General features: G+C 40.3%; 3 protein-coding genes across 3 annotated transcripts; 1 reads left to right on the top strand and 2 right to left on the bottom strand.

Annotated features, from left to right (window-relative positions):
• Positions 1-19,412: 19,412 nt before the first annotated feature.
• On the bottom strand, positions 19,413-20,129 carry LOC131675982 (uncharacterized). The gene has a single exon (XM_058955102.1). The coding sequence runs from the start codon at positions 20,127-20,129 to the stop codon at positions 19,413-19,415; it is 717 nt and encodes a 238-aa protein (XP_058811085.1).
• A 6,238-nt stretch (positions 20,130-26,367) lies between these two features.
• Positions 26,368-26,970, bottom strand: LOC131675981 (uncharacterized). The gene has a single exon (XM_058955101.1). The coding sequence runs from the start codon at positions 26,968-26,970 to the stop codon at positions 26,368-26,370; it is 603 nt and encodes a 200-aa protein (XP_058811084.1).
• Positions 26,971-54,963: 27,993 nt separating this feature from the next.
• Positions 54,964-123,978, top strand: LOC131695818 (phosphatidylinositide phosphatase SAC2). The gene is made up of 9 exons (XM_058984387.1): positions 54,964-55,336; positions 55,402-56,331; positions 56,386-56,578; positions 58,060-58,387; positions 58,451-58,521; positions 91,559-91,798; positions 113,746-114,807; positions 114,871-115,012; positions 118,569-123,978. The coding sequence occupies exons 1-9, from the start codon at positions 55,240-55,242 to the stop codon at positions 118,674-118,676; spliced, it is 3,171 nt and encodes a 1,056-aa protein (XP_058840370.1). The 5' UTR covers positions 54,964-55,239; the 3' UTR covers positions 118,677-123,978.
• Positions 123,979-144,179: the final 20,201 nt, after the last annotated feature.

The following is a 144,179-nucleotide window of genomic DNA, read 5'->3' as shown; positions in this document are numbered from 1 at the left end:
AAACTTTAGGAATACTCTGTTGCGGTTGATTTCAACATGTGTTCCGTCCCTAGTCTTCTATCCTTCTACCGTTTATTGTTCTTGAATCAGTCAAATAGCAATCTATACCCATTATAGCCCCTACCAAGAATAGATGGGCTAATTCTGTCGCAACATTGTCCCCCACGTAACACGAGCTATTCGGCGGAAGTGTTTCCCTTATGTACTTGCGATAGAACTAGCTAAGTTTGGGCTTTATTTGGTCAATTATTGCAAACCATCTAGCCGAAGATGCTCCAACCAAGCTTATATTTCGAGGCGATCGGTGCATCAAAGTTTCACATTCGTGTTTCACTAGGTGTTACTAAATGCGAATGGCGCAGTCCAATTAGTATACGAGGTTTAGCATGATCAATACTTTCGACATCAATATCTTGCAAGTGGGTATGCTTCAAACGTAGTTTGGCAACATTGACGCTTTGTGCTGGGATTTCCAATTGTCTAATTGTTCGAACTTCAGATAACGAAAACCTCTTCCTTTTGTCTGCTCCAGATATTTGCAGGTTTATAATCTTTGAACCAATTTCCTTCGATCTTGTACCATTTATCCAACGAAGCTCGCAGCTCTTGTTTGCTCCTTCGATATCCAATTCTTTAGCTAAATTACTTTCTTTTAACGTACAGTCCGATCCTTCGTCGATGAATGCTAGAGTTTTCAAGCTTTTAGATGATCCGTATAATGTGACAGGAACATACTTGAGGGCGGCGGAAGCATTGGAAAAACATCCTCCAGACATTGAAGGGTAGTTTGTTTGTGTTGAATGCAACATTGGATGGTGCTTGAGGTGACATCCATTAACGTTGCAATATTGTGCTGTCTTACACGGCCACGGAAGGTGCCGGTTCAAACAAGATGAGCAAAGTTGGAGACCGTTTACTATTTCCCAGCGCCACTGTTGCGGAATTGAACTCCGCACAGTTGTGGGCACGATGGTTTTGTCCCTCGCATATGTTACAAATGTTGCGTTTCTCCTTGCGACTCATGGTGGATGGAGCCTGACACTCGTCCGTTTTGTACCTTCTACAATTATCATCATTGCTTTGCTCCGAATTGGACTTTCCAATTATCACAATCGAACGCACTTCACATGCAGCTTCTACTATCTCTGACATGAAATCGTTAAATGTGGATAAAGTGATGTATCGAATTCGTCGTTTGTGGACGGCCCATTGCAGCTTGAAGTGAGCTGGTAATTTATCCACGATTTCTTGCAGCAGGCACGGGTTATTTAAATGATCCTGCTGTTCCGCTGCGATCATATGGTCAGTGAGATTTTTTCACAGCAAGTCCAAAAACAATTAATGAGTTCAAATCTTCTTCTATTGGCGGGCATAACTGTCGTACTTTAGTTAGAAGTGTAGCTATCAACAACGGGAATCTTTTTACCTAGACTCTGTTTTGATCTGCCTTCCAAACTGTTCATATCTCCTTTCAACGCATTTAAATGTTCTTGCAAGACACGATACTTTTTGTTCATTATTTTCCTCTCCATTTCATATTCTTCCTCAAGCCGCTGTAGATCCAAAATTATCTGTGCAGTTCGTTGTTGTAGTTGGTCCATCCGCTTGTCTTCGTCAATGGAAGTTGATTGTGCGAAACAAGTATCACACTGCCAAGCTTGATTAGGTATCGAACTCGTTGCACCTATACATTATATGTGGTATCGTATTTTGCTTTTTGCACAAACCAATCTATCATCATTTCCCACTGGGAATAAGCACAGTTCCACAGTTTTCTTCCCTTATTTGATTATTGATCACACACAATCCTTAGAGATAGTGATCGAGATTTCCAATACACAGAAACACTACTATTTTCGGTTGTTTTTAAGCTGAAGTTTTTTTATATAACTAAGTTTATTTGGGCCCCCCGGCTTGCTCCCCTCTTATGTTAGTAAAGGAAAAAGGTAGGAAGTGGGATACATATTCTAAATATTTGTAAAATTGACATTCTCGTTGGCTGCTTGATGATTGTGGGGGATATGCACACTTTATTGTAGTGGTTTCCATCCTGTAATCGCAGGGGCGAGGGGAGGGCCGATATTTCGGATGATTATTGGCAATCCGATGCTGTCATGATGTTCTTGTGACGTGATGTTCTGGATGGACGGTTATCAAGAAAGGTATGCATCGTAGATTCGTGAAGCAATGTCATATTGTAGATACAGGGAGAGTTTGACGATGTTGTACTGTGAATGAGAGGGGAAAATGTGTCAAACTTGGACATCAATAGTTTTCAAAAAGATGTAGATAAGAAAAATGTAGGGATGGTCCTGGCTTGCCGAAACGATGAAGTAATGGTCTGCGGGCAGGGTGTCAATGATCCCGAGAGTATACTGAATGGCAGCTAATTCTGCGACGTAAATTTAAGCAGGATAATTGAGTTTGAATGAGGCAGCAGGATTTTCGTTGAAGATACCGAAGCCTGTGGACCCGTCGAGAATTGATCCGTCAGTGTAGAACATTTTGCCGCAGTCGACTTGATGGTATTTATTATAGAAAATATTTGGGACTAATTGTGGGCGAATGTGATCCGGGATTCCACAAATCTCTTCCTTCATGGATGTGTCGAAAAATACAGTTGGAGAACGTTGTACGAAGATGAATTGATGTTCTGTGCCATGTAATCGAAGTACAAGGACATGAATCGGGTCTGAGAATTAAACTCGACAAGCCTTACGAAATTTGCAATCACCAATGTGTTCAGAATATCGCATCGAATGAGCAATCGATACGAGAGGTCCCAAAATCGATTTTTAGTGGAAGGACGCCCGCCAGCACTTCTAATCTCATCGTATGGGTCGAGTGATACTGGATTCTCTCTAGTTTGATGAAATGTATGCTCGCAACGGAGCGAAAGCAGAAACATCCGTACTCCATCACTGATAATATCGTTGTTTGGTACAGCCTGATTAGGTCTCCTGGGTGGGCACCCCACCATGTTCCGGTTATTGTACGAATAAAGTTGATCCTTTGTTGGCACTTCTGTTTCAGATACCTAATGTGACATCTCCAGGTACCTTTAGAGTCGAACCAGACCCCGAGATATTTGAATGTTGAAACCTGAGCAATAGTTTTATCCATTAACTGAAGCTGTAGTTTCGCTGGTTCACGCTTCCTAGAAAGTACGACTAGCTCAGTTTTCTCCGTAGAGAACTTGATACCCAGCTGGAGAGCCCAAGTAGACAAATTGTCCAAGGTATTTTGCAGTGGTCCTTGCAAGTCGATGGCCTTGGGACTTGTAATAGAGACCACACCGTCATCTGCAAGCTGCCTTAGCGTGCAAGAACTGACAAGACATTCATCAATGTCATTCACGTAAAATTTTTAGAAAATAGGGCTTAGACATGAGCCCTGCAGAAGGCCCATGTAGCTAAATCGTGATGTCGATAAATCATCATGCGAGAAATGCATTTGTTTTTCAGACAACAGGAGGTTTACCAAAAAGTTATTTAAAATTGGTGAAAGACCATGCTGGCGCAACTTCTCATAAAGAATGTTGAATAAAACTGAATCGAAAGCCTCCGTAATATCCAAGAATACTGATGCCATCTGCTCTTTGATAGCATATGACATTTGAATTTCTGTTGAGAGCAACGCAAGGAAATCGTTCGTCCCTTTGCCTTTACGGAAGCCAAATTGTGTATCTGACAGTAACCCATTTGCTTCGACTCAATTGTCGAGGCGAAACAAGATCATTTTCTCAAATAACTTCCGGATACAGGACAGCATTGCAATCGGTCGATACGAGTTGTGGTCGGAGGCTGGTTTTCCTGGTTTTTGGATGGCGATGACACCCACTTGTCTCCAATCATGTGGGACAATGTTACCCTCAAGAAACTTATTAAATAAATTCAACAAGCGTCTCTTGGCAGATTCTTCAACAAGTTGAATTTTATTCTGTCTGGCCCTGGAGCTTTATTGTTACATGACAAGAGAGCAAGTGAGAACTCCACCATCGAAAACGGTGACGACGCGGCGCGCTAGATTTTCTGTGCCGGGTCGGAATCTGGACAAACCTTCTTGGTTAAATCGAATATCCAACGGTTTGAATATTCCACGCTCTCGTTAGTACTTTTTCGGTTTCGCATGCGTCGGGCCGTGCCCCAAAGAGTGCTCATCGATGTTTCTCTTGTTGACCCGCCGACAAACCGGCGCCAGTAACTGCGTTTCTTGGCTTTCGTTAAATTTTTCATTCGCTTTTCTAATATCGCGTACAGTCGATAGCTAGCGACTAACCCGTCGTTCCGGAAGGCTTTATACGCGGCAGCTTTCTCCGCGTGCACGTCTGAGCACTCTTTGTCCCACTACGGGTTGGGAGAACGTTTTTGGGTGTTCCCGTCAGGTGCTCGTTTCGTCTGAGTTTGAATCGCAATATCGAGAATCGAGTTGGACAAAAACTTATACTCTTCCTCCGGGGGAAGTACCTGTGTTGAATCGATAGTTTTGGATATCTCAGCAGCGTAGCTCTGCCAATCAATGTTTCGTGTGAGGTCATAGGAAACATTGATTGGTTCCGAACGTCTTGAACGATTGGTGATTGCAATTACAATCGGCAGGTGGTCACTACGGTGGGGATCAGATATTACTTGCAATCTAACCGTAGTGATGTCGAGCATAGAGATATGTCCAGTGCACTTGCTTGCGCTGCTGGTCTAGGAATCCGTGTCATTTCCCCTGTGTTCAGAATTGTCATATTAAAGTTGTCACAAAGGTCTTGAATTATCGAGGATCGATTATCGTCGTACAGACATCCCCACTCTGTACCGTGAGAGTTAAAGTATCCAAGAAGCAGACGGTGCGAGGGAAGGTGTTCAATCACGTTGGAGAGTCTTCGATATCCCATCATGGTACTAGGAGGAATGGTTTTTTTCCTTTGCTGGGAATAGATACCGGAGAGTGATAGCCCGATGGCTATCACGAACCCGGGAACTGTGATACGAGAAAAAAGAATACGTTTACGTTCGCTGTCGAATGCAGACTAACTTGCTTTTTATTTCATTTCGTTTCACAAAGTTTCGATGTGTGATCGACGTGCTGCCGACTCAAGCATTTTCAGGCGCTTCGTGTTGCGCCGCCACCTCCATTCATGATGTCGATGACGATCACTCGGATAAAGGCGCCGTCCATGAAGTAAGACACCACGTCATGCGCGCTGACGTTGGTATTAACAGATTCGTCGTTTCCGAACGGCCACATGATGCTGTAATTTGATTTCTCGGTCGAACTGCTTACTGAAGACTGATTGACTCAAGTCAAAGTTTGATTGCTAGGCACCCCGTGGTGCGGTTGTTCAGTGGATGTTTATACAGCATGTTTGCTGTTTCATGCATTTCGCGAAGTATAACAATTCAATTGTTTTATTTTTTTTATCTTAAATACGTTTATTTAGGCCCAAATGCTTTAGCTTAACGAGGCCGATAATTCATTTTTTTAATTACATGTCACATGTTAGTGGGGGAAGGGAAAGCCGTATTTAGGGGCGGCTTGCTCCCCTCTTATGTAAGTAAAGGAAAAAGGTAGGAAGTGGGATACATATTGTGTAATTGACATCGTCGTTTGCTGATTGATCATTTTGGCGGATATGCACACTTTGTTGTAGTGTTGTAGTTTCCAGCCTGTAATCGCAGGGGCGAGGGGAGGGTCGATATTTCGGATAATTATTGGCACTCTGATGCTGTCATGATGTTCTCTATATCATCTGCATGTGAGGTATGTTATGATGTTCTGGGTAGACGGTTATCAAGAAGGGTATGCACCGAAGACTCGTGAAGCAATGCCATATTGTAGATACAGGGATAGGTTGGTGAGATTCTACTGTGAATGAGAGAGGGGAAAATGTATTAAACTTGGACATCAATGGTTTTCAAAAAGATATAGATAAGAAAAATATAGGGGTGGTCACGGCTTGCCAGGACGTCCCGGACTGGCACATAGGGTGATCTACCTCGGGCCCGAAGGGAATCTATTAGTTGGGACCTGGCAACACAGTACTCTGCGCACAGCCAAACAACATGCTCGATGTCGTGATAGCCGTTCTCACAAACACAATGATTACTTTCAGCAAGCCCTATACGACGGAGATGCGCGTCAAACGAGTAATGGTTGGATATGATCCTTGACATCGTACGAATAAAGTCCCGGTTCATATCCAACCCCTTAAACCAAGCATTCGTTGATACCTTCGGGATAATGGAATGTAGCCACCGTCCCAGATGCCCATTGCTCCATGAGGTTTGCCAACTATCGAGCGTCCTCTGACGAGATATACTGAAAAATTCGTTGAAGCAAATTGGTCTTTCGTAAGTGTCGCCTTCTAATGCGCCCACCTTGGCTAAAGAGTCCGCCTTCTCATTGCCCGCAATAGAACAATGTGACGGGACCCAAACCAAGGTAATCTGGTAAGATTTTTCAGATAAAGCACTCAGATATTCCCGTATTTTCCCCAGGAAATACGGTGAGTGCTTTCCAGGCTTCGCCGCACGGATGGCCTCAATGGAGCTGAGACTATCCGAAACGATGAAGTAATGGTCTGAGGGCAGGGTGTCAATGATCCCGAGAGTATATTGAATGGCAGCTAATTCTGCGACGTAAATTGAAGCAGGATCATTGAGTTTGAATGAGGCAGCAAGATTTTCGTTGAAGATACCGAAGCCTGTGGACCCGTCGAGAATTGATCCGTCAGTGTAGAACATTTTGGCGCAGTCGACTTGATGGTGTTTGTTATAGAAAATATTTGGGACCACTTGTGGGCGAATATGATCCGGAATTCCACAAATCTCTTCCTTCATGGATGTATCGAAAAATACAGTGTGATCAGAAGTATCTAAGAGATGAGCACGGTTGACGTTATACGTAGATGAATTGATGTTCTGTGCCATGTAATCGAAGTACAAGGACATGAATCGGGTCTGAGAATTAAACTCGACAAGCCTTTCGCAATTTGCAATCACCAATGGGTTCAGAATATCGCATCGAATGAGCAATCGATATGAGAGGTCCCAAAATCTATTTTTCAGCGGAAGAACGCCCGCCAGCACTTCGAGACTCATCGTATGGGTCGAGTGCATGCAACCCAAGGCAATACGCAAGCCACGATACTGGATTCGCTCCAGTTTGATGAAGTGTATGTTCGCAGCGGAGCGAAAGCAGAAACATCCGTACTCCAACACTGATAATATCGTTGTTTGGTACAGCCTGATTAGGTCTCCTGGATGGGCACCCCACCATGTTCCAGTTATTGTACGGAAAAAGTTGATCCTTTGTTGGCACTTCTGTTTCAGATACCTAATGTGACATCCCCAGGTACCTTTAGAGTCGAACCATACCCCGAGATATTTGAATGTTGAAGCCTGAGCAATAGTTTGATCCATTAATTGAAGCTGTAGTTGCGCTGGTTCACGCTTTCTAGAAAATACGACTAGCTCAGTTTTCTCCGTGGAGAACTCGATACCCAGCTGGAGAGCCCAAGCAGACAAATTGTCCAAGGTATCTTGCAGTGGTCCTTGCAAGTCGACGGCTTTAGGACCTGTAATAGAGACCACACCGTCATCTGCAAGCTGCCTTAGCGTGCAGGAATTGACAAGACATTCGTCAATGTCATTCACGTAAAAATTGAAGAGGAGAGGGCTTAGACATGAGCCCTGGGGAAGGCCCATGTAGCTAAATCGTGATGTCGATAAATCATCATGCGAGAAATGCATTTGTTTTTCAGACAACAGGTTTAGCAAAAGGTTATTTAAAATTGGCGAAAGACCATGCTGGTGCAACTTCTCATAAAGAATGTTGATCGAAACTGAATCGAAAGCCCCCTTAATATCCAAGAATACTGATGCCATCTGCTCTTTGTTAGCATATGCCATTTGAATTTCTGTTGAGAGCAACGCAAGGCAATCGTTCGTCCCTTTGCCTTTGCGGAAGCCAAATTTTGTATCTGACAGTAAGCCATTTGTTTCGACCCAATTATCGAGGCGAAACAAGATCATTTTTTCGAATAACTTCCGGATACAGGACAGCATTGCAATCGGACGATACGAATTGTGGTCGGAGGCTGGTTTTCCTGGTTTTTGGATGGCGATGACCCTCACCTGTCTCCAGTCATGTGGGACAATGTTACCCTCAAGAAACCTATTAAATAAATTCAACAAGCGTCTTTTGGCAGAGTCTGGCAGATTCTTCAACAAGTTGAATTTGATTCTATCTGGCCCCGGGGCTTTATTGTTACATGATAAGAGAGCAAGTGAGAACTCCACCATCGTAAACGGTGTTTCGTTCGCGGTATTGTAAGGCGGCGCGGTAGATTTTATGTGCCGGGGCGGAATCCGGACAAACCTTCTTGGCGAAATCGAATATCCAACGGTTTGAATATTCCACGCTCTCGTTAGTATTGTTTCGGTTTCGCATACGTCGGGCCGTGCCCCAAAGAGTGCTCATCGATGTTTCTCTTGTTGACCCGTCGACAAACCGGCGCCAGTAACTGCGTTTCTTAGCTTTCATTAAATTTTTCATTCGTTTTTCTAATATCGCGTACACTCGATAACTAGCAACTAACCCGTCGTTCCGGAAGGTTTTATACGCGGCAGCTTTCTCCGCGTACACGTCTGAGCACTCTTTGTCCCACCACGGCACAGTGGGACGAGCCCGGACTTAAGTTCATATATGAATGTTATGCGATAATCTCGCTAGTATTTTTCTCCTATCAGCCGAGCCTTCGGAGACATTTTTGCGATATTTTAAGTTATTTGAACGTAAAATGAATTTTTGGCAGCTTTTTTAAGGGCATAATTCTAGTGTTTTTTGCATAATTTGACTATAGGAACTACATCCGGTTATTTACGTTTTTCAAAGAAATAGTTGATTTTATGCATTGCATTACTTCACCAAAATTATCTGTGTGATAAAATTACATCGTAAAATGGCCAAAAATAAGTCACTATTCGGTTTAGTTAGTGTTTAGATAACTGTTTGTGATGATTTTTTATGAAATTCGAACTTCTAATGCGATAACAACAACGACGCCCGTGAATGCCCGCGATCACACTATACTCATTCGAAAGCTTTTAATTTCCTCTTTAAAATGAGTATAAGCTAGTTTTGCGAAAACTTGCGATAAGCAATCAAAATTTAAAAAAACTGTGAATGGAGACGCATGGTTATTACTGATATTAAATTTAAATAATCACTTTATAGCTAGAATAATGACACGAATACATGAACAGCTTTCAAATAGCATTGAGAGCATGATCTACAAGGGTTTTACTAGTGATCAAGAGTAACGAGCCGAGTGGGAAGTATGTTTTTTTAGATGGCAGTGGTATTGATAATGTTTGGAAATCAGTAAATATTTTCAACCATCAGAAATAGATTATAAAATGTTTCTGGAACTATTTCTTGCTAACTTACGCAATAACTGTCAAATAGAAAAAAAAAACAGTTGAGTTCTAGTTATTTGATGAGACTATTTTGATCCGAATTTGCATAGCACTGATATAGCTTAAGGGTATGCGATATTATCCAAATAAAATAACACCATTGTTAAATGAACCATATACAAGAAAAAAGGGTTTTGGATTTATTTTCGTTAAAGATATCAAATAAGCAATCTACATACCTTAAAACACACCTACGAAAAAAAATCGTTAACTATCTTGTTGATTAGTGAATGTAATTAAACATTCCACTAAGACGCTCAAAATGTTTGTTTTGAAAATGATAGAAAATGTTACCCACTAATGAATTAAATGTTTCAAAATTAGTCGAACACATCTTAGTTGATCCGTAAAAACAATATAGTCATTTCTGAAGCCACGTAATGAGATGTCAATTACTTCGTTTCAATATGGAAAATAAATTCCAAAATTACTATTGTAAAAAATCATTATAAAAGACAAAATACTTACTTTTGAGCCACTCTAATAAGTAGTAAAGTTAATTTCTATTTTTACAATTAAAATGGAAATTCAACGCACAAAAACTTCTTTAAAAAAATGTTTAATGTTTGAACCTTCACAAATATATATTTTTGAGCCACCCTAACGTGTAATGAAAAAATTGTTTATATGTGTTAATATCAAAAACGATTTAGCACACGAAAGTGAATATACACAAATTTTAAGAGCGATTTCAGAAAAAATATTTTTGAGACACCCTAATGAATAGTAAACGCTTATTTTTGAATTGTTTTAATATTAAAAACGAATTCAGCGTACCAAAATTACATAAAATCGTCCTATTTGAACCGATTCGGCAAAGTTTGGACTTTAGTCCACCTTTTGTTCTAAGTCGTGCCACTGTGCACGGGTTGGGAGAACGTTTTTGGGTGTTCACGTCGGGTACTCGTTTCGTCTGAGTTTGAATCGCGCTATCGAGAATCGAGTTGGACAAAAACTTATATTCTTCCTCCGGGGGAAGTACCTGTGTTGAATCGATAGTTTTGGATATCTCAGCAGCGTAGCTCTTCCAATCAATGTTTCGTGTGAGGTCATAGGGAACATTGATTGGGGCCGATGGTCTTGAACCAGTGGTGATTGCAATTACAATTGGTAAGTGGTCACTACCGTGGGGATCAGATATTACCTTCCACTTGCAATCTAACCGTAGTGATGTCGAGCATAAAGATATGTCCAGTGCACTTGCTTGCGCAGGTGGTTTAGGAATCCGTGTCATTTCCCCTGTGTTCAGAATTGTCATATTGAAGTTGTCACAAAGGTCTTGAATTGTCGAAGATCGATTATCGTCGTATAGACATCCCCACCCCGTACCGTGAGAGTTAAAGTCTCCAAGAAGCAGGCGGGGCGAGGGAAGGTGTTCAATCACGTTGGAGAATCTTCGATATCCCATCATGGCCCTAGGAGGAATGTAAATAGAAGCAATGCAAAGATCTTTGCCTTTGATTGTTGTTTGACAAGCGACAACTTCAATGCCTGGCGTCGAAGGGAGGTTGATTCGATTGAAGGAGTAGCACTTTTGATCTCTACAAGTACCCCCCCATATGAGTCTTCTCGATCCAAGCGGATAATGTTAAAATCGTGGAAGTTGAGGTTTATATTAGAAGTTAGCCATGTTTCACATAGGGAAAATGCATCACAATGATTGTAATTTAGCAAGTGTTTTAATGAATCAATTTTGGGGATAATACTTCTGCAGTTCCACTGTAAAACAGTGATCAGATCCCTGATTCCGTCTAATAAGTTAGCCATCGAAGGATACGATCGCTGTAAGGAGGGGCCATTGTTCAGTCAACTGTTTTAAAAATGTTCTTACTGTTGGTAGAATAGCAACCAGCAAGCTTTTCATAGGATCGGTAATGTTGAAAGCTGTGAATATCCAGTCCACAATGTCAGAAAATTTAAGGAATCCCGTTTTAGGTTGAGTTTCTGACTGTAAAATTGGAGCACTTGGGATTTTTGGTGGCCCGGGGAGTGCTGGGAACTCCTGGTTGTATCTCAATTTCCCAAAACCAGGAGGTATTATCTTCGGATTTGTACCAGCACTTCCAGTTGATGAATTATTTTTATTTTGTACCCTTGTTTGGGACAACCTAGGACCCTTACGAGGAAGTTCAGGTGAGTTTTGATTAGGTCTTTTCCTAGAGTTTCCAAGCGGAGCCAAAGAATGCCCCTCGCAAGGGTCGTTAGAGGCGTTATCGTCAGTTGGCAAGAGAGCGAATGGGTTTTCGGAGATAAGTGGAACAGCTCTTTTAAGCATTTCTGCGTAAGAGCGATCTTTGGCGGATCGCTTCAGTTTATCCGCGCGAAGTTTGTACGTTGGGAATGTCAAAAGTGCATGCGGATTCTCCCCACAGTAAACACACTTCTCAGTGGGCCTACTGCAAGTATCATCCGCATGGCGTTCCCCACATTTACCGCACCGTTGCTTGTTGCTACAGTAGGTGGCCGTGTGACCTAGCTGGTTGCAATTGGAACAATTCATGACCCGCGGTACAAACAGGCGTACAGGTTGACGAGCTCCTCCCACTTCAACGTAGCTCGGAAGTGCAGATCCGGCGAAGGTTACGCGAAAGAGTCTGATGGATAGTAATTCCCATCTTCGATGGACTTTGAGTGCAATTGCTTGCACTCCAAAATCTTAACTGATTGAAGGTTAGGGTCCTTAAAGCGGCCAGCCCCATCATTCATCAGATCATCGACAGTTAGACCCGCATCACTTACCACACCGTCGATCTCCACATCACGAGAAGGGATGTAGACGCGACACTCCAGCGTAAAGAGGCTATTGCTAACGATATCATTGGCCTGTTTCAAGTCAGTAACGACTACGTGCAGTTTATCTGACTGAACCTTTTTAATCTCGGTTACGGCCGAGTAACGTTTTGTCAGCTCCCGTGCAACAGTTATGCTGTTTAACGGTTTATTTTTTGGCCGAAAGTATACCACCCAAGGACCAGCGGATCCATCCTGGTAAAGCTTGACTCGGGGGGCTGTGAGACATTGGGGGAAGGTGGGGGAAGTGGATCGACCATAACATGATCTGTCTCAGTATCAGATATACGTTCTTCTTCCCCATAATATTCGTCTTCGGAGGGTGATCCTTCTGTTTGTTCCATTTTGTTGCGGGAGCAACACGCTCGACCGCACTGTTTAATTTAAACCAAAATAAAAAAAAATCAAAAGCAATAAAAAGAAAAAAAAATCGATAAGAAAAGTAAAAAACGAAAAACTTCACCAGTTGGTTCCTGACGAGCTGGTAGGTGAATTGATCCTTCGTTTGTTTTATCCGTCACCCGCGTGACCTTCACACAGTAGAGCTGATATAGCTCGTCTAAACAAAGCCGTCTTTCAGGCAAGAAAACTGTTTAGTAGCGCACTACCTTCACCGATATCGCAGGTAATAATTATCACTCGCGGGACTGTTTATTAGTAATGCTTTACTGCAGCCTCTGCCACAGCAAGCACCTTCGTATTACCGAAAAAAACTAAACCACACCGGAGAGAACAAAAGCACTTTTTTCCCGGTACAAAGTTGGGTTACGAATGAATTCAATTGTTGTTTTTACTGGGTTTTATTTTCAAATTCAAAGGGTGTTTACCCATTCCGAATTTGAGCACTTCCATTTTCTCCCCCCCCCCTTTGGGACGAGGACGTAATCTGCCGTCCCAAATCAATCACGGTGGGGGTTCGTCTTCAAGCTCAATAACTTCTGGGGGGGGGGGTGATGGCTCTGCGGAAGCCAGATCGTTGTGTTCATCTTGTGCAATAGACCTTTCTCGTCCGACCTAACCCCCTTTTTTCTTATTTTTATTCAAAAGACTACACATTTTTAAGAATATTGCCGTTGAAATGAGACTATTTGGAGCTATCGTGATGTTTTATTGATTTTTTTAAATTTGAAAAATGCAAGAATTTTGAGTATTTTTTTCACCTTTGCAAGAATGCTGGGACTCAAAATGTGTGTTTGGGCAACACTGTTTTGTATATTTTTGCTTGAGTTCCTGGCAACGCGGCAAATGAAGTGGTGAGTCGCGGTACAAAGTTCATTGGTTATGTAAACAAACTAAAGTGAACCTCTCGGTGGAGAACATTGCATGATAATGTTTAACCTCACTTTTTTGACAGCTCAGAGAGATTGTTTACATAGTCTTGGAATTTTTGTTGATTCGATCAAAGTATGAGAAACTTGGTTTGGTTCGCTGCCAAATGTTAACACTTTCCAAACAAGGTCGCTCAGCTGTAATTTTGATTTTTGATTCATTGAAGAAGTAAGGAATTTCTAGCCAAACATTTGAAAAAGGCCTACTGCCAAATGCAAACAAATCGAATTTTCATGTTCTCTATTAAAATTCTGGGACAAAACCTGTGGATAGATGTTTTCTTTTTCATTTTTTCTGTTCAGTTGATCTCTTGTCTTGCATAGCCACTCTTTCTTCCTCACATATTTTAAATGGACTGGCTACATTTGACAGTTCCCCCTCACTGCATTTGACGGTTCCCTTTGGCTGCATTTGACAGCTCCCCTGCAATTGACATTAGGTTTTTTCGTATCCACACGTCACGTCCCAGTTAAAAACTATCTATCTGACCATGTGCATAAACATAACGCAACAATGAATTATGAAGAATTTTGATAATGATTTTATAACAAATTATAAAAGGGCCCGGCTGATATAAAAGTCCTAACTAGCAATACGCATATTATAAAATGATTATAAAGGATTATTGTAACTGATTCCAAAAGGATTATAAAGGCAGTGAAATACGTACACAATGAATTAAGGGGAGTGTCTGATGTAAACAATTTGCGCAATCAATCTAAATAAAACATTATTAAATTTTTAAATAGAATTATAATGAATTCGACCAAAACTTCTTTTACCTTTTTCTCAAGGTTTACGTTTGGCAGTGACCCTTTTCAAATGTTTGGGTAGAATTTAGATTATTTTATCGTTGTTGCGATCAATTTCATTTGGTTTGTTTTGTTCACAATGTTAGTCGCAGAGCATTTTGGTGATCTATGGCAATTGAAGACCTTTACACCCAATACTAGGTCCGCTCCTGTTGCAGCTGTTTCGCCCCGTCCGGCACCGAGTCAACCGATGGTCCAGCCTGCGCCGCACTCGTCTGTCGCTATGCCAATGGCAGGTACTTGGATTGAAGGCTAAAATGTCAGCTACGGCTGGTGGTGTTGCTGCAATCGGTTTGCCTTCGGCCACGTTGGACATTCGGCTAACGGGAATATTCAGCGATTCCAATTCGAAGGAAGCAGCGCAGACTGCTTCGGTTCAACAATACGCTCCGGTATCGGACGAAGCTAACACTCCGGCAGGACGAAGGTTTTAATGAGGGGCTCAGGCATAAGTAGCAGAGTCCTTGCACTTACTGCTTGTCGAGTGAACAATTCCGACGAAACCACTGCCGCTCTCGCCAAGTTTGATCACCGTGATTAGTGCGACGTCAGCGGTATAGAGGCTTTAGGCAGATGATTTATTCAGCAGAATAAGATAGCAAAATTACCCAAAACATAAGAGCTGGCTGCCGAAGTGAATCCACACACATCGTCACCTACAGAGGCAAGCAATATTGGAACGCAGCGAAATTCCTCACAATGAATTGATCTCGTTAGATGAAATTCCAGGAAGTACAATTTTCATAGCATAATTTAATCGACCGAAATTGTAGTCCTCAGTCGAGAGAGAGAGAGAGACTGATAGAGTAGCAGCAGCTAGGAATTTTCTTTCGAAAGCTAGCAGCGATTTCGCGTATCCTGCGCTAAGTAGAGAGCGTTAAGACAGATCTGACCAACGGTTCCGTCCGGTACCACTATAACACACGGCACCGGCGACACATATATTCACAACATACTAATTACTTATCCTTCAGAAAAAGTAAATAAATTGACTATGGAATCTATCATTCGCTGCCTAGTTGTTTCGTGCCAATTTGAACAAGACAGCAGTTGCAGATAGCTTTATTGCGGTGCCAAAATTAATGCAACTCGGGATATAATATAAATTTACACATAATTTCTCCTCCCTGATATTCTACCAGAATATATAATGCTCTGCATTATTATCACTCCAATCAAATCCTTCTTACTCCTTGTCGTCAGTGCCGAGCGCTATTTTGCATTTTCCGGCTAAATCAACGACTATGCGATAATCGACGAAACTTTTACTGTAATGGAACTTGAAACCGAATAATAAATGATTGTTCCATTCGAAAGCGATAACCTTGTTGTCCTCATGTTTGCAGCTATCATACGCTGGTAGACATTCTGACCAATGGAAACGTTCTTCGATATGGGCATTGAACGAACAAAATCATTTCAACAACTTATCATCGACCGAATTCGTTACCTATAAAGCTCAGGTAAACTTCACCACCTAAAATGAATAATCAATCGGATCATCTTGTTAGGACTTAACCCACGAGCAAACAAACAAATGTGTACAAATCCTTATCCGTCATCCAGAAAGCAATCGTTTTATAGCCCAATGCTTGATCTTGCGATTCAGCATATGCTACCGGGTTTTACATCCAGCGCCGATTGGTCAATGTATGAACCAGGTTACCATTATTCCAATCCTCATCCCTCTTGAGTTGATATTCTTTCAAAGAGCATCGAAAGTATTCAAGTAATGTAAATTTTAAAAGTCCGTGTAAACAAGTCTTAGGTAAACAAGCACACCGAAACTGTCAGAAAAGTGAGCTTATACATTTTCATACAATGCTCTATATTTTCGACAGGTATATGAATGAATCATTTCAGCATCAGTGATGCCAGGTCTATTTAAACAATAGCCTGCAGTAAAAATATAAAAGTCTGCAGATTGCTACAAAAAATCTTCAATAAATGCGACGTAGAAATGTAGTATGTATATCATTTAAATGATCAAAAATGTTGAAGACTGGTGTATAAATTGGCTGGTATAAACTTTGTTCTGCTAAATATTTGTAATCTGCAAAAGATCAGCAGTGAAAATGCAAAACCTGCAGATTTACTAATATATATGCAGACTTGGCATCCTTTTAGTATTCCCCACAGGAAATTCATCCAAATGGTGTAAAAATATGGGGAAACAAGGCAAGATTCAGAATATGGGGTTAAATGAGCAGCTTGCACTATTTTTGATTTTTTCAATAGTTAGAGGTACCAAATCATCGCGGCAATAGGCAGTAACGAATTGGGGATAAAAAAGGAAGCATCCTATCATATAAAATTTTTTGACGAGAAAGGTCTATTATGCTTGATTGTTCCTCCACGGGCAGAGGAGCTAGTGTGCGAACATTTCGTTTGTATGTACCGGTGGAGGTTCGTATAACTGCTACTCAGGCTATTCCCTCGCTACCAGGGTGCACCTGGGTGATGATTCACATAGGCCATTGCGCTATGTGTATATGATCGTCGACAATTAGTACGATTTGACCAACCTTGACGTTGCTGTGTTGCTTTGTCCATTTTGCATAGTTTCTAAATTGGTGGATATATTCTTCGCGCCACCTCCGCCAACATTGCTCAAGCTGATAATGCACGCGCTTTCATCTCGTCGTTAGATTGTTTGCATTGACTTCCTGAGTCGGAATGGGCATGCTCAGCATGGCCCTACCGATTAGAAAGTGTCCGGGTGTGATCGAAGGTGGTGCTTCAGGCGTTGTGTAGATAGCCCTCAATGGACGCGAATTCATAACCGCTGCCACTTGATAAAATAGTGTTTATAATTCTAAAATGTTCAATTGGGCTCCCCGGGTATGATCGCTTCGCTACTTTGATGTTTGATTCCCAAAGTTCTCCAAAGTTCGGACTTCGGGGTGGTATGAATGAAAATTAAATCCCGCAGGCTGCTGCGCTGTCGACGATTTTGTTTTGAAAAGTTTCGTTGTTATACATTTTTGTAGTTGATTCAATTCTCTGCTGGCTCCGACAAAGTTGCGCCCATTGTCGGAGTAGATAACTTTAGGTATTCCTCTCACCGAGGTGAATCGCAGTAAAGCGGATATGTATGATGCTGCCGATTGATTTACGACGACTTCCAAGTGTGTTGCTTTAGTTGCAAAGCAAACGAAAATACAAGCGTAAGCTGTCGTCTTGTATTTCGACCTTTGAGTAATAGTTCGAAAGGACCGCATAAGTCCACTCCTGTGTGTGTGAAAGCCGGTGACTCGTTCACTTTCGGCGTTGGTAATTGTCCCATCTGCTGCTGAATTCGCTTAGGACACCTTCGAGCGCATAACATGCAGTGTTGGACAACTCCCTGAACAGTTCGGCGGAGATCCCTCATCCAAAATTTCTGCCGGAACTCAGCCATGACCAAATGTGTTCCAGCAAGAAATCTATCTTCGTGTATTTTTCGGATTATAACCCTCGCGAATGGGTGTGACTTCTGTATTAACATGGGGTTTTTTTGTAATGCAGACATTTCCGCGTTGTGAAGTCTGTCTGTGACATGTATAATGCCGTTCTTGATAACGGCGCATAAGTGTTGAAAAGCTCCCTTCTTCGGTACCTCTCCATTTTTCCTGATTTCTGCCACTTCATTTGGGTAGATAGTAGCTTGCATAATTTTGACTGTCAGTGATAGTCCTTCTTCTAGTTCAATCGTAGTGAGCGGGCCAGATCGCCTCTCATGTGCGATGCCCTGATTGGTAATGAGCGGGCTGGATCGTGTCGCATATGCGATACCCTGATTGTTTGTTTTCCTCATGTTGTAAATAGCTCTTGTTAGCCATGCAAAGTGTCTTACAGTTCTGTCATATGAATTATGATGTTTGTATTCGGAAATGCTGTCAGCGCAATCCCTAACTTTCGTTGCAACCAGTAATGTCACTGGTTGTTTAAGTCTTTCTTGTTCCGCAGTGGCGTCATATTTGTAGCCACTGAGTGAATATTTCATTCTTGTTTGTATGCATTCTGGTTCATATAACCAGAAACTCAACTTGTCTTCGAGTAACCGTTTGACTGGGATTCCTTTTGATACCAGATCAGCGGGATTTTCTTTCGTGCGTACGTGTCTCCAACATTCAGGTTTCGTGGAGTCGTGTATTCTCTCGATTCTGTTCTTGATAAATTTTCCCCAGCGTGGGCTCGTGGATTTTATCCAGCTCAAAGCCACCTGAGAATCGCTATAATAATATTCTGATGTGATTCGATTATGCAAAATTTGGCAGCGAGCTCTGCCAACAGTACCGCCGCCAAGAGCTCTAGGCGAGGCAGTGTGATTTTTTTCAGTGGAGTCACTCTTGCTTTCGCGCACAACAATTTTGTGCGTTCGTTGCCCCTTAAATCGGTTGAGTGCAGATAGATGGCGCATCCGTACGCTTTTTCAGATGCATCGCTAAATCCGTGCAAGTCTAGCACGATTGTTTGGCTCGGAATCGTCATCCGAGGTACTTCTATGTGTTTCAGTTCGGCAAGTGATGTCTAGTCTAGCACTTCGTCGTCCCAGCCAATATTGTGAGTCCATAACTCTTGCATCAACATTTTTGCTGTTACGATTACGGGTTGTACTAAGCCCAATGGATCGTATAACCACAGATAACAGACGTTTAGGCTCGATTTGAATCGTGTGTAAATACCCGCTACTGAAATTCCGAATGAATCAGACGTCTGAAACACGTTTGGCAAACGTTTGCAGATGGCGCAGTGATCGATACAATGCAGTTAGAGTGCAGCTGTCAAACATGTGAAGCAAACAGTTGCGCAGATGACAATAGTGAAACACGGATTTCCAACGTTTATCAATTTGAAAGTTTACACAGGTTTTTGAAGAAATTTTGTTCTAGCCTAAACGTCTGTTATCTGTGGTATAACCTTAGTATTTTGGAGACCATTTGTCACTTGGTGAGAGCTTTCAAGGCCTTGCTTGTTGCATTGACACTGATGAACTGGAATACGTCTTTGTTAGGATACCAGGCAACTCCTAATGTTTGGATAACAAGTCTTGTTCTGGTATTTCTGCCAGAGCGCTCATGTCGTTTGCTGCCCACTTTCGTAGCGGAAATCCGTGGCGCAGTAATGCCTGTTCAATGTGTTGTTTCATGCTCATCAACTCCGTAGTGGTTGATGCTCCGATCATAAGGTTGCCAACGTAAAATGATTGTTGAATAATATTAGCGATATTTGGATTTATCTCTCGATATTTTTCGGCTGCTTCGCGCAATACCCTACAGGCCAAAAATGAAGAAGATGCTTCACCATACGTGACAGTCATCAATCTGTATGCTTTCAGTGGCTTTTCTGGGCTGTCTCGCCACAGAATGCATTGCAACCAAGTGTCTTGATCTGCAATCAGTATTTGCCGATACATCTTAGCTATATCGGCCATCAGTACCTTGTCGTGTGTTTTGATTTCGATCAGTTGATCAAACAATTCTCTTTGAATGGTGGGTTCCACGATTTGAATATCGTTGAGGGATATCCCGCTAGTCGTCTTGGCACTAGCGTCGAACACTACTCTCACCTTAGTAGAAGTGGAATCTGATTTCACTACGCATGAATGCGGAATGAAGTATTTAACCTTGTCAAGGTCCTCTGCGGCGATGGGTACCATGTGCCCCATATCCTCATATTCTTGCATGAAGGCTTTGTATTCGTTGTACAGCTCTGGATTCTGTCCAAGTCGCCGCTTGAGCGACATGAACCTCTTGTTAACTTGTGGGTAAGAGTCACCCAACGACGATGGCTCCCCCCATAACGGGATTTTCGTGATAAATCTGCTGTCTGCAGCAACTTTGTGAGTGTTGCGAAAGTGCGACTCTGAATCGCATTTATCAATTTCTTTTGGTCCCCAGTCCTTTACGCCAGACTCTTCAAGACGCCAAAATTTCTCGATTAATTTGGCTAATTCATCTTGTGGATAATTCGATTCGATTTTGCTGCAGGTCGATGCAGCCAGTGATGCGGTGCTGGAGCTTCCATGTTGGAGCAATCCACACGCAATCCAACCTAAAGCTGATTCTTAATAAGTAGAACCGGTGGAAGTACTGATTCGTCCAGGTCCCAAAACCTTATAAAATATTCTTGAGATTGAGATCCAAACCGTCGGGAATTTCCATTGCATTTTTGTCTGTTGTTGTGTTTGGCTTGGCTTCCAGGATTCTGGGAACGATCATCAATTCGATTTCTTCTTGGTAACTGTGAACGTGTGAGGCAATTATCGTTTTAATGCCCCGCTTAGCATGTGATTGTCCGGTGATACCGTTAATGATTACGTTGATAGGGTGTTGCGGGATTCCTAGTGCGCGAGAAGCTTTTTCGTTAATCGTTTCGACTTGGCTGCCCGAGTCCAATAAACATCTAAATGAGTGCCACTCGGATTTTCCGAGTACATAAATCACCACACGGCGTGCAACCGTTAAGGCCAAACGCTGTCTGGCTGAGGTAAGCGAGGGCGAGAGTGACCTCGCTGAGCAGAGCGTTGGTACCAGCGACCCGGCGCGACCGGGGCAGGGGGGCCCAAACCCCTGGACGCTGGTCACCAAGAAGAAGCCGGCACCGACGCCGGAGGTACCGCGGCCCGCGAAGAAGGCCAAGGACAGAGGCGAGGCCTTGTGGTTGAAAACCGACAAGGACAAATATGCCGATGTCCTAAAGTCGATGAAGGCGGCCGAAAGCCTTTCGGCCCTTGGGCAAGATGTGCGTAGCGTGAGACGCACCAACACGGGAGAAATGCTTCTGGTGCTGAAGCGAGGCGCACAATCTAGTGCGGTATACAAGGCCTTGGCCCAAGAGGTCCTTGGTGAGGGCGCCCAAGTCAGGTCGCTAGGGGCAGAAATGACTCTCCAGTGCAAGCATCTGGACGAGTTCACGACCGCAGAAGACGTCGTCGCAGCCGTTAAGGAACATTGCGACGTCACAATCGAGCGGGCCTCTGTGCGATTGAGAGATGGACCCTCTGGCACCCAAGTAGCCCACCTCAGGCTACTGAAGGTGGATGCCAAAAAGGTAACCGAGAAAGGGAAGCTGAAGATCGGCTGGTCGGTATGCCCTATTAGCATACCCCAGCCGCCTTCAGTGGATAGGTGCTATCGGTACCTTGAGTCCGGCCACAAAGCCTACGAGTGCAAGGGCATAGATAGGAGCAAACTATGTCGTCGCTGCGGCGAGGAGGGACATAAAGAGCGGGGTTGCACTAAGGCACACAAGTGCCTTATCTGCACCGCTAAGAAGCAAGCCCATAAACATGCTATGGGCGACCTTCGTGTCCCTTCGGTGAGTTAAATAAGAAGAAGCCGTGAACGTCACACAGCTAAATCTTAACCATTGTGCAGCAGCCCAACAGCTGCTGTGGCAGTCGGTCTCGGAGTCGAGGACAGATGTCGCCCTTTTATCAGACCCGTACCGTATCCCTACCGGCAACGGCAATTGGGAGTCGGACGGGTCTGGAATGGTGGCAATCTGTACAACGGGACGGTTCCCGGTTCAAGAGGTTATACACTCCTCCGCCGAGGGTGTGAAGATTGCCAAGATCAATGGGGTGTTCTATTGCAGCTGCTACGCCCCACCAAGGTGGCCAATAGAACAGTTCAACCAGATGATCGACAGGCTCTCGTCGGACCTAGTGGGCCGGAAACCGGTAGTCATAGCGGGAGACTTTAACGCTTGGGCAGTGGAGTGGGGCAGCCGCTGTACAAATAGCAGGGGTCAAGCGCTAATGGAGGCGCTTGCGAAACTCGATACTGTGCTAGCTAATAATGGCTCCGCTAGTACATTCCGTAGAAACGGAGTAGGAGCGTGGATTGACGTAACATTTGCCAGCCCGAGTCTGGCTCCAGGCATGGAATGGAGGGTAGACGAAGGCTACACCCATAGCGATCATCTAGCAATCCGCTTTAGGATCAACTATGGTGTGCAGCATCCGAGGGCGGGAGATCTCTGTCAGGTACGCGGGTGGAAGTCCAATCACTTCGACAGCGAAGCTTTCACCGCGGCCCTGGGACTGGAGGCCAACACCGACAGTCTAAGCGGGGATGCGCTGGTAGCTGTTCTATCACGCGCGTGCGATGCCACTATGCGGGGAAAAACACTGCCCAGAAACGGCAGATGCCCGGTATACTGGTGGAGTGCCGAGATTGCAGCTCTACGGTCAGCCTGCCTCAGAGCTAGACGTAGGATGCAATGAGCTCGCACCGAGGATACAAGAGAGAACCGCCGTGAAGTGTTTCGAGCTGCGAAATTGGCCCTCAACAAGGCCATTAAAAGCTGCAAGAGAGCGTGTTTCGACAACCTATGTGAGAGTGCCAACGCGAATTCGTGGGGTGACGCCTACCGGATTGTGATGGCCAAGACCAAAGGGGGCTCCTCACTCCCAGAACGGTCTCCGGACCGGTTGGCAACGATTATCGAAGTACTCTTCCCGTCTCGAGCCACAAGCCCCTGGCCACCTGCACTACGAGACAGTGCGGGCACGGCCGAAATGGTGGCTCCAGTGACGAATGAAGAATTACTCGCAGTGGCTAAATCCCTAGCAATGAACAAAGCTCCAGGGCCGGATGAAGTTCCAAACAACGCACTCAAGGCAGCGATCGTAGCGAACCCGAACATGTTCAGGCTAGCTATGCAGAGATGCCTTGACGAGTGCAGTTTCCCCGATAGATGGAAAAGGCAGAAATTGGTGCTGTTGCCGAAGCCCGGGAAGCCGCCAGGCGACCCATCAGCGTACAGACCAATCTGTCTGATCGACACGACTGGCAAACTGCTTGAGAGGATAATCCTCAACAGGCTAACCCCGTACGCGTAAGGTACGGACGGTCTGTCAAGCAACCAGTTTGGCTTTCGGAAGGGTAAGTCCACAGTGGACGCTCTCAACTCAGTGATAAATACTGCCGAGATAGCGATCCAACGGAAAAGGCGAGGTATTCGATACTGTGCGTTAGTGACACTTGACGTGAAGAACGCATTCAACAGCGCAAGCTGGGATGTCATCGTGCTCTCGTTACACCGGCTTAGCCTACCGGTGGGTCTGTACCGGATCCTGGAAAGTTACTTCCAAAACCGCGTACTGCTATACGAGACCGATGCCGGTCAGAAAAGGGTTCCGATTACCGCCGGAGTCCCGCAGGACTCGATCCTAGGCCCGGTGCTATGGAACCTCATGTATGACGGGGTTCTGAGACTGAAGTTCCCTCCTGGGGTCAAGATCGTCGGCATTGCCGACGACGTAATCTTGGAGGTCTACGGGGAGTCAATTCCTGAGGTAGAACTAACCGCAGAACACGCGATTAGCACGGTGGAGGAATGGATGAGCGCGAGAGGCCTGGAGCTCGCTCATCATAAGACGGAGGTAGTTATCGTCAACAACCGCAAGTCGGCACAACATGCAGTTATCCATGTGGGAGAAGTCGCGATCACTTCACAGCGAAGTCTGAAGTCTCTCGGAGTCATTATAGACGACAAGCTGACCTTCGGCAGCCATGTCGACTATACGTGCAAGAGAGCGTCGACTGCTGTTGCGGCTCTATCGAGAATGATGTCCAACAGCTCAAAGGTGTGCGCCAGTAGACGTAGGTTACTGGCAGGCGTTGCCGTATCTATCCTCAGGTACGGCGGCCCGTCATGGTCAAGAACACTGAGGGTAACCTGTTACCTACAGAAACTGGAGAGCACCTACCGCGTGATGTGCCTCAGAGTGATATCTGCCTACCGCACGGTATCACATGATGCATCCTGCGTGATAGCGAGCATGATGCCAGTCGGGCTGGTCATTCGGGAAGATGAGGAGTGCTTTGAGTTACGTGGAAATAGGGGAGCCCACCAGGGTGACCTCGGTCGCCAGATGGCAGCGTGAGTGGGACAACTCCTCGAAAGGTAGGTGGACCCACCGGCTGATACCTAGCATATCGAGCTGGGTGGGAAGATCCCATGGGGAAGTTCACTTCCACCTGACACAATTCCTGTCAGGCCATGGCTGTTTCCGACAGTACCTCCACAGGTTCGGGCACGCGGAGGTCCCAGTCTGCCCGGACTGCCCAGGTGTAGATGAAACTGCCGAACACATACTGTTCGTATGTCATCGGTTCGACGTCGAAAGAAGAGCAATGCTTGACGTCTGTGGCTGAGACACATCCCCTGATACCCTTATTCAGCGGATGTGTCAATCGGTGGAGAAGTGGAACGCAGTCTCGGCTGCTACCATCCAGATTGCCAGTAGGCTACAGGTAATCTGGCGAACCGAGCAACAGACGACGGGCACGGCTAACTAGTGATTGGTTAGCTGGAGCGAAAAAGGCCAAGCGCAAAAAAGGGAGTGAATGGTCTGTTCATGCCGAGGCAGGTTTGGCGCAGCGACTGGCAACCGCGCAAGGGGTAAACCCAGCCACCCCGAAGCAAGACAGAAGAGTGAGTGTATAGGCGTATAAGTGGACTGCCTCATGCCAAGACGGGAGGGTCGTAGCGTAGTATGTTGGGACTTAGCTATCGATGCCTCATGGCGTGGCAGAGGAGTGAAAGGGTGAGCATCCAAGTCAGTCTCACACGGCATGTTAAGGGTGAGCACAAAAGTCAGCCTCACATGGTATGGTAGAGGCTAGCACAAAAGTCAGCCTAGCAAGGAATGAAAAAGGTGAGCACACAAGTCAGCCTCGCATGGTATGTCAGAAGTGGGGCCTACGAAAAATGTCCAACATGGGATGCCAGGGGGAGTGACAAAGGTACAATAGAGTGGCACGATTGAGAGTGAATCAGGTGATAGGGTGAGCACCCAAGTCAGCCTCACACGGTATGGGTGGGGCGAGCACAAAAGCAAGCCTAGCAAGGAATGAGTACGGTGAGCACACAAGTCAGCCTCGCAAGGAACGAAAAAGGTGAGCACAAAAGTCAACCTCATGTGGGAGTGTTTGAGAGTGAATCAAAGTGCGATTGAGAGAGCACCCAAGTAAGCCTCATACAGGACGTATGAACGCGTGAGTGAGAGTGAATGAGTACATTTAGTACAGCCATCCCCCCAGAAGTAATACCGAGAGGTAGTTCCTGGGAGAAATGATGGCGGAGCCCAATGGAGTTTAGTCGGTATTAATGGCTGGTCACCATTCGAGCCCGACACGCCCCCAGTGCACCCCGTGTGGTAGATTAGACCCTACCAATAGCACGTGTACTGGGCTAGGACGTAAAGGTCTTCTCCATTGTAAAAAAAAAGTACATAAATCATTGCTGTTCCCAAGAAGACATATTCTTCTTTGCTTAGTCACGCTGTCGTGCTGGTGGATGCTTGCGTAGCATCTTTTCCTCTTTGTGCATCTGGAACATGCTCCGTTTTGGCAGATTCCTCCCTATGAAGCATTGTGTGATGCTTACCATTGCATTTTTGACATGTTTTCGTCGACTTGCATAACTTCGTTCCGTGTCCTTTTCCGAAACAATTGAAACAGTTTCTTGCAACTTTAATTGTTTCCCATCGCGAGGGAACGTCTAATTTTGAAAAAGTAGGACATCCATACACATTATGTCCCTCCTGGTTACAGACGAAGCACCGATATGCTTCTCTTTTTTCGTTTTGTGGTGTTGCTTTGCCGCTTGCTGTGGCTGCGGCTCGTTGTTGGGGTCGGGTAGGATCTGAGTGCGCCGATTCGGTGGCGGCTTTGCGAGAGAGCTGATTTGCAAATCTCTCCAACTGGTGTTTGAATTCCTCCCATTCATACATTTTTGAAGGTCCATTTTTTCTTCAATGCGTGATAGCGTCTGTTCATCCAAGCTCTCTTTTACTATGCACACCAACAGCCCGTCGGCAATGCAATTAAGCTGCTGGTGGTCTTCGTTAGCAATTTGTTTTGTAGCGGACAACAATGTGTCTACTGCGTCGATCAAACCAAGAATTGTCTTCTGTGAGGGGTTACTGATTTTTCGCATTTTCAGTAAGTTGAAAAAATATTCCTCAAAGGCTATCCGTTTCTTATGAAATCTCCCTCCAGTTTGATCAATGCCTCGTTGAATGGTAAACCGGAGTTTTCGAGAGCCTCGCAAGTGTTCCTTGCTGACTCGTACTCTAAGCATTTGGTGAGGAACACATATTTGTTTGCGTCCTCCGTTAGTGTTGATACACACTTCTCGAAGCGCGCTTTGAAAGACAGCCACTCTGTGGCTGAGCCATGGAACTTAGGTAGTTCCAATCGAGGTAAATGGTCTGTTCGGCTACTGCCTAAGATGATTGATTGATCTAATTGAGGGCGATAACGTCCATCTTGGTTGGTTTCGCTCTGCTGTTCCGTCCGAATTTTTCTTGCTTGGGCTGACCTAGCCTTGACGTAGATCGGTAGCAATGCCTCCCTTCGGTTCGAGTGGCCCGTTCGGCCTTCAATTTTAAGTATGATCGTGCAAGCCTGCTCGTAGAGGCTTGTCAAAATTTCCTGTTGAACGACCAACGTCACTAGGTCGTCCTCTTGCGAGGTGTCTTCTGCAGCCCTGGCGATTGGAGTGATGCTGTTCTCCAGGGACGCAAGCTGTTTTCGCCAGATCAGCGTAGGATCCTCTACTGGATCTTCCATTTTTTCTTGATTTAAGGCTGTGTAAACTCTCGCGGTTTCCTAACTACTTTAGTTATTGTCCTACGCGAGAGACATTTTCATTGCATTTGCACTTCATATGTGCATTACTTTCACTTTCGCGGGAGGCACTTTATTGATTTCGCACTTCGTCGTGTGCGTCACGTTTCACTACGGGTCTCACGGGGCAATCATTACATTTCACTGTCCCGAGGCATTTTCATTAATTTCGCACTTCGTCGTGTGCGTCACGTTTCACTACGGGCCTCACGGGGCAATCATCACTTTAAGCATCACATTTCACTGTCCCGAGGCATTTTCATTAATTTCGCACTTCGTCGTGTGCGTCACGTTTCACTACGGGCCTCACGGTGCAATCATCATTACATTTCACTGTTCCGAGGGATTTTCATTAATTTCGCACTTAGTCGTGTGCGTCACGTTTCACTACGGGTCTCACGGGGCAATCATCATTACATTTCACTGTCCCGAGGCATTTCATTAATTTCGCACTTCGTCGTGTGCGTCACGTTTCACTACGGGCCTCACGGGGCAATCATCATTACATTTCACTGTCCTGAGGCCTTTTCATTGATTTCGGGCGTTTCCAGATCGCAAATTTGCGATCACGTCGGGGTCACCAAATGGTTTTTCCCTTTGCTGGGAATAGATACCGGAGAGTGATAGCCCGATGGCTATCACGATCCCGGGAACTGTGATACGAGAAAAAAGAATACGTTTACGTTCGCTGTCGAATAGTTAGTCTGCATTCGACAGCGAACGTAAACGTATTCTTTTTTCTGCTTTTTATTTCATTTCGTTTCACAAAGTTTCGATGTGTGATCGACGTGCTGCCGACTCAAGCATTTTCAGGCGCTTCGTGTTGCGCCGCTACCTCCATATGATGATGACGATGACGATCACTAGGATAAAGACGCCGTCCATGAAGTAAGACACCACGTCATGCGCGCTGACGTTGGTATTAACAGATTCGTCATTTCCGAACGGCCACATGATGCTGTAATTTGATTCCTCGGTCAAACTGCTTACTGAAGACTGACTGACTCAAGTCAACGTTTCATTGCTAGGCACCCCGTGGTGCGGTTGTTCAGTGGATGTTTATACAGCATGTTTGCTGTTTTATGCATTTCGCGAAGTATAACAATTCAATTATTGTTTTTACTGGGTTTTATTTTCAAATTCAAAGGGTGTTTACCCATTCCGAATTTGCTTACTTCCAAGGAATGTAAATAGAAGCAATGCAAAGATCTTTGCCTTTGATTGACAAGCGCCAACTTCAATGCCTAGCGTCGAAGGGAGATTGATTCGATTGAAGGAGTAGCACTTTTTGATCCCTAAAAGTACCCCTCCATATGGGTCTTCTCGATCCAAGCGGATAATGTTAAAATCATGGAAATTGAGGTTTATATTAGAAGTAAGCCATGTTTCACATAGGGAAAAGGCATCACAATTATTGGAATCTAGCAAGTGTTTTAATGAATCAATTTTGGGGATAATACTTCTGCAGTTCCACTGTAAAACAGTGATCAGATCCGTAATTCCGTTTAATAAGTTAGCCATCGAAGGATACGATCGCTGCAAGGAGGGGCCATTGTTCAGTCAACTGTTTTAAAAATGTTCTTACTGTTGGTAGAATAGCAACCAGCAAGCTTTTCAGAGGATCGGTAATGTTGAAAGCTGTGAATATCCAGTCCACAATGTCAGATAATTTAAGGAATCCCGTTTTAGGTTGAGTTTCTGACTGTAAAATGGGAGCACTTGGGATTTTTGGTGCCCCGGGGAGTGCTGGGAACTCCTGGTTGTATCTCAATTTCCCAAAACCAGGAGGTATTATCTTCGGATTTGTGGCAGCAATTCCAGTTGATGAATTATTTTTATTTTGTATCCTTGTTTGGGACAACCTAGAACCCTTACGAAGAAGTTCAGGTGAGTTTTGATTAGGTCTTTTTCTAGAGTTTCCAACCAGAGCCAAAGAATGCCCCTCGTTAGGGTCGTTAGAAGCGTTATCGTCAGTTGGCAAGAGAGCGAATGGGTTTTCAGAGATAAGTGGAACAGCTCTTTTAAGCATTTCTGCGTAAGAGCGTCTGGAGCGATCTTTGGCGGATCGCTTCAGTTTATCCGCGCGAAGTTTATACGTTGGACATTTCAAGAGTTCATGCGGATTCTCCCCACAGTAAACACACTTCTCAGCGGGCCTACTGCAAGTATCATCCGCATGGCGCTCCCCACATTTATCGCACCGTTGCTTGTTGCTACAGTAGGTGGCCGTGTGACCTAGCTGCTTGCAATTGGAACAATTCATGACCCGCGATACAAACAGACGCACAGGTAGACGAGCTCCTCCCACTTCAACGTAGCTCGGAAGTGCAGATCCGGCGAAGGTTACGCGAAACGAGTCTGATGGATAGTAATTCCCATCTTCGATGGACTTTGAGTGTAATTGCTTGCACTCCAAAATCTTAACTGATTGAAGGTTAGGGTCCTTAAAGCGGCCAACCCCATCATTCATCAGATCATCGACAGTTAGACCCGCATCACTTATCACACCGTCGATCTCCACATCACGAGAAGGAATGTAGACGGGATACTCCAGCGTAAAGAGGCTATTTCTAACGATACCATTGGCTTGTTTCAAGTCAGTAACGACTACGCGCAGTTTATCTGACTGAACATTTTTAATCGGCCGAGTAACGTTTTATCAGCTCCCGTGCAACAGTTATGCTGTTTAACGGTTTATTTTTGGGCCGAAAGTATACCACCCAAGGACCAGTGGATCCATCCTGGTAAACCTTGACTCGGGGGGGTTCGTGAGAGATGGATCGTCCATAACATCGTCTGTCTCCGAATCAGATACACGTTCCTCATCCCCATAAGATTCGTCTTCGGAGGGTGATCCTTCTGCTTGTTCTATTTTGTTGCTAAGAGCAACACGATCGACCGCAATATTTAACTTATTTAAAAAAACAAAAACGACAAAAAGAATAAAAAATATCGATAAGAAAAGTAAAAAACGAAACACTTCACCAGTTGGTTCCTGCCGAGCTGGTAGGTGAATTGATCCTTCGTTTCTTTTATCCGTCACCCGCATGACCTTCCCACATTAGAGAGCTGGTATAGCTCGTCTAAACAAAGCCGTTTTTCAGGTAAGAAAAGAGAATTAGAACCGCACTACACTGCACTGCCTGACACAATTTAACGTTTATAATGTTTATACTCCAGCCCTTGCTGGGATAAACACCTTCACCGATATCGCATAGCTCAAGGTAATGTTACAACAACAAACTCGACTGTATCGAAAGAGCGTTCGGTTACGAATGAGATAAGCTGAGGTTATACAAAAAGTTGTGTTCAATTATGTCACTCTGTCAGTTGCTGCTCCACTTGGTCCAGCCACCGGGAACGCTGCGCTCCTCTCCGTCTTGTACCTGCCTGGTTGGAGGTGAAAACGAACTTGGTGGGGTTGTTGTCCGGCATCCCCACAACATGCCCTGCCCACTGTGCCCTTCCAGGTTGAGCTACTTTCCGGATACTTGGCTCACCATAGAGTCACGCAAGTTCGTGGTTCATCCTTCTCCTCCACACGCCATCCTCCTGCACACCACCGGACATCGTTCTCAGCGTCCTTATTTCGAGTGCTTGCAGATCATCCTCGAGCATTGTCCACGTTTCGTGCCCGTAGAGAACCACCGGTCTAACCAGTGTGTTGTACATGGCGCATTTCGTGCGGTGGTAAAGCTTCATGGATCTCAAAGTTTTGCGGAGCCCATAGTAAGCACAACTTCCAGAGATAATACATGTTGCTCTTTCATTTTTAATTTGATTTGAGTACAAATAGTTTCATTTAAAGAGCATTTGAAGAACTTTGTTAATCATTTCAATTTGATTCTAATTAGTTTAGTTGTTACACATATATCTTATTCCGTACCATTCGGAACGGTCACTTGTTATACATTCTATGGGAAATCATCTTTACTTTTCGAATTTCATGGTCTCGTTTTGCCCCTTTTATCCGAAAGAGTTTAAAATCGACATTTTTTTAATGTTTACTTATATGGAGGAGCATGGTGATTAGTGCAGAATAACAGCGGAATAAAACGGAAACAAACACTTTTTGTAGAGATTGAAAGCAGTTTTATCTAATTATTATGTTGTTATTGATATAGCTAAGATTTATCATATAAGTGGTATTATGCTAATAATAAAGGTTCGATAACACTGTATGGGAAAATTTTCTCATCTTTTATATCTTTTGACATTGAAAATGAGCTCAGCACCCCGAAATTACCTTAACATGCAATTTTCAGCCAGATTGGGTAACGTCTTTGGTTTTATCCGACTTTTGTTAGAAGACCCGCCACCGGCACCGTTTTTAAAATTTTCGGATATTTCGGAAGGGCTGTTCAAAAAATGTATCGAATAACGTTGTTTACTTTAAACTTAAACAGGGAGATTAACTGCCGAGATGCATAATAGTATAGGTGTTAACATTCGTCCTGTTTGAGTGTGTTGGTTTGAATCGAATCGAAGCTTGTAAGCATGTGGTGAAAATAAGTATGGCGTCCGGGATCGCAATAGGGCAAATGTTTACATCACTAATAAATCAGAATGAAGTATGGGACCACGTGCTTTTGTTTTCTCTTTCATTTTTTATTTTTTGCTCAGAAAAAGTGACAGTCGACGCACACATAGAAAAAAACGTAGACACCTGTACATCTCGATTAATGGAACGCTGTAGCAACAGAAGAAGGATGACCGATGAGCGAAAGTGGAAGACGAAAGCCAGCAACAAAGACCTCTTCGTTGAGTCACTTCGGCTGAACGGCGCGACCGAGAACGTGGATGCGGCTGAACTAACAAGAAGGATTTTGGCGCCACAATGCCGTGAAAACTGGAACCACGCAACAGACAGCGTCCAGCAATATCGGAACCAGATAGAGAAGAGCGCAAGGCAGGCTTTGCAAGTCAGATTGCTACAAGGAGCTCTACCGAGAAGTAGACGCCAATCGCTGAGACGGCGCGTACCGAGTCGTGATGGCGAAAATGATGGGTTCGACGGGCCGAAATGTGCCCGGGCACGCTGAAGATAATCGTTGAGGGTCTCTTCCCGAAGCACGATCCAACTATCTGGCCACTAACACCGTACGGAGAAGAAGAAGGCGCAAACACAGACAATCGACAAGTGACTAACGATGAGCTCGCAGATGCGTCGAAGCGCATGAAATCAAAGAAAGCCCCCGGTTCGGATTGAATACCAAACGTGGTGCTGAAAGTTTGCGATCGTGGCATATCCGGACATGTTTCGGGAGGTGCTGCAGAGGTTTTTAAATGAAGGAAACTTCCCCGAAATGCCATTGAATCATTCTTCTGACGAAATGCACGGAGGGTGAGCGCGGACTATCCAAGATGCAGTTAGGATTCCACAAAGGAGCATCGACAGTGAATGCAGTTCGAACAGTGCTCGAGAGTGCTGAGAAGGCATCTAAACACAAGCGAACAGGAAATCGATACTGCGCTGTGATCACTATGAATAAGAAGAATGCATTTAAACAGCGCCAGTTGGGAAGCCATTGCTGCAGCGCTGCAAAGAATGAGGGTTCCCGACTATCTACGCCAGCTCCTGAATAGCTATCTCCAGAGCTGAGTGCTGCTGTACAGGCGAGCGAAGGCCAGAAGTCAATGCGAGTCTCGGTCCAACTCTTTGGAACGGGATGTACAATGGGGTCTTAACACTCTTGCTGCCCAGGAAAGTGAAAATCGTGGGTTTCGTGGACGACGTGTCACTAACGGTGATGACACTTGAAGAAGTAGAGGTGCGCAATGGAGACAATAGACGCGATCGAGAGCTGGATGAACCGGGTAAAGCTGCACATAGCTCACCACAAGACGGAGGTGTTGTTGGTCAGCATCTGCAAAGCGGTTCAGCGGATGCAGATCTATGTCGGAGGGCACGTGATTGCATCAAAGCGTGCACTGAAGCAGGTCTATTTCTCGTCAAAAAAATTTATATGCAGAACAGCCCCAACAAACATTAGGAACTGAACGATAAGACTACGTGTTGATTTAAAGAAGATTAAAGGTTATGTAAGCTGAATAAAGCTTTCGCTGAACTATTTAAACATTAACAGTTTATTCAGCCTATTTAAAATCCAGTATTCGCCAGTTCCAACTAGGCTGAACTATACTGCTAATAAATATAACAGCGACAATATTAAAGCTTTTATTCAACCATCTTAATTAGACTGAATTACGGGTTGAATAAATGATGCTGTTATCACCTTTAATCATTAAGCTGCACTACCTTTCCATTTGCCGTTATACCACCTTTGACTTTTAGCTGAATTATGTGTTTAACAAAGGTAATTGTAACTACTACAAAATTGGCACGATTGGCAAATCATGACGAATGGCAACCGACCTGGGTTCGAGTCCCAATACACGCACATTATTTTTTTTACTGAAGGATTTTTTATTATTTCGGTATATTCCAATTGAGTTTTTCCATATATTACAGTTAAGGAGCAATATATCAATAAACGAATAAAGAAATAAAGTTTTTTTATATCTACTGAGATTTCAGCACGGGAAATACACGATTTACAGTTTTTCAATGTACAAGCTTACCAAGTCACACGCGCCCTTTTCTACCCATCGACTTGCAAACAGAGGTACAGTGATTATTCACGCTGGCGAACTTAATTGATATAAATAAATAAACTATTGAATTCGAACAGCGACTTCCGCTTACCAAAAAAATCACAATGGAAAGATAATCATTTGGCAGGGAGTGGTAAATAAATTGAGGAGATTGCCACCTTAGAATTATAAATGGCTTCAATTTATCATTCAGTTACCACCACTTTCATATAACACCCATTTTCACTTATTTAAATGTTTTGTGACAACCATAAGTCCTCACCTTGGAAACAAAAACGACTACAATCATCATTTTTGAGATATTAAGTAAATTATCTAATTTAAAATTCCCTAATGTTCTAAAAATTATTAAATAAAAAAAATAAAATAAAAAAATTATCGTAGGTTGGGATTCGAACCCAAGCCAACTAGGTTCACTCAAATCTATAGAAAGCTACTTTGTACAGACTGTATTCAGCAGCCTAGACTTGCCGGTACATCGGTGAAATCATAAGCATTCGATGTATGCAAGATTGGTGCAGACAGTAAGGTAAATGCTTAGTATTCAACAGGTTGCTGGTTCGGATCCAGGTACGTGATATGATATCCAACAAGGTAATACAATTTTGCTCTAACTGTAACGTAACACTAATAAAAGAATATGGCTTCCAAAGAGATTGATGGCGTGTGTAACTTGAAATAAATGTCTTTTTTTAAAATTTTCCTATGATAATTCTCTCAGCTGAATAGCGGTAACGAAAAGGTTTATTGATAAAGCGGATCTGTGGTTTTCTTCAGGCTGTATACGAGCTGAAGAATTGTTCTTTTATGTGTCTTAATCAGATAAGCTGAATAAATTCTCCAAATCCAGATGCTTAAGGGTGGAATAAACGATATATGATTACACATATATTTCCAATGTTCAGCTAGAGCTGAATAAACCAACCGTTAAAACGTTTATAAAACCGTTAATTTGGTTCTCTAACTATTGAAAAAATCAAAAATTCTTCGAACTGCCCATTTTACTCTGTATTCCCCTGTCCTATTTTACCTCGATTCTCCATACTTTTATACCATTTGGATGAACTTCGAGTGGGGAATAGCAAATAAAGTTACGGCGGGTAGCCTATAACCTAGGATAGGATCCGCCAGCTCTGTCTTCTGTTTTTGAACCAATTCTGAACCAGCTCGTGATTGGACGAAAGTGACATAGGCAAACCTTCGGCTTGGAAACTAAAAGTACTAAAGGGCTGCTTGGAAGTGTTGTCATATTGTGATATCAAACATAAAACGACGATTGTTAACCGTGTTGATTTTTTTGTTTTCTCGAGATACCGCTTTCTTTCTATAACATCCGTCTGTAATTATGAAGTGCAGGCATTATTTGGCAGACGAAATCAAACATATTATCCAGAACTGAAATTCCCGAGAGATCCGGTAGCGCGGTTGTCGTGGATTCTGTTCTGTGTGCGGAGTAATGCGGAAATGCCTCTTTTCGAAATCAACAGGATGTGTAGCGTAAGTATGAAAATATTTTGAACTTCATGTAAAAATTGTCTTTGTTCCAGTACCGAGTAAATTGGAAGTACTGAGCAAACAGGGAGAAAGTTATCCCGGAAGTTGCTTCTTGTTCTTCCTTTGGTATTATCGATACAGTTGAATTTTACAGTTTTCAACTGAATCGATCATCGGTGTAAATAGGAGAGTGTATTTTCTACTGCTGTTTTCTCCGAAACAATCACATGTAAAAACCTATACATTCCTCCAAAACAAAAATTAAACCTTGCAGAAAAGTAGTTTTAGAATATTTAAAATAAATCCGAACAGAGAAAATTATTCTTGTGACAGAGATTGCTTGACTCAGAAAGCAACTTACAAAAATGAAGAGGCGTGAAGATATTTTTCGTAATGTCCAACAACGAATATATATTATTTTGTTTTGCTGTATTCCGATGAAAAAAAAACGTTATGATCGTTTAAATGCGGATATAAAGACTAAATCTTTGATTTTTCCATGAAATTGGTACATAATATAGAATATTTTAATCAGAACAAATATACGACCGAAACAAAACAAATATTTTGGCAACATTGGTCGAGTGGGGGTATGTCTTTTTCAACAGGGATTAGTAAAATATAAGAAGAAGCCAGCTGGCGGATCCTATCCTAGCCTATAACAAAGTTCCAGTAGCCTACCGCTCGCCGGTATCTATTTTAATCTGGCTATTCGCCGTTTCGTTTACTGGGTATCCAAGAGTTCATTCCAATTTGTCAAAAACATTGTTTTGACGCAAGACGATACAGGTGTACATTTTTTTCTGTGTGTGAGTGCGGTTGTCATTTTTCTTTGATGAAGCCGAAAAAACAAGAGGATATGAAGAAGAAAAGCACAAACAGTTGACGTAGCGGGCCCTTCTGTTGCCATAAGTTTTGTTTCGGTTCGGTCATAGTTGATTTAATCGGTTTTTTTCGAGGTAAAAATTAAAGGGTTGTGTACAGGACACGACCACGGTGACATTAAAAATGTAGCTTTTTCAAGAGCGTGCAAATGAATTTTATCTATCACACAGATCGACTCAAGTTCTTGCTCACTCGCCTGTTTTTTATGTTACAATTTGCTATATACCCTCCCCATTAAAACATAATTTATTGAAGGTCATTTAACGGTAATCTATTAATTAATCAAGTATCTCACTAGGTGATTGGCATTATTTGGCTGATCCATCTAGTAAAAATAGGCTGGTCTGTCCAGAAAATATATTCAAAAGAAAAGTTCCATATTGAGAACTGTGACGAGGAAGCCTACGCCCGCCAACGGAAATATACAGATTCTCCATGAAATATGAAATTTCATTTTCCATTTAAATTTTCAATAATTTACTAATGAACTTAAGTAAACAACCTTATGGTTAAGTATTTCTTGATCGATTAGTGGTGGAAAAAATGAAATTATTTGATAAATTACATTGTTATACAACGTTCGCACTATCAGTTAAAACGGGTTTTATGCTATCTTGGTGACATTTTCTCTTGTTGCTAATTATTAAAACGTGTTATAACTCTGTAGTGCAAACTTTGTATTATTAAACCAATTCTGCAGCGTTTTATGTTATATAGGTGTATTATGTGGTAATAGGACTGACATAATTATATCTTCAGTACAGTGGTTTGTTTTGTAATTTATTTTAAAATTTAAATTAGTATACCCAACTGTTCTATTTGTTGTATACTTTAAAACGCAATTAGAACTGTATTTTAAATACATAGGGCAAGATAGATACTCTGACTGGATAAACTGGGAAAACAATTTTAAGTTCAGTAACGATTAAGACATGGCTTGAATTTGAATCGAAAAAGAACACACGCTTAAACTGCTGCTGGGACGGTAAGTTCTGTTTTAAAATTTTCCGTTGTGTGCAGTACGAAACAAAAGTGTTTGAAATTAGAAAACAAAAAGTTCTGCTGGGAATGTGATTGTTTCCGATGCAATTACACTCAGGTTTTTCACGCAGGGGATACAGGCCGTGTAAATGAAAACCGCGCAAATTTAAAAAAAAACGCGTAAATGAAAACCGCGTAAATTTCAAAATTCGCGTAAAAAATAACGCGTAAAAAAACCTGAGTGTACTCTCCTATATAAAATACTACGCTGTTAAACAGTGCAATAACTACAGAAGCACGTTGTCAGATGCCTTACTGATAAAAAACATATAACCGAAATATGAAACATGAAAACCAATAGGCTCTTTACCTTACGCAGCTACAAAGCGCTGTAAACATGGATTAACAAGTTCCAACGCACACGCATGCATAAAAATAAATATATTTTATTCAAACGCAACACTCTTAAGCAGCACACACCGTATTGAATTAAATCCAAACCACCCCACCCACCCACTTTGCAAATCATTCTGTGACACCGTGCTGGTACCCGAAAAATCCGCACAAGGCCACCGCTTCCGAAAATGCATAGCGTCTACCGCTTATTGTAGTACCCAGACGCTGCAGCCATGATCTTACCCGTTCGACATAAGAACAAAAACTGATTCAAACGTGTACGCGTCACCTCTATTTATAAACTAACCGTATATGGTTTAGTCACTTAGGTGCGAGTGTGTGCAAATGCCAACGTTGCCGAAAATCGATAGGGGGCCATGCATAAATGACGTAGCATTTTGGGGGGTAGGGAGGGTATACCAAATTTGTGACGAGGGGGAGGGTAGGGTCAGAAGTTGTGCGACGTAGCATTAAGTTTAAAACCCATTGTTTAGAGAAAACAATTTAATGATCATCCATTCCCAAGAGAAATAAATTTAAATTCAAACAAGTTACTTTTGATGCGGTTTTTCATGAGGTAAATTTTACGATTCGCGGAATAGACCTTTCTCGTCAAAAAATTTTATATGATAGGATGCTTTCTTTTTCATCCCCAATTCGTTACTGCTGATTGCCGCGATGATTTGGTACCTCTAACTATTGAAAAAATCAAAAATAGTGCAAGCTGCTCATTTAACCCTATATTCTGAATACCTGTCTTGCCTTGTTTCCCCGTATTTTTACACCATTTGGATGAATTTCCTGTGGGGAATACTAAAAGGATGCCAGATCTGCAGATTTTGCATTTTCACTGCAGATGTTTTGCAGATTACAAATATTTAGCAGAATAAAGCCAATGCCAGCCAATTTATACACAAGCCTTCAACATTTTTGATAATTTAAAATATATACATACTACATTTCTATGTCAAATTTATTGAAGATTTTTGTAGCAATCTGCAGACTTTTATATTTTCACTGCAGGCTATTGTTTAAATAGACCTGGCATCACTGATGCTGAAATGATTCATTCATATACCTGTCAAAAACATAGAGCATTGCATGAAAATGTATAACCTCACTTTTCTGACAGTTCAGTGTGCTTGTTTACCTAAGACTTGTTTACATGGACTTTTAAAATTTACATTACTTGAATACTTTCGATGCTCTTTGAAAGACTATCAACTCAAGAGGGATGAGGATTGGAACAATGGGAACCTGGTGCCACATTATGCAACCAATTCGAATCGACCTTTTCACACAATACAATAAACCTTTCGTTTCGAGATGCGTAATGTCACCCCTGGTTCATACATTGACCAATCGGCGCTGGATGCAAAACCCGGTGGCATATGCTGAATCGTAAGATCAAGCATTGGGCTATAAAACGATTGCTTTCTGGATGATGGATAAGGATTTGTACACATTTGTTTGTTTGCTCGTGGGTTAAGTCCTAACAAGATGATCCGATTTATTACTCATTTTTTGAAGTTTACCTGAACTTTATAGGTAACGAATTCGGTCGATGATAAGTTGTTGAAATGATCGTTCAATGCCCATACCGAAAAACGTTTCCATTGGTCAGAATGCCTACCAGCGCATGATAGCTGCAAACATGAGGACAACAAGGTTATCGCTTTCGAATGGAACAATTATTTATTATTCGTGTTCAAGTTCCATTACAGCAAAAGTTTCGTCGATTGATTTAGCATTGTCGTTGATTTAGCCGGCAAATGCAAAACAGTGCTCGGCACTGACTATAAGGAGTAAGAAGGATTTGATAGGAGTGATAAGAATGCAGAGCATTACACATTCTGGAAGAATATCAGGGAGGAGAAATTATATATAAATTTATATTATATCCCGAGTTGCCATCATTTTTGCACCGCAATAAAGCTTTCTGCAACTGGTGTGTTGTTCAAATTGGCAGGAAATAACTAGGCAGCGAATGATAAATTGCATAGTCAATTTATTTACTTTTTCGGAAGGATAAGTAATTAGTATGTTGTGAATATGTATGTGTCACCGGTGCCGTGTGTTATGGTGGTACCGGACGTAACCGTTGGTCAGCAAACCGTCCTTGTAGTATTGGTCATAGATGCGACGTTTTTTCTCATCTGATAGCACATGTTTCGGAGATCTGTCTTAACGCTCTCTACTTAGCGCAGGATACGCGAAACCGCTGCTAGCTTTCGAAAAAAAATTCCTAGCTGCTGCTACTCTATCAGTCTTTCTCTCGACTGAGGACTACAATTTCGGTCGACTAAATTGTGCTATGAAAATTGTACTTCCTGGAATTTCACCTAACGAGATCAATTCATTGTGAGGAATTTCACTGCGTTCCAATATTGCTTGCCTCTGTAGGTGATGATGTGTGTGTATTCACTTCGGCAGCCAGGTCTTATGTTTTGGGTAATTTTGCTATCTTATTCTGCTGAATAAATCATCTGGCTAAAGCCTCTAAGTTATACTATGGCCACTTTAAAAACGCATTGCTATTTAATCTTGTAGCTGTTGGCAAGTCAGTCCTGGCACTGTTCTCGACTAATCCTGGCACTACACCTGAAACCTTCGTCCTGTCGGAGTGTTTGCTTCGTCCGATACCGGAGCGTATTGCTGAACCGAAGCAGTCTGCTACTGGCGCTGCTTCCTTCGAATCGGAATCGCTGAATATTCCCGTTAGCCGAATGTCCAACATGGCCGAAGGCAAACCGATTGCAGCAACACCACCAATTGTAGCTGAAATTTTGGCCTTTAATCCAAGTCCCTGCCATTGACATAGCGACAGACGAGTGCGGCGCAGGTTGGACCATCGGTTGACTCGGTGCCGGACGGGGCGAAACAGCTGCAACAGGAGCGGACCTAGTATGGGGTGTAAAGGTCATCAATTGCCATAGATCACCAAAATGCTCTGCGACTAACATTGTGAACAAAACAAACAAAACGAAATTGATCGCAACAACGATAAAATAATCTAGATTCTACCCAAACATTTGAAAATGAGAAAAAGGCAAAAGAAGTTTTGGTCGAATTCATTATAATTCTATTTAAAAATTGAATACTGTTTTATTTAGTTTGATTGCGCATATTGTTTACATCAGACACACTCCTTAATTCATTGAGTACGTATTTCACTGCCTTTATAATCCTTTTGGAATCAGTTACAATAATCCTTTATAATCATTTTATAATAAGTGTATTGCTAGTTAGGACTTTTATATCAGCCGGGCTTTTATAATTTGTTATAAAATCATTATCAAAATTCTTCATAATCCATTGTTGCGTTATGTTTATGTACATGGCCAGATAGATAGTTTTTAACTGGGACGGAACGTGTGGATACGAAAAAACCTAATGTCAATTGTAGCCAGGGGGAGCTGTCAAATGCAGCCAGTCCATTTAAAATATGTGAGGAAGAAAGAGTGGCTATGCAAGACAAGAGATAAAATGAACAGAAAAAAGATAAAAAAAACATCTATCCACAGGTTCTGTCCCAGGATTTTAATAGAGAACATCAAAATTCGATTTGTTTGCATTTGGCAGTAGGCCTTTTTCAAATGTTTGGCTAGAAATTCCTTGCTTCTTCAATGAATCATGTACAAGAAAAGTAAAAATGTTAAATTTAACGGAACAATGTATGATGCCGACATCAATTAAAAAATACAGCTGAGCGACCTTGTTGGGAAAGTGTTAACATTTGGCAGCGAACTAAACCAAGTTTCTCATACTATGATCGAATCAACAAAAATTCCAAGATCATGTAAACAATCCCTTTGAACTGTCAAAAAAGTGAAGTTAAACATTACCATGCAACGTTCTCCAACGAGAGGTTCACTTTAGTTTGTTTACATCTAGGATAGGATCCGCCAGCTCTGTCTTCTGTTTTTGAACCAATTCTGAACCAGCTCGTGATTGGACGAAAGTGACATAGGCAAACCTTCGGCTTGGAAACTAAAAGTACTAAAGGGCTGCTTGGAAGTGTTGTCATATTGTGATATCAAACATAAAACGACGATTGTTAACCGTGTTGATTTTTTTGTTTTCTCGAGATACCGCTTTCTTTCTATAACATCCGTCTGTAATTATGAAGTGCAGGCATTATTTGGCAGACGAAATCAAACATATTATCCAGAACTGAAATTCCCGAGAGATCCGGTAGCGCGGTTGTCGTGGATTCTGTTCTGTGTGCGGAGTAATGCGGAAATGTCTCTTTTCGAAATCAACAGGATGTGTAGCGTAAGTATGAAAATATTTTGAACTTCATGTAAAAATTGTCTTTGTTCCAGTACCGAGTAAATTGGAAGTACTGAGCAAACAGGGAGAAAGTTATCCCGGAAGTTGCTTCTTGTTCTTCCTTTGGTATTATCGATACAGTTGAATTTTACAGTTTTCAACTGAATCGATCATCGGTGTAAATAGGAGAGTGTATTTTCTACTGCTGTTTTCTCCGAAACAATCACATGTAAAAACCTATACATTCCTCCAAAACAAAAATTAAACCTTGCAGTAAAGTAGTTTTAGAATATTTAAAATAAATCCGAACAGAGAAAATTATTCTTGTGACAGAGATTGCTTGACTCAGAAAGCAACTTACAAAAATGAAGAGGCGTGAAGATATTTTTCGTAATGTCCAACAACGAATATATATTATTTTGTTTTGCTGTATTCCGATGAAAAAAAAACGTTATGATCGTTTAAATGCGGATATAAAGACTAAATCTTTGATTTTTCCATGAAATTGGTACATAATATAGAATATTTTAATCAGAACAAATATACGACCGAAACAAAACAAATATTTTGGCAACATTGGTCGAGTGGGGGTATGTCGTTTTCAACAGGGATTAGTAAAATATAAGAAGAAGCCAGCTGGCGGATCCTATCCTAGGGTTTACATAACCAATGAACTTTGTACCGCGACTCACCACTTCATTTGCCGCGTTGCCAGGAAGCCAAGCAAAAATATACAAAACAGTGCTGCCCAAACACATATTTTGAGTCCCACCATTCTTGCAAAGGTGAAAAAAATACTCAACATTCTTGCATTTTTCAAATTTAAAAAAATCATTAAAAAATCACGATAGCTCTAAAAAGTCTCATTTCAGCGGAAATATTCTTAAAAATGTGTAGTCTTTTGAATAAAAATAAGAAAAAAGGGGGTTAGGTCGGACGAGAAAGGTCTATTGCAAGTTCGCGAAAATACATAAAGATTTTGTATGCGGATTTAACTTGCTACATTAGTTAGCTAATGTTGCTAATTAGTAGACTTAGTTTGAAAGCTGAATTAAATTTTCTCTTCGGATTCAACCAAATAAAATTTAGTAATTTAGATGAACGTATGCTTCTTACAATCATTGGCGGCTGCACGATTGTGAACTGAGAGAACTTCTCTTCATGCTCCCTTTGACTTATAAAATTCAAAACAAAACTATCAACACTATATTTGTCATAAAATGGGCTTATTTTGCACGCAATTTTCTGTTATAATGAAAATGTTGATAAAAGTCGTCAAACATTTTGAAAGGACATGTAGGGTGACGAGCCCATTTTCGTTATGTTTCTATTATCACGCCACCCATTTGAAGCCATCTTTGTTCAACACATTGAGTCAAATCGTAGCACAACAATAGGGGCACTCGATTCGAGTTTTCGTTGAGCTCAAACACGAGTATTTCACTGTTTTCAGCGCATTTGTGTAATTATCTTGGTTCTTAACAACGAAGCAAAGCTGTTGATGTCAATTTTTACACATTCCATTGATTGTAGGACAAGAAATTAATGAAATAGTGAGACATCCTGTTTAGTATGGTGAAAATAGGCACTTCACCCTATTTAAAATAATTGAAAACGCTTTGCATGGGATGAGGGGGAGGGGGTAGGTAAATGCCACGTTATTTACGAGGGGGAGGTTAGAATTTTGTGACCAAATGCTACGTGGGCGGAGGGAGGGGTCAAAAATCGCCGAAAAAAAGCTACGTCATTTGTGTACGACCCCTAGCGCTTATTGCATCACCCGGAGACGATGTTGCTCGTATGGGATATTAGCAACAACTAATTTAAACGGACATGCGTCGCTTCTATTTATGACTTTTCGTGTTTGATTGAGCGACTAAGGTACCCTCTGGTGTGTCTGAGAAATCTGTCTCACGAATGGTAATTTTCCCGTTTTTCGTGAACTTTTTAATTTTACCAATTTCCAAAAGTCCACTTTTATTGGGGAGATATTAAATTATTACCAATATTTAAGTTAGGTGTTTCTGAATCGGTTGGTGTATGAATGATTAAAATCCATCTAGTAATATCGGAGTTATAAGCGTGCAAACCTTACATAGTTTCGTTACATGGGAGATTTAGATTTTAGAATGACACCTAGCCCCAGATAGTGGAGTAAGACATTTTTAATGTCAAAAGTGTCCATAAGTGTTCTAATCGATAGATCCGAAGTGAAGCTCGGGCTTTTCTCATTTTTCATCGCGCGTCAAAGAATCAGGATGCTCGTTCGGATGTTGATGCTTACTTCAAGGGCCCCGGCCGTCATGCTTAATTTTGCAAGTATAATACACGGAAACGAAAAACTGCCTAAAATTGAGTTCCTTTGACTCAATTTCGTGGTATCGTGGGGGAACTTAAAATTAGGTAAACCGTGTTGAAGGTAGTTTCCATTTAACCACGGCAAAAATTACAACTCATTGATAGCTTTTTTATACTCAAATTTAAGTTGAATTTACCTAATTTTGAGTATACCCCAAACAACTCAAAAGTGCCTTCCTCCACGGAAGACCTCGACTGAGTCGAATCTCTCGTTTTGTTTTTGACAACACTATTTAATAAGTGCGAAAGCGACGCACAGCTTAAAAGTAAGTTAAAAGAACTTATTCTGCAGGTTGTTTTATTTAACCGTGTACTAATTCACTCTCTCCATCTTGGCTTTGACGTAGAGGAACCCCAAAACAGTGTTGCAGAATATACCGATTTATCGATATTTAAACCGATTTTTGATTTCAATACCAATAAAGTTACTAAAAATACCGATTTCTTTTTTCTTACCAAAAAATAACGATTTTCATGTAATAAGATCAATTAATATTACGTATGGGTCTTTTTTAGAAAATGTCTTCACCTTTCCACATCAAATCATCCGGAAATTGATTCAGCAATCTGCCAGGTTACTATCAAAATTTCAAATGAAGCTCAACAACCGATTCCGAAATCGATTGAGCTCGAAAATGGAAGTACTCCGGAGCAAAAAGAGAGAAAATCGTTCCTATGTTCTTTTCTCTTTTTTCTTCGTCCGTTAGCAAACCGGAATAAAAAGTATTTTTGCTTCTGTTTGCTCCGGAGCAACTTCTGTGTACTAGAACAAACCTATTATACAAAACCACGGCTTACATATACTAGGCTAGTGTAATTATGGCGTAATTTACGTCAAAAATCCATTGCACACTATTTTTTCCACCGTAAGAGCTCAAATATTGTCAATTAACAACTTTCGAGAAATCCGTTTGTTTATCTCAACGATTTCTCTGACGTCACCGAAAACTGTCAATTCGCGGAATAGTAAGCCTCCTTTCTGTGAGCCGTGATACAAAACCATCTGACAACGCTGCTCTAAAGTGAAAAGTGCTCTTCAAACATCGATGACATCTTTTTTGTTTTTTCCTGTTTTCTCGATCTGATATGTATTTCATCCTGCTAAGGAATCCAAACACATCAGCTGTCTCCCGTTTCCCGAGAGTTCACCGACAAGTTTTGCTTAGGGTGACCATATCAGACGAGTAAAAAACCAGGACAGTCGAAAGGGTACTGATTCCCCCCGTTACCTTTCAATCGACATTGCCTTTTCCGCATGTTTTCGTCAGTTAAAAAGTTCTGGGGTCTGGCAGGCAGAGCTTGCACAGTAAAAAAGTTATGGGAGTCTGGGAGAAAGAGCTCTGCCAGAAAGTCTTTCATCGGAATTCCACAGTGGCAGTTCTTGCTACACCACCATAAGCAAACGTTTAATGCTGAGATGGTCTGTACAGTACCGGCGAGGAGTTTTCAGTACTAAAAACACGACATGGACGTAAATCAGAAACATCAGTGATCCCAAGTAGCTTCCCTGCGCTATGCCTGGCAATCTCCGTTGACAACCATTATCTCTCGACTTGAGAGCTGCAAAACCTACCGTTGTTACCAAAAATTTTTCGTTTAATCGATTGTTATATGAAAACTGGCGGATAGCTTGGTGTAAATAATATCAGTTTGAGCCCGAGCTTGAAAAAATTGACATCCCTGCGTGAACTTGAAAGAAAACAAAATTCAATTCATGCACGTCGCGATGAAAGAAATGTTTGGTTCGTTTCCCCCTTCATTCGTTCTCCCGACACAGCGCATTCAGGTTCCATTCTACCTATGAGAGGGATTATTGAGCAAAAGTGCACCAGATATAGATTATGAAGTTCACGTACGCTCGAATATGTAGAAGATGCCAGCTTCTGCCTTCAAACTTTCCACATAAAAACAAATAAATGCTTTAGTTGGTGAAGTAATTTATATTTCCTCTGTACTCAAGCGTTCCATTCTGCATGAAGTTTCAGTCAGTTGGGAAGTTAATGAATGAGGGAGGCGGTGATTCTGAATTTTGGTTTCGTTAAATACAAGCAGAAATAAGTAACTGATTTTGAAATTTCGCAGCACGTATTTGAGCGACATTACATACTCCCTGCTATGTTGTTCGCCCGTATTTTTTTGACTGAGGTAGGATGCTACACTCGGCGATTCGTCGCTGTTCAGCGTCCAGGCGTGAAGGCATGTTAATCGTCCATTAGATATTTCACACGCATTTTATTCGACACTCCTTAATGCATTACCTGCGCCGTAGAACTTTTAATATTATCAATGTGTAAATAAAAATAAATAAATCGAATTTTATTGTATATCCATTGGATATTGTATACGCGATTTGTTACTTTGCCTAAAGATCTTATTTCTTGTTGAAAATCTATTTATTTCATTGCCTCTTGTTGCTTGTGGATCACTTAGTCTGCTTTCTCTAGGTTTATCGTTCATGCTATTCTCGCTGTTAATGTTGTATGGGCTTTCACGATTACCTGGTTTGAGTTGCTTGTGGGGCCTACTGGTCACGATCGCGATTACTTTATTATCGGTGGTGCTGGCAGTTGTTTGGGAAGTAGTAGGCACATCACAATGATCGTTCACGCTGTGCGTTCGTTCGTACGTTCTGTTGTTCCAGTATTCGTTGGTGCCTGAGCTGCAACTCCGGTGGTTTGTGATTTAGTTGGTGTTGATGAAGGGCTGGGTATGCTTGCAGTTGATATTGCTTCGTTAGAGGTTTGTGTACATGGTTTCTCGTAGTGTGTCTTCTTGTGTAACAACGTAGGGCACGCAGGGGTCTGTCCTTCATACGTGCACAGCGTAATTTGAGATTTGGTCACGCGTTTTGCTTTAAATTGAAAGTTCAGATATAAAGGAATAGGTCACTCGCATTCTCACGAAAAAAACCGTTGGAAATACCTAAATTTTCTCCGGGTTTTAAACTTAAAGGATTCCACCGTTACGTATTCCGACATGACGGTTGTAATAAATTTATTAATAATACCCAGGTGTAGATTGTGCAGACGCATATCAATCTTATCTTTGTCAATATAAACGGGTATCTTGGTCCTAACATTATCATACTCAACGACGTATTGCATGTTGTCTTACATTGCGTAACTTTCCGTTATAGCCAAAGTTTTAAATGTTATCAGTAACGAGTGTGGTGAGCTTGTATAACGACGACTTCCGTTAGTCTAAACTGCATTTGCAAATTTGCTGTTGAGTTTCAAACATCTTGAAATGAATTATCGATATCGCATCGATGAAAGTAACGGTGCTTTATTGTTCACACTGGCTTTGGACGAAATTTATTATTCGATTGCTTTGCTTGTTTACAGTACTAGCACGGTACATATAGACAGCAGACTTTAGGTAGAAACGTTCGTTTGATTCACTGCACTGTTGACAAGCAGAACGACTGATTAGGTGCTATTTTTCTTTTTATGGAATAGATTTCCAGTAAGACGAAAAAAAGCCACTAGCAAGAGAACTCAAGTAGAAGCAGAAGCACCAAAATGCCGATGTGTCTTTTCAGAGGTACCAAAGGGAATTGAATGACGATTTAAGCCGAGAAGAAGCGCTGGTAACCATTGGGAGATTAAAAAAACATCGGAAGGTACAATTGGGAGATTCGACTATATTAAGTTTGTTTGTCGCATTCCGATTGAGGATGAGTATACGTTGCAGTTATGGTTGCGGTCGGTCGTTACTGCGATCTAGAGCATAGTGAAAATCGAAGACTGAATAGATATATTAGGCTTACAGGAGGAAAACCAGGACAAATTAGGCATTTTCCTCGACTTCCCAGGACACCAGGACAGTCAATGCAAAACCAGGACATGTCCTGGGAAACCAGGACGTATGGTCACCCTAGTTTTGCTTTCAAACAGAAGAAAAAACTACAGTTTAACTCTAGGTTTAACTTCACCAGGCACAATCATCAGAATGAGATGCAGGAAAATATTAACCCAGAATGGTTTCATTTTACCGTCCAGTATGAGATACATTTCACAAATGATAATCGTGTATGCCCAAAAGGCATTCGTGCGGATCTGCGAATTCGGTTTTTGTGGAATAATTCGACCAAGGGCTATGATGTAGCTGCAGTGGAGAGTAAGTCCAATCATACGGCTTCATCCCACCAGCGATGCCAGATTTACAGACATGTCTGTATTTTACAGACTTTTCATGTTTCCTACAGACGTAGCCAGAGATCTACAGACTTTTAAAAGGGTAATAATGTTTAGTAAAATTGCACTAGAATAACTGTTTTCGAATACGAGTGATTCCTTCACAATAGAATTCTACTTTCAATCAAATTTTAAAGTAAAACTTTAGTGTAACTAGGATTTACACAACCATCTACAGACTTTTACAGACATTTTAGTTATTCTTCTACAGACATTTAAAAAACATGTGGCATCGCTGCATCCCACCCCGGGAGTAGATGAGCGCTGGCGATTGATCTCAGCCACCTGGAGGAGGAAGTTCAGCGCGGAAGAAATGTTACCAGACTTCGCCGATCTGATATCTGAACTTTTTTGATAATCTCATAGAGATTGGGTGTGCAGATGGGCGGTTGGAGTTCTGGGAGGGAACGACTGGTAACTTTAAGGTAAATTGTTTGGAGTCATTTGTTTTTTATTACAACTATTGACGGACGTTTCATTGCAGGATATACAGGAAGCCGAAAACACACAACAATGGGGTAACTAACATAAAGCTCGCCGGTGACAAAGTGATAGTCGCACGCTGAGTGGACGAATCGATTTTCTGAGACTGAAAACGTACACGCACTTGTTATTTTAAAATACTGTAGGTATATTCTAACTCATTTAATTTTCAGTCTGTAATGAGTATGTCATCAAGTGACTTAATTCTTATTCTTTTTTAGCCCACGTACGCACCGTTTCGGCAAGAAGCATTAGTTTATTTGAGTAATCCGCCGGCTCAAATCCGTCCACAGCGTTGTCAGCTCAACATCACGCATCCGAGGAGGAGCTTCGATGTATCCTGGAGTTTCACCAGCAGGGTCACCGGTGACATGTTTGGAAGTGGCGGGCGGTACAGTCATGACCGGCAGTCAGGGCCACACTGTTAAAGTGTTCCGGCTCGATAGCCACCTATTGCAGTTCACCCTAAACGGCCATTGCGGTCCTATCACATGTATTTTCATAGACCAGTGACAGGCCGAGATGTGCGCATCTGGTTGCCAGGATGGTGTGCTATGTGTATGGGACTTGATACGGGGTATGTCAGCCAAATTTACGGTATGGCCTAAATCTACACAATTAAATTGATTGGTTATTTATAGGTGCCTGTATGTACAAAATTGAAGCCCATGACGACTCAATCGTCGCACTTGCCTGTTCCCCGAGTTAAGCAATATCGCTCGGACTGGTCGAACGAATACGGGTCTGGGATAGATTTCAGATTCAGCCACTCAACACTATGACCGTTAGTCATGCATGTTCATCGCTTGTGATGCTGACGCCGTCCCTTCTCGTGACTGGAAAGCCAGGTTAGTCAAAGATAACTTTCGTAGAAAAATATTCAATCTAATCTCATCACATTTAGGTTCACTAGTCGTATGGGATAACAATACTGGAGATGTAGCTTAAATCTGACCAGCGTCAAAACGAGCGTGCCGGCCCTGACCGGGGACGTTCCGCCTTTTAGCGATGCCCCTCCCCCCCGGCGGCTGCTGGTGCGGAAGACCCGGCCTCTCCCCGGGTAAGCTCGTCGTATGGTACACTAAGTCCGGAACCATCTGCTGCTCGTATATCTTCCACAGACATTCACGACAACGCCGTCGGAGGTTATGGGTTCCTCCACTCTTCTGCTACGACGATAAAAGCAACAACACTGGCCATCCAGTGGAACGCAAATGGTCTGCGAGGGTGCCTGGGTGACCTGCAAAGGATCATTGCACAGACGCAACCCATCTGCTTGGCGCTGCAGGAGACGCACATCCGGGATCAGACGAACCCATCATCATGGTTCGAACACCAGTATTCGTGGAACGCCGCCAGTGGAGAGAACCTCTACCAGACAGTAGGTCTGGCCATTCGGGTCGATGTGCCATCCCAACCGATATCTCTGGATACCGAACTGATAGCCGTCGCCAGGAGGATCGAATACCCAGTTCAGTGCACTGTTATATACCTGTATATCTCCGGCAGTACTCGGAATGTGGGCAACAAACTTCAGCGGCTCATTGAGCAAGTTGAGATGCCATTCATCATCATGGGAGATGTGAACGGGCACCACACCATGTGGGGCTCACGTACATGTAACAGGAGAGGAAACGACATCGCCGAAGTAGTCGAAAACAACGACGCCGTGGTTCTCAACGATGGCAGTTCGACTTTTCTCCGCGGGCAGACGGAATCCGCCATCGACGTCTCTATCTGCTCGGGAGCGCTAGCAGGATCATGTGGGTGGACTGTCCTTGCCGAACCATGTAACAGCGACCACTTCCCAATCCAGGTTGTATACAATCAGACGCCACCTTCAACAACCCGCCGAAAACGGTGGTTTTACGATCGGGCAGATTGGACCCGCTACAAGGAGACCGTTGACGATCTAATAGATCGGAAGGAGTCATACACCCCGGACGAACTCACCGGCATCTTAAATCGGGCTGCCGTTTCCTGCATTCCCAGGACAAGTGGTAACCCTCTGCAACAGGCGGTGCACTGGTGGTGCCCAGAGGTCCGGATTGCCATCCGAGCTCGTCGAACTGCATTACGGGCACTGAGGAAGACTACTGCGGACGACCCCCGCCGAAACCAGCGGGCGGATGACTTCAGAAAGGCCAGGAACGAGGCCAGGAAAGCCATAGAAGGGGCGAAAAACATCAGCTGGACCAGATTCTTGGAAGGTATTTCCCCAGATTCCTCGACATCAGAGCTCTGGCGGAGAGTCAACGCCCTAAGCGGAAAGCGGCGACACAGTGGCTACGCCAATACCGTTAACAGGTGCACGACGCTCGATCCCACGACTATCGGTAACGAGCTAGGCAGGCACTTCGCCTCCTTGTCTGCAGACGCCGCTCTCCCACCTGCGTTCCTACGCATCAAGCAAAGGGCTGAGAGTAGCCCCGTCCGCTTTGAACCCGATTCAGGGCAAGTGTACAACCGGCCTTTCACCGGAAGTGAACTGCGTGCGGCATTGGAATCGGTACACGGTACGTCTGCCGGACTGGACGATGTTGGCTATCCCCTTCTGCAACATTCCCCGCCGGTAGCCAAGCGGGCGATATTAGACAGCATTAATCGCATTTGGAGTGGTGAACCGATGCCCGCCTCATGGAAGGAAGCTCTAGTTATTCCTGTCCCAAAGCGATGCCAGGGGAACAGAACGCCGGATGACTTCCGCCCAATCATCCTGCTCCCCTGCCTTGCTAAGACGATGGAGCGAATGGTCAACAGACGGCTGATGGACCTACTGGAGGAGCGTAAACTCCTGGATCAACGGCAGTTTGCGTTCCGACGTGGAGCAGGAACAGGTGCCTATCTCGCCAGCTTTGGAGAGGTGGTGCGTCAATCCGTAACTGATGGCCTGCACGCCGATATCGCCATACTCGACGTGGCGAAGGCTTATAATACCGTGTGGCGTCACGGAGTACTGCAACAACTGGCCAACTGGAGAATCACTGGAAACATGGGCCACTTCTTGAGCGACTACCTATCTAATCGCACTTTTCTGGTGGGAATCGGAGGTGCCCAATCCGACACCTTTTCGGAAGACAACGGGGTTCCCCAGGGATCAGTCCTCGCCGTCACACTGTTCCTGGTATCCATGAACTCCTTATTCGCCAGCCTACCGGCGGGGATCTACGTGTTCGTGTACGCTGATGACATCGTGCTGGTCGCGACGGGAAGGACCACCATACGTACCCGCCGCAAACTTCAAGCCGCCGTAAGTGCGGTGAGCCGATGGGCTGCATCAGTCGGCTTTAACATGTCTCCCACGAAAAGCATGATTACGCACTGCTGCAACACAAACCATATCGCAACAGGGAGGCCGATCCAGCTGGACGGGGTGACTGTCCCCTACCGCAAAGAACCGAAGATTCTGGGGATAACCATAGACCGTCGTCTTACCTTTCTGCCACACTTTCGACGGATCAAAGCCGAGTGCCGGAGCCGAAAGCGGCTAATTAAAACTATCAGTTCCCGCCACAACTGCTGCAACCGTCGCACTGCGCTGAATATTAGCCAGGCACTCATCCACAGCAAGATATTTTACGGGGTGAAGCTGACGTCCTGTAATATGGAAGGTTTTATCAACATTTTCAGCCCTCTATATCACGGGCCAATCCGCGCTGCTTCTGGCTTGCTCCCCAGCACGCCTGCTGAAGCGGCCTGCGTGGAGGCCGGGATCCTACCCCTTCGTTGGGAGGCTGCACTCACCATCGCCAGAAGAGTACTGGGATTTTTGGAGCGGATAGCCGGAGATGACTGCTTTCTGTTACGAACGGTCAGCGAGATTCATCGCGAATATACAGACGCCGACCTGCCACCAATCGCCCGTCTACACCGAGTTCGTGACCGGGCCTGGCACGACCGCGGACCCAATCTTGACACAAGCTTGTCAATAGAGCTGAGGGCCGGCGCTGCCAGTAGTGAGCCCAGGGCCAAATATAACCGACTGATGGCTTCAAAGTATAAAAATCACGTGCGGATATTCACCGATGGTTCCAAGAGCGGTGATGAGGTTGGAATAGGAGTGAGCGGAATAGGGGAAGGACTTTTCTTCCGCCTACCGGCGCCATGCTCGGTGTTTTCTGCCGAAGCGTCGGTCATCGCGCTTGCCTTGGTACAGAAACCGGAAGATAGACCCGTTGTTGTACTGTCTGACTCTCTGGCGGCCATATCCGCCCTCGAGTCGGGGAAATCCCGCCACCCCTTCATCCAGGCCATCGAGGCCGAGTATGACCCACTCACCACAATTTGTTGGGTCCCCGGTCACTGCAGCATCGACGGTAATGAAAAGGCTGATCGCCTGGCGGCCAGGGGAAGATACACTAGCAGACGTCTCACTCGACTCGTCCCGACCGCAGATATTTTGGGCCAGCTGAAGCCTTCGAACGCCACTGGCGTGGCAGCACCGGACATCTTCAGCGAATCAGAGGCTCACCCGACCGCTGGACAGACCGGACTGATAGGAGGGAACAACGAGTACTGTCGCGGCTCAGAGTAGGGCATACGAAGGTCTCTCATGCTCACGCCGTATCGCGTGTTCCCACACCAACATGCGTTACATGTGGTACGTTGAAACCGCTCACAGATAGCGCTGGAAGCAAAGTGATGCTGATTTCATTCTGTTCTGTCATAGTACATATATTTTCTGTAAACATTGATAAAATGAGTAAAAATTTTGTGAAAGGGTGTAAAACATAGTGGTTTCTAATAATATTCGCAGAACTACATGTGTGCGGTTGCGAAATGTAATTTTTTGAGCACCGTAGCCGCCACAACATCATTTCCCGGTCCTCCTAAGTCAAGCAAAACCTTAATGAGATGGTATAAATTCTTGAACCTCTCCCGATCACGCGAGGAAAGATTATATTCGGCTAATTGGAAAGTGTCAGCTTTCATCACACACAGCCGATCCTTCTCTCTGATAGGCTTAACAGAATCCCCTAGGTAATCCAAAATATGAAGGAGTTTAACATTGGTACTAATTGGGTCTCTGTTTCCAGCTTTATTTATGGAAACTATTTTTACAACCACCATAATATCCCAATTACATTTCGAAGAAATGTATGAGCCCATTTAAATTTAAATAGTTTCAAATCGCTGTAATTTGAGAATAGCTGCAAATAAAACTAAATTCTTACTCGTTTCATTCATATTTCTGCAATGGTCAGCTTTTTCCGAGAAGAAAATAAAGTTTTTGTTGGAAGCTACTCACTTGCGAGTGCAAAAATACAAACTGTATCACTTTGCCAGTTCATGAGCAGAATAATAGGTGTCGCATGACTAATTTTAGTTTTGCCGTAAATCGCCAATCCTGCATACAACGAAAGATGGAAAATTTGGTTAACACGTTTGGAAGTTATATGCGATATCAGATATGGCAAAAAGTCACTATTCGGCATTTTGCCTACCACCAAAATACTAGCCATGTACTCGTACAACCAATGCCGGTTTTTTATGTTTCTGCACAATGATTTAGTTGGAACCCTTTGTCCCTTCCATCATTTGCATCTGTTCGGCTCCCAAGCCCAAGCCCAGTTGGTTAGGAAAATTCGATGGTCAAAAATACTCATTTTCACACCCAATGCAGAATGCAAGCACTCACAGTTTTAAGAATTTTTGTAACAAGCTATGTAAAAAATCAAATAAAACTCAAATAAATAATCTTGAATAAAAAATGGAGTGTGTAAATAGTGTCACAGGTCGACTGGAATGACATATCCTGGCTTATTTGTTTATTCCAAAGAAAAACTGATCAACAACAGTTAAGAGCGGTAAACTACAATAACATTACTATATTTTATTATTTTTCTGTAAATACACGTTAAACATGATAAATAATGTAACCGGCGAGAATTTGAATGTTAACAAAAATGTTTTTTTTGTAAACTGAAAATTTCAATTTCAGTTTACAAAAAAAAACATTTTTGTTAACATTCAAATTCTCGCCGGTTACATTATTTATCATGTTTAACGTGTTAATACAGAAAAATATTAAAATATTAAATATTTGCGTAGACATGAAAAATGTGCAAAAGTTCGCTTTATTCTGTTTACGCTATTAATCTGTAGATGTCGCAGTAACTTATTGAGCGTTGCAGGAAATCCAGGAAATGAATAGATAAATGTTTTCACCTTTTATGTACTGCACCGCATTTGAGTGTTCAAGATTGAGTTGAAAAAAACTCAGTTTTGGGTAGTTTATCATTTCCGTGACTATTACTCACATTTTTCACTCAATCGTATCAAAACAGATCAATGATTAATTCTGAACCCGAATATTTCAAATTTGTTTTATAATTTGTCGTCATATAAATGTATTACTGTTGTATGTGCTTCTCAATCAATTAATATATCTTGTGCTTTAAAAACGAGAACAGTGAAAAGTGAATTTTAGCAAATAAGAGCTTGATGATTATTGATTTGTTGCGAAGAGATATACGATATATATATATATATACAGATCATATTCGCGTACAAAGCAGCATTACAGTACATCATGGAGGTCTTCCAAACCGATAGCTATTACATTTTTGTTCGCAAGGAAAAGAGCCTATGGTGGAACCGTTTGACATCGGAATTTCAAGCGAAATGCGGTAAGTTTTTTTTACGTTAGCATCGCTTTAACTTTTGGGTACCATGTATCTTCCCTCGTATGTAGGCTGGGACCTGTCATCTGTAGATGACATCGAGTGCATTGGCATAACCCATGGAATCGTTGGAACGATCTCCCTACAAGGAGTCCTCGATTCGCATTTGATCATAATCAAAGAGGTTGTGCCTGTGGGAGTATTATACGCACCAGACTTGGTATATAGGATCAAAAGCATATGTATATTGGGTGCTGATGACCCCGATACTATACTCCTAAACTGTACGAAGCACAACACTAATGCTAGTATTAAAACAATGTCCAGTTTTGCTACGGACTCAACGCAGGCAGGATCGAATGCGAATACCTCATCTCCCAAGAATCGTTTGTTTGAGAGTTCCGCGCTGGTTAACAAAACGTGGGGCGCAGTCAAGAGTGCAGGAAGTACTATCAAGAACACCACAGAAAAAGCAGCCGCTATTGCTTCAAGTCAAGTCAAGTCGACTGTGGGTATGGTGGCGAAAGACCCAGTACGGGTAGAGAAACGCGTTATGGACGAGTTGCATCGTATTTTCGATGACAGTGATAGTTTCTATTATAGTTTGAACTGTGATATTACAAACAATCTGCAACGACGATCGGAAGCACCAGATGATCGATTCTACTGGAATCGCAACATGTTAAACGATATTATACAACTTAATGACGACGATTGGGTGCTACCTATTATACAAGGCTTTGTGCAGGTTGAGCAGTGCGTTGTTGGTAACGAATGTTTCACGCTGGCGCTTGTTTCTCGACGGTCAAGATATCGAGCAGGTACTCGATATAAACGCCGTGGTTGCGATGATGCAGGAAATTGTGCCAACTATGTCGAAACGGAACAAGTACTTTCGCTTCGACAGCATCAAATTTCGTTTACGCAAGTGCGTGGATCGGTTCCAGTTTACTGGAGCCAACCGGGTTACAAGTACCGACCACCACCCAGATTGGATCGAGGTTAGTATTCTCCCCTATGAAGCATGGCATTTTCTTGAAAATCTGTTTTTACAGATGAAAACGATGCTCATTTGGCATTTGAGAAGCATTTTGAGAAAGAATTAAAGATTTACCACTCTGTTTGTATTATTAATTTGGTGGAGCAGACCGGCAAAGAAAAAATCATAGGAGATACGTACGCAAATCATGTTATTAGATATAATTCTGATAAACTTATCTATGTTACGTTTGATTTCCATGAGTATTGGTAAGTTTTGTTTATGCATTGAAACCTAATAATTGATGATTTACCTCACAACTACAATGTGCTTTCACCAGATTGTAAGCGTATACTAAAAGCATTCGTTTAAGGCCATTGGACATAGGTCCATTAAGCATGATGGATATTTGGCTAAGAGTCATTTGGTACAATAGCCTCGTTGCATAATGGCTGTTCAAATTGTTATTCAGTCACTAAAATCTTTGTTAGTAATTGCTTGAAATTACAAAAATCAAGCTTGCCATATCGTCGCTGTTGTGCTATCTTATGACAAGCGCCATTTAGCACTTTTCGAGAAAAACGATTTTTAAAGTTTGAGATTGAATATCTTAAAATTTATAAATGCTACAAGCTTTTCGGAGAAAACATTCGATGCTTCTATCTTTTCTGAAGTAATCTCTCGATTTGTGTGAAGATCGGTTGACTACACTTACAGTTTTTGCTTAAAATGTAAACCAAAGTCGCTCGCATACGTGTCATAAGTGTGTATTGATGATAAAATATGTATGACGTGTCACAAATATGCACAGAAGATTTCATATAAAAATGAATCATAACTGATTCGTGAAATTATGCGCTATAGATAGCTATGTGCGATATTATACTTTTCCATGCGATAGCAGCAATATCAGGTTACAAAATGATAGTATTGGAACACAAAGTTTTCCCAGTTTTCCTCCTTTATTTGGGAAAAACAATAAATAAAAGATGGTTCCATTGACAATTTAGACACAATATATATCAAACAATGTTTGTGTTGATAGGCGACTAGACGAAACAAATAGTCTTCTTGCATAATCCATCACTACATTTCGGTATACTTTCCAAAACTAGTGGAAATCTCAATAGGAAATTTGTTCAATAATGTTGAAAATATAAGCCAACCATTTCCAGAAAAAAACTATGGTAGGAAAAGTTTTGCTCCCGAGACAAAAGCCTAGCTAATGGTTATGGTTTATCTGCATAGAAATTACCTATGTCATGAGAGACATCTATTGGCTTGCTATAAGCTTTTTGGCTTATAGCAAGCCAACAAACTGGGTATGTCGTCTGATATTTCTTTGTCATAAGATAGCACAACTCGATCACTCGAGAAACTGGCGCTTGTCACAATCGTGTTTCGCTATATCTCAGTAACCCAGTAGAATTTCACAATTCTGAAAACGCAACTTTATATAGATTTTAAAATTTAGTAACATGGCATATCTAACTCAGTTCACCCCAAAATGGCGTTTGTCATAAGATAGCACAACAGCGACGATATCGCATGTTTAACTAAATCGTATAAACGAGTGGTTTAGTGGCATTTGTTTGCGAGGGGTCACTGCAATGGTTAAAAAATTGTCAAATGGCTAGTATGCCAAACTATACTTATACCAAATTTCCATTATGCAAAATGGCAATGAGGATTAGAAAAGAGTTTTGATTCAATGTAACACTTTCATATATTTTGTTATACATATCGTCAGCCGTGGAATGCGATTCGAAAATGTGTCATCACTAATTGAAGCACTAGCGCCGGAAGCAGGCTCAATGGGATTCCATTGGCGGGATCATAATGGACCCATTTGCAACCAGAAGAGCGTTTTCCGGGTAAACTGCATGGATTGTCTGGACAGGACCAACGTTGTACAGACTGCTATTGGTAAAGCAGTGCTAGAGTCACAACTGGTCAAACTAGGCCTAGCTCCACCATATTCGCAGCTACCAGACCAACTGAAGATACCTTTTATGATATTGTGGGCGAACAACGGAGATGTGATCAGTAGACAGTATGCTGGTACAAATGCGTTGAAGGTGGGAATTGATTCAGTCTCGATGCGTGAAGACCAGAGTTTTTCAAATAACATTTAATTACAGGGTGATTATACGCGAACCGGTGAGCGCAAAATAAGCGGCATAATGAAAGATGGGATGAATTCGGCAAATCGGTAGGTAGTTTTTCCAAATATTCAGAAAGAGGATTAACGTTGGTAGATCTTTTCACCATTCTCACGGTTGGGCATTATTGTCGGTCTTGGCCGAAGATATAGGTAGTCTTCATCCTATTGCTCTGTCATTTTCCAGCGCACTCGTAAATCTGCCATTTGTTAGTCATGTCAACGTGTTGGTGAGAGCTGCAATGGACAGTGGATATGCAATAATAGCTAGACAAAATGACAGTTCTTGGGTTTACGCCGAGATTGGGTTCGGTAAAGTTTTACAGAAATTAGCTGGGGGCTTGGCGGTGAGCTTCTATATAGAAATCTTTATGCTTAGAGATCTGTATTGCGAAATCCATGATTCTAGTGGTCCCTAAATCACGTCGTTTGGCATAAGTTCGTTTGTTATAAATTCATTTGGCATAATGTTCATCTGGCATAACAGCAGGTGACACATTCTTACGTTTGGCATAATGTTCATTTGGCATAATAGTGATTTGGCATAATGGTCATTTGGCATAAACATCCTTTGGTATATTGGTCATTTGGTATAATGATCTTTTGGCATAATTTGAAATATACATTGAAATCTTGCGCTACGTCACGTCGGTTCATGTATTGTGCTATCCGACATCGCACTGCTCCGACGGACTTAACCTAATTGATAGCCCCTATGTTTGAGTTACCCGGGCAAACGAGTTGATCTTAGATTGTTTGTGAGGGTCGTCTCTTCCGACGGCGGGTCGGCAGCCACCTAGTCCGGCGGATCCTCAGCGGCTTTGGATCCTTGGTCTCTGTTATACGACAAAGCGAAGGGCTATTTGGTATTTAGATTCAAAGAACTGCTCATAGTTGAAAGAAGGTATCAACCCCTAAGCTTGAGTAAACCGGACAAACGAGTGGATCACTAGTTTACTTGCGAGGGCTATTTGGTATACGTATTTATAGGATTGCTTATGTCTGAAAGAAGGAATCAACTCTTATCTATTTAAAAAATGTGTATATATTTCCAGAAACATAAGGGTTGATTCCTTCTTTCAGTCATGAGCTGTTCATTAAATTTGTATACCAAATAGCCCTCGCAAGTAGACTGGTGATCCACTCATTTGCCCGGTTTACCAAAACTTAGTAGTTGACTCTTTCTTTCAAACCTGAACAGTTCTTTAAATCTTCATGCCAAATAAGATCACAAGCAAACTGTTGAACTGCTTGTTTGGCCGATTTACTTAAACATAAGTGTTGATTCTTCTTTCAAACATAGCCCTTGGTTTTGTCGAATAAGCGAGATCCTCCGGGTCTGGTGGCCGCCGATCCGCCGTCGGAAGCGGCGGCCCCTTGCAAGCAAAAACCTGTGATCCACTCGTTTGCCCGGATTAATCATACATAGAGGCTATCAACTAGTTTAAGTTCGACGGAGCGGAGTGATGTCTGACAGCATCAAGGTTAAAGCGATTTGGCGTAGCCATATTAGGCGTCAACGTCTAATAGAGAATTGTATATTTCAAGTTATGCCAAATGACCATTATGCCAAATGAACATTATGCCAAACGAAAGCACGTGTCAGCAGCTGTTATGCCAAATGAACATGCGCGTGGTTCGGATAGCGGATAGCAAAGGGGTACCCTGACGACTGGCAGATTGAGCTATTTTGTTTTCAATATTCAACTAGATCCAGAACGATGCAGCATCCTATGGTTGCTGGTTCATTGTAAATAATTTAATAGCGCTTTCGTTTTTTCCTGGTGCTACACCGTAGTGCAAAGAAAGAAATAGACTGATTACACCCAAGTTTAAATTAGTGTAGCACCGACTACACCGGTGTAGTGCATTGTCAAAAACGAAAATGCCATAAGGTTGAACAGAGAAACGGACAAAAATCGAAAAAAGCAGTTTTTCCGCACCGTTTGTTATATCTTTATAAAAATCAATCAGCAGTACTGTAACAATATTCTACATAAGCTGATTGATTTTCAGGACGATCTAACTAACGGTGTGGAAAAAAACTGCTTTTTTCGTTTGCGATTTTCGTCCCATTGTTCGTTCCTTCTTAAACTAATTATTCATGTTGCACAAAATTTTAAATTCGAGTAGATTGTCCAAATTATTGAGACCACATCAATCCAAATATTTAAAAAATAGGGGACGGGCATAGCGTAGTCGGTAAATCGATTTCCGTTCATAAACCACGTAAATCGAAATTTGAGATTCAGCAGTGCTTTCAAATATTTGTATAGCGGAATACTGTTTTTCAAAGTAAGTCACTCGATAATATTTTCAAAGATGTATTGCTATAACTAATTCAAGTTAAATGAAGTGCCACTTACACCAACAATGCAGAATTGCTAAGCTAGCAAGCACTTTTTAAGCCTTACTGTGGTGCATTCAAAATTGATAAACTTTAGGAAACAATTTGAAATTGTGCTGTCGATGTTTAGTATTATCTAGACTGAAATCACACATTCACATAAATTTCACATTTCGTGGCAAATTTCAATATTCCTAAGTTAATTAGATAATCTACATTGCCTTATTCAATTAAGGGAACTAAACTATCGAAAACCTTCCAAAAATATCTATTTTTCTTATGTAATTAATAGTCATATCACTTGAGAGTATTACCGCAAAGTACCAAAGCTTAAACCCGAATATTTGCAGTGGTGTTCGAAATAATAGCAGCGCAAGCGTTTTTTTTAAGAATAGTGTTATATAGATACCTGTATAGATAAATACCATTCCTAACTATTCATATAATACTCACCATATTGGGAATACTACTGATACATTCCACCATTATAATTCAACTATTATACTACCATACTCATTTTAGTTACCATTTCAAATACCTTCCGTGTATCCTATATTGGAGATTTGTATACTACATTGTACTTTTGCGCTAGAGGTTAATATTGCTCTGGTGGCCTTTGTTAATCGCATATCTGTTCACGCTGCTTCAAAAACCTGTAGCTTAACATGATCAAAAATCCTCGTCTTGCAATATTACGGCGATTGATCAGTTGGATAAAGCGACAGTCCAGTTAGTTTCAACCAAGCTCTCATCAAAAGATTGCGTGTAGCAAAATGAAATTTCATCAATCGATAGAATTGAAATGTGAAAGGGAAGACATTTTTTGTGCGCCAATATTTTACACATCGCTAGATCTAAAATATGCATGCCACCATAATCCGTATAGTTCTTGAATGGTATGTTGTCAAAATGTATATGGAAAATCGCATATTTTGGTATGGTGACTGTTCTTATCGACCCGTTGTTTGTATGGTCGAGCATGGAAAAACGACACTGGTTATGTTCGGTGTTATACCAGGCAATGGTTAGTCTATTGTTGAACGAACCCTATTGAAAATGGTTTTTCGACGTTTGATACAATGGTTGGCAAATGGTACAGATTTATGCGGGTATGCATATATTTTACATGTTTGCACCGTGTAAAGTGGTAAAAGTTCAGTACCTGGTGGACGTCGAACCACAGACTAACAGACATAACACTATGAAGGAATTCCCTCAAAAACATCGATCCGACAATTTTCCCAGAACACTAGCTCCACCTTTTATTCACAGTCCCAAACACTCATTTACTGGTGGGTTACCCCTCAGGTTTAGGAACAATTTTTCCCCCATATGCTTGTTCATATGTCAGTAGCGCCATAATTTCAAATGTGGCCACAGTCCCAACTACAAATATATTTAAAATGACCGTTAAAGTGGACGAAGCTTTTTGAGTGTTATGTCTGTTAGTCTGTGGTCTAACCTACTGACACTACCTTTCGAGCCAAATAATACCACTTTACTATCATCAGCCCACTAAATGTTACGCTATTTTGCGACGGTCCAATTGGCGTGAATTTCGGCAAAGTTCAGACGATTGTGAAGGTGTCGTGTTGTGAGTTTATCGAACTTATTGCGTGTAAATTTGTCTTAATTAATCATTTTCTACTCGATGACGTTGCAATAGAAAGTTCCAGATCTTTTTTGAACTCTCTCGAAGATATTAACGGATATTATTTTGCCCTCCGACCCATCTAACGATAAGTTTGAGCTAAGACAAGACAAGACAACTAGTCAGCGATTTCTGGAGCCAGCGTGGAGCCAAAATGACGTCTTCGAATTTGACTAATGGGATACTGTTTTCGTTACCATAGGGCTCATTTCGCAGTGTTGGCATCATGATCAGTAGGGGAGACTGAGGAGACTTGATCCCCGGGGAGACTTGATCCCATCATTGTAACACAAAGGCGGATCAGAATACATTAATCGAATATACTAGAAAGTTGCGCAGTTTTATCTAAACATATGTTTCTTTAACAGAAAAAAATAAATTGGACATGTGTTACTGAATTTTTACCGATTCAAAGAAAAAATCTCGGAAGAACTGAAGAAGATTTATTTTCTAAATTTTCAAACTTTTATACAATTGATAAAGTAACCCACTACATACTATATTTTTGCATACAGAATTACAGGAGAATGTCAATTATATGAATACGTTATAGTTGAGCTGATTTTTTTGTTCAGCTACACTTGTGCTAAAATTTGCTGAAATAGATGCTATGGGTTCACTTGATCCCTTCAAATTTGTGGAGATTTGATTCCCTTCGCCATGCTTCATACACACCACTGAAAATAACCAAATTCACACCAGAACAATTGGAGTCATTGTTGCCATTAAATAACAAAAAATACTGTCAAAAATGAACGCTTCATCGTACAGAAACTTAACTGTGATTGTTTACTACAGTATACGTAGCAACCATGCATCCCATATTTGACGTTCCTCAACCATAATAACGACATTGCACAGAGATTTGCACAGAATTCGTAAAAAAAATCTTGTGAGAGATGCGTAATATGTAGTAACAAAAAAAGTAGTATGTAATCACAACAATTTAATCAATACCACAATACATTTATAACATTGAATGGGGTTAGGTACCTATTTTTGTCCTATTAGGAAGAATACCACATTATTTCATTATTAATTTTATTATTTCAGCTTCTTTGCTTTGTTATTAGGAGCCATTTTTATTTCGATTATAGAGGTTTTAGCCTTAAGGTCATTCGCCTCTTATTAAGAGCCAATATAATAACAAAATTGTCTTGAGTGTTGGCGATACCCCTCGTCGCGGCAAGTAACTGGTGAACCAATTGACCATCCCTCGCTTGCGAAACGTCACGACCGAGCAAATCGAACGACTTGACAGTTGGGGCGATCACATCAACACAACACGATTACTCAGCACAATTGGAAGTATTTATTCAATTATAGTGAAGTGGAAGATTAACCTTTGAAATATTTATTTGCTTAATTTGAATTTACCTATTTACGTAGCCCTATTATCCACGTAGTAAGTGGAAAGTGGAGAATTAAGGTACGATACTAAAACTAATACTTACCTAGATATATTATTAAAGACTAAAACCTAACCTAAACTTACCGTTGACCATATAGGCTGTATTGGATTCTTTCTTTCGTGGTGAACCGGGAACCTGAAAGGTTAGGAAAGACACTGAAAATGTAAACTAAATAATTATATACTTACCTTTAACTAAAACTAATGAAAAATAAATTACAGTATTTTAGCTGCTAAGTCTGCAGCAAAAATACGGTGTTTGTTCTGACCATCGGGAACAATCTAAAATAATTTTCATCCGAAGTTGGATGAGAGTCAGAGGATCCTGCACAGCCGAGAAGAAGTCCGTAGACACCAGTAAGGGCCGTTCGAGATTCCTGCAGTGGGCAGCGTATGTAACCCTTTGTGTAGGGAAATAAAATTGATTATTCGACTATGCCAACGAAAGGCAAAAACGTCACAAACACGGTTGATATGGATAAACCGTGCAAAACGTGTAAACAAAAGGAAGGTGATGAAAACTGGGTCTGTTGCGATGTGTGCGAGGAATGGGAGCATTTTCAATGCGCGGGCGTCAATGAATCTATCGCGGATAAAAGCTGGAAGTGCCGAGCTTGTCTAGCAGACTGGGATGGCAATGACAATACATCGCGCTCGGGATTGTCGTTCAACGAATCGTCCGTAAGTAAAAGTAGTCGAACGTCGCAAAGATTACAGCTTAGTTTGCAGCATCTGGAGGAGCAAAGAAAACTTAGCAAACTGCGGGCGGAAGAGGAACTGAAAGTGAAGAAGCTAGAAGAGGAAGCTAAGTTGAAGCAGCTAGATGAAGAGCAGGCGTATTTGGAGCAGAGATACAACTTGTTGATGCGGCTAGAGGAGGAAAAGGGTTTATCTGATAAACGGAGTGGTTTGAGCTCAAGAAGTAAGCGAAGTGGCGTAAGCGTGAGAAGTAGGCGCAATCAGTTGGAGAACTGGTTGAAAGGAGCAAAGCCCGATGAAGATGTTCAGTCGAAGCTAACGTCATCGGTAAAACAGGCTACCTTGTCGGTTCACACAGTCAGTGAACCTATGCTATCGTCGGTTGCTGCTAAAGAGTTGAAACTACAACCTGTACCCACGTCGATTAATTCACTTCATGCTCCTGGTTCATCAAATATGAATGTATCGCGCCCATCCGCATCCGCTGCGGGAAATGTATCAACATTAGCAAAATCCTACGAACAATTGCTATCTGGGCAGACGGCTGCCACACAACCCGAAAGTGCAACCGTTCCTGTGACAGTACCCCAGCCTGGTATAGTATCTCAAGTTCCCATCGGGTCAAGTGGTTTGATGCCAATAGTGTACGGAAATGTACCCTACTACACGGCGGCCCCTATCTCACAACCAACGCCAACGTATGCAGCGGTACCAGATGGATGGGAGCAAGTAAATTCAATACAAAATGGATTCATTAATATTCCTACTGCCGCCTCTTACGGGAATGTAGCTTCAACTAACCCAGTAGGTATACAAGGACCACCCATAGCGATCGCTGAGTTGGGACGAACAAGTGGAAACGTTCCTGTGACAGTTGTTTCGAAGAAGGTTATTCCCGATATGCAAAAGGTTCAAACAATAAATGCAGGTTCAATTCCTTTTCCTGTTAGTACTGTCTCTATGCAAAATTCGACTGTTTTTGCCGAACCTGGTATAGCATCCTTTGTTTCTATTGGGTCCAGTGGTCTGATGCCAGTAATGTACGGAAATATTCCCTACTACACGGCTGCTTCTATCGCACAACCGACGCCGTCGTATGCAGCGATACCAGATGGAAGGGTCCGAGCAAATTTAATGCAAAACGTCCCCAATTATATTCCGCCTGCACCCCGTTACGGGAACGTAGCTTCAACAAACTCAGCAGGCATACTGGGACCACCCGCAGTGGGTACTGCACTAGGACCAACAAGTGCACAATTTACTGCAAGACAGGTAAAGCCACGCGAGTTGCCGAGATTCAGTGGAAATCCGCAAGAGTGGCCTATCTTCTACAGCTCCTTTAACAATACCACAGAAGTGTGTGGGTACACAGATGCGGAAAATTTGGCTAGGCTGCAGCGCTGTTTGGGGGGTTCCGCATTGGAGGCCGTACGAAGTCGTCTGCTGCTTCCAGCATCTGTTCTATATGTAATGGAAACACTTCACAAACTGTATGGAAGGCCAGAGATATTGATCAGCTCGCTTTTAAAGAAGGTGCGAAATGTTCCCCCACCCAAATCGGAGAATCTGAGCACAATTGTCGCTTATGGTCTAGCGATACAGAATTTAGTTGATCATATTGTCTTATCCAACCAACAAGCGCATTTGTCGAATCCAATGTTACTACAAGAATTGGTCGACAAACTGCCAACACCACTGAAAATGCAGTGGGCAACCTATAAGCAAGCAATCCTATGCGTTAACCTGGCTACGTTCAATAGTTTTATGGCCGGCCTTGTTAATCTGGCTTCAGAACTAATCGTCGACGTACACTCTTCTCAAAATCATCATAAACATGATAAGCCAGAGAAGCCGAAGCAGCGGGAAAAGCTGTTTACTCATGCCAACGAGACCAGGAAGGAAAGGAAGGCCGTAGTGGAAAATATTTCGAAGGCCTGTTCGTACTGCGGAAACGATAGTCATCAGATCCTGAACTGTTCTAGCTTCAAGTCATTGGACATCGGAGCGAGATGGAAGGCAATGCGCCTGAAGAACTTGTGCCGGCTGTGTCTCATACCACATCAGAAATGGCCTTGTCGCTCGAAGAAGGAGTGTGGTGTGGAAGGATGTCGTATTCGCCATCACATGTTATTACACAACAACCAGCCAATCCGAAGTGAACCAGCTGAATCAGCGAAGTCATCCGAAACCGTACACCACCACCATCATCACATGAAGTCCCTTTCTCTATTCCGATATCTACCAATCACACTATACAACGATGGGAAGCAAGTTGAAACCTTCGTTTTCCTGGATGATGGGTCGTCGTCGACTTTGCTAGAAGAGTCATTAGCAGTTCAGTTGGGAATTGAAGGAGAACCGGAAAGCCTCTGGCTAGGCTGGACTGGAAAGATTGGAAGACACGAGAAAGGCTCCAGGAGAGTGAACATTCAAATTTCGAGTACAGGCAAGAAGGAGACGTTTCAGTTGCGAAATGTACGGACAGTGAGTGAGCTTGGTCTTCCCAGTCAAACCTTGCACTATCCCGAGTTAGTAAAGGAGTACCCACATCTGCAAGGTCTTCCAGTCACCAGTTACAGCAAGGCGAAACCAGGCATGATCATCGGTATCGATCACGTGCACTTACTCACCAGCCTGAAGATTCGAGAGGGTAGAAAGACTGATCCAGTGGCGACGAAGACCCGACTCGGCTGGTGTATCTACGGAAGGAATCTCGGGAGCGACGGAACCGTAGAACAGTTGAACTTGCACGTTTGCGAAGGTATGACTAACAGTGACCTGTATGATTCGATGAAGAAGTTTTTCGCCGTCGAAGAAGCTGTGGTAACTGAACCAATCCAGTCAGAAGAGGATCAGCGAGCTCAAAATATTTTAGAAGCTACGACAGTACGCCGGGGATCCCGAATTGAGTCTGGTTTGCTATGGCGAAAGGACAACATTCAATTCCCGGAGAGCTACAAAATGGCGATGAGCAGGCTCCGAGGTTTAGAAAAGCGGCTAGCCAAAGATCCAGAGCTAAGACGAAGGGTTAACGAGCAAATCGGCAGCTACGAGCTCAAATGTACATCAGTAAAGCATCGCGAGAAGAATTGGCCAACTTGAATCCTCAGCGAGTATGGTACCTGCCTTTGGGAGTAGTGGTTAACCCCAAGAAACCCAGTAAAATTAGAATGGTCTGGGATGCGTCCGCGAAGTCTAGTGGAATTTGCTTCAACGATCTGCTGCTGAAAGGTCCCGATCTGCTTGTGTCACTGGTAGGGGTCTTGCTGCGGTTCAGACAAGGCAAAGTCGCGGTGTGTTCCGATATACGGGAAATGTTTTTGCGAATTCTCATCCGAGATGAAGATAGATGGTCACAATGTTTTCTATGGAGAAGCAGTCCAGAGGAAAACATACAAGTTTACGTGATCAACGTGGCGATGTTTGGTGCTACGAGTTCTCCATGTACGGCGCAATTTGTTAAAAATTGGAATACTCTCGATTACGCAGGTCGTTATCCAAGGGCAGTGGAAGCGATAACAAAGAACCACTACGTTGATGACTTCCTGGATAGTGTTGATTCGGTAAACGAGGCCGTAGAACTTGTGAAGGACGTGCAAGCTATTCACGCAGCAGCGGGATTCCAGTTTGGCAAAATACTGTCCAACGAGCAAAGGGTGCTCGACCAACTTGGAGAAGTGGAACCAGCAATAAGTAAATCGTTGCATCTCGATAAGGACGGAACATTCGAACGCGTTCTAGGTGTGATATGGGTTACGTCAGAAGACCATTTTACATTCGATCAGACTGTTTTGGAGGAAATTATCGATCTTGACCATGAAACTCCTACAAAGCGGCAAGTGTTACGTGCTGTAATGAGATTATACGACCCCTTGGGATTCGTCGCGCATTTCGTTGTACAAGGGAAGATTCTTATGCAGGAAATTTGGCGTACTGGTACGGACTGGGACGAGCCGATCGCCGAGCAGTTACACGAACTTTGGATGAGGTGGATTGAACTGTACAGGAAGATTAGTGAAGTGAAAGTTCCTCGCTGTTTCTTCCGGAATTTCTCGCCGCAGCAAATTACTGATGTTCAGGTTCATGTATTCACGGACGCTAGCGTGGCAGCCTGTGCGTGTGTAGCCTACTTAAGGATCACAGCAAAGGGGGAGAGCTGGTGTTCATTGATAGCGTCGAAAACTAAAGTTGCTCCACTTCGAGCGCAATCAATCCCGCGTTTGGAGCTACAAGCGGCTATGATGGGGTCCCGGTTATTACATAATATCTGTTCAGCTCTTACTATTAGCATTCAAAGGCGCTTCTTGTGGACAGACTCGGCAACAGTTCTTGCCTGGCTCCGCTCCGATAGCCGCCGTTACCATCAGTTCGTCTCCTTTCGGGTTGGCGAGATTCTATCGCTCACCAGTGTAAATGAGTGGCGCTACGTACCGTCTCGAGAAAACGTAGCAGATGATGCCACAAAATGGAGCTCAGGACCATCGTTCAACCCAACTTGTCGTTGGTACCAAAGCTCGCCATTCCTGCTAGATCCAGACAGTCAATGGCCTACAGAACGGCCAGGGGATATTGCAGCGGTAAATGCAGAAAACGAAGAAATTCGAGTGATCGCCGTACATCGAACAGAAACAGAAGTGGTGAATGTGGAACGTTTTTCCAATTGGAACCGGCTGCTACGCGCGATGGCGTATGTTCGTCGTGTTATTAATGTATGGAAACACAGACCACGTGCGAGTACGCCTCTTGTAGTTCTGAATCAGATCGAGTACTTAGAGGCAGAAGGGATGTTGTGGCGTCAAGCACAGGCACAAGCATATCCGGAGGAACTATCTCTGTTGGTTGACGGACGTAGCATTTCCAAAGGCAGTTCACTTCGTATGCTGTCTCCATTCGTGGATGAAAAGGGAGTTTTACGAGTTGGTGGTAGAATTGAAAACGCGCCAGATATTTCCTACGATGCCAAGCACCCAGTCGTGTTACCAAGAAACCATAGAATCACTTACCTCGTCGTGCTTAGTTTCCACCAGCGGTTCCTTCATGCCAATAGTGAAACAGTATGCAACGAGTTAAAGCAGAAGTTCTACATTGCGAGGATGCGAATGGTAGTACGGAGTGTATGCAGGAGCTGTCAGTACTGTAAGATTACAGGGGCAACGCCGGTGCCGCCCTTGATGGGACCACTTCCGAAGGTCCGATTGACGCCATTCATTCGTCCATTTACTTACGTCGGCGTGGATTATATGGGCCCCTTTGAAGTGAAAGTTGGTCGCAGTATCGTAAAACGGTGGATATGCTTATTCACCTGCCTTACGATACGAGCAGTTCATTTGGAGCTGGCACAGTTTGTCTACGAAGTCTTGTGTGATGGCTTTCCGAAGATTTGTCAGCCGGCGTGGGGCTCCACTCGAAGTATTCACGGACAACGGCACCAACTTTGTGGGAGCAAGTCGTCAGTTAGCAGAAGAGATGAGGAAGATTACCGAGATAAACGTAACATGTGCAGCCACGTTCACCAACGCTCGAACTCAGTGGCATTTTAACGTTCCCGCAGCTCCTCATATGGGCGGGCCGTGGGAGCGAATGGTGAGGTCCGTCAAAAAAGCAATGCAAGCCATCTCCGATAATCTACATCATCCGAGTGACGAGGTCTTGGAGACAATAATGTTGGAAGCGGAAGGGATCGTCAATTGCCGTCCATTGACTTATGTTCCTTTGGAAGCTGCAGATCAAGAGGCACTAACTCCGAATCACTTTTTGCTGTACGGTTCAAATGGAATAAATCAACCAATAGCGGATCAGCCAGATGGGCGATGTGTTCTCCGAGCCAGTTGGAATGTGGCCAAAGAAATTTTAGATCAGTTCTGGCGAAGGTGGGTTCGGGAATACCTCCCAATGCTAACCAGGCGGACAAAATGGTTCGATGCAGTCAAGCCCCTGGAACCTGGCGACCTAGTCATCATAATGGACGAACATGCCAGGAATTGCTGGGAACGTGGACGCATCCTGGAGACCTTTCCTGACAAATCCGGCCAGGTCAGGCGTGCCACCGTGCAGACAGCCAGAGGGGTGTTCGCCAGGCCGGCAGTAAAACTGGCGGTTCTTGATGTTGTAAGTGGTAGTCATCAGCCGGAGGAAGTTGCTCCGGAAGTGGCAATGGTTCACGGGTCGGGGGATGTTGGCGATACCCCTCGTCGCGGCAAGTAACTGGTGAACCAATTGACCATCCCTCGCTTGCGAAACGTCACGACCGAGCAAATCGAACGACTTGACAGTTGGGGCGATCACATCAACACAACACGATTACTCAGCACAATTGGAAGTATTCATTCAATTATAGTGAAGTGGAAGATTAACCTTTGAAATATTTATTTGCTTAATTTGAATTTACCTATTCACGTAGCCCTATTATCCACGTAGTAAGTGGAAAGTGGAGAATTAAGGTACGATACTAAAACTAATACTTACCTAGATATATTATTAAAGACTAAAACCTAACCTAAACTTACCGTTGATATAGGCTGTATTGGATTCTTTCTTTCGTGGTGAACCGGGAACCTGAAAGGTTAGGAAAGACACTGAAAATATAAACTAAATAATTATATACTTACCTTTAACTAAAACTAATGAAAAATAAATTACAGTATTTTAGCTGCTAAGTCTGCAACAAAAATACGGTGTTTGTTCTGACCATCGGGAACATTGAGAATGGTGAATATCTTCTGTTTGAGCGCAGCAAAAACTCTAATCGAGTACCCCAATTATCGCAACACCATTTGAGCCAATGCGTTAAACAAAGATGGCAGAAGCTGCTCTAACCAAAGGCTTCAGATGGGTAGGATGATAATAGAAAAAGGGTAAAAATAGGCTTGCAACCCTACATGCTCTTTTAAACACGTTTTCAAAAAATAATCAAGTGTCCCCAAATTAGGGATCGAGTCTCCACTAATCAAAGAATTTTGTTGTTTTCCAAAAATGCTCATAGCTCATGTCCAGTATAATATTTCCATGTAATTTTTTTATGATTATCAGTCAACCCTAGAAACAATATAAAACTACAAAAAATACATAGTTTTTGTATCATTCCACGGAGTAGGATTGAAAAATAAAAAAGGGGATCAAGTCTCCTCAGTCTCCCCTACAAGTTGCCTAATGTAATAATTTGAATTCGTCAATTCTGTATCGTAAATATTTAACCCTTAAATGCGCAATGTTGTTTTAGAACAAAATCCCGAAAATCGTCTAAAAATTATCGCATTGACGTGATATAGCTGTGAGACGATTTTCACAAAATTCTAAAAAAATGATTTGCGCCTTTATGTAAAACGATAAACATGAGACTTTTGAGAATTTATGATGGGGTAACGCGAATCACTTTTAAAAAGGAAACAATTACATGAATTAATGGTTTTTGTTGAAGCAAAATTCCAAATATCTCGAAAACTATCGCATTTTGGAAGATATTTGTTAAATGCATTTTGATTTAAAATGATACTTAGAATTATATTCTGTAATAAAATTGTTTGTATGTCAATTAGTATGAAATTTGAAAACATGTATAAAGTTATTGTTAGAAAAACTTTTTTTCTGATAATTTGTGCATCATGAAATTACATTCAAAATATTTCTTTTCTCCTTAGGTTTTTGTTGACAACATATAAAAAATTAGAAAAAATGTTTTTTTTGCGATTTGAATTTTTATCATAAATTTTTGTTTTTGTGAAAAATGACACAACATTTTTTTCAGTGCATATTTTTTTCGTGCAGAAGTGTTCATTCCTTGTAACTCGTTCTCAGATAGTTTTACTGTATAAAATAGTGTAATCGAACAAAAAAAAATTGAAATCATTGCACGTCTACGCCCTTTTGAAAAATTGCCCTTGTATTAGAATACTGCAATTGCGAGAGAAAATCATGGACATAACCGGATTCATAAACCGAACACAAAGTTTCGTTCGAATCTGCCGGTTTCTCATGGAATCCCTCATGTAGTATTCGACGTGGCGAAATGTTTGTTAATGAAACGGGCATTGTGTTTATAGCAACACATCCAAATGTGAAAAAGAAATTGGCTGCACTGCCAACATTGCTAGCCGCATACAGTCAACTGTCATCAATTATTCAGCAGGGCACGAAAAAAGCAAGAAAACCAAAAATAAGAAGCCAGTTGTCTCGTCCTGTCGACTTCTTGCGCTATTATTATGCTATGTTGTGGCTATTGTGTCTGCATGTTTTAAAATTAAACCAATTATTGATGACGTAGCGTTGTCATCAGCATTAAGTATAACACTGCGTTTTTAAACAGAGAATGAATTTTATTTTAGGTTCAAGAAACCTTTTTTGAGCATGTGTAAGAATATAACGCTTGGTAGTATGCGTAGGAAAAATTATGTTCAGCTTTGCCACCAGTTTGTCCATATAAAACCTTTTTTAAAACTCTAAAATAAGAATATCAGTCGATTCATTAGATTATTACGATTCAAATTATGCAAACTAGTTGGTAGAAACACAATTAAACAAGCGAAATGGTGTTTTTGAAAAAGTGACTGCGATTTTTTGTCACACTACAACACTGTGCTGGGGCACGCCACACAACTGCGTAAAGAAAAAACCTGTTTTAATCCACCTAGCGGTGCAATTGTGCCTTTCTCATTTCTCTAAACTATGGCACGGAGGCTTTTTGTGTTCAACATACTTGTGGAAATGTCCATTACATTCTTAGTACACTTTGCACGAACTTGATGAGCTACGTGTCGACGGTGAAACACTTGAAACAAAAAAATATCATACTCAATTATCCTAATCAGCATTAGATCAATGTTATCTGCTTGCTAACTCATTTTGTCATGCGGGGGTGGGTATGTGAGGAGGACGAAAGTCCCATGAACGAACGACTCCCTAGCTTAAATTGGTATGCTATGTGATATAGTTGTGGTTTAAAGATGATGGGGTTGAAAGGGAGGGGTATGAGGGCTGGATGGGGTGGTGGTCTGAGGGATGATTTATGGAGATTTTTAAAGGAGAGGAGTGAACAGTAGAGGGGGGGGGTGTAACCCCTCTCCGTAAACCATCAACTACGCCCCTGTTAAAATCCAGAAACCTTATGCGAGTCGAAAAAAAAAATTTGGCCGGGATTAGGTTGACGTTTTTCAGAGTGATTGCATAACCTTTCTATATGAGAAAGGCAAAAACACAGCCACTTTTTTCAAAAGTACCATTCCGTTTGGTCAATTGTTTTTCCACCAACTATTTTGTATAATTTGAATCGTGATAATCTAATACATCGACTGATGTATCTTCAAGAATTTTGAAAAGGTTTTATATGAATAAACTGGTGACAAAGCTGAACATAATTTTTCCTACGCATACTACCAAGCGTTAAATTCTTAACCTTCCGGCAGTCGCGCTAGTGCACTGAGTGCACGCTGCTCTGAAAATCAAGCGAAATCGTCTTAGGGCACCAGCGGCTGCTCGTTCAGTGGGCCGTAAGCGCGACTTTCGGAGGTTTAAAAAGGTTTCTTGAGCCTTAAGACCCAAAACTCCTAAAGACCTGATTCCTAAAGATAAATTTAAAGCTCCTCTGCTAATGCTTGGAATGCCAACCGTTAAGAATATCGATGCAAACACAGTTTCAGAAAGCATGAACAGTTTTACGCCATCCAATTCATTTTAATAAATATTCCTCTGAGATGACATAACAAGACCTGGTCTTCAGTCTACTTTCCACTTCTGCCTGAGTCAGACCTACAACCGAGTGAAGTGAACGACAACTACCAGCCTCTCCATCTAGTATGCATTATCTCGAGAACAAAGGAAATGTATTTATTATTACCATAATAAGCCATACCCCTTCCAAACTAATTGTAAAATGCATGTCGCAATACGGACAAGTAGAATCTGTTACGCCTGACACTTGGAGAAATTTTTTATACTGAGAATGCGGATCGAAAGACCCTACTTGACTATACAACTCAAAAATCACGGAACTATTAAATACACCACGCTATGCGCCCATAATCAGTGATGTTATTCTCCTTCGTTGGCGCGAATAAAGCCTTTCTCGATCATGCGAAATAGCGAGAACACTCTTAGTAGTCCATGCCCTTCGAACATTCACACTCATCTGTGCTCTTCAATGCATTTCTCTCTTGCGTGTTCACACGTGTAGGGTAACCTATTGATAATTCCGTAAGAAAACTCCAAGTATTTCTGTAGGTTGGTTTGAGATAACTTTATTTGATTCTTGTTCGTCAAGTTATATAATGCTAACATAGTTCGATATCGATTGATATTTCATGCACTGTTTATCACAGTCCCTTATTGACTACCATACCCTGTCATACCCTCTGCCTATAGTAAACAACACATCCATGCGCGGCGTCCATATGCAAAAGCTAAAGTTACCCACTTGAAGCTTTTGTCACATGACGTTCTGTCAGATGACATCTCAGAGCTTTTTATAGCACGTTCCGTATGACAGTTCTTACTGTCAACTGCCGTTCCGTGAATGGCAAATTGTTTATACACAAAGAATATTTCATACGTATATCACTGCGGAATATTCTTTTTCAACACTTCCCCACAATTTGCATATTCAATACACCGAATAACCTTCTGTGTATATTTTTAGGTAACCCCTTAGTGAAGGCATCTGCAGGTTGATCGACGCTGGGGATGAACTGTAGCTTTACTCTACCATTTTTTATGAGATCCCGGATGAAAAGGTATTTGATATCCAAGTGTTTTATCCGTTGATGTGATCTTGGCTCCTGTGCTATGTTGATACATGGGATGCTGTCTTCCATTATGATGAATGGTGTTATGTTTACATCCAATTCATTGAGAAGTTGTGTTAACCACACTCCTTTCGTAGCAGCGAAAAGTGCTATCAGTTCTGCTTCACTTGTTGATAAGCTTACCGTCGGTTGTCGTTTCGTTGACCACGAAATAAGATTACCGTATAGTAGAAATTTGTATCCTGAAACTGATTTCCTATCATCATTTGCAAAATCTGCATCGGCAAATCCTACTAAAGCAGGATATTCGCTATTTGATGAATAAATTATTTTTGTGTTGCTCGTTCCCCTCAAATATCGCAATATTCGTTTTAATCCTGACCAGTGCCAATCGGTGGCGCAGTTAGCATATTTGCTTAGGGTGTTTACCGCAGAGCAAATATCAGGTCTAGAAGTTAGTGAAAGATGTTGTAGGCATCCCAGCAGTTCTCTGTATGGCTCTTCAGTGATTTTTGCCTCAGATTTTGACTATTTCGTGTTGATATCCAATGGTGTCCCCACTGGTTTACAATCAGCCATCCCAAATTTACTAAGAAGTTTCTCCACGTATATAGTTTGAGAAATTTCAATAGTCTGGCTTTCCAAATCACGATTTATCTCCATTCCCAGGAAGTGCTTAACCTCTAACATGTCTTTCATTTGGAATAACCTTCTAACTTTTTTTTAATCCACGTAATTGCTTCGATGTTTTTGGCAAGTAGTAAAATGTCGTCTACATATAGTATTACTATAATGCCTCTAGATTTTGACTTGTAGATGCAGTTGTCATTTTTGAGAGGAACAAAACCTAGTGTTTTCATTGCATCATCAAAATGTTTATTCCAAGATCTGCTTGCCTGTTTCAATCCATAAAAACATTTGTGTAGATGAACAGTTTGTCTTTGCCCATTTACGTTTGGTGTAAGTTTCATGTATATTTCTTCGTCTAACTTCCCATGTAGAAATGCAGTTTTGACATCAATTTGACGTACTAACAATTTATGCTCGTTAGCAAGGCCTAGGGCTAACCGAACACTCTCTAGTTTGGCGACTGGTGCAAATGTTTCACAGTAATCGAATCCAGGACGCTGTGAACACTCTTTTGCCACTAATCGTGCTTTATATCTTCCATCTTCTTTCATTGAGAAAACCCATTTTGAGTTAATTGGTTTAACTCCTTTTGGCAGACAGTTAACCACTGCCCAAGTGCCATTTTGATGCAATGCATCAAACTCTTCTTGAATAGCATGCTTCCATTCGTGCCAATCAGAAACTTTCTTCAATTCCTCAATAGTTTGCGGAATCTCTTCGTTGAAAATCATTGCTGTTTTTGCTGTATAATCGGAATACCAACCCGGTATCTTCCTCTCCCTCTTGCTTCGACGCAATGATTGACGTCCTCTCTTTCGTCTGTGGGATTTTCACTTTGTACATAGTCAGTTTCGCCAACTGATTCTTCAAGTGAATCTAGATTATCTTGCTCTGTTTCGATAAGTGTGCGTTCTTTATGCTGTTCTTCATCAGAACGATGTATAGCAGCATCCTCGTCTTCGTTCTGTTCTCCTTGGTTTAAACGTGTACATATAATTAAATCTTGACCAGATGATTCTACGAAATCCATGTTTGTGGGGTCAATATCTTGATTGGCTCTGGTAGATTCGTTGAATACTACATTTCTGCCAATTTCTATTGAACGCGTATTCTTGTTCTATAATCTAAAACCATTATTTGCGTACCCCACAAATATCAAAGGTTTTGTTTTGAAATCTAATTTCTGACGCCTTTCTTTAGGTATTTGTTTAAATGCTTTACACCCAAAACCTCTTAAATGATTCAAGTTTGGTCGCTTTTTGAACCATTTTTCATACGCAGTTTTGTCCTCTTCTATCCCACTTGTTGGAGATCTATTGATTAGATATGTTGCTGCATATAATGCTTCTCCCCACATATCTTTCGCTAATCCACTTTCGTAAAGCCAAGCTCTGACCTTTTCCATTAAAGATCTGTTCATTCGTTCACTTACACCATTTTGCTGCGGTGTGTATGGAACTGTGAACGTCATTCTAATAGCATTTCTCTTGCCATTCCCTTCTTAAATAGTTTCTCCAAACTCGTATCTTTTCTTTCTTCTTTCTGTTGTGGGCTGTGGCTGTTGACTGGTGTTGAGGGCTAGTTGCTGTGACTATATGCCCTAAACTCGTATCACTGATATGGCCAAGTCTATTATGTCATGTTTCCAAACTCACCTTCTTTCCAATCAATGCCAAGTTTGTTCCATCTTCCGCCGACTTTTTTCCCGAAATAGATTAAGGTGGAATAAACCATCAACGAAGATTCCTGAAGCAATTACTTCATCTTCAAATTCAAAGATAACCTCGTCATCTGTAAAAGTAACCCTCTTACCATTTTTGCTAACTCTTCTAACCGAAAGGAGATTTTCTTCAAGACCCGGAGTAAAAAGAACATTGTACAATTTCAATTCCTTTATTGTATTGTTACCCACAACACTCTTTAATCGCATTTTTCCAACTTTTGTTGCCCGTAAATTATGGCCCGCTCTCGTCGTCGAAATGGTGATTGGCTTCTCTAATTCTTGGACATCTTCCAGCAGCTTCTCGTCATTAACCATGTGGTCGCTTGCTTCTGAGTCAATCACGAATCTGATTCTCTTACCACGATCCGCTTTGGTCATCATTGCAAAGCTCTTTTAGGCTCCATCTTTTGCTGCTTCTTGAACTTCTCTTTCTCCTTCGCGTTAAACTTTTTCATTAGCGGGCATTTATTTTTAAAATGCCCAGTTTCGTTGCAACCGAAGCATCGGGTTACATCTCTCCTTGGCTTGTACTTTGAAGAAAGCGTAACATTTTTCGTTTCTGTCTACTTCTCTTCCCCAGCTTCAGCATCGATGAACATCCGCTTAATCTCCAACAATGGTTTAGCACAGAGTTCCTCGTTTGGCAGTATCAACAAAGCGCCTTTGACGTGTCGATACTTCTCTGGCATAGAAATCAGTAGAGCATAAACTTTTTCCGATACTGTCATTTTTAAACCCATACGATCTAGCTCGCGAATAATCAGATCGTACTCATCAAAAATCATGGACAATTTATCGTTATGTCTTTGTTTGATGGTATACAACCTGTCCCGCATATTAACCATAGCGGCTGTACCGCCCTTTTGGTACGTTCTGACCAGAGTATCCATGGCTTCTTTCGCATAGTTGAGCCCAATGAGTTTATTCAAAACATCATTGTTGACCATCATGACAATCTCGTCCAATGCTTCGACGTCGTCATCAAGCCGTTTTCTGAGCTTAGCCTTCCTGGCTGTTTCTAGCTCTTCCGAGGCACCTACTACTGGTTCGTAGAAGTCCTCTTCTTCGGGCGTTCGTAGCAACGTGTGCTGGAGTTTCATCTTTATAAGATGATGTTCCATTCGACATTTCCAGGCTGGGAACCGCAACTCCCAACCGTCGAATATCGATTCGCGGTTGACGCTACCGAAGTATGCCGTCGCCGGCACGGTGCGCTCGAGAGTTCCCCTCTCGTAGCCACCACCTCTTCTGTCCTCGAGAGTGACCCTCGGCAGATCCTCCAGCTTGCTGCTGGGTTGCCATCCTTTCGGCAGATCCTCCAGCTTGCTGCTGGGTTGCCATCCTCTGCTTGCTCCCGAAACGCTGGTGCTCGCTGGATGCCGTTCCTTCCCGAAACGCTGGTCCTCGCCAGATGTCGCTTCTGTTCGAAACGACGGTTCTCGCTGGCCGTTTCTACCCGAAACGCTGGTCCTCGCCGGATGTCGTTTCTGTCCGAAACGCTGGTCGACGCTGGATGCCTCTGCTACCGGAACGATAGTGCTCGCCGGCCGTTTCTACCCGAAATGTTTATCCTCCAAAACAACTATTTTACAATAGTCCAGGTGGCTAGTTCCAGTTAACTACTGGGCCCATAACCTGTTGATAATACCGTAAGAAAACTCCAAAGTCCAAGTATTTTTGTAGGTAGGTTTGAGATAACTTTATTTGATTCTTGTTCGTCAAGTTATATAATGCTAACATAGTTCGATATCGATTGATATTTCATGCACTGTTTGTCACAGTCCCTTATTGACTACCATACCCTGTCATACCCACTGCCTATAGTAAATGACACATCCATGCGCGGCGTCCATATGCAAAAGCTCAAGTTACCCACTTGAAGCTTTTGTCACATGCCGTTCTGTCAGATGACATCTCAGAGCTTTTTATAGCACGTTCCGTATGACAGTTCTTACTGTCAACTGCCGTTCCGTGAATGGAAAATTGTTTATACACAAAGAATATTTCGTACGTATATCACTGCGAAATATTCTTTTTCAACGTAACCAACCAATTTTTCGACCCCTAGAGGAAGTGAAATTACGTGAACGTCAAAAAATATTTGCTTGCCTATGTTTTTAATGCAATACATGCACGAGTCTGCTCCAAAATTACTGTTCTTGAAACAAAACTGTCAATGGATGTTTTATACATTTTTAGTTTTATCATTTTGAGAAATAGAAAAACTTTCGGTACAATTAGGTTACTGCAGACTTAACAAAGCAGCATTAAATGTTATACAATAGAGTTAATTATAATATATTTCGTGTAACAATTCATCTGTAGCAGTATTATGGAGTAACATCCTCAAGTGGATGATAAATCAAGGTTCAAAGTTCGTCAGGAATCTTCTTGTACTAAATATTAATTTTTAATTCTTTTGTTTACGAGGTGGTTTCTTGTTATTCTTTCTAAGCTCTGTTTTTCTTTGTTTCTCTTCCTTTATTTCCTTTTACTTCAGTTTTCGCCTTGTGGTATTCAACTGTTCGGCGGAACGTTACAACAGCAGGACTACGTCGCTTGAATCGTGTTGTTCTTGTTCGTGTGAGTGTTTCAGGCGATTCTAAGAATTCAGCAAGCACACTCTTATTATCATTATTTAGCTGTGATGTCTCTTAGATTTATTAACATATAGCTCGTCGAATTCAACAAATTCGAACTACGAATGTTCTTCAACATGAATTTCAGAAGTCTCCTCTTTGGTCATATTATGGTCTTCAATGAAATGTTCCTCAATCGTTTGATTTTCGACATCCATTGGTTTGATCATTTGTAAATAATTTGACCAAAAAGAGCAGGCGACCTACCGTTACGAAATTTTTCACTTTTTGATTATTCTAACTCGATAAACTACGCTGTCAAGAAAGAAAATCGAGGGGTGTCCAAAATGAGTTGATATCAATTTTTTAAGACATATTGTGGACACCATTTATTTAAGATTTCTTAGATAAAACATTACGAAGAAACCTTTTCAAACACGTAACATGCATAATACCAGATCAGACAAACTAATTAAATCGATAAAAAATATTATAATTGTACATTTAAATCCAATTTGAAAATGTATCATTTCCACCGGTTCTTCTTTGCTATCGTTGAAACATGAAACGTTTTCGGTAATATTTTTAAAAACTGTGGATTCTGTTTAATTTTAAACAATTAGAGTTGAACTAATGATATTGAAACTTAATAGACAACCCAAGGAATGTAATTGCTCCATCAAACCAAACAAATGCAGAGAAACTTGGCAGTGTAAGAGGCAAATACATTAACAGGGTCCAAAATATGTAGGGGTCCAAATTAGGTTGGTTACCCTAGAAGCATTCGCGAGCAAAGCTTCCTGGAATGCGGTACCTACTATACTGTCGTTATATGTATATTTGTCCGTATAATGGCAGTATATGGAAGCTTGCTAGAAAACTTGGGTTTCTTGCGAGTATTCGCACGCGGTTTTGATTCACCCGGGCGCGAACGATGAGGAACGCTGGGCATGCTATTCGTACACGCCTGTGAACGAACGGGTGTGATGTGCTTCTCGTTCGTTTCGCAACACTGCTCATAACGTACAAATTTCTACGTGCATGCTAAGACAAGACGTGACAATTGGCTTCTTATTTTTCCTTCAACATTCTTCTTTTCGCACATTTTCACCCTGCCGAAATCTTCCGAACAGTGTTGCTATTTTTATTCATGAAAATGGAGTCTTGTTGATTTATTTTATGCCGGAAATATTTTGTATCTTGAATCCACTATATTGATGAAGGGCACCGTTTTTCCAGGTAATGGGTGTTTGGTAAGGTTTGATGATTTATCTGAAAATTTTTAGATTATGGTGTAGTTTTTGTCTTATTTTTGTTAAAGTTAATCAACCACGTATACGGTAAATGCATGATAAATACTTGTTTCACTTTGCCGCACAATTTCTGTTCAATTTAGTCATTTTTGCTTTTTTGAACGGTAATAATTTTATTTGTCAAAAGTAATGACACTCTTTCCAATAAATTTAACAACACTGCTTAACATCATTTTGCTATCCCTGCAGTAACATTGCAAACGGTGCAAAAAGCCAGAATCAACCAATCAGGAGCTGGACCATTCTGACGTAAAATTGGAACAAAAACGGCCCCCCTTATTGACACGTCTTGTCTTAGCGTGCTTGTATTAAAATCAAACGCTACACCATGAACAATCGTTGCGCAATACGTAGATACAGGTACATAGGAGAATGCATCTCAGAATATTGCCAACTCATCTAAGATAAACCGATCCAAACAGTTCAAATACCTGAACTACAGCTGTTAATATCAATAACGAGGGGTTTATGTTGCTCATGCGCAAGTGCAAGTAGCAAAAAACAATATCCAATCGTAGGCACTAATACAGCTTTAACTATGAAGACCTCGACGTGAGACATGAGAGAAGCAAATAATCCCAAAGATGCAGATTACGAGGTAGTGCGGCTTCTAATACAGGTCAAACATCGAATCGCTTTCGAACAATAGGCCAATATGTTACTAAATTCCGATAGCGGCAAAGTTCTACCACAGATAACAGACATTTAGGCTAGAACAAAATTTCTTAAAAAACCTGTGTAAACTTTCAAATTGAAAAACGTTGGAAATCCGTGTTGCACTATTGCCATCTACGCAACTGTTTGCTACACGTGTTTAACAATTGCACTCTAACTGCATTGCGTCGATCATTGCGCCATCTACAAACGTTTGCCAAACGTGTTTCAGAGTCTGATTTATTTGGAATTTCAGTAGCGGGTATTTACACGTTTCGAATCGAGCCTAGACGTCTGTTATCTGTGGTTCTACTGTATGGATTTTGTAGGCTTTTTCGAAAAATTAAAGGCAGAGAAACGAAAGATATAAAATTGAAGGCGGATGGATTTTCTAGAGAGAATCAGTTGTCAGGTTTTAGTAAAGTACTAAGAATGCTTCCTGGTGGGGGCGCGAACATACGACGGGTGGCTTATAAGACTAATGCCCTCTGAACCGCCAGACCAAGGTTAAGAATTAAAAGTCGTAGGACATGGAATACTGTATCGGAGGCATGACGTGACGTGTGTTATCTTCCGAGGCCTGGTATCAATATCGCATTACGAGCAGTCTTAGCATAGACCGATTAAATAGGATTACTTGTCAAATACATGCCTGATTACATCACTGAGCAATGACATCCAAATCAAATTTTCGACTTGTGTAAAAAACAACACCGTCATTTTGAACAGCGAGTAGAGGCCGAAACAACGATCGACCAGCAGACGTTCGGTAATCGCTATACGGGCCTTGTTTGCGTGCAAATTTGGGTAGAATGGTGATTCACGCGTGCGATGGTAATTTGCAACGTATATTTATTTAAATATTTGCGCATATTTTGTAGAAACAATTGTGCTGGCTTATATGTTGGTTCATAAGGTTTTAACTGTTTCTAACCATGAAAAAGTGACATTAGCATTCGTTCAATATTCTATCTAACTCCGCATTAGCCAAATATTTTCTTGTACTGAGTAAATTGTGTCTTTAACTACTGATAATTCGACAGTGGGAAGTATTATCGTTTCCACAGACTGATTGTTGATTATTGCAATTTTTAAATTGGGGTGTACCGCTGTATTGCATATTGCTGCATATAACCTAACTCAAATCAAGTCATATTCTTTGTGTTTCGGATTCTCCTCGTCAGTAGCTAACAGCTGACTGGGCCGCTAGCCGCGCCACATTGGCGTGGAAGCCACAAATAGTTTCGGTTCAATTTGATCCTCGTTAGTAAAAAAGAACTTCTGTGCGAACCGGGACATAAATCTAGATAAGTCGTTTACTGTACACATATGTTATGTGTCATTTTTTGGATCTAGTGTCTAGCTAGCGAGTAGCAGCCCAGTAAGCTGTTAGCTACTGACGAGGAGAATCCGAAACACAAAAAAATATGACTTGATTTGAGTTAGGTTATATGCACCAATACCCGATCAGAAAACCATATCAAAAATATATCAAAATTATTGCTCGTTTTGATATTTATATCATATGATCATAAAGGGCGAAAACGAAATTATTGCGACACATTCAACAGGGCATAACTTTTTTATACCATTGGGTAAAAATCAACCAAATTTTGCACACTTTCTCATTGATGTGTATTGTTTACATGCTGTCAAACTCGAAGTCGTGTTTGTCGATTCAACGAAAATGACGGTGAAACCAACGCGAGTCGAGAGAACAAATTCTTTCCAAACACCTGGAATTTCCTGACCTGTCGCACCGGCAGTTGGGAAAAATGTTGAACATTCACCATTCAACCGTCTCCAGAGTGTTGAAGCGGTTCCAGGAGCGGTTGACGTTTCTGACCTGTGTTTCGTTGGTCACAATAAATCCGTGGTCACTGGGCCAGCTTAATATAGACCCCTAGAAATTTTGTTATATTTGTAAATATTGTCAGTAAATGTCTAAATGTGAAATAAATGTCATAGCTTCCATGTTTACATGTTTGAAGGATGTTTATTTCATGTTTAGTAGTCTTCGGTTGGTGCCCGTCAGTATTTATTCATTTATTTATTTATTTATTTATTTCCCTGTTATTTATTTATTTATTCCATATTGATTTATTTACACTATTTATTTACTCAATTATATATTAATTATATATATATATATATATATATATATATATATATATATATATATATATATATATATATATATATATATATATATATATATATATATATATATATATATATATATATATATATATATATATATATATATATATATATATATATATATATGTATATATATATATATATATATATATATATATATATGTATATATATATATATATATATATATATATATATATATATATATATATATATATATATATATATATATATATATATATATATATATATATATATATATATATATATATATATATATATATATATATATATATATATATATATATATATATATATATATATATATGCGTTTCGAAAATGGTCCGGGAGTGGTACAATGGCTCTACACTTTCGCGCACTTTTCGACACCTTATTGTGGCATCTTTTGACCAATAGTGCACTCGCGTCGCTTGTTCTTTTCACCGGGCCTTTGCCCGCAGAACACTACACTGGGATCCTAAACCGTACCGAAAAATAACGGGTGGATCGTTCTTCGGATCTGTCTGATCCCACTTTTTGCGAAAACTACCAAACGGATGAAACGCACAGTCCCGGTATTGCGATGGGACGACGCTGCCGCGGGTCTTCACTCCTCGGACCGAACTTTAGTGATTCCTCTTGTTTTCGTCGCGGGAAGCCCTTTTTATCTCCCCGTGCCCCCGGAAACCATCTCCACTCGCGATCGATGACCTTTTTTCGCATACAGCGTAGCAGGGGAAAACGTTGTTTACAAACATGTATGGGTTGGTGCCCCGATAAAAAGTTTATCTGAATTTTTAGATCAGATTGGTTGCATGCATAACCTTTACATTGTATAATTTTCACAAAATAAACAAATGAACAAAAAAATGTAAATAAACTATCTGACATATAATATAAATAATTGAGTAAATAAATAGTGTAAATAAATCAATATGGAATAAATAAATAAATAACAGGGAAATAAATAAATAACAAGCAAATGAACAAATAAATAAATAAATAACAAGCAAATAAATAAATAAATAAATAAATAAATAAATAAATGAATAAATACTGACGGGCACCAACCGAAGACTACTAAACATGAAATAAACATCCTTCAAACATGTAAACATGGAAGCTATGACATTTATTTCACATTTAGACATTTACTGACATTATTTACAAATATAACAAAATTTCTAGGGGTCTATATTAAGCTGGCCCAGTGACCACGGATTTATTGTGACCAACGAAACACAGGTCAGAAACGTCAACCGCTCCTGGAACCGCTTCAACACTCTGGAGACGGTTGAATGGTGAATGTTCAACATTTTTCCCAACTGCCGGTGCGACAGGTCAGGAAATTCCAGGTGTTTGGAAAGAATTTGTTCTCTCGACTCGCGTTGGTTCACCGTCATTTTCGTTGAATCGACAAACACGACTTCGAGTTTGACAGCATGTAAACAATACACATCAATGAGAAAGTGTGCAAAATTTGGTTGATTTTTACCCAATGGTATAAAAAAGTTATGCCCTGTTGAATGTGTCGCAATAATTTCGTCTTCGCCCTTTATGATCATATGATATAAATATCAAAACGAGCAATAATTTTGATATATTTTTGATATGGTTTTCTGATCGGGTATTGGTGCATATAACCTAACTCAAATCAAGTCATATTTTTTTGTGTTTCGGATTCTCCTCGTCAGTAGCTAACAGCTTACTGGGCTGCTACTCGCTAGCTAGACACTAGATCCAAAAAATGACACATAACATATGTGTACAGTAAACGACATATCTAGATTTATGTCCCGGTTCGCACAGAAGTTCTTTTTTACTAACGAGGATCAAATTGAACCGAAACTATTTGTGGCTTCCACGCAAATGTGGCGCGGCTAGCGGCCCAGTCAGCTGTTAGCTACTGACGAGGAGAATCCGAAACACAAAGAATATGACTTGATTTGAGTTAGGTTATATGCAGCAATATGCAATACAGCGGTTCACCCCAATTTAAAAATTGCAATAATCAACAATCAGTCTGTGGAAACGATAATACTTCCCACTGTCGAATTATCAGTAGTTAAAGACACAATTTACTCAGTACAAGAAAATATTTGGCTAATGCGGAGTTAGATAGAATATTGAACGAATGCTAATGTCACTTTTTCATGGTTAGAAACAGTTAAAACCTTATGAACCAACATATAAGCCAGCACAATTGTTTCTACAAAATATGCGCAAATATTTAAATAAATATACGTTGCAAATTACCATCGCACGCGTGAATCACCATTCTACCCAAATTTGCACGCAAACAAGGCCCGTATAGCGATTACCGAACGTCTGCTGGTCGATCGTTGTTTCGGCCTCTACTCGCTGTTCAAAATGACGGTGTTGTTTTTTACACAAGTCGAAAAATTGATTTGGATGTCATTGCTCAGTGATGTAATCAGGCATGTATTTGACAAGTAATCCTATTTAATCGGTCTATGCTAAGACTGCTCGTAATGCGATATTGATACCAGGCCTCGGAAGATAACACACGTCACGTCATGCCTCCGATACAGTATTCCATGTCCTACGACTTTTAATTCTTAACCTTGGTCTGGCGGTTCAGAGGGCATTAGTCTTATAAGCCACCCGTCGTATGTTCGCGCCCCCACCAGGAAGCATTCTTAGTACTTTACTAAAACCTGACAACTGATTCTCTCTGGAAAATCCATCCGCCTTCAATTTTATATCTTTCGTTTCTCTGCCTTTAATTTTTCGAAAAAGCCTACAAAATCCATACAGTAGAACCACAGATAACAGACGTCTAGGCTCGATTCGAAACGTGTAAATACCCGCTACTGAAATTCCAAATAAATCAGACTCTGAAACACGTTTGGCAAACGTTTGTAGATGGCGCAATGATCGACGCAATGCAGTTAGAGTGCAATTGTTAAACACGTGTAGCAAACAGTTGCGTAGATGGCAATAGTGAAACACGGATTTCCAACGTTTTTCAATTTGAAAGTTTACACAGGTTTTTTAAGAAATTTTGTTCTAGCCTAAATGTCTGTTATCTGTGGTAGAACTTTGCCGCTATCGGAATTTAGTAACATATTGGCCTATTGTTCGAAAGCGATTCGATGTTTGACCTGTATTAGAAGCCGCACTACCTCGTAATCTGCATCTTTGGGATTATTTGCTTCTCTCATGTCTCACGTCGAGGTCTTCATAGTTAAAGCTGTATTAGTGCCTACGATTGGATATTGTTTTTTGCTACTTGCACTTGCGCATGAGCAACATAAACCCCTCGTTATTGATATTAACAGCTGTAGTTCAGGTATTTGAACTGTTTGGATCGGTTTATCTTAGATGAGTTGGCAATATTCTGAGATGCATTCTCCTATGTACCTGTATCTACGTATTGCGCAACGATTGTTCATGGTGTAGCGTTTGATTTTAATACAAGCACGCTAAGACAAGACGTGTCAATAAGGGGGGCCGTTTTTGTTCCAATTTTACGTCAGAATGGTCCAGCTCCTGATTGGTTGATTCTGGCTTTTTGCACCGTTTGCAATGTTACTGCAGGGATAGCAAAATGATGTTAAGCAGTGTTGTTAAATTTATTGGAAAGAGTGTCATTACTTTTGACAAATAAAATTATTACCGTTCAAAAAAGCAAAAATGACTAAATTGAACAGAAATTGTGCGGCAAAGTGAAACAAGTATTTATCATGCATTTACCGTATGCGTGGTTGATTAACTTTAACAAAAATAAGACAAAAACCACACCATAATCTAAAAATTTTCAGATAAATCATCAAACCTTACCAAACACCCATTACCTGGAAAAACGGTGCCCTTCATCAATATAGTGGATTCAAGATACAAAATATTTCCGGCATAAAATAAATCAACAAGACTCCATTTTCATGAATAAAAATAGCAACACTGTTCGGAAGATTTCGGCAGGGTGAAAATGTGCGAAAAGAAGAATGTTGAAGGAAAAATAAGAAGCCAATTGTCACGTCTTGTCTTAGCATGCACGTAGAAATTTGTACGTTATGAGCAGTGTTGCGAAACGAACGAGAAGCACATCACACCCGTTCGTTCACAGGCGTGTACGAATAGCATGCCCAGCGTTCCTCATCGTTCGCGCCCGGGTGAATCAAAACCGCGTGCGAATACTCGCAAGAAACCCAAGTTTTCTAGCAAGCTTCCATATACTGCCATTATACGGACAAATATACATATAACGACAGTATAGTAGGTACCGCATTCCAGGAAGCTTTGCTCGCGAATGCTTCTAGGGTAACCAACCTAATTTGGACCCCTACATATTTTGGACCCTGTTAATGTATTTGCCTCTTACACTGCCAAGTTTCTCTGCATTTGTTTGGTTTGATGGAGCAATTACATTCCTTGGGTTGTCTATTAAGTTTCAATATCATTAGTTCAACTCTAATTGTTTAAAATTAAACAGAATCCACAGTTTTTAAAAATATTACCGAAAACGTTTCATGTTTCAACGATAGCAAAGAGGAACCGGTGGAAATGATACATTTTCAAATTGGATTTAAATGTACAATTATAATATTTTTTTATCGATTTAATTAGTTTGTCTGATCTGGTATTATGCATGTTACGTGTTTGAAAAGGTTTCTTCGTAATGTTTTATCTAAGAAATCTTAAATAAATGGTGTCCACAATATGTCTTAAAAAATTGATATCAACTCATTTTGGACACCCCTCGATTTTCTTTCTTGACAGCGTAGTTTATCGAGTTAGAATAATCAAAAAGTGAAAAATTTCGTAACGGTAGGTCGCCTGCTCTTTTTGGTCAAATTATTTACAAATGATCAAACCAGTGTAGTGTTCTGCGGGCAAAGGCCCGGTGAAAAGAACAAGCGACGCGAGTGCACTATTGGTCAAAAGATGCCACAATAAGGTGTCGAAAAGTGCGCGAAAGTGTAGAGCCATTGTACCACTCCCGGACCATTTTCGAAACGCATATATATATATATATATATATATATATATATATATATATATATATATATATATATATATATATATATATATATATATATATATATATATATATATATATATATATATATATATATATATATATATATATATATATATATATATATATATATATATATACATATATATATATATATATATATATATATATATATATATATATATATATATATATATATATATATATATATATATATATATATATATATATATATATATATATATATATATATATATATATATATATATATATATATATATATATATATATATATATATATATATATATATATATATATATATATATATATATATATATATATATATATATATATATATATGTGTGTGTGTGTGTGTGTGTGTGTGTCGGTCTTACCCCAACAGTGCACATTTTTGTTAAATGCCCAATAAACAGTGTTGGAATACTCAAACTTATCCTCAACGCAGATAAATAATGATATGGAGAGTAGATTAGAATGTGCGGCAAAAATACTGGTGATTTCCAAAGCCTTTGTGCTGTTAAAATCTTAAAGTGTTTCAACTAAAAATAACATCCAAGTGCGCATCAACTTTGTTTTCGCATGTTTTGTTTATTTTGTGACGGTGGATGAATCTATATGGCATCTGTGTGTCTCGAAACGCTCAAAATAATCGTACTAATGATATCCTGTTATTATTGTATGATTCAAAATTTGATATCTGGGAACAGTCGTGGGGTGTCGGGCTTACCCACGGTGTCGGACTTGCCCCCAGTTCCCCTAAATGTATCCTATAAGCAGAATGTAGAGCACTTGCAAATCGTCTCTTACGAAATAAAATGACACTGAAGGATGCAATGATGTGCGTAAGGATCACCTGCTTGGAAATATCCAAACCAAGAAATAATCCCACAGTATAAATAATTGTTTATAACACTACGCTCCAACTCTCTTTCCCTCACCACATGATGAAGCTACAAAAAGCACATATCTGCATCACGCATATTCACACTTTATTACTCAGGCATACATCTCATTTTTAATGAAGATAAAGATTTTTTTAATTTTTTTTTAAATAAATTAGAAGGGGTGTCGATCTTACCAATAATTTATAATGATTATAATTTTTTTAAGCGCTGACAAAATTAAGGCTTGTTAAAAAATTTCCGAAGAATTCAGCGTAGAAATTATAATTCTCGACAAACATATGATTACGGCTTAAAAGCCAACTGTCAAAATTCTCTTTGAGAGGAAATTCCGGACGAACCGTTACTGACTAAGCACAGTTCATAGCAGTTATTGAAAGAGAAAACTTTTCTCTTTTGTTCACTACCAACATATGTGATTGGTGAGTAACGGTTTGTCCGGAATTTCCTTTCAAAGAGAATTTTGACAGTTGGCTTTTAAGCCGTAATCATATGTTTGTCGAGAATTTTATTGATTTTTTGATTACCAAGAGAAAGCTTAAGGTGTCGGTTTTAACCACAATTCCCCTACTGCAGATACAGAAGGTTTTTTTGTGTTTTTTTGTTTAAAATTTTAGAACATATAATTGTATCGAGTTAGTCTTCTTGGTTTCTTATAACCTATTACTGCTACAGATACGTTCTTGCTTCTGTTTTTAATAAATAACGTGCAGGACACGAACCTCTGAATATAGGCTCGATATCTCAATGTTTATTTATAAATCATTATCATTCCACTCGATAATATTGAGATGTCGAGTTTTTAGATACTCAGCGTCTTTATTCCAACTGCATACAATCAGTATCTAAAACGCCATTGACTTAAATAAATTGACAGTAACTTTTCATCGAATCTTCCTTTTTCTATTTAATTCCATGCTGCAATCAACTCGCAAAACACAACATTACCCAGTTACTTTATTCAACACTTCGTCGATTCTTTTCGTCAGAGTTGCATTGATTTGATGCTAGGAAATTTAGCTGCTCATGAGCCCATTCTTGAAGATGATATGTGCAGAGCCTTGGTTGGCGTCGCATCTAATCTAATCGTTCCGTCACATCGTGCTCCCTTAGAGTACTACAACCACGGTCTAATGGGTGCTGAGCACATATTATGTGAAGAGCTGTTGCTCAATGCCAGGTTAATCCTCTTTCTTTGTGTGTTGAGTTACTTCTATGCTGGTTTTCCGAAGAGGCTTATTCATATCGAGTTTATTGTTTGCAGTTACTACTTAGCCCGCTTTAAAGATACCTATCGGCAAGCCACAATCGATATGATGTTGGGTAACACTGTCTCTGCGGAATCGGTGAATGCTCTAGGTGGCCAAGCTGGAGCGGTAGACGAAACTGATGCTTTGGAAGGCGCAGAGCATGCCAGGTTGTTGGTTGAGGACTGTAGACGTCTGCTACTAGGTACCACACAGTTTCCAGTTGGTGCCTGGGGTCTTATAGATTCCGATCCAAGGTAAGTGTGATGTAATGCTTAGCTGAATCAGATCATTAACGTTTGTAATTTTCCTGTCATTTCAATAAGTTCGACCAGTTCCAGTAGTGTAGAAGAAAAGTAACCGATAATTTAGTTCATAAATTTGCTTAGAGTATAATGCCAAAGTTGTAATTGCTACCTTGATCGCTTTGATTAATTGTAATTGTAGTACCAAATCTCAAGTTGTGTTGTTACATGTTAGATGTTTGTTTTTGTTAGTATGCACAAAATAATCTCATCTTCATCTAGAAAGATCCTATTAGAAGAGTTTTTGGAAATAAAAGGTTCGAGTTTAGCGAGATTTTAAAATATTTTTTATTTATGTTTTTTAATTTGTTCGATGCTAACATATGCAATAAAAAGTGTTAATGTAATCTTTCATGCGCAGCACAAATTCAGTTTTCCCTTGGAAAAATCTTGAAAGTTTGAGCGTATTTTATACATATCTTTTACAAGAAATGTTAAAAAAAATATTCCAACTCAATTGCGTTTGAATTAGAATGCCTACTGAATCCATTCAGTATTCGGTACCGGTTTTGGTTGGTATGGTTTGACTGGATAGAGGTATAATTATGTCGGCCATTTCGAAATCTCTTTGTGATCCGCTTTCAATTCAATCGAACTCTTCAACTAAACGCAATGACGACAGTAGCGTATCTGGTGATACCCCAATTTCACACAATGGGTGAATGGAGAACAGTGAGTCTAGTTATGTTAGGTGTGCATACTAAGCTGGATGGAACTATCCAAGTCAATCTTGGATATCGCAAACATTTGGAGAAACATCAGATGTTGCTTCACGCTGTTCTCAACCCCTATTCGAAAGATTTACGGCTTAGTAAGGCCAAACTGGTGCGGAAGGGGGCCAATTAAGTCAGTCTGACGTATTCTTGTTGGTCACATCATTAGCGTTGCATTAGAATCGGCAGACAGCCTTAGTTGATTATAGGATTAGATAATATGTCTAAAGTGTCACTTTCACTTCACTTTTCACAGTTGATATTATTCGAGTCAGTAGAACTCCTTGAGCGTTTCATATTAGAGATCTAAGGAAATCAAGGATTTTTTTTTTGAAAGAGATCTCTTCTATGAGAGGGTCAACCGGCAGCGTTGAAATGCCGGAAAAGATGAGTAGCGGTAAGCGAGTTTTACAAGAGAGTTTCACGAGACACTTACTACCATTGAAATGAAATCTGTAAGTAGCACTAACACACATCTAATTTCAGGAACTGTACGAAATGGCCCTGGGCCTGTGGCCTTCGACTGGCATGGTCCATTCTAATTGGTTCGGAAGTCTTCTTGGCTGGTTGGTAGCTGTGTGCTCCTACTTGCAAGATAAATTCGTTTACGTGGGGACAGGTGGATCCTGCTAGTTGTCGACTTTTTTGACCTTGGGTATTTCAGGAAAGGAATGCAGGACTGGAACCTAAGAGATAGTTAATTATTCAGGACTTGTTCTTATGATTATTTAACTCGACCAAGCGCATCGGCTCTTAGAAATGATAAGCAGCCCCTTCGGGTTGGTGTAGTCTGTTCGAATCGAACCAGGCGGCCATTTGGTTTGACCAAACTTTATGGGGAATAGAAGATGAATATTTGTTATGCCCTTTATGGGCAGAGATTCTTTTTGTGAAACCCTAAAATCCATCCTTCACTCGTCTAGTCATTCAGCATAATGATAGTAGAAAAATTGAGGATTTGCCTGATTCATACTGTAATGATTACCTGTATTGACTAGAACAGGGATAATCGAATTCGAAAAAACAGCACAGTTGTAAGAAAAAGTATTCGAAATTTGCCAATATAACGTAGACCCCAAGGCGATGGTGGGATAATTTTCCATACAATTAGACTAGATGACATGACATTACACGCTCTCTGAAACAAGCTTGTGCCAAATAGTAGGTACGTGTGTATGAATGTAAGTTCATATTATGAATGTGTATAGGAGCAATGTATCCCTGAGCAACATGGAGAGACAGCCTCTGAGCCACCAAAACGCTCATGGGAAGACGGGTGCGCGGTCATAGGTGTGACCATAAAGCACTGCACACACTGGCAAGCGCAACGGTGAGACGGTAGGTGTTCAGTTGATGCACATATGTTGCGGAAATAGGTTGTTGGGACAGGTGGTTGTTCGCGTTCGTGCACTATTCAGGCTGAAAATTTTGAGGTGAAGTATTCTAGTTCAAAATAGTTTGAGCTTTGAAGTATTTTAGTTCAAAATAGTTCAGAAATGTCACATATTCTACATTAAAAGAAAAATATCTCCCGTTTTCGAATTTAAAAACTCTGATATTACAAAGTTTTTCAACATATCCAAGATATAATCGAGTAAGATAAATTTAATAGCTCATTAAGCTTACGGCCTAGAGAATTCGTCGCTGTTGTGGTATCTTACGACAAGTGCCATTTAGCACATTTCGAGAAAAACGATTTTTAAAGTTTGAGATTGAATATCTTGAAACTTTAACCCTTTCATGCCCAACTTTTTTCTAGTGCATATAGGGTTTCAAAACTATTTTTCCTTGAAAACGGTTGGGTCAAGAAACACGAAAAGCCTATTTTCATAAAGATAGATGCTTCCATGGCAGTGCTCGAAGCTGGTCAATGTTTACCTTCTAATGCTCAATACAATTCTCTTAGAATAATTACAATAGCCCAATTACGTGGAGAACGTAGCCAACGACAGTCTAAATTGATAAGTTTTATCAGTTTTCAATAATATTGCACCATAACGAAGATATATGAAAAAATCATTTTCCGTCTTCAACGTAAACTGTCCCTGGCAGCACTGCTCCATCGGAATCCAATCAGACTAATTGCAATAACTTCAGTTCTAGAGCTGATCCTTGTAACTGTTAGTACTCAAATTAAAGGCGATAGTCACATTAATGAGCCTTACTTGTTTTTGTGAGCAAATCTCACCTCAATCAAAAGTTATAGCTGTTTAAAAACGTTGTTGTCCACAAACAACATGGGCATGAATGGGTTAAAATGGCAGAAACAATTTAAAGAAGACAATCTATTCTGTAATATCTCTCAAATATTATGAAAATCGGTTGACTATATTGCGCGTTTTTGCAAAAAATGTAAACAAAACTCGCACTCACACGTGTTGTAAGTGTGTATTGATGACAAAATTGATACGACGTGTCATAATAGTATATGGAAAATTTTCTATGCAAACTCAGCGTCAATTTTGAATTTTTATTCATATCTTCGGCTTTATTTGGTCTAGGAATAATAGGTGAAATGCATTTTCAAGGATATCGGTCAAGGAATCCAGAAAAAAATATTTATTTTTGGTTACAGTGTTGTGAAACATGCAGTATTTCCAGTTTAAAAATAAAACTGCCTTTTTTCGAAATGCACGTATTTTAATATTAAAAATTATCATGCCATTGTATTCCTACGACATTTTTACACATAAAAAATTTAGAACTTCTTTATAACTTGAACCAATCCGAAGATATAGTAGATATAGTGATTTGGAACGAAAAAACCTGTTTTAATTCACCTAACGGTGCAATAGACCTTTCTCGTCAAAAAAATTTATATGATAGGATGCTTCCTTTTTTATCCCCAATTCGTTACTGCTGATTGCCGCGATGAATTGGTACCTCTAACTATTGAAAAAATCAAAAATAGTGCAAGCTGCTTATTCAACCCCATATTCTGAATACCTATCTTGCCTTGCTTCCCCGTATTTTTACACCATTTGGATGAATTTCCTGTGGGGAATAATAAAAGGATGCCAGATCTGCATAAATATTAGTAAATCTGCAGATTTTGCATTTTCACTGCAGATGTTTTGCAGATTACAAATATTTAGCAGAACAAAGCCTATGCCATCCAATTTATACATAAGCCTTCAACATTTTTGATCATTTAAAATATATACATACTACATTTCTATGTCAAATTTATTGAAGATTTTTGTAGCAATCTGCAGACTTTTATATTTTCACTGCAGGCTATTGTTTAAATAGACCTGGCATCACTGATGCTGAAATGATTCATTCATATACCTGTCAAAAACATAGAGCATTGCATGAAAATGTATAACCTCACTTTTCTGACAGTTCAGTGTGCTTGTTTACCTAAGACTTGTTTACATGGACTTTTAAAATTTACATTACTTGAATACTTTCGATGCTCTTTGAAAGACTATCAACTCAAGAGGGATGAGGATTGGAACAATGGGAACCTGGTGCCACATTATGCAACCAATTCGAATCGACCTTTTCACACAATACAATAAACCTTTCGTTTCGAGATGCGTAATGTCACCCCTGGTTCATACATTGACCAATCGGCGTTGGATGCAAAACCCGGTGGAAAATGCTGAATCGTAAGATCAAGCATTGGGCTATAAAACGATTGCTCTCTGGATGATGTATAAGGATTTGTACACATTTGTTTGTTTGCTCGTGGGTTAAGTCCTAACAAGATGATCCGATTTCTTACTCATTTTTAGGTGGTGTAGTTTACCTGAACTTTATAGGTAACGAATTCGGTCGATGATAAGTTGTTGAAATGATCGCACAATGCCCATACCGAAAAACGTCTCCATTGGTCAGAATGCCTACCAGCGTATGATAGCTGCAAACATGAGGACAACAAGGCTTTCGAATGTAACAATTATTTATCATTCGTGTTCAAGTTCCATTACAGCAAAAGTTTCGTCGATTGACGATTATCGCATTGTCGTTGATTTAGCCGGCAAATGCAAAACAGTGCTCGGCACTGACGATAAGGAGCAAGAAGGATTTGATAGGAGTGATAAGAATGCAGAGCATTATACATTCTGGAAGAATATCAGGGAGGAGAAATTATATGTAAATTTATATTATATCCCGAGTTGCCATCATTTTTGCACCGCAATAAAGCTTTCTGCAACTGCTGTCTTGTTCAAATTGGCAGGAAATAACTAGGCAGCGAATGATAAATTGCATAGTCAATTTATTTACATTTTCGGAAGGATAAGTAATTAGTATGTTGTGAATATATATGTGTCACCGGTGCCGTGTGTTATGGTGGTACCGGACGGAACCGTTGGTCAGCAAACCGTCGTTGTCGTACTGGACATAGATGCGACGTTTTTTCTCATCTGATAGCACTTGACATGTTTCGGAGATCTGTCTTAACGCTCTCTACTTAGCGCAGGATACGCGAAACCGCTGCTAGCTTTCGAAAGAAAATTCCTAGCTGCTGCTACTCTATCAGTCTTTCTCTCGACTGAGGACTACAATTTCGGTCGACTAAATTGTGCTATGAAAATTGTACTTCCTGGAATTTCACCTAACGAGATCAATTCATTGTGAGGAATTTCGCTGCGTTCCAATATTGCTTGCCTCTGTAGGTGATGATGTGTGTGTATTCACTTCGGCAGCCAGGTCGTATGTTTTGGGTAATTTTGCTATCTTATTCTGCTGAATAAATCATCTGGCTAAAGCCTCTACGTTATACTATGGTCACTTTAAAAACGCATTGCTATTTAATCTTGTAGCTGTTGGCAAGTCAGTCCTGGCACTGTTCTCGACTAATCCTGGCACTATACCGCTGACGTCGCACTTATTACGGTGATCAAACTTGGCGAGAGCGGCAGTGGTTTCGTCGGAATTGTTCACTCGACAAGCAGGAAGTGCAAGGACTCTGCTACTTATGCCTGAGCCCCTCGTTGAAACCTTCGTCCTGTCGGAGTGTTAGCTTCGTTCGACACCGGAGCGTATTGCTGAACCGAAGCAGTCTGCTACTAGCGCTGCTTCCTTCGAATCGGAATCGCTGAATATTCCCGTTAGCCGAATGTCCAACGTGGCCGAAGGCAAACCGATTGCAGCAACACCACCAACCGTAGCTGAAATTTTGGCCTTTAATCCAAGTCCCTGCCATTGACATAGCGACAGACGAGTGCGGCGCAGGTTGGACCATCGGTTGACTTGGTGCCGGACAGGGCGAAACAGCTGCAATAGGAGCGGACCTAGTATGGGGTGTAAAGGTCATCAATTGCCATAGATCACCAAAATGCTCTGCGACTAACATTGTGAACAAAACAAACCAAATGAAATTGATCGCAACAACGATAAAATAATCTAAATTCTACCCAAACATTTGAAAATGAGAAAAAGGCAAAAGAAGTTTTGGTCGAATTCATTATAATTCTATTTAAAAATTGAATACTGTTTTATTTGGTTTGATTACGCATATTGTTTACATCAGACACACCCCTTAATTTATTGAGTACGTATTTCACTGCCTTTATAATCCTTTTGGAATCAGTTACAATAATCCTTTATAATCATTTTATAATAAGTGTATTGCTAGTTAGGACTTTTATATCAGCCGGGCTCTTTTATAATTTGTTATAAAATCATTATCAAAATTCTTCATAATCCATTGTTGCGTTATGTTTATGTACATGGCCAGGTAGATAGTTTTTAACTGGGACGGAATGTGTGGATACGAAAAAACCTAATGTCAATTGTAGCCAGGGGGAGCTGTCAAATGCAGCCAAAGGGAACCGTCAAATGCAGTCAGGGGGGACTGTCAAATGTAGCCAGTCCATTTAAAATATGTGAGGAAGAAAGAGTGGCTATGCAAGACAAGAGATAAAATGAACAGAAAAAAGAAAAAGAAAACATCTATCCGCAGGTTCTGTCCCAGGATTTTAATAGAGAACATCAAAATTCGATTTGTTTGCATTTGGCAGTAGGCCTTTTTCAAATGTTTGGCTAGAAATTCCTTGCTTCTTCAATGAATCATGTACAAGAAAAGTAAAAATGTTAAATTTAACGGAACAATGTATGATGCCGACATCAATTAAAAAATACAGCTGAACGACCTTGTTGGGAAAGTGTTAACATTTGGTAGCGAACCAAACCAAGTTTCTCATATAACAGTTTTTGCAACCGACCGAGACGGTTGTGCCTCCAGGTGGAAGGATTTGTTCTCGAGAGAGTGACGAAGTGCGAGACGCTGTATGCGTTATTGTGGGAGAGAGAGAGACCAGTTTGTTAAGTGTGAGTCGACAGTTGATACGTCGGAGGCGTGGTCAACGGCATCCTCGACAAGTGGTGTTTTGACAGCAAACCGCGGGTAGACGAATTTGCCTACCGCGGTGGCAGAGATCGACAGTGATCGTGCCTGTACACACAGAAAAAAATATAGTGTATTGGTGTCGTCGGGCAATTCTAATCGACGAGAGGGAAGCGTCACAGGTAGACCCATTTGCTCTATTTGTCTACCGCAGAAGTGGTACGACGAATAAGGAAAACAAGTGGCACTGAAAAGTGCCGCATCGACAGTGGGATTTTCGCAGCAAGCCACAGGTAGCCACATTTGTCTACCGAGGTGGTGGAAACGGAGAGAGCGCGCTTGTGGTGGTGATACCGACGAGCAGCTTAATCGGAGAGAGTTTTGAAGTGTTGCAGGTAGGACTATTTCTCTACTGAAGAAGCAACGCGACGAAGAAGAACAGCAGGTGTCACATTGTCAAACAACGGGCACCGAGTTTACAACGTAACACATGAGGTGTGTTCTACAGGTATAACAGGTATATTTTTCATTCCTTTTTGTGATAGTTTTTCTTGCTAGGTAAAATGGATGAAGAGATGGGAGAACGAGTAACAGACCCTCCCCCTAAGCCTTATGCTGAAAATGTAAATCCGACTAGAATTAAAATTTACCCAGAGTCGTCAACGGGACCATGGATTGTATTTATTAGGCGTAAAGTAAAGGCGCTAAATATTATTCAAATTTCTAAAGATTTGACTTCGCGATTCTCGGATGTAAAAGAGATCGTCAAAGTCAATAAAGATAAAATACGCATTGTCGTTGGTAGTTTCAAACAAGCCAATGCAATTGCTTCTTGCGAGCTTTTTACGCGTGAGTATAGAGCGTATATTCCTTCAAAGGAAATTGAAATTGATGGGGTCATCACAGAATCGAGTTTGACTGTTGATGACTTAGTTAAGCATGGGGTTGGTCGTTTCAAAGACACCATACTTAAAGACGTAAAAATACTTGAATGCAAGCAATTGCATTCAGTATCACACGAAGGAGATAAAAAAGTTTATCGACTGTCTGACTCATTTCGAGTGACTTTCGCTGGGTCTGCGCTGCCCAACTATGTCATTATCGATAAGATTCGTCTCCCTGTTCGCCTTTTTATCCCTCGTGTAATGAATTGCCTTAATTGCAAACAGCTTGGCCACACAGCCACTTACTGTTCCAATAAGGCACGGTGTGGCAAATGTGGGGGTTCTCATCAAGAGGATACATGTAATGAAAATTCAGAAAAATGTTTAATGTGCGGAGAAAACTCACATGAGGTCCCTGCATGCCCCATTTATAAATTGCGTGAGGATAAATTAAACGATCCTTGAAGGAGAGGTCTAAGCGCTCCTATGCAGAAATGTTGAAAAATGCTACCCCTAAACCCATCTTCTTAGAAAACACTTACACATCTCTATTTTCGGAACAGTCTGACTCTGACGGAGCGTGCGAAGGTACATCATTTGTTTTACCCGGAAATTCCAGAAAAAGAAAACAGTCTTCTTTTCCCAAGCTGCCAAGCAAGGGCCTTAAAATTTCTCCACCAATAGATAAACTGCGCCCAAAACCGAAAAATTCCGATTCAAAACCGAAATCAATTCCGCCCGGTTTTGGGAACGTACAATCCAAACAGAACACCATTACTGGAAATAATAAAATTTCGACTTCCTCTGAGCCTCAGCCGGGGGTAGGATTATTGAAATTTTCTGAAATTGTTGATTGGATTTTTAAAGCATTCAATATTTCTGAACCACTAAAGAGTATACTTTCAGCTTTCCTCCCAACAATTAGAACATTTTTAGAGCAGCTGATTGCTCAATGGCCCATCCTTGCAGCGATTGTATCTTTCAATGGGTAATTCACCTCCTCCAATGAAAGATTCCATCACTGTTTTACAGTGGAATTGCAGAAGTATCATACCTAAAATTGATTCCTTAAAAATTTTACTGCATAATTTAAAATGCGATGCTTTTGCTCTATGTGAAACATGGCTTACCTCAAACATTAATTTCAACTTAAATGATTTCAACATTATTCGCCTAGACCGAGACACCCCGTATGGAGGAGTGCTTCTAGGAATTAAAAAGTGCTATTCTTTCTATAGAATTAACATCCCCTTGTTTGCGGGCATTGAGGCTGTAGCTGTCCAAACGAACATTAAAGGCAAAGACATGTCTATCGCTTCTATATATATACCTCCCAAAGTTCAAATTGGACAACGTCAAATTTTTGAGGTAGTGGAATCCATGGCTGCTCCGCGTCTGATACTGGGAGACTTCAACTCGCACGGAGTATTGTGGGGTTCCCTCTACAATGATAATCGATCCTCTTTGATTTACAATGTTTGCGACGAATTTAATATGACAGTTTTAAATACTGGCGAAACAACACGCATCCCCAGACCTCCTGCACGTCCAAGTGCATTAGATCTATCTCTGTGCTCGACATCACTTCGGTTAGACTGCACGTGGAAGGTTGTACCTGATCCTCACGGTAGCGATCATTTGCCAATCGTTGTTTCAATTAACAGTGAATTAGGCCTTACGAATTCAATCAATGTTCCTTATGACTTAACACGAAATATTGATTGGAAAACATACGAAACATTAATTTCCACTTCTCTTGCTTCGACAGAAGAGCTACCCCCTACCGAAGAATATGAATTCCTAGCGGGTTTAATTATTGAAGCAGCAGAACAAGCCCAAACGAAATGCAATCCTGGAATGACAATAAATAGACGGCCCCCTAATCCTTGGTGGGACAAAGAGTGCTCTGATGCATATGAAGCTAAACAAGTTGCCTACAAAGAAATTATGAAACAGAAAGGGGGTATACGTGAGAACTTTGAAAATTATTTCATTTTGCAAAACAAATTTGACAGTATACGTCGTGCCAAAAAATCTAGTTATTGGAGACACTTCGTTAATGGCTTGTCAAGAGAAACATCAATGAGTACTCTTTGGAACACAGCCAGAAGAATGAGGAATCGAAACGTGACTAATGAAAGCGAAGATTTTTCGAATCGTTGGATGTTTAATTTTGCCAAGAAAATTTGTCCCGATTCTGCTCCTGCGCAGAAAATCACTCGCGATGCTCCCACAAGTAACGATTTCATAGATTCGCCTTTGACAATGATGGAATTCTCAATTGCACTCCTCTCATGCAACAATAATGCTCCGGGACTAGACAGAATTAAATTCAACTTGGTGAAGAATCTGCCTGACCTAGCAAAAAGACGCTTGTTGAATTTATTCAATAAGCTTCTTGAGCAGAACATTGTCCCGCACGACTGGAGACAAGTGAGAGTTATCGCTATTCCAAAACCGGGAAAACCAGCCTCCGATCATAACTCGTATCGACCGATTGCAATGTTATCCTGCATCAGGAAATTGTTGGAAAAAATTATCCTACGACGTCTCGACAATTGGGTTGAGGCGAACGGCTTGCTATCAGATACCCAGTTTGGTTTTCGGAGGGGAAAGGGAACGAATGATTGTCTGGCGCTACTTTCGTCAGAAATCCAACTAGCTTATGCAAAAAAAGAACAAATGGCGTCTGTGTTCTTAGACATAAAAGGAGCATTCGACTCTGTTTCCATTGATGTTCTCTCAGAGAAACTACATCAATGTGGTCTTTCACCAATATTAAATAATTATTTATACAACTTATTGTCAGAAAAGCACATGCATTTTTCATATGGCGATTTGGCAACATTCAGAATAAGTTACATGGGCCTCCCACAAGGTTCTTGTTTAAGCCCCCTTCTCTACAATTTTTACGTGAATGATATTGATAATTGTATTGTCAGCCCATGCACTCTAAGACAACTTGCAGATGATGGCGTGGTTTCTGTTACAGGACCAAAAGCCTTAAATTTACAACAACCACTGCAAGATAGTTTGGATAATTTATCAAGTTGGGCTTTGAAGTTAGGCATCGATTTCTCTACGGAGAAAACAGAGTTGGTTGTTTTTTCAAGGAAGCGTGATCCAGCTCAGCTTCAGCTTCAGTTGGTTGGTAGAACGATAGCCCAAGTCCTGACTTTTAAATACCTTGGAATTTGGTTCGATTCTAAAGGCACATGGGGAGGCCACATTAGGTATCTAATAACGAAATGCCAACAAAGGATAAATTTTCTGCGAACAATAACTGGATCATGGTGGGGTTCTCATCCAAGTGACATGATAAGATTGTATCAAACAACAATACTTTCAGTAATGGAATATGGGTGCATCTGTTTCCGTTCAGCTGCGAACACTCACATTATTAAACTGGAACGGATACAGTATCGCTGTTTACGAATTGCCTTAGGTTGCATGCAGTCGACCCATACGATGAGTCTTGAAGTACTAGCGGGAGTTCTTCCTTTAAAAGACCGATTCTGGGATCTTTCTTCTCGTTTACTTATTCGATGTGAGGTTATGAACCCACTGGTAATTGAAAATTTTGAAAGACTTGTCGAGCTTCAACCCCAAACCAGATTCATGACAGTGTATTTCAATCACATGTCACAAGAAATAACGCCTGCTAGGTATGTTCCCACATACGTCAATATACTAGATATTCCTGAATCCACTTTATTCTTCGACACGTCCATGCAAGCAGAGATTCGTGGAATTCCGGATCATCTACGCTCGCGGGAGATCCCTAAAATATTCACAAGTAAATATCAACACATAGACTGCCTTAAAATGTTTTACACTGATGGGTCACGAATCAGTGAGGCCACTGGCTTCGGTATTTTCAACAATAATTTTTCAATTTCTCTCAAACTTGCAGAACCCGCCTCTGTTTATATAGCGGAACTAGCAGCAGTTCACTATAGTTTGCAAATAATTAATACTTTACCCCCGAACCATTACTTTATCCTCACTGATAGTCTCAGCACAATTGCAGCTCTACGCTCAAAGAGGATTGATAATCACGATCCATTCTTTTTGGGGAAGATACGAGAATCTCTGAGTAACCTGACAAGAAAATGTTATAAATTTACCCTAGTGTGGCTCCCCGCCCATTGCTCTATTGCGGGCAATGAGAAAGCTGATAATTTAGCCAAGATTGGTGCACTAGATGGTGAAATATATGAAAGACCCATCGCTTACAATGAATTTTATAGCGCTTCTCGACAGAGGACACTTGCTAGTTGGCAAACATCTTGGGACAATGGAGATATGGGACGATGGCTACACTCAATTACCCCTAAAGTATCAACGAAGGCATGGTTCAAAGGATTGGATGTAAGTCGGGACTTCATCCGTGTGATGTCTAGGCTCATGTCCAATCATTATACTTTAGATGCGCATCTCCGTCGTATTGGGCTCGCTGAGGGTAATCATTGTGCTTGTGGAGAAGGTTACCATGACATTGAGCATGTTGTTTGGTCCTGCACTGAATATCGTGAAGCCAGATCACAATTAGTAGATTCTTTACAAGTCCGAGGAAGACCAATCCATGTTCCTGTTAGAGACATCCTGGCGTATCGCGATCCTCTATACATGGAACTTATCTATCATTTTCTAAAAACAGCGTCTGTCAAAATTTAATTAAATTCATCTCCTCATACTCTCATCCAAGGCTAATCATTCACCAATTAAAGGAACCTAGAATATTTAGTTTTTAAATTTAGACAATAACAGAAAAAAAAGTAAATAAATACACCCGAAAATACTAGATCAGTATGAAATACAACAATGTAAGGAAAAAAGCAAACAATAAAGTGATTTCAGTGTTAGTTTTAGACAAAGTACTAGTATAGTTAAAATTAGTCTTAAGGATTTTTGTAACGTGCTATGTAAAAAAAGAAACTGGCGTAAAAAGCTATTGCAAATGCCGTGTCAAATAAACGTATGAAAAAAAAAAAAAAAAAAAAAAAAACCAAGTTTCTCATACTATGATCGAATCAACAAAAATTCCAAGATCATGTAAACAATCTCTTTGAACTGTCAAAAAAGTGAGGTTAAACATTACCATGCAACGTTCTCCACCGAGAGGTTCACTTTAGTTTGTTTACATAACCAATGAACTTTGTACCGCGACTCACCACTTCATTTGCCGCGTTGCCAGGAAGCCAAGCAAAAATATACAAAACAGTGCTGCCCAAACACATATTTTGAGTCCCACCATTCTTGCAAAGGTGAAAAAAATATTCAACATTCTTGCATTTTTCAAATTTAAAAAAATCATTAAAAAATCACGATAGCTCTAAAAAGTCTCATTTCAGCGGAAATATTCTTAAAAATGTGTAGTCTTTTGAATAAAAATAAGAAAAAAGGGGGTTAGGTCGGACGAGAAAGGTCTATTGTCCCTTTCTCATTTCTTCAAGCTATGACCATTACCATTTCTTCAAACTATAACCATGACCGATTATGTTCAGTATAATTGTGGAAATGTCTATTACATTCTTAACCCTAGAACGTTGCACTTGCGTTTTCCACCCTAGAATGTTTCACTGGGGTATAAATGTACCCCACGCGCTTGATCACATTTTTCGCAGGTAAAAATGCAAACAAAAGAAATGTATAATACATCACTTTCTTCGTTTTTAAATTTCGAAAACAGCTGTGTAAGTGCAAGTAAGGAATTTATTGAATCAATGATACATAAATTGGTTTGAACAAAATAAAAAGTGAAAAATTAAAGGGTAGTGTACAAGACGCGACCGCAGTCACATTGAACATGCAGCATTATTAATGAACACCTTGCACGAAGTTATTTCATCGCATCAATACCACGCATGACGTTGTTGCATTTTTTGAAACCACACCGACGATAAATTTTTATATGCTTTATTACATTATTGGATAAACAGTATTTACATTCTTAGAAAAATCCCATGGGAATCGGAATATATTGGCTCGAATCGTTTTGTCGAGGGGGCCGGGGGAGTGGAAGGGTATGGGGGAGGGGATCAAGGGTAGGAGAAACATCCAACCCCATATTATATCTTACATTTGTGACTAAGGTAGTGAAAATTGGTTCAGTCATCACCGAAGAACTGATTCTGGTATATACCCGGAACCGTCGATAGTGGACAATATATTTAAAAAATTCTTGATTAGCCACCAGGGATCTAGGTGTGCTAATAATTTAGAGACTAGGCGAGTTCCCCGGAGGCATTAAGAACCGCCATAGGGGGCCAATGTGGTCAAATCAACTTTGATTGGTCATAAGTGATCTAGACCTGCAAATCCAAACAATGCTGTACCCATTTTAATAATTTAGACATCATGGTGTTACCAGTTTATATGAGAACTTGCAGTGTAACCGCACTCTCCAATCCGTAACTCTAGAAGCTGGATGAACTAAAAATTCATTAGCAGTTTATGGGAGCGCTATACCTTTCATTTCAAACTAAGTTTGTGTAAATTGGTTCAGCCATTTCTGAGAAAATTGTGTAAGTTTAAATGACACACATACACTTCCGGTATGCGGGGTCAATGAAGAGAATGCGAGTGTGAGGGTGGTCCGAGGGTGGTGATGAAGGGGCGAGGTGCAATTGTAAGGGGGAGAGGGGCGAACGATGCAACACCCAGCTGCATATTATACCATCCATTTGAGACATAGTTTGAGAAAATCGGTTCAGTCATCACCCAAGAATAGATGTGAGTTAAATTGTATTCCACGCCCGGATACCGGGATTTCCGGAATTGTCGATAGTGGACAATATATTCAAAGAATGTTTGATTTCCATTCAGTGATCTAGACCTGCGAATGGATGTAATTTGGTGACGATTTCAATAGTTTTTGGTCTCTGAGGTATTACGATTGTAACGGTTTATATAGGAAATTCCAGTGTAACCTTACCAACCAACCTGAAACTTTGGAACCAAAAGTCAGAGCCAAATGAAATTTAATAGCAGTTAATAAGATTACTGTATTTTAAATTTGAAATCAAGTTTGTAAAAATCGATCAAGAATTCACTGGGAAATAAATGTGATACTAGTTTAGGAACTTGGCGAGTTCTCCGGGGGCCTCAAGATCCGTCATAGGTGGCCAATGTGGTCGAAGCTGCTTTAAATGATCATTAGTGATCTAGACCAGCAAATTCATGTGATGTTGGACCCATTTTAATACGTATTACACCATTTGTACATCAAACGAAAAAAACCCAGTTTATATGGGAATTTGCTGTGTGACTGCACTCTTCAATCCGTAACTCCGGAATCGGAAGTCAACTTAAAATTCAATAGCAGCTTATCGGAGCGTTATACATTTCATTTGAAATTAAGTTTGTGAAAATCGGTTCGGCTATCTCTGAGAAAATTGTGTGAGTTTAAATGACACACACATACATACACACACAGACATTTGCCGATCTCGACGAACTTAATCGAATGGCCAAAATGGCGGCTCCAGCAAAAGGTGTTTTAAAAACCGTCCTCATCTGCGGGCCCGAAACAGGTCGCAATTCGTCGTCTACAAGCAGCAAACCAAAATGATCTTGAAGATTACATTCCGTTGAGGCGCCCCAACCTAAAAAACATGAAAAAATTCGATATAGAAACAAAATGGCGGCCACTTGAAAATAAAGTATCGTTTTTTCGCATGATATTTCCACTTTGGACGGCTGTAAAAAATCGTTAATGATCAAAATATTGCGATTTTGTAGGTTACAGCGCCCGAGAATGTTGTCTTCTTTTAGGCGGGCAAAACCCGAAGATGATTGGTTGAATGGTTCAAAAACGAGAATGCCCGCAGATTCGAAAAATATTTTTCCGACGAAGCCGCCATTTTGGACGCCATTTTTGACACCTTACATTCGATAATTTTTATTTTATAAATGAAACTCTAATAAACATTTTGCAGAATATTGCACATCACTGCAAAAACCACCGCTTTTCTCTTTCACAATGAACCTGTTCACTCCGATGTGTTTTTCTCCCATGTGTGCATTCTACTTCATGGCTGCACAGGTAAAAGAATAGAAATAAAAAGACTCTTTAGTGTGGTTCTTGGTCCATGCGCACGGAAGCATAGAAGGCAACCAAAAACATTTTAAAAACGTTTTTCTGATCAATCTTTATTTGAATTGTTGTTTGATTCGCCCTCCTTCCTGTTTGCCAGTGGATCTTCAAGATGACTTTTTGTGCGAAATTGTGCAGCTCTTGGTTCACAGATCCACAGATAACAGACGTTTAGGCTAGAACAAAATTTCTTCAAAAACCTGTGTAAACTTTCAAATTGATAAACGTTGGAAATCCGTGTTTCACTATTGCCATCTGCGCAACTGTTTGCTTCACATGTTTGACAGCTGCACTCTAACTGCATTGTACCGATCACTGCGCCATCTGCAAACGTTTGCCAAACGTGTTTCAGACGTCTGATTTATTCGGAATTTCAGTAGCGGGTATTTACACACGATTCAAATCGAGCCTAAACGTCTGTTATCTGTGACATTTCTCTTTTTCGTTTTCAAGTTATTCTTTGTGCACATCACATCGCAGTTTCTCATACCGCTGGGGCCACCGTTAAGTATTATTTCAGGTGGTACTGTATTATTTCTCTTTTTAATTTGTGTTAATCTTTTATGTTTTTTCCATTCCTAGACTGCTGTATAACTGAGTTGGTCAGGTCTACAGCAAATATTATCACCGGTTAAGATGTGAACCGTTCCGCTGGTTTCGTCATTCATAATGGCTTACATCTCTTTACAATCAACTTCGTAGGGTTTCTTATTGTTCTTGACGCTACTGGCGGTATTTCTCCCGATACCATTGCCCGTTTTCATGAGCCATTTAGCTGTGAGCCATTCCGATGGAGAGATCATCTGTGGTGAAATTTCTCCAAACAACAATATCCCGTTTTATCCGACTTCGTTTCGTTCGTTGTTTTCCGCATTAACTCCCGTTGCTAGTTCGCTGGCCGACCTTTACTGTGTAACTAGTATACAACTGTTGCAAATATCGAAAACTTGCCGAGGCGTGAATCGATCCGATTAACTTGATTTACATCCCTTTCCAGCGAACCAAACAAGGTTTTTTTTCATTGGTTTCATCAACGACTTGTTTCTCGAGTGACCGAACTGAAATGACATTTCAATGGCAGTCTCAAATCGGCTCGCAATATAATTCAATCAAATAATAAATAAGTTACGAAATTTTCAAAGGTAAATCAGAATCCTCATGGGAGGGCACAGTGATGCAAAGCTGGCCAAACTAAAAAAATGAAATTCAATTTTCTTCATCACAAATATTTTTCCACTGGTCCAAAATGGTAGCATTAATATTTTGGTGTTTGAAGATATCTTATAGGCGTAAGCGTTTTTAAACCGGCCTAAAATATTTGGTAAGCTTTATCCAGACGATGCTGTCATTTATATGGCTGCGTTCTGATCTGCGATACACGACAATGCTAAAAAACGACAAATTCAAGTTAAAGAAAATGAGTAAATTAGACAACATGCTGAATTATGTTTCATTTCGATATTTTCTTGTAGTTTTTCTTTGTCATATTACTCGTTAATTGCGTGTGAGAACAATTTTGTCAACTTGTAGCCGATATGTTTCTAAACTTAGAACTGGCCGATGCACAAATGAAAATAAATTGGTATATATCCATGTTTTCATTCAGTTTGAATACGCACTCGTCGAGGTGGTTGAACCATCGGTTGTAACTGGTGCCATGATAGTTATTTTAAACTTTGATTTAAAAATTGGTTGAAATATTTCAAGTTGAATTCAAAATTAACTGTGAATGTCATTCTAATTGAACCCGATACCTGTCGACGTGGGGAAGAATATTTATATTTGTTTCAAGCGAATTTCCACAAGTTTGGAATAAATATCAACACTCTGCGAAATAAAATTGTGCACGTTTTTTCAGCGAGGCCTAAACAAAAAATTAAACTTTGACAGAATGATCATTTTTTATTCACAAGTGTTATGTTTCATATTTATGTTTGCACTGTGGCAGACAGAAAATATAGATATATTTCTGTAATGCATCAATCCAGATTGGGGAAATTTTATTGGCTAACAAAATTTCTACGATTTTATGAATAAAATAATAAATACATTAAAACAGAAATCAGAGTTTTAAGTATCCTAGCAATATATTTAAACAGCTTCACCAATTTTGATAGTTGTACTAACCTGCAATATAACCCTTCGACGTGGTGTTTTGAAATAAGCGTGTAGCACCTTATAGATAGGACGATAAAGAATATCAAAAAAATAGACATTTAACCCTTTCATGCCCAACTTATTTCTAGTGCATGTAGGGTTTCAAAACTATTTTTCCTTGAAAACGATGGGTCAAAAAACACGAAAAGCATATTTTCATAAAGATAGGTGCTTCCATGGCAGTGTTAGAAGCTGGTAAATTTTTACCTTCTAATGCTCCATACAATTCTCCTAGAATAATTACAATAGTCCAATTACGTGGAAAACGTAGCCAACTACAGTCTAAATTGGTAAGTTTTATCAGTTTTCAATAATATTGCACCATAACGAGATATATGAAAAAATCATTTTCCGTCGTCAACGCAAAACGTTGTTGTCCACAAACAACATGGGCATGAATGGGTTAAACTCGATTATACCTGTTTTTCGTACGGGATAAAACTTGCTTACTTGCCCTCATATGGTTTGTGTGCAACGTGGGGCAGAATATTGCACATAAAGGTCGAAAAGTTGATTCAAATTATTGAGATGTATGCACGAGGAACATGGCGGCCTTTTACACTGTTTTCATTTGGCTTCAGGATGCAGCCATTTCTGCAATGACATGTACTAACGTCTTAGACCGAACTAAACTCAGGCCTAAAATCAAAGATAGTACCGTGCAGCGGTACCGACTAGCTTCAAGCTTACCGCTATTAGTATTTTTTTTGGTTGTTAACACTGATGAGAAATGAGGTATTTTCAGGTTTTGAACTCATTTAATGCACCTAACTCATGATTGAATTTAGAACATATTCAGCAAAAATTAGTTCCCAATATCTTTAAAATTCATGCATGTTTTATGAATATGCAACGAAAATGAATATTGGATTTTTTTTTATTTTGATTACAGAGGTTTTAACCCTAAAGTCATTCGCCTCTTCGGGTTAGAAAAATCTCTTAAGAAAAATTTCTAACCCTATGTGCGGGGTTGGGACTTGAACCCAGGTGAGAATATTGAATTTAAAAAATACTTGAAAATTTAGAAATGTTAGCATTTTATGATAAAGTCTTAACATACAATCTTGAATATTCATCATAACTTCACACTAAGATTGGAAAAATTTCAAAAGAACACCATTAGCTGCATATTCTAGGAAATTTTATTTTCTTTTAGAATATCATTTCGTTTTGCGACAAGTTTGATAGGTAACTATTTTTCGTCAAAGGTTAGGTGAAATAGCAGAGTAACAAGGATTTATTGCAATTACGCATATATCGTATTAATTTTGCAGAAACCAAGCTGGCGCTACAATTAGTTGCTTCGATGCATTCCAGGGTATAATATCCGACCGCATCTACAAATCTATTATGCGTTTCACTTACCAGTATGCTAAAAAATAGCACAATAAATATGTGTATAAGGGAACGAACACCTTTTTGAATAGAGCATGCTGATGCTGATCAGACCCGCTCTCACTAAATATGAAAGAACGAATTGTTTAATTCGAACAGCGGGTTCACTCCCATCATACCTTTGTTAACTGGACTGTTTGGGACAGAAATCGACATTTCTATTACGTCTGTCACCCACTGAAGTCCGACATCAGACTTTAATAAAACCCCTGCCTTAGTATCTAGCGTGGAAATTAAATAAATTAAGTGTGTTTGCAGGCGGTTGTGTGTGATCTCGCTTTAGAAGCAGTGGTATGATCACTGTCGCTAATGCGATAATAGTTATGTGTTCTTCCTGGGTCGTCATCATAACCAAGGGATAGCATATGGGTTTGTGCATTGAGCCGGAATTCCAAGGGTTGTAGCTTCGAATCCCACCTCAAAGGGGATTTTTTTACATAATAATTTTCGTTTAACTTACCATTCCGATTTGATTTCCCCGATGGATACCACCAAAAAAGGAATAAAATGTACTATAAGGAAAGTTTAAGTGATTATATAAATATACATGTATTTAAACCATCAATTTTCTCGTCGAAGTCGAGATAACTTCTAAGCGGAGTCTGAAGATTCTTGGGGCCATCATAGACGACAAGCTGACCTTCGGCAGCCATGTCGACTATGCATGCAAGAAGGCTTCGGTGGCTGTCGCGGCATTATCGAGGATGATGTCCAACAGCTCCAAGGTGTGCGCCAGTAGACGCAGGCTACTGGCCGGTGTCGCCGTATCTATCCTTAGGTACGGTGGACCGTCCTGGGCGAAGGCACTGGGAGTAACCAGCTACCGTCGCAAATTGGAGAGCACCTATCGCTTGATGTGTCTCAGAGTGATATCTGCCTACCGCACGGGATCACACGATGCATCCTGCGTGATAGCGGGTATGATGCCAGTCGGGCTGGTCATCCGGGAAGACGAAGATTGTTTTGAATTGCGTGGCCCCATGGGGAAGTTCACTTCCACCTGACACAATTCCTGTCAGGCCATGGCTGTTTCCGACAGTACCTCCACAGGTTTGGGCACGCTGAGGCCCCAGTCTGCCCAGACTGCCCAGGTGTCGACGAAACTGCGGAGCACATACTATTTGTATGTCCCCGCTTCGACGTCGAAAGAGGTGCTATGCTAGACGTCTGCGGCTTGGACACAACCCCTGATACCCTTGTACAGGGGATGTGCCAAGCGGTAGAGAAGTGGAACGCAGTTTCGACTGCTACCACTCAGATTGCCTGCAGGCTGCAGAGAGCATGTAGCGCCGAGCAGCAGGCGAGGAGTATGACTAACTTGGGTTTGGTTAGCTAGAGCGGAATGGGTTATGTGCAGAGAAATGAATGAATGGTTGCTAATGCTGAGGCAAGGGTGGCACAGCGGTTGCAACCGCGATAGCCACGCCGATGCATGGCGGTAGAGCGTGCGAATTGGCGGATGATAGACGGAGGTATGGTCTGTCCATGCCGAGATGGGAGGGTCGTAACGTAGAGTATATTGCCGGTACCTGTCGCTACAGACACCTCGAGGCGTGGCAGAGGAATGTATGGCGTGAGTGAGTGCGAATGTAAGGCACGAGTGAGAGCGTACGTTAAGTACGGCCATCCCCCCAGAAGTAATGCCGAAAGGTAGTTCCTGGGGATAGATGGCGGAGCCCAATGGAGTTTAGTCGGTATGGCCCCCTGGTTGAGCCCGACACACCCCCAGTACACCCCGTGTGGTAGCTTGGCAACTACCAATAGCACGTGTACTGGGTTAGGACGTAATCGTCTTCTCCATTGTTAAAAAAAAGACATTTGCCGAACTCGACGAGCTGAATCGAATGGTATATGTCACTCGGTCCTCAGGGCCTCCGCTAAGAAGTCGGTTTTCAGAGCAATTGCAATACCTTTCTATTGAGAAAGGCAAAACAGTTTTTTCCCGCAGCGTTTACTAAATTACTACCACTCAGCGGCACTTCTCTAATATTCTGTACAATCTGATTGATATCCATAAAGATTTAACAAACGGTGTGGACAAAACGGATTTTGTCGTTTTCAAAGACGTCCGATTTTTTTAGATTTCACTTTTGCGTCTTATAAGCCGTTGTTCCTGAAATAACAAAATAGCAGTTTATTCTTTAAATTAAGCCAAACGTTTTAAATTGCTTTGTTTTTTTATTTTTTAGACGTTTTAAATTGCTTTGTAGTTTTTTGCTCGGCAAATTGTGTATTCTGATAGAGTAAAATATTAGATTGTTAATGGAATAGTTTGCTTAAACAATGTTATTAATTTATAAAGCACCATTGAATATTCGATTCGCGATAATAAAAACATGTATTTTACCCATCAGTTCTGGCGATCCCAATGAAACCGAAGTGGACACTATCCTAATTCTCACAGACGATTGCTACATAGTTGCCGAGTACGATTCCCATTTGGATAAAATTGTCCGTTTTGAGAATGTTTTGCTGGATAACATAGTGTTGATTGAACTTGGTCTATTCCAACACAATAAAATGTTTCATGGCCCTGCTCCGGCTCATTTATGCATCCGTCTGAACTACACTGTGGACAACGTTGATGGATATTTTCACATGTTTCGCTCTCCAAACATTCGCTTCTTCAACAATGTTGCTGTTGTAATCAGAAAACCCGAGGAAATTACTGAATCGCTAACAGCGATCATCGATCTGTTTCGCATAGCACTAGAAAACCGCGGACGAGGTAATGTTCCTTTCCAGTGTGGAGGTAGTTTACAGCGAAGAAAAAGTCGCACGCTTCTTTCGGTGCCACAGGGAATTCCAAGAAATCTCTCCGAATCCCAATTAGTTCAGATGGGGTCAAAAGCACTGAGTAATGTTGCAGGTCAATTTTCAAAAATTGGACACAGCTTGAACCCTGTGAAAATTGGTCGATCGTCTGCAGGTAAAAAATCTAAAGCTGCGACACCACTGCCTTACATATATACTGCGCAGGTTGCCGATGAGGCAGAGCGAAGTAAATTCACCGTAGGATCTCGCAGCTCGAGCTTGAAAAAATCGGAGGGCTCAAGCTCAGAATCGGAAGAAGCAGACATTAGTATTTATGAACCAGATGATGGTGATCTTGTTCAAGAGAACCCATTGTACAATGAAAATGTATTTCTTCCCTCAGTTGGGATAGTTATGAGTGGTACTGGAACAGGTGCTGAAGATGACTTTGGATCCATGCTGGTGGAGAAGGATAGCACCGCCAAGATGTCATCGGACGTTTCGACTATGTCGATATCTTCTGTTACAGATCATATAAATATGCCGGCTGGAATGTTGGAGTGTGCTTCACCTATTCGGAGTCGCAGCCCAATGCCTGATATTCGAGTTGACGATGGTGCAACAGGTAATATGGAAAGCACATTTGAGGGCAAAAGTGGAAAGTGAGTTTATAAATAATTAAGAATGCGCTAGAATCGAAATAATTGTAACACATCTTTTGACAGAGATCTGACACTGAATTTATCCGCCAAGCAGGGTGATAACGCACTAAACCAGTTGAAGAGGTTAACAAGTCCGCTTTCCAACATTGGCAAAGGACTTCAGACGTTGGGTGCGAATCTTGATCCGAGAAAAATTTCCGTAAAGGTAAGTTTATTTTATTTGGCGAAGAGTAAGTGAAACTAGAAATAGACAGCTTCATGTTATCTGTTCTAGATAAGATGCACTTCAAATGACTTGCACTAAAAGAATAAAAGACAATTTAGTGATCGAATGAAGGGAAGGGAAATGAAGCGACTGAGCGAATTATAGAAATGTGGATTGGAAAAATAGATGAATGAATGAATAAATGTGCCTATTGAGATGAATGAATGGTGGACTGCAAAAATACAGATACTAGGGAAGAAATGAATCATGATTGGGGAATATATGGTCCTGTTATTTGCTAACATCCTTTATAATAGGGGCTATTAAGACCGTGGGGGTAATTCGGACTGTAAGCTGTGACTAATCAGATAAAGTTTTTGTGACACAATTTATTTATTTTTTTGCTTCTTAAGGAGTTTCTCTAATAAATATTTCATAGGTAAACATAATCCCATTGAAAAAATGACGGTCTGAATTGCCCTGGAGGGAGGTCCGAATTACCCCTACATTGTAAAAGGATGGAAAAACGTAGTTTTGCAAATCGTCACCTAGTGCTGCAAATGAGCTTTTATGGCATCAAAATGTAGCTGAGATTCAAACTAACAGTGAGGACCTTTTACCGATACATTTTTTCACATCTATCCACCTAAAAGGGCGGTTTGCTTAGGTAGGTACGAATAGCTCCGGGTTCCCCTATATTTTACTTGTTGACAGCAGAAATAGATCACAGAGTAAGTAAATGTTTAACGAAATTTTGATTACTTTTAGAGGAAAATGAAAACTACATGCAATTTTCCGAAAGGGTTCTAGATGAGGTTACAATAGTGTTATAGCTACTAAATAATTGTTACAGTACATAACTACTTTTCGTCATTCTTCATAAAGACTTGTTTACAGAACATCACTAGAATTGAGATTCTGATAGAAAATTGCATAGACCCATAAATGATACTGCGACCACTGTGAGATGACACCTGATTACCGTATACAGCTTCAAATGTTCTTTGTTTCAAGAATCATATCTTCGGAAGTCAGGGAGTAGAGGAGCACAATCATTCCAAAAGTACTTACATAGCTTACGGTGCAACTGGAGTAAAATCCTATCAGTTCAATTTGGAAGCACGCTAAAGATGCTATCTCGGTAAATAACTTATGCCTTGAAAGTATCATCCTAGCAAAAGTGATGCACCACCTACTAACTGACTGAATCAAGGCCACCTGAGCCAAAGCGTTTGCTATCCTCGTTGAAGAAGAGGCTTTCGTGTTTGTTGAAAAAAACTTTCCACCCTCTATCCAGTGTTCTAATGTTCTCTGGGACATCTTATTGGAGGAATTAATTCTGCTCATATACGATAAGCAGGTTATGTTCCTCAAATAATATCGAAGACGTCCCAGAGAACATTAGGTTCAAGTTTGCCAACATACATAAATCAATGTTACGGTTTTGGAGCGAACAATTCCTCTAGTTTTGATCAAAGCTGGTGTAGAGGCGGAGACTTAAGTGTATATTCAGCCTTATTCATCACTACGACGGATCGCTTTTTCGAACGAAAGTTATTTGCATTCTTAATGACGAATAACAGGAGCCTGCTTCGATCGAACCACATTCGTTCGAAAATGTGATCCGTCGTAATGCAGAATAAGGCTGATTAATGTGTCTGAAATATTACTACACTGCAAAAAAACTGCACATTAAACTCAAGTTTTTAACACTTACTTTTGCCGCAACTGGCTTGACACTTAGATCTCATGTGTAAGGCACTTAATAACACACTTCTTCGTAAACATGTTAATTCCAACAGATTCCACACTTAAATTTCATATGCATGGCGTATTCAAATCAAGTGCCTGCCAAATGGTTATTGATTGAAATTCATATAGAATTCAAGTTTGCCTCGATTTAAATATTATGTCATTGCATATAAAAACCATGTGTAAAATGTTAATTTTCAAATGGATACAACATTTTTATGAATAACTGATACATTAAAGATTTGTCAGTTCAGTTGAATCTTTTATTTTATTTGAATAAAAAATACACTATAAAAAGCCACTTCCTGCATAAGTTTGACCATTTGGGAGACTAGAAGGTGAATGCCAAGCTGGCGTTCTGTAAAAAAGAAAGAATATGTCAGTAAATTTGTAATGTTTTATGTTTACAATTATATTACAATGAATACTCGCATTTTACCGCTAACTTTCCTCTTTTTGATACAAATCTCTTGTTTTGAAGAAACACAAGGGTCTTGTTTATATTCATTTCCTACAAATACAAGCGTATACGTATCAATAATGCAAATATACATTTGAGACGAATTTACTTACCAGCCTGAATCTATAATGAAATGTGCGCAGCCATGTTGCTTCAGCTTTGTTTTGGGGAAAATCGAACTTTTATTTAAGTGTTTCTACACTTAATGTTGCCGCAAGTGTTGAGAACATTGATCTCATAAGCAAAACATTTAAGATTTAATACGATGACACATGAAAATTAAATATTATGACAGTCGTTCATGTCATATGGTAGTGCACCTAATTTTAAAGTGAAATTGTATTGAAAGGTAAATAGAAAGCTTTCGAATTTTCAGTGTGGTTTGAAACTTATATCTTATGTGTCGAATTTCTTCAAAAGAAAGTGTGCAATTTTTATAATGATAAGCAAAACATTTACGATGTAATAAGAGACACTTGAAACTTAATTGCGATGGCAGTCGACCATGTCATGGAATGGTACACTTAATTTTCAAGCGTAATTTTATTAGAGAGCAAATGAAAAGCTTTTAAATTTTCAGTGCGACTTGAGCCTTAAACTTTATGTGTCGAATCTCTTCGATAAAAAGTGTAGATTATTTACAGTGTAGCTTCCATGGAACTAGCTTCAACATAGATCAGAATGTAGTTTTCCAGTAAGATTATGCCTCGTATTACACGTCTAGTAGGATTTCAATGTGGAAGAAGGCTTGGGGTAAATATTGATGGGCTGTAGAGCTTAGATATGAATTGTCTCGGTTATCTGACATGGTCAGTTTTTCAGGATGAATTAGATGAATACTCTAACCCCAGTGTTTATAAATTGATCTCTCAATTACAAATGATTAGGTCTCAATGTCGTATTCGCATATTTCAAGAACATGCTCCAGCTTCCGTCCTCAGCTGCCACTTGTAATTGATAACATTTCGAATAATGAATACAATCATATCAAAAACATCATTGATTTTATCGATAGTCCCGATATTTTTACATTTTTATGGCTCACCCTGTATCTAATAAAGTGAAATCGATATGTGTAGAAGAGTTATAGGGTAAGCTTAAAGCAATCTGCGCTAAGATTACCATAAAACTGCCATACATAATCGGTTTAAAATTGGCGTATTAAGCTAATATTTGGCTAACGTTTAAATAAATATGGTAAAATAAACGATTCATAGAAATAAACCTCTCTAACAAATGGGTTTCCGCTTGTGCACTCTCTCCGGCATATATTAGTATTAAATCATTGTATAACACCACGCTTCTGGCTAGATTTTAATCATTACCTTTTATCTTTCATCGTAGACACCAGTTCTTCCGGCTCGCAATTCTGAAACGCCCACGGCCGAAATAAAGCGCTTGGAGGAGAAATGGGACAAAGCCCAATGCCGAACTAAACTCATTGCACTTTAAACCAACTGACACGAATTTATCACTATTTAGCTCGACGCTATGAGAGAACATCTGCTGCTTTTTATTTCTAGACAAATCCAGATAAATTGCATCCGGGTGATATATTGTATATTGTGGTCAAACATTGGTCTGTAGGACACATTTTCTAATCACAGTTCACCTTTAAGATTGTTTTACTTATTATTAAGGTTCATTTTTAGAGAAAATGACCGTACTCGAGTACATACATACATAAATTTGGAATTCCTCCTCAAGTTAAAAATAAAACATAGGGGAATGTGTTCGGTTGTCGGCTTACTTTTGTTTTTGGCTCACAACATTACTCCGATTGAACAGTATATGAGAATAAGCATACCAATGGAAAGCTAGAGGCCTTAGCTAATAACTTATGAAAGAATTGAATTTATTCTATCAACTTGAAAAAATTATTAATAATTTAGTAAAATGATAATTTTGTACTATTTTGAAAAATGTGGTCGGTTGTCGGCACCCTAAGAAAATTTAATAAAAATGGAAAAATATGAATGATAATCATCAAGATTCAAAGGGAAAAGAAAATTTATTCATTTCAACAACCATCAAAGGCATTATGAACATCCCGTGGGCTTGTCGGTGAGACTCAGTCTAGAAATCTTTATGTTAAGAGATCTGTATAGCGATCTCCATGATTCTGGCAGTCCCTAGAATCGAGTAGCCCAACGGCACGTGCTTCAGGTAGCGGATAGAAGCTAAGGGATACCCTGGCGTATGGCAGATTGAATTATTTTGTTTTCGATATTCAACTAGATCCAGACCGATGCGGTATCCTATGGATGTAGGTTTATTGTATTTAATCTAAAACTGTAATGTATTTTGCACAACATATTATATTCAAATATTTAAAATTTGCCTAGTTATTTTGAAGAACCATCATTCACGCGGACCAGACCGTCAAATAAAGTGCCCAAGTGCCCAAAAATAAGCAACTATGTACTCTCGATTGGTGAATGAGAGTTGTAGAGTCGAGTGAGTGTTGAGTTTTTTGATCTTCGAGCTTCATGATTATTAGTGATCGGCAAGGGATGGATGTTTCCACTTCCGAACGGAAGAATGACATGTTAAGCCAGCCGGGAAAGGTCACAGTGATTTGATTACAAGCCATATTAACAACTTGGTACAAATCAACTTAAACAATTTTAACATTCTAGAAGAATTCACACATACAGTCCCATAAAAGAAACCTTCATTAATGAAATCTTCGTATCTACTAATCTCTTTCATGGAAGAGCGGAATAATTGGTGAAATCGTGGACACAGAAGGAGCTTACTAACAGAACGGAAAAAGGACTAACAAAGAAGAAAAAAAGATCTAAAATCTGAAATCTAAAAAGGAGATAGCCTGATTTACAATGGCTAAGGAATGAGGAATAGTAATAAAGAGGCGGTAAACACCAGCGTCAAGGTAAATTATGGAAACGCAACGGTAAGAATGCATTACAATCAATAATAATAATAATAATATTAATGATACTAAATGATACCTAATAATCATTTAGTATCAGACCGGTTCTACACCAAAAATGTACTACAAGGAAACTATAAGGAAACAACCATCAAAGACATTATGAACATCATTCTTCATTAGAATCACAATATGTGCATGAAAAACTAATGCGAATATTACGCACTGCTAATGCACTGACGGATCGCATTTACTGCAATTGAGTTAGTTTCTGGCAGTCCATTTTTTACCAAAGCTTCAGACAGATCAGATAGAGGTCAGCCAAAGGGAGAGGGGGGCTACAGGGTAGCCCTGCCCCTTACCCTATCAAATTGTTTATTTATATATTGTACATGATGTTTAGATGCATGTAAATACACATTAACTAATATGCAAAATGCACTGAAGGCACGTGCAATTTTATTATTCTGCTCAACAATTATGGTTAATGTTGTTTTACACAGTTCAGGCAAATGATAACATAATTCATGTCATGTTCGAGCTCTATTATTTTCATCACAAATCAATACCTCATCGGCAGAAATATATGCCGCATCGCCACAACACTATCATCGGCATTTGCTTGAAATTATTTTGCATGCGGATTTTTCCCTGCAAGATAACATCAATATCGGAAGGGAAAAAGAAGACCGTCTTCGCATGTCCCGTCCCAGGTCGTGACAATCTGGTATATACAGTACTACCTAGTAGTGAAAACAAGACCAGGTGGGCTTTCTTCACTTAAATGTTAAACGCTAAACCGGAAGTCGCCTTCCTGGTTTTCAGAATAGTGCCAAAGAACGATCTCTGGTATCCATTCGTAAAACCCGTTCCAAACTACTTATATTGATTAGGTTGTGGAGAGCATTTGCCACAAAAATGGGGTGCCGACAACCGATCATGTTTGCGTGCCCACAACCGATTTTGGTAACCTTTTTGAAAACTGATTAAAAAAAAGTGTGGCGAGCATTTCGGTGCCATTCAATGTTGAATCACAAAATAGAATAAATTCACATCGTAAATATTCAATGCGCATACTTTTTCGATCGATTTACTTCTTTCTATAACACTAAGCAAATCATCAAAAACAAACTTGTAAAACAACTTCACTTGTACAAAAAATATATTGGTTGTAGAACAGAACATTTGAGTCTGTTTGCTTCAGCAATCGGCACAAAAAGATCGTGATAATATAACACACAATTAATATTTATCGAAATGTCCATGTCTGGTTTCTGTCAAAAGCTACATAAAGGTACCGACAACCGACCACTTTCCCCTACTATATACTTCTATCTTTCAGGCTTAAGTTTCTTTTTATTTTGTAAAAAGCTACAAAGACGGATCGCAAGCTTCCATCAAATTAAACTATGCACATTCCTAGATCATCGCGGTTTGAACATTATAATCATAATTATGAAACTCCAATTATTTGGGCGAGCGGGGTGTGGGGTCTAAGAGTTGTTTGATTTTTGAAAATCCCTTGGATACCACAATTGAGATCGATTAGTTTTTTTTCCACGGACATCATTTTTAGATCGCTTTGATAATATCTCTGAAACTGTCGTTTCTTTCATTTGTCATCGGTTTATCCGTTTAAGCTCTGAAGCGATCTAACTGCAGAAAAATTCATTTAAAAAACGAAATGAGCAATTTCTATTAACTTATAGAAAATAGAAAGAATCAAAATTTTCTTTTCTGGTCCCTGCTTCTAATTTCTATTTTTTAATAAGAGAATGAACTTTTATCCACGTGTTTAACACTTAGCAAGGAGGTAATTCGCCGAGTACGATCACCTGCTCATAAGAGGTATAGTCCAAAATGTTTTTCGAGGTAGTATTTGATGTTTAGTTTCAAAACTCACAAGTAGGATTCTCGATCGATATATGCGTTTCGATGATACCAGAGTGTTGGCTATTGGTTAGTTGTATCTTAAACAGTATTCTCTAAATGTTTCTCACGCTTAGCAATATATTACACATGAGTTTTACTACAGGAGCTTTTATTGTGCTAGACCAAAGATTTTAATGCAAATAACATTCTTGAGTTGTGTTAGTTCTCTGAAGTTTAATAATTCCTATTAGTATCTACTATATTTACAATTTGGATACTTTCCTGTTAAACAAAGCTTTAGCCTAATGAATGTTTGTAACGAGTATTTCTTATGGACTCCATATAACCATATACTAGCGTTTTGTTTTACAATATTAAATGCAAGTTATTAGACTTATTTCGTATTAGTTTTCCGAATGGATGAGCTTGGATCGAATCCGAGTATCGTTTGATGTTGTTGTTATTGAAAATTAAAATCACATCCGCCATTTTCAAAAATGTGAGTGAATATTAAATACAAGAACATTTACTTCCTTTTGAAATAATAGGACACATTGCAATTTAAGATAAAATAAAAATAAAGATATTTTTCACATAGAATGCGTATACGTAAGTTTGAAATAAATCGGTGAAGTAGTTTTTGATTGGCAGTTATTATCGCAAATCGTTTTTTTTCAGAAATGTTCTACAAAAACCTTCGTCACCGAGTCGCTTGTCGATATTTTTGCATTGAAAAATTACAGAATGTTATTGAAATGATACATTATAATGTACAACACTTTTAATCAATTTGCTTCAATTTTCTAAAAAAAAATCGCGAAGAAGTGTTTTTTTCTCTCTGAAAATTTTAGCCCTCCTTAATTGAACATAACCCAAATGCTACCCGTCCACACTTCCTCCGATCGGTTTTATAAGATCGAACTATATCGAAATCAACTAGCTTACGAAATCAAATCCAATACTTGTTCAATTACATCAGCTGGCTCGAGGTGATCATATACAGTTTCAGTATCGCGATCTTACCGCATGAAGCGATGCTCATTATCCCCGATGGAGATTTTTTACGTGATTTGTTAGTTTGTTACATATATAATAATTGTTCCATAAACACACCGTTTTTGTTACATACTTGGGGTGCATTTTTAGCAAATGAATAGTTTCCAAATTAATAATAAAGACCATTTGAGGGCATCAATTATGTAACAAATTCCATCGTGAACTAACTTTGTTAATTTTATTTATATTTCCAAAATATTGTTTGCCTTGTTTGATAAAACTTGTATTGTCAATTCTTTGTGGAAGGAACGTTCACTCATGTTCAACCATTACATGATTTTAGATGCTTATTAGAAGAATGCTCATCACACCCCGAGTGGCTATCTTTTCCCGTTCTCTCCTACATTGTGTTACCATATATCACGTAAGAAATTATTAAATAAATAAAATCTCAGTAGCCGTTCTTTTTGAATTTAACGTTTTTTTGAGGAAGTACCCAACACAAGTATAACATAGCTAACAAAAGGTAAAACAGGTGATATAATCCACGATTAATGCTATCACAAATAATACAATGGATAATTGCCAGGTCAACATGGTCACACTAGCATGAGATTTTCACAAGTCAATTAACTCAAAACATTAATATACAACAAATATAACAATAGCAAATGCGTTAGAATTAAAGAAAATGTGATGTTGATCTCATTTTATTGCAGTTGTGCAGATAGCTCCAGTACTTAAACAATTTGCGCAAACTAGCAGGGCTTAGACATTAGTACTGTATGATTTGGCATTTAACCCTGGGCCTAATAACGATGCTACATTAGCAAATAAATTTTGATGCTAAATTTAAAATATTTTTCTCGATGTGCGTGTCAATGAGGTGAGTTTATTCACCAAGTAAGCATATACTCAAATATTGTTCTCAAATATGAAAATTGTATATCTAGTAGGAAACATACAGTCATTCAGAAGCAATATCCAAATCGATGCAACATGTTTATTATGATCTTAAACATTCCGAATAGCCGAAATATCCACCTTTTTTGTGATTGCTGAGCACAGATATCTAAAAATAATCTAAACATCGTCTTAGATTAGGGGAACGACGGGTAATATCGCCATATGGAGCGAGCAACCCTATTTTCAAGAAACTGTGAACAATATATTTTACAAGAATGGTCTGCTATTTACATTGTGGGTGAATGGAGAATAGTGTGTCTAGTTATGTAAGGTATGCAAACTAGGCGCGATGGAACATCCACGTCAGTCTTGGATCACATACATTTGGAGCAACATCAGATGTAGCTTCAAACTGGTTCCCTCGACTCGACAGTTTTCATGCCGCCACCCATGTTATGGCTTGACAAGGCCAAACTGGTGTCGAAGGCGGTCAATTAAGGGGACCTTCTCTTGGATTCGGCAGAAAATAAGCAATATTTGAAAATTTTATGTGGAAAAATGTAAAGAAATACGAACTTCTGCTTTTAATCTTTTATTCGTTATTTATCGATAATTAGAATTTTTTCGAGAATTCAAATTGGTGGCTTCAAAATGGCAGATCTCGTCGGCCTCTGCACGCGAAATATCGTCCTTCTTCGCCAAGTGCAGAGCCTTTCGTGGTTAACAGAAATGAGAAATTAATATAATTAAAATAAATAAAATTTCCTATAACATATACCTAATTTTAATAAATTTAGATGAAAAAACTACAAGGGCCAGCCCTATGGGGTTGCACGAGCTGAAAACGTAGGACCAGGGATGCGAACGAACGGTACCGGTATACTACATTTTTTCCGGTAAATTTACATTTGCACAAGCCGTACAGCCCGCTACAGCGACGCATCACTACTGCTCTTGCCAGAACGGTAGCCAAACCGAGTACACTTTCCGTACAGCAGTAAAATACATTTTTGTTTTGGTGCTGTACTCCGACTGCTCGGTGAGAGTGTGGCGTAGTAAAGTTTGTTCTCTCGTTTTGTACACTTTTCTCTGCATAGTCTTCCCATTCATTGCCGTCGTTTGTGATTAAAAATATTGAATAGATTGAAAATATTCAAGTGTAAAATAAGGAAAAAATCAATTCTCCGCAAAGAACGAACGTTGAGGTCAAGATGTGCTAGAAGCGCAGGAGAGTCTATGTTGTCTGTCAGAAGGTCGAAAATGAAAAGTCGTTCCAGAAAGATCCATCTGTTTCGCAGCGTAGGGAGATTGATGAGGGTACAGCGGTCTTCATATGGAGGAAGCTGGAAACGATTTTGCCAGGGTAATCGACGAATTGCAAAACTGATTAAGTTCTTCTGTACCCGTTCGATACGATTAATGTGTATGGTGTGATACGGAGCCCAAATAGTAACGCCATATTATTTAATACTGCATACCAGTGTAATGTATAGTGTTTTAGACAATACACATCATTGAAATCACTATGTTGCGTTTGATGAGTCCAAGTACAGCGTAGTGTAGTATACACCACTTTTTGTAAGCTACTAGAGAAACCAAAAACCGAATAAACATATTAATCAAGTACAGCTCATTCTTATTACATATCTTGTGCAACCAAATAATACCAAACCTAACTTACCTACCGAAACAGGGCTATGACCCTATTAACATGCAGTAAATAAGTCATCGCAAACCCGTACTCGATGCAATTAGTTTACATACGCTTTACTACCTCCCAGTGCTTGGCTCGCTTCCCGACCAAACGCAATGAATAAGACAGTGCGCATGATAGGAACAGTTTTTCCCACTTTACACCGAGCAGGCGCTTGCCTCGGTGCACAGCAACGCAACCTAAAAACAATCAATAAAATCATTATTGCAGGATAAGCAAGTTTGGTCCTCGCTTCATTTCATGTCTCTTTTTAGCTTTAAGGAAGATTGTAATTGTCAGCTAGCATTAGAAAAGGGTATATAAGCAGAATTTGAATAATAAACGACACTCATTTTATTTGGTTTGATCCGACTCGGCGGACGCACGTCCATCCCGACAATCGGCTATCAAGCCATAGAGTTAAGAAATAAGTTGGTGTGTTTTGTTCATAACCAATTATCACACCTCCAGTGAAGCGTCTCGTTCCGCGAAGTTTAATCATAGTTAACGAAGTATAAACTCAGTTCATGGCGACCGGACTTTCGATCCAAAGTGGAGAAAAAAAGTTCGACAAGAAAACAGCTCGACCCGCGTGTGATAAGTGAGAATGAAAATCCAAAACCGAACTAGTTACCATTGATGTGAAGTTTTCGTTCAGCAATGTTGAAGCAGTAGCAGCAAAGAAATTGATTAAAAGGACAATCAAACGAGTGAAAACCGATGAAAGATATGAAAAGTAACACACTCTGCAATAAAAAGTGACTGCATATGATTTCGAATTACCAGTGAAGTTTTTGCTCAGCAATGTTGAAGCTAGGGTTGCCAGCCCTCCGGGTTTGACCCGGAGACTCCGGTTTTCGGGAGCGATCTCTGGGTTTCACATCATTTTCTCCGGGTTTGGTGGGAAGAATAATATTTTCATTTTTTTGGAATTAATTGATTCTTTACAAAATATTTAAAAAGTCTAAGTTAACTAATACTCTGATTCAGTTTTTTTCGATTAACCTTCGTTTCAAGGTGGCGAAGATGAGTTCACCAAATATTGCTGATTTCTTTCACAAAGCAATGAATATGAAAAACAAATCAAATTTACTACAAATTAAGGAAAGTAATATTTCGCTATATGCTACAATTGAAATGTACACACCAAAAAATCTGAATTTTATCGTTGATGTAATTGCAAACATGACACAATTCAACAAACCGTAATTTACGAAATGACGGAACATTGCCGTGTTCCGTTTAATTTTACATGAAACATATACTTTACATGCGCGATGACATAAAATTACACTTCCTACCATTCAGAACAAACGCTGTATGAGGAGTAAAATTACATGATTTACGAAATTCAACGTCATGTAAAATTAAAATCAAACGTAAAACTAAGTCATTTTCGATGCTCGTATATGTCAGGGTCAGGAGACGTAAATTTTTACTTTTTTTCTAGGTGTGTAGCATCCTACTAAGTCGCTCAAAATGATGTAAAAAAGTCATTTTGGTGCAATTTTACCAAATCACATCACTGTTAGTGGTACTTATCGACCGCTGCACCAAGGTATGGCAGATTTAGCCAACTGTCTAGGTCAACATCAAACGAGTTCTTCTCGTGTTGTTGCTACTCCTGCAGCAACCTTTAACTGTGGGCTAGGGAGGTGAGTTTTGCCATTTTGTTGTGACCTCTGGTGATGAATAACCATGAATAACCAACCACATAGTGCTTCCCATATGATGCCGCAGCCTCCTTTGCTCTCCTTTTCCTGTTAGTTATGGAGGAGAGCAATACTCGTTCGAAATATCCTCCACAGCGAGAGTTGGTGCTTTTGTATTCTTGACACTTAGTCGGGGAAGTGAAATACTACACCAGATTAAACCAACAAAACCGTTCATAAATGTGAAAAATATACAGCTTTACTGTAACGTAGTAATAAAAAGCGATTAAAGAGCTCTAAAATGCCGAACAATCGCTTTGATTCCAATTTCCGTCTAGTTCCACTCAAAATCCACCACCCCCCAGGTCAGTGAAAATCTCCGGGTCAAAGCCTCTCCAGAGGTGGCAACCCTAGTTGAAGCAGTAGCAGCTAAGAAATTGATTAAAGGGACAATCAAACGAATTATTCAGTGAAAACCGATGAAATATATGAAAAGTATCGCATTCTGCAAAAAACACTACAATTAAAAGTGACTGTATATGGTTTCGAATTACCAGTGAAGTTTTTGTTCAGTAATGTTGAAGCAGTAGCAGCTAAGAAATTGATTAAAAGGACAATCAAACGAGTTATTCAGTGAAAATCGATGAAAGATATGAAAAGTATCGCATTCTGCAAAAACACAACAATTAAAAGTGACTGTACATGATTTCGAATTACCAGTGAAGTTTTTGTTCAGCAATGATGAAGCAATAGCAGCAAATAAATTGATTAAAAGGACAATCAAACGAATTATTCAGTGGAACCCGATAAAAGATATGAAAAATAACGAATTTTGCAAAAACACTACAATAAAAAGTGGCTGTATATGATTCCGAATCACCAGTGAAGTTTAACAAACGAAGCGGATGAAGATATTTAGTTGAAACAAAGCGGATGAAGATGTTAGTATAAGTGAGCGACTTATTGGAATTGGCGGAGAATAGCAGACATCGAGTAAAATCGGGACCAGCACCAGCAGCAGAAACGAATGCATCAATAAAGAATCTAAGGTACTGTGTTAGAAAATAAGAAACAAAAAAAAATATTACAGAGAAAATAAAATTTAGCATAAATTCAAACAATATCTCCAATCTAGTGAGAACATTTATATACCAATTAATCTCAAAACTTAGTCTGAGAATCTACATAAAACATGCCCTGCTTAAGATTGGACTACAACGTTTTTTGCGTATTTAGACTTGAATTCACTGATTAGTGAGAAAATGTTAAAACTTCTCCGGGAAATAAAAAGGAAATAATTTCGCCTTAGGAAAAATAGCTGAGCGAATGAAACTTAATGTATTGAACCACCAGAAAACAAAAATTTCGAATTAATATTCTATAAGAAAGATTTTATATGGACGAGACGCCCAATGGGCAATAAAAATTCTAAAAAAACCACTACGAGTGGAAACCCTCAAGTAAACATAATAAACCAATTAGAACAGCACGAAGAGTTACACAATGATCACCAATTTAAATTATGGTGGATCTTAGTAATTTCTACTGTGCATTTAATAATAGCAATTTACAAGTTATACAATCGCCGAATAGAGAAGCGGTAGCTTCACTGACTTAAGATGGAATGAACATCAAATTGCATCATCTTCGACTACAAAACTGATACGACTTTCATAATATAAATATGAACGAGAGAATGAAATCTATCGAACTATTGAAGGAAATACTAGCTCAGTGGGAGTAGTGTTGTATTAAGAATAATAAGTCTAAATTTATATACAGAGATTTCGCGAAACAGCTAATAGATCTGTTGGAGGAACAAAAATTGGTACATGTAGCTTCCAGAGGAAATATCATGAATGAAATTTATGTAAAGAAGGAAGCAATAAATTTTTTTCCACTACACAAACCGTACATTGATCGGAAGAGGACCGAGGTTATAAAATGGGCACTAAAATTACTACCTACAATAACCGGTAACCTAATTTTGTCAACAAACCAGGGGATCTTACCCCATTTAACAGCAGTTGAAAAGGGTCTAGGAGGCCTGATTTTTGGGTATGCCTATTAAATCTTAGTTCTTTTGCATGGAAAGGCTCAGAGAAATCGAGCAACACTTGAAAAAGGAATACAGAAACTTTTACAAAGGCAAAACTCGCCCTAGAACACTGCAAAACATATTACAAAAAACGCAAACCATCAAAGAATACGAAAGGGAGTACAAAATTATACTGATAGGATTCGAACACCGAATCGACAGTAGGCAATGGAAAGATGAATTATAGATCTGGCCAGCAGTACAGATACTCTATAAACACTGTCTGAATATTCTAGATAATTCCATTGTTGCAGATAAGGGTTACAGTAGCGAATCAGAAGCTACTGAAACCGAGGAAAATTTTTACAAGAGACCAAACAAAAGACGGTGTCTGAAATTAAAAACTTTCCAAATTAATCATTTGGAGTTTTACGAAGAAAGATAAACAAAGCCAAAAAATGGCATTTACTGCCAAAACCGCCTCGGAGCTGGCAAATTTGATACCAGTCTATGACGGGCGCCCGTAAGGGGCCAAGTCTTTCACAGACTCAATAACCTTTGTCCAAACCATAGTGCCAGCTGAACAAAAAGCGGTAACTATTCAACTAATTTTGACAAGACTCAGTGGGATAGCAAGGGACCTATTTACTGCTACCCCAACGGAATATAATGAAATAATTAAAAACATACAGGCCAATTGCGGAGATAAAAGTAACTCCGATACAGCCTTAGCGAATCTGAAGAGTCTGAAACCGAAAAACGGGGAGGACCAAAAGAATTTCGCAAAGAACATCGAAATACTTACTAATGAACTGACCAATACCTATATTAAGGAGCAAATTCCTGGCGAGGCAGCCACAAGAATGTCGCGCAAAGCAGCCATCCAAACTATGATAGAAGGCGCTACACACAAAGAAACCAAAATGATGTTGAAAATCGGAAAGTTTGATACTCTTCGAGAAGCCATCGACATCATGATAGACAGTGAACAAACTGAAAACAAGGCAAAAGCCGTCGTACTTCATACGACGCGTAATAATCAACAGACATTAAATCACAGAATTACATATAATAACCAGCATCGGAATAGAAATCAAAATTTTGTTCCGAGAAACCAATCCCAGAATAGGTACCAATCGCGATACCCGATAAACTATCGCAATAATAATCACCATTACCGTAATAATAGTCAAAACACTTCACAGAACTTCAACAACCAGCGTTCTAACGGATATAATCAAAACAGAAATAACCAAAACCCTTCTTCTGGCAGATATAACTATCAAAATTTCAACAACCATAGATTCAATCACCCGACCCGCATGTACTATGCAAATCAAAATAATCAGCCAAACAATACCATTTACCACTTTAACCCATTTTTCCAACCAACTAATAACCAATTCTCGACAAACATATGATTACGGCCTAAAAGCCAACTGTCAAAATCCACTTTGAATGGAAATTCCGGACAAACCGTTACACGCCAATCACAGATGTTGGTAGTAAATGAAAGAGAAAAGTTTTCTCTTTCATAAACGGTTGTGAACTGTTTTCGACTAGTAACGGTTTGTCTGGAATTTCCATTCAAAGTGGATTTTGACAGTTGGCTTTTAGGCCGTAATCATATGTTTGTCGAGAATTGCAACCTGCATCAAGTAACAATAATCAACAACTGGCAATACTACCAGCGGATCCTAATCCCGACCATTTTTTAGCTCCCCAGTAACAACTGTCTACCAAAGTCGACTAGGTGAGCAATTGTTACTGAGAGGTAAACCTACACCCTTACCCATACCTATATTGACCATAAATCTAAATGCTTCAAACTTTGTTCAAGTCAAAGTGCACATGACTGGTAATAGAGTTTGTAGCTTTATCATCGACACAGGTGCTGATATTTCGTTGTTTAAAGCAGAGAATATTCATCTCCAACAATATGTAAATACTAATAATCAAATTAAATTAACCGGAATCACGGACAATAGCGTTGAAACTTTAGGAATAACTAATACAGCACTATGCTTTAACAATAGCTTAACAATTAATCATAATTTCCATTTAGTACCATCGAATCTACCCATTTCCATTTGAAGTTATATCAATAGACACAGTAGGTCCGTTACCCAAAACTAACAATAATAACAGATACGCAGCCAGCATTCAATGCGACTTAACAAAATATAACGTATTAATACCCGTACCAACAAAAGAAGCTAGCGTAATCGCAAAAGCATTAGTAAACGACTTCCTATTAACATACGAAACATTTAAAACATTGAAATCCGACCAAGGAACTGAGTATAATAACGAAGTTCTTCAACAAATATACAAAATATTACAAATAGAACAAAAATTTAGCACAGCCTATCACCTCCAGACGATTGGGTCTTTAGAAAGAAACCACAGGTGACTAAACGAATACCTGAGGTCGTTCGTCAACGAACACCAAACCGATTGGGATGAATGGCTCAAATTCTATACATTCAACTATAACACTACACCTCAGTCAGAACACGGGTTTACACCACACGAACTAGTATACGGATAGCAAAACTATCCCAAGAAATATTCAAACAAGGAATAGCACCAGTATATAATTTTTGAACAATATAACATGGAACTGAAATACAAATTACAAAAAAGTAACGAAATAGCGAAAAATAACTTAATTAGGCAAAAACTAAAGCGAATAGAGATGCAGGATGAGAACATTAATCCAATCAATATAAACAAAGATGATTCCGTTTATTTAAAAATCGAGAATAGGAGAAAATTAGATCCTTTTTACGAAGGGCCATACATTGTAAAACAAAACTTAAGGCCTAATTGCGAACTTCTCAACCCAAAGTCAAACAAAACAGTTATAGTACATAAAAATAGGATAATAATAGCATAAAATGCAGTCAAGATAATCATACCTTAGCAAAAATATAAAGAATTCCAGTAAACATATGCTCAAGAAATAAATTAGATCATAAAACAAAAAAAGAGAAAAAAGGAGGAAAATAAGAAAAGATAAAAAGAGAAAAAGAATAAAAAATTAGAACTTAAGGCAACATTATTGTGGAGACGATACTAGCTCAAAACATTAAATCGAGTGAACAGGCAAAAACAATAAAGCTGCCACCCTGTATCGTTTGGGATTAATTTAAACATTGTTAAATTTAAGAAAATATTATACCGAAATGGTAAAAAATTCATAAATACAAAAACAAACGCAGAAGCACAAAAACAAAATAATTCCATTGTGTTTATTCCATAATTCCATTATTTTTATTAAAGGGGGAAGGTGTAGTATACACCACTCTTTGTATGCTACCAGAGAAACTAAAAACCGAATAAACATATTAATCAAGTACAGCACATTCTGATTACATATCTTGTGCAACCAAATAATACCAAACCTAACTTACCTACCGAAACAGGGCTATGACCATATTAACATGCAGAAAATAAGTCATCGTAAACCCGTCCTCGATGCAATTAGTTTACATACGCTTTACTACCTCCCAGTGCTTGGCTCGCTTCCCGACCAAACGCAATGAATAAGACAGTGCGCATGCAATCTCAGGTTACACACGATAGGAACAGTTTTTCCCACTTTACACTGAGCAGGCGCTTGCCTCGGTGCACAGCAACGCAACATAAAAACAGTCAATAAAATCAATATTGCGGGATAAGCAAGTTTGGTCCTCGCTTCATTTCATGTCTCTTTTTAGCTTTGAAGAAGACTCTTTTTAGACCCGACTCGGCGGACGCACGTCCATCCCGACAATCGGCTATCAAGCCATAGAGTTAAGAAATAAGTTGGTGTGTTTTGTTCATAACCAATTATCACACCTCCAGTAAAACCTCTCGTTCCGCGAAGTTTATTCATAGTTAACGAAGTAAAAACTTAGTTCAGTAGGCTTTAGCTATAACGGAAGAGTAAAGGTCCTTGACAGATAAGAATCGTTCTGCGGGAGCAGAACACATGAGTATTCTAACTTAATTGTAGGAGTATATACTCGTATGTAGGAGTATGTACTCGTGTAAAAGTGATTGTGCTGCATTTTTGAATATTCACACTCATTCCGTTTCTGTCACTCTAGTCAGTGATCCTATCGACGTCCATTTGCAATGCACAACAGTCTACCATTGTTGTTATGACACGGTAAATTTTCAGATCATCAGCATACGTGACTTTAGAAGACGATAATTCACTGCAGAAGTCGTTCACAAATAGAAGAGGTCCGAGATGACTCCCTTGGGGAACGTCCGATGAAATGTGGAAAGCATCCGAGAGTGTAGTTCCAAGTCGCACCGAGGCGCTACTGTTCGCAAGGTACTAGGATATACAATTAGTCAGCCAGTCCGGCAGTCCAGTCCGCCTTGGGTTTTCCACAGCAATCTGATGAGGAACACGGTCGAAAGCTATCGAGAAGTCGATGTACACCGCATCGATCTGTTGTCGTTTTTCCAATTTATTAATCAGCGACGACACGTAGCTCATCAGATTTGTAGTTGTCGAGCGCTTTTTTACAAAACCATGCTACTCCAAAGTGATGATGTGTTTTAACGCGGGGTAGATAACATCTAACAACATACTCTCGAAGGTTTTAGGGAGGCAGCTTAAGATTGAAATTCCTCTATAATTGGTGACATCAAGTACGTTGCCGGTTTTGTGGATTGGAGTTATCAAAGCGTTTTTACACTTCGTGGGGAAAACATTTACAGCAAGAGAGCGATTGAATAATAGAGATGCTGGTAGCGCTAAAGATGAAGAGCAATCCTTGATGAACGATGGTTGAAGCCTGTCGGACCCCGGAAGCTGATTCAGCTGGTGACGTTTATGTCCTGTCTCAATAGTTGACGTATTACGGTATTTCACCGGAGCACATTTTGTTCCGCAAGTAAGACCAAAAGTGCTTTTGGTTGTCCTTCATGCTGCATTCATTTCGGGAAACATATGAGCGAAAGTATGTTGCATTCACCAGCTTGAATTGGCGTTCTAATTCCCGCAAGGACGTTTTATCAGTTTCGCCTCTTGTTCTAAAAAATCGTTTTCGAGCCTTACTGAGACGATTTCGAAGATCTCGTAACTCAGCATTCCACCAAGGTTATTAATAATAAATCAAATATATTTCTTACGTATAGTTTAAGCCCAACCAATCAACATTGAACGTTAGATATTGAACCAAACCTTCTTAGTTATTAGGTCATTTCATTTGTAGTAGGTGATCGAATCCGATTAAACTTATTTGAGAAGATCTGAAGAATGAAGACAAAAAACCGCGACGGAACTAATATCTGGAAATGTTTTAAATCTTTATAGTACAATATCAGCTTTGAAAAATTGTAAAACTTTTCGATTGTGTGCGGTAAAAAACCCGGAACGGTGAATAAAAATCAAACTTTACATTTTATGTATAGACCAAGCTTTATAGTTATATTTTACCATGATTGTAACTTTCCTAAAATACGAGTACCAATGCAGCCAATGCAGTGGTCTTAATCATATATCGTAGCTATAAATGTACAAGAATAGAAAACAATTTTATATATGGACTTAGAAGCGTTTTTGCAACGGTTTTTTGAGTGGCAGTGCATTGCTTTCTAGTTATATTTTACCATGATTGTAACTTTCCTAAAGTACGCGTACAAATGTAGCGAATGCAGTGGTCTTAGGGCCGATTTCTTCACCCTCGCTTAACTTTTAAACGAGGTTCACCAGTACGTTTAAACCTGGCTTAAGCGCTAAGCGAGGGTGAAGAAATCGGCCCTTAATCATATATCGAAGCTATAAATGTACAAGAATAGAAAACAATTTTATATATGGGCTTAGATGCGTTTTTGCAACGATTTTTTGAGTGGCAGTGCATTCATTCATAAATAGGCTTTGTTGTATGTACCTACTAGCAGAATCAAAGTAGGATAGGCTGAGTGGAAATGAATCATGTGAAATCAATGAATTGATCGAACGTAAATAATAAACTTTCGTTGTGCTTTCCAATTCCAATGTAATTTGTTGCTAAGAAAGTAAGATGTTTTATACTGACGGATCAAACCCCGAAGGGTCCACTGGCTTCGGTATATTCAATCAAAAGTTCACCGCCTCCTACAAACTCAGTGACTCCGCTTCAGTTTACGCCGCAGAACTAGCTGCTATTCAGTATACCCTTGGAGTCATTGACACCTTACCCGCAGACCATTACTTCATCGTCTCGGATAGTCTGAGTTCTATTGACGCTATTCGCTCGATGAAACATGGAAAGCACTCCTCGTATTTTTTGGGGAAAATACGGGAGCTACTGAGTGCTTTATCTGACAACTCTTTCCAGATTACCTTGGTATGGGTCCCTTCTCATTGCTCCATTCCGGGCAATGAGAAGACGGACTCCTTAGCTAAGGCGGCTGCCCTAGAAGGTGACGTTTTTGAAAGACCAATTCGCTTCCACGAATTTTTCAGTATTACTAATCAGAGAACTCTCGAAAGTTGGCAAACCTCGTGGAGCAATTGGGAACTAGGAAGGCGGCTACATTCGATGGTCCCTAAAGTATCGACGAAACCTTGGTTCTAGGGGATGGATGTGGGTCGTGACTTCATTCGTGTGATGTCCAGACTCATGGCAAACCATTACACGCTGGATGCACATCTCCGGCGTATTGGGCTCGTGGAGAGTGGTATCTGCGCTTGTGGCGACGGCTATCACGATATTGAGCACATTGTCTGGACGTGCACCGAGTACAGTGCCGCCAGATCTCGGCTTATGGATACCCTCCGGGCCCGAGGAAGACCACCCAACGTCCCGGTTTGAGATGTGCTGGCAAGTCGCGATGTTCTCTATATGTCCCTTATATACACCTTCATAAAAACCATCAATATACAAATTTAACAGGCCCCTTTTTCTTGTCATTCTCAGAAGTGCCTTCTTCCGCCTGTACCATACACCCACGAAGGTTTGATGGGACTCCAAGGCGACACCAAACAAACACGGGACCTACGTACAAACCACACGCGCAACTCGAACTCTTTCCGATCCACATCTGAGCCGTACAACGAAATCGTCTGGAGGAACCCCTTCCGACTCGAGGAAGAACACCCGGCCTCCCTGTACATAATTCTTCCTGATGAAGGCCACCCGAGTCTGCATTCTATGCCGTGGATCTCCCAATGCCTGAAACTGAAAGTTAATAACTTTCTTCCCTGCCATCTTTGTCCACCCTCACTCCCTGGACTCTTATACTCAGAAGTATCACCCCCTACTCCCCCCCCCCGTCCACCAAATAGTTAAAAATTATTTGCTCCAATAATCTCCCTGCTAAAAATGTCAAACCATATTGCCATAAAAACTAAATGACAATCTTACGAAAATTATACTACCCCCTTGTGTATATGTATAGCTAAAATTTCTCCTTAAATTAATTTAATAAAAAATCAATATGTAATCCCCTAGTTTTAAGTAATTTGAAATGTAAAACAAACCAAGATTGGCACCTTTAATCTAACGCAAACTTGTCTTATCAAATGAACAATTTGAATAAAAAAAAGTATTTAAACTATGTGTATTGAAGCAATTTGTCGTGGAATGACAGGAAAAGCAGGGAGAAATAGTTCTGCAGTGAGGCGAATGACCTTATGGGTAAAACCTTACTAAACAAAAAGGTCTTCAGTATATTGGAAATGGATATCTCATTAAAGATGAATGAGCTGACCTAACCATTAAATATAACAGTACCATTCGCGTTTCTGATGGAAAAGCCTCTGCACTCCGGCTGTCTAATTCATAAGGCTCAATAAAAAAGTATATCATGAAGAAGCGTTTTTTCTCTGCTTGTTGTTTTTCATTGTAGGACTTGTTGATTCTCCAAAAACAAGGGTATTGGATGCGTGGTACGCAGTTCTTGAACATACCCTTTTATTTTTATGACATTCATTTGCATTCACACATAAATAACGAGCATAATCCATAATAATAAATCAAGAAGTTAACATGATTTTGAAAGCAAAAAAACTTTTTGGCGGAATGTAGCACCCTGTGGGGGCGACTTTACGCCGATTTTTGATTCTTTATATCTCATATTCAATCTTGATTTTCCAAAAGTTCTTTTCACTGACTTTTGAGGTACTTCTGTCATATGTAAAGCATCAAATTTCAAATCAAATTTGAAGTTGCGTGATCGTAGTTCTTGAGTGTAATGTACAAAACGTTCTATTTTTGGCGTAAAGTAACCCCCGATGACGGCATTAAACTATTTTCGTTTCAAAGTTATGAGAACTATTACATAAAAAATATAACTTTTTCAATTAGCATTATCTTCGATTTGGGCACTTAAGATTTAATACCATTGCTGTCATATGGAATATCACACGTTGTAATATAGAGTAGGGGAGCCCGGGGCTAGTTGGCGGTTGGGGTAAGTTGGCGGAACCCCCTTTTTTCCGTTTCTATTAGACATAAAGCGCTGTCACTCGTTGTGTATCTCAAGTAATGTGAAACGCATTAGCCAATGTGTTTTTGTTGCGAAACATTATGTTTTGTAGAAGCTGTGGGCGATATTGTGTTTTTGAGCATACTTTGTAAATTTTCTTAATTTTAAACATTTTGTGTTATTTAAGGTGGTTTTCTATCTATTCCCCGAACGATTATATTTTTTGATAGTACGTGAAAAGAGCTTTCAGCGTCCGTATAGATTTTATACCTATTCATACCCAAAAGTAATTTTTTAAATCCTTTTTTATAAAAAATCCGGTTAGGGTAAGTTGGCGGTAACGCACACGGGGCAAGTTGGCGGTACTATTTATAGTGCGAAAATAGTCACCATATATTTTTATTTCTGAAACTCACTCCACAGTAAGAGAAACTTTTTCTTGTGCCTCTCGTCAATGCAGGGGACAACTATTTCAGCTAATCGCCTGAAGAATTTCGAAAATCTGCTTTTGAATATGGAGTACGCGTCGAAGTCAAAATGACGGGGTATTGAAACTGAAATATAATGAAAAGTGCCGAATACTATACAGTTTTATTGAAATGACAATCGGCACATTTCATATGGACCACTTATGTAATTGTATTTTCATTGGATTGCCAATACCGCCAACTTACCCCGATGCTGGGGTAAGTTGGCGGCTTTTCCGCGTCACATATTTTTGTCTCTAGAAATGAAGACAACGTATCAAACATTTTAAATATATTCAAAACAAAACAAAAAATTACATTTAAGCATTAACTTATGCATTTCTATAAACAAAAAGTCATAAAAGTTAAAGTTAGTCAAAAAGAATTAATCATAGTAGGGTAATGAGCCTATTTTTGCGATGTTTCTATTATCACACTACCTATTTGAAGCCGTTGGTTAGAGCAGCGTATGCCATCTTTGTTCAACGCATTGGGTCAAATGGTATGGTATCAGCGGATAATTTTTCTCCATACAACTACACTTTACGTATCCCGTACTTTTTCTTAAAATTGTTGAACTACCCAAAACTAAACTTGAAGGAATCTGACACTTTAAAGTTTTTGGCAAATATCTATTAAAATCAATGTACGAAGAGACTACTATTCATTCCTCGTTGTATCAACATTCATAAAAAAAGTCACATCTCCAATTCTTGATGTTGTCCTTCCAAAAGAAAAGTATTCACATCAATTCAAGAGAAAATGCATATCGCGGCATACCTATCTTGCGTATTTTGTTTTTCTCATTATTTTGTTAGATTTTCCTGCGGATAACTAACAAGCGAATAAAAAAGAAGTCGATTTTTTTATCCGGTGCATCAGGCACCCGCTTTAGGACACGGCAAATGAGTTACGAAGAATTTAAATTACTGGGTAGGGAAAGTTATGAAAATTAGAGCCATAGTACTCACCATAGTACAAACCGACCGTCGGTTGTCACGGTAAATCATTACCAGGACACATGTTAGTGAACTCGGGTGATTCGCAGTTATACCACAGACTAACAGACATAACACTCAAAAACAAAGCTTCGCTCGCTTTAACGGTCATTTTAAATATATTTGTAGTCGGAACTGTGGCCACATTTGAAATTATGGTGCCACTGACGTATGAACAAGCATAAGGGGGATAGACCACTAGTGAAAAATTGTTCCCAAACCTGAGGGGTAACCCACCAGTAAATGAGTGATTGGGACTGTGAATAAAAGGTGGAGCTAGTGTTCTGGGAAAATTGTCAGATCGATGTTTTTTGAGGGAATTTCCTCATAGTGTTATGTCTGTTAGTCTGTGGTTATACTGCCTAAGCTCGACCCTTATTAACAGAAGACAAAGATTAAGCCCGTACGATATTAAGCCTGTTCTAATGACCCTGCCACTTCTAGTTTTCCGATCTGTTTACTTCACATACTTGCTCTTACTTGAGTACTATGGCTCAAATTTTCATAACTTTCCCTACGCGGTAATCTCTAGCTAATTGAATGTCGTTAAAATGTAAAAAAGAAAATGTGACTAACATAGTCGAAATAAAAAAGGAAAAAAGAAAGAAGAATTTAAAACAAAAATTGGAATCGGTCGAAAGATATTTCGACAATCCTAATGATTACAACAATGTTTTTGGTAAAACATGATTTCGAGATTATTGGCCACACAGTTATAAAATCACATTTAAAGTTTTACGCCACGCCCTCCGCCCACGTCAAGGAATAAGATGAACAGTGCTATAACTTTGCGTTTACTGCTTAGACCTCTATAAAAATTTAAGATACTTTCTTAAGAATTTATACTTGCAGATAAAAGAATAAAAAGTTCGACTTTTTGACCGACCTCATTATATATAAACCCTTAACGAAATATTCCGGAACCCACTAATAGGCTCATTACCCTATATGTAAATAAGCAAATTAATTGTTAAAAAATATTAAAAGTGCTAGGACACAACATGTGGCTTAATTGGATCAAAATGTGACAAACACGTTAATATGTGCCTTTTCTGTTTTTCAAAAAGCGTGATATAATCGAGACAAAACCGTGATATAATCGAGGGTGATATAAACGAATATTGATGTAAACGCATAGTGATATAATCGAAACATTACTGTACTATTATGCCTTAAGCCAGCTGGCTGATTGAGCGTTTAAAATAACAGTCTGTATAGCATTTCAAATCACATTTTAAAGGTTTAGTTCAAATAGAACATAAAAATGTTTCGTAAACACAGAACAGTAACAGGAAGTCGCCTATATGCGAACTTGCTTCTCTAGCAGTACTACAAAATGTTCAATTTCGATCTTCTTATACTCCCTCCCCAAGGTTGAGGGGTTTGACGGTATTGCAAACATCATCAAGCATATTGCGTGCATCAGTGCTACAGAACCTCTGACAGACAATTGCTTCAAGATGGTTACTGCATTACGCCTCGATAGTGGTGCATCGAGGAGACCGAGAGGGCTTATGCGCCTTTTTTATGTTCCATGTTCCTTCATACTCCGCACCTGCGCATGCCAACGCTCAACCACTGGTCTGTGCGCGGTGACGTGGCCGACTGGTGGGTCGACGTGGATTGATTTTTGCTGAGTGCCATGTTTGCAATCATTGTTCCACAGTTTGATGGCGGTATTCGTGGACGGGGCTCACAGTGACAGTCTTTGTGTGTCCATTTATCGGTCGACTTCGGCATAGGCTAATTAAATTAATTTAATAATTAAATTAATACTAGTGTACGAATGTTATGTGCTAGTCGTATGTCTATGTATGTGTTCGTCTGAGTATTTGTGACGATTGGGTCAGGGAATGGATGCAGAACTGGCGTATATGATAGAATAGTGGCTAATACTTCTGATGATCAATTTGTGCATTTGGTTCTATTCATTCGGGAAAGTCGGATTGGATAAATTAGGGTACAATGAATTCACCGATGCACGTGAGTCTTCCATTCCCGGTCAGCATAGCATGATAAAAGTCTAACAGTATGCAATTGTCGTTAATGGTAAATACACAACATTTGCTGCATTTAGACGAGTTTGATTGCATGTTACATGTGTTTTTCTATTCTACTTCATTAGTCTGTTTCTTTTGTACATCTATTACTTTGCTTTTCCATTATTAATGTATACCAAAATTGTCAATTTGTACACTTCTAATAAAGCTCTTTGCATCTTTTTTTCTTTATTCGGCATGTTATGATTCCTTTTATTAGTACATCACTACTATACGCTATCTATACTCATATAGGTACAAACGCTCGTGGCCTTCGCGATAACACAAACCTGGCCACAAACGCGACCATGCAATTGCAATTATTATACATTTGGTAAATTCGGGCTGTCACAAAGTCTCCTGGTGGCCGGGTTCCCAGAGATCTTAGCCCTCTGCTGCCCAACCCGGGGACGAAAAAGATAATTAGCAGGACACTGATGACTTATGAGCATGTTAATAACAAAAAAAAATTAACTTTGAATGTCGGAATATATGGAATGAACTATAATATTTCAAATGTTTATTAATTTCGCATAATAGTTTATTTTTCATGCTTCATAATACAAATAATTTATTGAAACGCCACAATATTCCAAGGATCCTATTAGATCCCGCTATGATTTATATATGTATCAATTGGGTATTTCTTGCTGAGCATCAAAAAACTAAATTTAGCTGCTACTACCTGCTACTCTACAAACCATAGCCCCTTAAAGTTAGCCCAAAAAAACCCAAAAAAAACAGATGAACCCGGGCCCCGTGGTGGTGGAGGAACGCTACGTGGAAGCTGAGCTGCAAGCAACCGGGCGGGTCATAGGTGGTGGATAATGCTTAATCGCGATAGCAACTAGTTGTGATTCGCGACCCGAACCAGCAGCGGGGGCTGACTGCGGGTGTGGTAGGACGAGGTAGTGGGCCCTATACGTTCTAGGCCTAAATACCACATGCCCTAAAGCAGCCCCGACAAGACGAGCCAGCGCCGCCTTTAAATAAGCGCTTAGCCCAAATCCCTCTCCTCCCGTTATCCTTCCTTCCTTCCTTCCTTCTGCGGCTGTTCGCCCATCTAAATATGGAAGCTGTTCTTCAATGTCAGCTTCTTTCACCGAACAGCCTAGATAAGCCGTGTAGTGTCGGTAGTGGTTGTTTCAACCGGCTAAGAATTACACTACGGACTACCTGTTTCAGTGGTAAAAATCTACCAAACAGGGAACCCCAATTCCATAGTGTCATGCGACCCGTGCTATGGGTAAAATTGTTGAGGGGGTTTAAAACATTCTCAATGGCGAACGGAGCCTGGGAAGAGTCGGGCGAACTCCCCAGTATGCTGCATTACGCAGCGGAACGTTCACTCTACACACCGATTTTTTCACCGATGATCCACTTAATTTTGCCGAATTTTTGTTGGCTGGGGGTTTGCAGAGACTCTCGGCTGATGGTAGTTCGGTGAAGTTTTGTTGAGTTTCGATTATCAAATTTCGATGTGTACAGATGAACCTGCCCAGAGGCCGTGTGGTATCCGGCCTAGAATTGAGCCACTGGAGTCCTGCTGCCATGTCGTAGGAGGCGACTGAAAGTAGGAGACCCTAAGTCAAGGTGTAGTTCCGTGCCGAGGACTTAATGACTGGAGGGTCTAAAATATGCCAGTCGCGCACGGAGCATTTTGGGTTTTGCCCTTACTGTGTTATGCGAATCTCTGACACAGTGGACCATTATTTTCTTCGCAAATCGTGGGAATCAAATGATCATGTCCCATTTAAACCTGATATGGCTCGCTAAATGCGTTAACATCCCAACTCGCTTGGTGTCCTCTAGTTGTTGTGCAATTTGGTTTCAACAATGGTTAGAATAGCACAAGTCAATCTCCAACATAAACGTACAGCAACTATGAATTTATCTCGACTCATGCAGGAAGGTAAAGCTTCCATAGCATTGGTTCAAGAACCGTATTTCCATAAAGGAAACTTCTATTTTGGAAAGTTACTTAACACTGCCTTCATTGCTTACAACAAGACAGGCATGACTAACCCACGTGAAATGCCTCGTGCTAGCATTCTTGCAAATAAGGCTATTGACGCGTGTCTCATATCGGAGCTCACAACTCGCGATATCTGTGTTGTCACAGTTACATTGACTGTCGGAAACGTAGACAAAAAATATATATATTGTTCAGCATACCTACCGCATAACGAATCATCTCCTTCTGATGATTTCAAAAGCGTTGTATCATATTGTAGCAGAAATGGGCTTCCGCTCATTATCGGCAGTGATGCGAATGCTCATCACATCATTTGGGGCAGCTCAGACATCAATCTGAGAGGCTCTGAACTGATGGAGTACATAAGTAGTACAAATCTCCATATTCTGAATGTGGGAAACCGACCAACTTTTGCGAGGTCTGGGAGGGAGGAGGTGTTAGACATAACACTTTGCTTTGATAGAATTTTGCATGAACTGGGAAATTGGCAGGTTCCAAATGAAACTGAACCGTCTCTATCCGATCATAAATATATATGTTTCGATCATTTTGATGTCACCTTCAATGTGGTGACATATCGTAATCCTAAATCTACAAACTGGGACCTCTTGTTGGAAAACTTGGCGACTAAATTTCATGGATATTTTCCAACAATTAGTCAATTAGACGACTTAGATGACGCCGTGGATACGACAAACTTATTCATATTAGCATCCTACGAAGAAGCTTGTCCACTTCGTACTGTTAAATCGACTAGGGGAACCCCTTGGTGGAGGGCTGAGCTTGAAAGAATGAAGAAAGTTATGAGAAGAGCTTGGAACCGGCGTCAGCGTGATGACTCCAGGGCTTTCAGGTCAGCTCGTAGTGCATATAAGAAATGTCTTAGATCTACAGAACGGGCTGGCTGGCAAAGCCTATGTACTAATGTCTCTAGTCTGAACGAGGCTAGCAGATTAAATAAAATTCTCTCCAAATCGAATGATTTTCAGATGAACTCCTTAAAAACCAGAG

This window comes from Topomyia yanbarensis, chromosome 1 (assembly GCF_030247195.1).
Source record: "Topomyia yanbarensis strain Yona2022 chromosome 1, ASM3024719v1, whole genome shotgun sequence".
Lineage (NCBI taxonomy): Eukaryota > Metazoa > Arthropoda > Insecta > Diptera > Culicidae > Topomyia > Topomyia yanbarensis.
This window is presented reverse-complemented; position numbering and strand designations above follow the sequence as displayed.

Coding starts and splice junctions, on each gene's coding strand:
- LOC131675981 (XM_058955101.1), bottom strand. CDS start 26,970: ATGGAAGATCCAGTAGAGGATCCTACGCTGATCTGGCGAAAACAGCTT.
- LOC131675982 (XM_058955102.1), bottom strand. CDS start 20,129: ATGTCGCTCAAGCGGCGACTTGGACAGAATCCAGAGCTGTACAACGAA.
- LOC131695818 (XM_058984387.1), top strand. CDS start 55,240: ATGGAGGTCTTCCAAACCGATAGCTATTACATTTTTGTTCGCAAGGAA. Junction 58,388..58,450: donor CTGGTACAAATGCGTTGAAG/GTGGGAATTGAT, acceptor ATTTAATTACAG/GGTGATTATACGCGAACCGG. Junction 58,522..91,558: donor GGGATGAATTCGGCAAATCG/GTAGGTAGTTTT, acceptor TATTGTTTGCAG/TTACTACTTAGCCCGCTTTA.